We start from the raw sequence: 112,767 nt of genomic DNA on the forward strand, positions 1-112,767 counted from the left end.
CGAGCCTCCATCACACAGGATTATTCCAAATGTCTGTATGTGCCAGCACCTGTCTGCTCCGTGCTGCCCCACAGCAAGACCTGTAGGGTGAAACATTCCCAACAGGAGCTTCTGAAGGAAATCAAGTCTTTGCTCCAACAGCAACTCCTTTATTTATTCATCTAGAAAAAGGAGAATGATTTTCATCAACAGAGAGCAGCTTCACTGCTCCCACACAATATGCAGGAACACACCAGGAACCTGGCAAGTCTCTGCAGTGTCCTTGCACCTTACCACGCACACATGCCAGTATCAATAGCACAGACCACTGCCACTTGCAGTGGGAGCTGTAGTTATGTGCACTTGTTCAGTAATTAAGGGCCAATCCCTTTATGATGAAAGGCTGACCCTAACCACAAGGCTGGATCCTGTATCACACCTTGCCACAGCCTTTGGCACATCCCTCAAGATTTTTTTTTTCATATTTTAATCATATTCCATTAGCTGAGCAGTTGCTGTATTTTGGTTTTTTCCAGTAGGAGTTGGCTCATTTAAGCACACTAACATGATGGACTCAAATACCATTATCTGGGTTTCCTTTTCTTACCCCATTTAACCATTTTGAGATTATTTTCCCCCTTGTTGAGGAAGTTCCTTATTGTAGCTGAACTAAAAAAATAAGTGTGTTGCAATAGTCTGCAATGAGTGCAGCATGACACTTGAGATTATTTCAGTGTATGTAATCATTGAGACACTTCTGGGATCCAGCACGAGTTATTTTGCAGATCTCCAGACAAACCTGATGTCACTTTTGTTTCAGAAGTCCAGAAATCTGCCCTTCTCCTCCACCAAATTCCACGCATAAGTACCCCATTACAGAATCTACCATAATTTTCATCAGTAAAATCCATGAACAGACACAAGTGCAAAGCAAAATGTCATTTTATTTAATTCAAGGACTATTTTCCTTCTAGTATTGCTGAAGGGATCACCTCCTGGGGAATTGATCATTACAAAGTCCCTGTCTAAAAGTTCAAGTGCTCTTGTTGTACATTCTTTTGAAACACAGAAAACATAATGACCAAGTAGGTGGGCAGCTACTTGCAGTTTTAGCCCACCTAAATTTTAGCATTGCTTCAGGCTAGAAAACAATTCAAGTAGTAAAATAATGAAAAATGTTAACCTTTAAGGTCACTACCATATTTTGATCAAAAAAGTCCTGAATGTATGAAAAGAACATTTGTACATGTTATGAAGTTGTTTTTTAACCAGACACTGTCAAAGATGGCAGTTAAATATTTTGGACCAGTTGTCAACCAGATATTTAAGAGTTCTATCTGAAGGTTTATTACCAATTTCATTATGCAATTCACTTTTCACATTAAGCTCTTTAACAAAAGCAACATAGACCCGCACCAGAATCACTGTAGACAGATTTCATTTTATAGAATGCCCTTCTGAAAATTCATTTCAAAATAGAGATGCTTTTTCTCCAGAACTGTAAAAGCCATAAAAATGCAAAATATCTGTTAGGAAATTTTTAATCAAAATTATTCCTTAATGTTCAAAATAACATTTAACCTTCTACTTTTTGTTGTTGTTGTCATCATCCACATATTGACCAATAGACTAAACAGGTAACAATGGTTCACGTTTTTCCCCCACCTGAAACATTTCTTCTAACACAGGCCCAAAGAGAGGCAATACAGAGATTCAGGGACATGGATTATGCATGGCAAAGGTAATCCTCTATCACTTTAATTTAGAACAATTCTGATTCTAGCACACAACTTGGAGTCTCAGTTGTTCTCGATCTGCTCTAGGTCCAAGTCCCCACAGTCTAGAGGGAAGATTCCTTCTTCAGTGCTCTCACAATCACTCGTGTCCTCGTCGCTTTCACACACGGCGTCTGCTTTCTTATAATCCCTTGTTTTGAAGCTACCTTGGCACGACCCGTGGTGCCTCCCTTCGTCCAGCTGCTCTTTCATCGGGCTGGAGCCGGGGGTGATGATGTTCATAAGATCGTTTGAGTCACATGGGGATGACACAATTGTCTTCATTTGTGTGTCATCATCATCATCTTCATAGTCAAGGGAGCAAAGACTTTTGGAATTTTTTAAAGTCTGCAATAAAAAAAAAAAAAAGAAATCATGACTATATTAAACATGACTGGACAGGAGGAACAGAATAAATTCTTGAAATTCTTTAATGGTTTGAGTGTATGTACTCAAGAATGTTTAAAGTAATCCTCGAAATGAGAGGCACGAAGAAAGAGGAAGAATGGTATTTACTTACTACACAGTCAGGCTTTGCACGGATATTTTGCCTAGATTCCCATCTGTGAGAAAAACAGTCCCCTTTTTTATGCAGGAAGAGCCAAAAACCCACCCTTGGTCAACTACATGAGGAAAGAGAGACACCCACCCAGTTTGCTGTATTGGGTTTCTGGCAAATCCAGAGCAGAGCATTTGGTGACACCAGCATTTAGGTCAGACAGCTGCACTGCAGCCTGGTCAACAATTAATTTCCCCTGCAGACAATGAGCCCTCAGGCGTCACCTCGGTGAGACTGCCAGGACAACTGGCACATTTGGGTAATCTCAAACAGAAGAAACCCAAGCCTCTACTGAGAACATCTTGCTCCAGGAGTCAGCTTAGTTTGTCTTTCAGCTGGGTACTGTCTGAACAAGAGCTCAGGAGAAATTCTGTTTAAATTCAAAGGATATTAAAACTAGGGGGGCACTCATCTTTATTTGTACAATCGCTAAAGAAAATAAACACTTAGCAAATGTGCTAACTCTGTATCAGAGATAAAGGAAAAATGCCTAAGCTGCTCATGGAGATGTAAGGGATCCTTGGCTAGAATCTAGGGAGATCATTTAAGAAGAAACCAAATATACCGAGAGCAGCACCTAAATTTTAACAAGTGAGAAACTTCCAAATTGTGCCTAATGCAAGCACCAAGTGAGAGGAAGGTGAAACAGCCATGGCTCCTCTGAGAGGTGGTGCAAGACAGAACAATGTCACACTCATTTTCAGTCTCTCACTGGTTAAGTGACTCCAGTCTCACAGACAGGAATCATTGTATTACAAGGAGATCCACAGGGAAAAGGACCAACTTTCACACCCATTTCCAGCTTCCTCCCCCAATTTGTCATTTCTTAAGTATTTCATATTTGTTTATTTGAAATGGGAACATTGCAACATTCCTAGTATGCTGTATTCCAGATGCTCTTCCAGACAACACTGTAATGGTTCCTACTCCACCAGCACCCACATAAGGAGGCTTATCAGTATCTTTGGGTATTTTTTAAACAAAACTTCACAAATTCAGAAGAAATTTGAATTAGCCTTGTTTATTTACAGCTGGTTAAATGAAGATCACCTCACCAGGGCGAGAGGATTAGCCTGATCCCTTAGGCTGATGTTACATGTGGAACCCCTTGCAGACAATCCCACTGCCGTGCTGCAAGGTCACAGAGCTCCTTGGACGTACCTACATCAAGTCTACACAGAAAGTTCACTGGGGGGGAAGTTCAGGTAAAGGAAAAAAAGGAGAGCACTCAAGGTTTGGAGCTCAGACACAGCACAGGCAGGCTGAGGGTGACCAGCAGCACTGGGATGGGATGTGGCCCCATCACTGGCACTGCAGCAGCATTCCCTGAGCCTGCACCACACTTAACACAACAATGCAACACATTTCTCTAGTGATCGGGGCTTTGTTGTGCTCTTCCCCTGCTCAAACAGCTTCCATATCTCACAACACATATTAGATGATTAATTAACAAGTCATACTTTTCTGGCCAGAAAGATCTATAAGGGATAATCTAGTTTGTTTGAACAGACAAACAAGACCTCATCTAGGAGCTGATTTATGTAACTCCAAAGATGAACTCTGAGGAAAAAAGAAATACTGCTGGTCATAGTTCTGTCAGCAGGAATTCAAAGTCTTTGTTAGCTGTGGTTAAAGCCCATATCCAGTTTGGCATGTGACTAACACCAAGATAAATAACCTTGTATAATCAAAAATATTACTATTTTCAAATTTTACACCCCTGTGAAAACAGCTTCAGTATAATATAAATTCCTGTTTTCAAAATGCTTCTGTATAGCTCACTTGCATTTTATTCAAGAAGAAGCATTTGAGAACATTCCAGTATCTTTCTATGACTAACATGTACAAATTTCTCTCATATTTACTTAAAAGCAAACCAGTATGTTTTTAAAGTAAAAAATACTAAAGTATATTTTAATCCTAAATCTACCTCACTGCTTTGAAAAACACAAGATGTGCTCAATCTCCATATAGGGGACAATATTTTCAGTTCTTTAAACTTATAGTAGGAACTAGGAGGGAAAGGAACCAAATAAAGAGAAGCTTTGAAAGTTCTGCTTTCAGTGCTTTAGAAAGGAATTCCTGAGTCCCCCTTCAAAATATCTTTTATTCAATTTACTGCTAGAAATTAATCCAACCACACAGCTGTCCTTCTAGAAGGTTTGTGTACATAAATGGAAAATTGCCTGTTAGCTGTACTGTGCTGAAACCACTTGAATGGGAACTTTTAGCCGGTTTCAACACAACAGCAAGTGCATTCAACTGGTTCTTTGTTCACCCACTTGTCACAACCTCACCAAACTAAAAATAGGTGGATTTATTATCTCACAGCACAATCCAGCTCCTTTCACAAAGCAAAAGGTAGAAATTGCAATGCATTCAGGCCCTCTGAACTGCAGCTTTCCATGTTACACTGGTACAGTACCACACCTTTCAAGAACAATTGTGCTCAGTGGGGAGCCTGCGAGTACTTGCTCAATGGTCCTCATTTTATAAAGGATGCTGGACTAGCAAGACAAAAGAGTCCACAGTTGGCAATGGATAGAACTCAATCAGCTAGAAGTATTCTTTTGTGTGATGGAAAAAAAAGGGGGAAAAAGAACCCTCAGAGTTTTAAAAGAAGTGAGGCGATAAAATGTCTGAATATTAAGAAAAAACCCCAACTTTGTACCAAAAACAATGGTGGAGAAGGAAATAAAAGAAATCTCTCTAGACCCTTGCCATACAAAGCAAACAAGAAAGGCCCAGAGCAGCTTGAAAGGAAGCTAATGTCTGTACTCTTTATTAAACCTTCACTTCAGAAACCCATAATACATCACTTTCCAAATATAAGAAGCAATAAAAAGGTGGTTTTTGTTTTACTAACAAAACTAGAGCATTTGCTACAGTAGTCAAGGGAAAAAATAAGACATTTATGTGCATGAAAACCTAGTGTATAATGGGAGCAGCAGTTCTCATGCTTCTCCCCCAAGCCCCCATCATCCTCCTCCAAGTCCACCCCTCGGCTCTGAGTGGGGTGAGGATCCAGCTGCTCTCAAGAGGTGCAGCTGCAGCAGCTGGCACTCACTGAGGAGCAGAGGAAGCCTGAAACCTCAGCCCATCCTATTGCCCCCTCAGCACCAGTTATCACCAGGGGATGGGGCTGCTCCCTGAAGGCACAGGCTTAGGCAGAGAGGGAATTCATCAGACTAATCAGACTGGTTATTTGGCTTGCTTCCTGTCCCATCCTGAGACTTTTGCCTGCAGTGGCAAAGGAGATGCTGCTTTAAGACTGGCACACAGGATTTCTTGACTGTTAAGGTCTCTCTACCAGTAATATGAAATATATGGATGCTGCAGTGGTCCTCATGATGAGGACATTCTGGAATTTCCTGGAGTATCAGCATCTAACCCAAGAGCAAAACACTGAAGTAGCAGAACTCAAGCATGGAGCAACTTGCGGCTTTTTTGTTCCTTCCCTGTATCTAGCCAGTTGATGGAGATGGGGCAAGTTAGATGGGCTGCACTTCTCCCTTTTAGAGCTTCATAGGTCCTTACTTCACTTCCTTGAATTATATCTCCTGTAGATTAGTGAGACTGGCTCAAAAATGCCTTTACTGATGGTAACTCATAGTTAAACTTCATATCAGGAGCACCACAAACAACACAATGCCTTTGTGTCTCACACCAACCTGTCCTCAGAGAGGTCACAGCTGAGTCTCAGCAACAACAAAACCCAACCATGATAGAAATTTGTTATTTGGAGAGATTCCATTCAGTGAAGCTAAGGGGGAGGCTTGAGGAAGGACTCTAAGAACTGACACAAAAGCCTGGTGCTGAGCAGGTCTCAATCACACAGAACAAACCATCACCTGGCTGACATCACATCCAGCCACACAGATGTGAAGAGTGTCCCTCCCTCCTGTAATCTGAATTTTCATTCCATGCACCTAATTACATTAATACCTTCACCTGTGACATTCAAATTGGATATGTACAGTAAACTAATGTACAGTAAACATATCTACTGTAAACTATTAGAAATGCCAACTTGTTGTACAGATTAAAAAATATCCCATCACTATCTTAATCCTGCATCTTCTACTATGCATGAAGTGAAAAATAGTAAGAAAAAATGTTGTGTTTATGTAACAAACCAATAATCTTTCTGTAGAGTAAATCTCTTGACATCTGACTTTTCTGTCTTGAATTGCACTGAGCATTTTGTGAACACTCCAGTGTTTGCAGATAACCTTTGCTATCAAGAAACTTGCAGCTGAGTAGAAATGCTGCTTCACTGGTACAAAGTGGTGCTGACAGGAGGAAAACAACATAGTAGTCTCCATGATGTTATGTGCTTGAGGCTTACTAATGCACTAGAAGTTAAACACCCAAGTTAAGTAGGAAAGAATCTCTCCCTTTTCAAACAAGAAATTAAAAGGTATAGAAATACATCAGATTTTATAATTCAAGTGTCTAGGAAAACAGTTCAAGTCCAAAACCACTGCAGATTTTTAAGTTATGCATTCGAAGTAAATCAAAAGACCCATAATTATTTTTCTTGCATCTGGTTAAAAAACAAGTAGTGAACAAAAACATTTCTATTTAGGTATTATGTAGAAACCATCAATCCCAAGAAAATTCCTGACACCTTCATGGGAAAATCATCTCTGTTCAAACTGATTTGGGAATCAAAGATGCTGTTCTCTTTTTTTTTTTTTAGCTCTGCAGTTATCCATCAGCTTTCTGGAAATTTGACATGTACTTTTATATATTAGAAAGGCAATGTTTATAGCATCATCTATAGCAAGTAATCAGAAAAGAACTGGAATACTAGATATGAATGATAGCAAACAGCCTCTAACATTCTGCCATGTAATTAGACACTGAACTATAATAACCATTTCTTCTAGCAGAGAAAGAATTACTGCTGCAATTCTTGTAGTCAAATAAGGTAAAACTCTATTTGCAATGCCAAAGACCCAGTTAAAAATCAATGCAAGCTGACAGCAATACACAGCAATATGGCTATGACTTGAAATGACAATTGTTCAGTGCTTTGTCTCTGCTGTATCTTCAAAGATTATTTCAATTTTTTAAGATGTAGGTGCCCAGGGAGGGAAGGAAACTGCCATCAACTCATTTCACATCAGATGCTAAACAGCATCATGATGTAACAGGCTTTCATCTCCCACTAGCCAGACTGTTCTAGATTTAAGTGTGCAGTTTTCTGGTGTAGTCTACCATGAAAGTTGATCTATTTATCGGCCTAGATATTTATGCTCATATTCTAAATTGTGCCACAGTATCCCTATAAGTTTTGTTTATAAGCTACAAGAACCTGTGATTTAATTTGGCTTTCTATGTAGTGCTATTAGTTGCAAAAATAGTATGACAAAGAAATACTCAGGTGAAATGCAGAATGCAGAATTTATCTAATTATGCTCAGATATGCCAGAATACAAGGCTGCTCATTGTGTCAGGTAACTGAGAGAAACCACTGGAATAGTTAAAGTCTCCAAGTGAAAGAAAAATAAAATGCACAAAGCCTGGGGGACAGGAGGGAAAATGGGGGTCCAGTTCCCTGACTGAACATCACTGCACCCACACAGGGCCCCCAGCACTGGTGAGGGGATCCCAGAACTCAGGCACTGCAGCCTTCAGAGCTGCAAAGCAGCCTTCTCACCTAGCTAGGAACTTGTAGGACCCAGTTAACATCACTGCTATCACACCACAACCCAAACAGACAAGTTGGAGGCATGGCAGATCCCAAATACATCAGGGATTACAAATAGCATGGATTGAGTTCAGTCCAAATACCTACACCCCCCTTGCCCCAAACTCAGAAATCATCCATCATGAGCACTGCACATACAATAGTAAATTTCACACTTAAATATCCTCTCAAACAAAGCATCTTTTCCTTTTAGTGGTTTGGAAAGATGATCTGAACCACTGAGAGCATCCCCAGCCCCCCTCAGAGCTATCAGCTCCCTCCTCTCATGGCTTACCAAGTACCAGCACTCAGGGAAGTCCCAATATTAAGTAACATAAGAAACCAAGGAATTTAAGCAGATTAAAGAAAAAGTCTGTCAGCCTACAAGTGTTTAAACTGAATTTAAGCAGCCAAACCACTACCGTAATTTTGTACTTATTCCTTTAAAAATTATATTTTGGTCAGATGGGGCAATTTAGTGCAGGAAACTCAGTGCTGGGGTTTAGCAGCTTCTATAAGTTCAGGACTATTCATCTTGGGGTTAACTTTTGTTTGTTTTTAAAGACAAATTGGAAGCTAAGCAAGTTAATGCAGTACTTAATGTAATACAGTCAAGAATATGATTCAACACTAGTGCTAACATGGAGAGGGTGAACAAATATAAAAATTTTCCCTTTTAAAAAGCTCAAACCAACATTAAACCACATTTTCAAAAGTTTACAGTATGGGATTTTAATCAAGATGTTAGCCTCTTAGATTTTCTAATTCAGTGGATTTGTGAACTGCAATCTTTTACCTTCCCTGTCTGAGTAAGTATAAATCATGCAAGCTTTTATTGTAAGACTGTGGAAATGCACTCTACAAACATCAGATTTACTTATTTCACCTGAATGTAATTAAGAGAAAGTTTCGGCTATTCTTAGGACCAGTCCAGCAGGCACCTACAGATGCTATGAATTATGCCATTAGCTACAACAGAGGGGCTCACACAGAGGATTTAACTCTTCTGAAGTGACTAATAATCAATACAGTGCCAAAGGGGAACACAGTGGCATTGCTTTGTTCAGCTGCATAATACAGAACAAGGCTTGGGCCAGGGAGAAGGAGGTTGAAGCCAAATAGGACAATTCCTAGATGCAGCAGCAGTGCTCATCTGAAATGCACCCATGCATTAAAACAGCTTTCTTCAAAGACAAAGAAGCACCACAGAAAAAAAAGTTATTCCAAAGGGCTCTGAAAGAGCAGGGAAATAGCCTGGATGATGGGTTCTTGCTCTGGTCTTGCTTCAGCAACAGCTGCAGTCAGGGGTCTCTGCAGTACCACAGAAATTCTTCTGCTTTAAGGTAAACCACTGTCTTTGCACACCTGTCTCCAGATTATTTTAGTACTCACATCTCTATTATGGATAGTGAATTTATTTACCTTATGGACAGAGTGAAGAGCTGGACAACATGGAACTGGGTCTCTACTTGAGCTGCATAAGCTCCAGAGGCTTTGGTCTGGCAAATCCAATCAGCCAACAGCACTAATGAGCAATGGTGTGATGAACAAACAGCTGCACCACTTGTGTGCATGCAGGGATGATAAACACATCTGGTTTTGCAGGAGAAGGACACAGAGGGAAACAATGTAAGCACATGCTCTCTCCCAGCAGAAGTGATTCATGCTTTGCCAGAGTTGTTCCCTCTTATCCTATTCAAGAACTATTACCTTTCTTTCAGAAAGAAAACAAACTACAAAAGCAAGAAACAACCCAAACTGTGTATTACCATCTTCCATAGTAATATGACAAAATAATTTTATGAAGACTTAGTTAAATCAAATCTAATTAATTCAGATGAAAGATACATCTATTTTTCCACATTTTAGACTGAAAAATAAGAAAGCACACACACATCATTAACATGAGCTACACACACACCCCCAAACAGAAACACAGGCACAAAAGGAGCAGCACAAGGAAACTGCTTAACAAGACTATGATTGCTTGCAGCACCATCTCTCAGTGTTCAGCATTCAGGATCCAAAAACAAAGACCACCCTGGGTAGTCAAAGCCTTCTGATGTATTATTCCTCTGACAGAAGAATTACCAGACTACAATCAGCTCTGAAACAACATAAACAAAAAAGTCACCTCCAATCCCAGGAGTTTTAGTAAGTTTCTCAGTTTCTAACTAGGTACATTTAGACACAAAGAGAAAAAGCTCTACCTGTGCTTCCACAAAACTCCAAATAAAAAGTGGCATTTAAAAGTTTGCTTTGCCATGCCAAACTCTGCTCTCAAATAACAAGGTATAAGTTGACTGATTATGCACTGGAGTAACACAGGACAGGATTTGACCTTTGTGGCTTCAAAACATGAGCATATTGGCTTCATTTCCTGCCATTTACATGTCATCTATTTTTATAGAGAAGTTCTATTCCTGAGAAGTTTAGCCAAGGTCTTATTCCTTCATGACTTTGCCATGAGCTGCAAACAATTACTTTAACAACTGAATCACATATGCACTGACTGCTGCAGCATACATCCATGTACCAACATCTCTTAAAATTCCTGCATGTTCTCGTCTCATTTTTTTTTTATCCTCAGGTCCAATATTAAGTTGATGTGATGGGTCAAACTTAGGAGAAATTAGAGAAGTAAACCCCAAATCCTGATTCCAATGCTGCCCTCATTAGTTACTGACAGATGTCAGACTCACCTATATTATTGCGTTATGCTGGAACTCCATCATAACTAGCATTTTAAGGGATTCTATAATTGGGCCATAAAGTTCACTTCTGCCAGGGGAGGGGGATGGGGGAAAAAGGGAAAACTACCCCATCAGCTTGGGAACAGTTCCCCCTTCTTCAAACAAATTTTTCACTACAGAAATACTTGTCTAAAACAAAGCCCTAAGATCTTGCTATGCAAGTGCACAGAGGGACACACAGGCAGAGACACACAGACAAAGTACAAATGCTGCTATGAATCTTTTGCTCAGCTCAATGCAAAACCCACAATTTAACAGTAAATTCTTCCAGGAGCATTAATGCAAACTGTAGGTGGACCTTTACCACTAATTATTTCCAGGGACAAGTTAAACGGAACACAATGAATTTGTTTAAGAATTAGTACCAGAGATTGAAGTTGAATGGTGCAGTGACTGCATTTTCCTAGCTCAGTATCTGATTTTGGACTATTTAAACATTTTAAAAATAATGTGGTTCAGGAAGTGATGCTGACATTAAGTGACAAGACTACTACATATTTTTAATACTTAGTCAACTTGTACTAAAACTTCTGTTTGATAAATAAAATTCAGACAAGTTTGTTTATTGGTTCAAATGCCAAAACTGACAACATGTCAGCAGTTGATGCTCAGTATGGTTTTTTTTTTCATTCAGGAAACCATATATGTGGTCCTTTATCCTTAGTGGAATACATGTTTTAAAACACATAATTCCAAGTCAGAGGAGAAGCAAAGTATACACAACTTGTGTAAGGCAGAGCTAACTCTCATATTCAAGACATTGAGGTAACACTAAAACTGAGCTCAACCTCTCAGTGCATATCCCTCAGTTTTCCTCTATTGTGTAGTAAACCCAGAGTTTGCATGAAAAAGCTGCAACATTCTAAAAAACCTGTACATTAAATTACATGTGCTTTGTTTTAAAGATGAGGATCTGTTTATGCTAACCCAGCTTGCAAATTTCCTAGCATACCATAAAGGCCTTTTGAATTTTAGTCACATGGTTACTAATACAATAAAAACTGAAATCAGGGAACTCATCAGAATTCTCATTTATTTAAAATTCCTTTTCTGCCAATACTCAAATTTATTGCAAAGCACATGTCATTAGAATAAAAATAAGTGAGTACTTTCAAATATAGAAACAGATGAGCTATTTGATTATCTGCAGCTTACCTTAACACTAAACCATCACCTCCCAGATCACTTATGGAGAAAACATCTCCTTATTAACTATATTCTATTAGAAGTTGCATCTAACAGCAGCTTTACAGAACAAACTTCTCTTCAATTTTTATGTACTTGAAAAAACATGGAACAAGTCAGTATTTCCCATCCTAATGGAAAAGTTGACATTAACTGATGTAGAGAAATTCTAATCAGTTCATTTTCAGAGGTTCAAGATACCTGCTCTGCTTTTATCACAACTATGCACCAGTGCATACATGCAGCAGGAATTTATCAATGCAATGCAAGTCTAACAAAATACCAAATGACAGTTAAGTTTAAGGCTTTTCCAAGTGATTTTAATAAACTTCTCTGTAGAAAAAAAGCCTCAGATGAAGCAACTTGGTTTAAGGTCTCTTTTAGATGATGATGCATCAAGTCAGAAAGTGACTGTCAAAAAGCAAGGGAAGTTTCACAAGTATGGAAGAGTATGGAAGAACAAAGTCTTTGCGTTCAAGTAGCACAAAAGTGTACTAATCTATTAATTTGATTAACATGTCATTACAAAAATACTAAATATTTAAAGAAAATCCTCTCCCTGAACTGCCCTGAGTTAAATTCAAATATGTACAACTTCTTTTTCTAATAAATTTTAGAAATTATACTGGGATTTTATTTTTTGCAAAAAAATCTGGAAAAGTTCCCATATCATTGATTAAACACTACTCAACACTTCTGCTAGCCATCATCTCTTGCAATTTAGAGCACAGGAAAAATTATCTTAATCTTCTGCCACCTGCCAAAACCCAGATAATAAAACCTGAGAAAAGTGCTCTCACCTCTCTTTAAACCCTCTGGTGCAGCTTAGGCACATTAACTATAAGTACTCTATATTTCTATATTTAACACTGAACCATAGCCCTCAACTCAGTATTGTATTGTTTTCCAAACAACATCACCAATCATTTTAGCATAATCCAATTTTCTGACAGGATAAGTAATAATTAAAAAAGAAATATCCACAGCTGGCTGAAACCTGGCATGGGAGTCAATAGATGGCCCCTTTCTTTTCTCATAATGTCAAATGCAGCTGGTCTGGTACTCATTAGCTCTTTCAGCAACAAATACTTATTGTACATACAGGAACTTGCAAGAAAGGAAAAGCAACTCTGCAGCAGATACTGAGCTGCCTCTTCTTCTCAGCACGTTGCCTACAGGAAAGCACCATAACCATCCACGCAGAGCTGATGCAGGTGTGGCAGAGCAGCACAGCCATGAGCAGCTCTGGGGATCTGCAAGGCATTTGTTACAGAATCCATTCACAAAAGAGGGGGGGAAAACCTCCATCCTTAATGAGATTTCCTTTTCTTCGATCTCCTCAGGGCTTGTACTCCCTCACTGTCAGAGCACAGGGAACCTCCAGCACAAGGGCTCACTTCATTAAATGCCATTTTGGGCCTAATTTCACATTGTGAGCCGCTCTGCCGAGGCAAAGAAAGCAAAACGCCAGATGCTCTCTGTGCCTGCTGCCTCAGCAGCGTTTCATTCACTGCTCCCAAAAACTTCCAGGCATCCATTCAAAACCAAGTACCCCCAGCCTGGCCTGGCCTGCCACAGGACAAAGTGCTGGCTTGTCTTCAGCTCACTTTTGATGCTTGCCTATCATCTCCCAGCCCAGCCTACTCCTATCTCCTTTCCTTCTTCCCAAGCCTGCTGGAATTTGAACTTTAAATGGATGCCCTCCATGGCAACAATAGATAAAAAAGGAGCCTTTGATTGTTCATGCGTTGCAGAAAAGAAAGGAGGAGATTCATCCTGGCTGCGACCTAGCAGAAACTCATCAAGCACAGCTCCCCTTCCACTGCAATGGGATGCCTGTGCCTGGAGCCACTCATTCAAGCTCCCTGTGTCTATGTTTCCATTCAAAGAGGATGAATTCTTCAGGTTTCCCCTGTTAAGGAATTAAATGTTGATCCTGTGAATGAAGTGCAACACCAAGCTTGGAAAGCTGCCAAAAGGTTCTGTAACACTCAGCAGTTTGGAGTTAATTCAATACTTATTGATACCTAGCAGGATTTATTGCTGCATTATTTATAAGGGCGGGGGGAATCACAGAGCCGTATTTAGACTTTGGTAATAAACTATTTTTAGCACCATCTGTTTTTCTAGCTTGTTCCCTTGCTTGGGCAAGAGAATACTTTCATCCAATTCCCTCTTCCTTGCCCATTTAAAAGAATCCACAGAATCTAAACTGAAACACGAGTTAGTATCACTCAATATTTATTGTGCAGCAATCCTCCTAATCATGTTCTGGAAATCAAATCTGCTGACTAAGGACAGTCTTGGGCTGGTGTAACACTATATATGTTGTCTTTACAGAACTGAGCATTTTTTAATGTAAGGGGCAATGTGCTTCACACAAAGGAGGTTACTATCTAGAAAGAAACAACTGATCATTAACTGCATTAAGCCATCTGAAAAGTGGTTCCCAGCTCCTGGCAGTGCTTTTCTGGGACACAGTTGCCAAGTTTCACCCTCATTAAACACAGACTTCTTTTTGGTCATAAGTACATTCTGCCAGGCCAGGCTGCTGTTAGAGGGGGAGAGAAATCATAAGCAGCTGCTGCAAGCACCTTGTTTCAGAGATGAGTTTCAAGCTGCATCTGTTACCCACTCAAAAGCTCCCCCAAACCTCAAATTACCTCTTTGAGTTTAGATTGATATTCTGCCTTTAGAATGTGACAACACTGGTGGCCTCTGCAACATGACAAGGGACAGAATGAAGGGATTGCTGGTTCCTTGAACTCTCAGAGAAGCAAGGCTTTGGGTACTTCATACAGATTAAGTTCTCAGAAATGCACTTGATAATACAAATATTACCCTCCTGACTCACAAGAAGTTTTGTTTTCACCCAAACAGCAGCACAAATATTCAAAAACTTCACTGTTAATTGTGTCAGAATAAGAAATTTTACTGTAGACCAAGCCAGAAAACTAATGTAAAATATGAGCTCATAGAGTTCTTGTTACGAAGGGCAGCAGCAATAAGGGTTGCAGGCTCGTTTCCTAGGCCTTCCAGCACAGGTCAAGCATTCCTAGGGAGCAGATTGTGTGCAGCAGAAAACCAAAAAAACCTCCCAGCATGTGGTACATAGGTCAAAATTAAATTCTACAAATGCACAAGAGAAAAATACAGCCACTGTAACGGGTTCCAACAAAGTCTTGAGGGCTTTGAAACTTCAAGCAATCAGTATTATTAATAGAACATTCACTTGGCACTGGCATTATGCAACAATAATTTCAGTGTGAAGGAAATACAACAGTGCTGCCCATCCAGCAGCCCCTGGGATGTTTTCTTCCACTTCACTGCATTTTTTTTTTCTTCCCCCACTGGAGGAAACAGGACACAGCACTTCTAACAGCAAGTACAACAAACTGCCAGGTACATGGAAAGGCTCCTTGGCAGCACAATACATGGCCAGGCCATTCCCAGGATCAGAGCCAGGATGGGGAAGTCTGCTCCTGCTGAGAAGCATCTCCACAAGCCCCAGCAGCAACCACTGTGTCCCATCTGCCAAAGCTCCCCACTCATGTGACAAGTGGTCTGTCCCTCTCCAGGGGAATAAAACTTCCAAAGCAGTGCTGCTTGGAGAGGACACCTCTCCAAGGACAGTCTGCCTCAGCTGAGAGAGCTCAATAAAAGCTATTCCAGGGACAGGATCAGTCTGCAGTACTTTGAGTGGCCACACAAAGCACATGGACAAAAGCCAGCACATACAGTAACTGCTGCAATAAACTTAAGATTTATTGCCAAGTATGTTTAAGAGTAAAAACTAAGATTACAACTTGTAGTTCAATTCCCTAAGGCTGTTGCATAACCTGCAAATATATTACAACATGAGAGCAAACTAATACTGGTGATTTAACCAGGAATATAATCAGAGGATCTGGAAATCTTCAAAAATCCAGCTTGCTGCAAGCCTTATAGCAAAGCATCCCACTTTCATGGGGGCAAGGATGCTTGCTTGCATATAAACAGACACTTTTGTGAAGATTTGGAAGGTGTAGCCTACCTGATTCCTTTTACAAAGCTGACACCTTATTAGCTAGCACATAATCATATTTAGTATGATTCTGCATTCAGACAGTACTATAGGGACAGATGAATCACAGTCTCAGAAAGCAGCTGGAGAAGATGATGGCAAAAAGATCCAGCATCAGGCTCACCAGGATCTGCCCATCCACGCTTCCCTTACACACCAGATGGCTCTGGAAAGACAACACTTATCTGTCTTTAAAAATCAGTGATCACAAAGAAAGGGCTTCATGATTAACTCTCAAGTCCATACCCATGTGAGGGGTGGCTGTGTGCCAGTGAAAGGAACTGTGGCAAGCCAGAAGAATCTGTACAAACTCCATTTATATCCTAGTCCATTCAGGGATCTCTCCTTTCCACCCCAGTGACTAAGGGATCTGAGCAACGGGGATCCACAACTCCACCACTGAAACACTCTGTCAAAATTCTTGCACATCAAGCCCATGTGAAATTGATCTACAGCTGGTTTTAACTATATCAAATTATATATTGGCAAAAAACAGGAACCATTAGGAGATTTGTGTTTCACCCTACTTAAATAGTTCATAATCTATAAGCAAAGTCTGATCTTATCAGTCTTGAATTTCCAATTTTTAAAATAATGCTCCAAAAGCACTGAGGTAGCTTGAACAAAATGTGACTTTTTTAAAAAAAGTCACACAATACATGTATTTTTTAAACCTCAGTAGGCTTGTTACCACTACTTAGCATTTTGAACAGTATTACTTCAGTCCTCATGATGAACATTACTGAGCAACATGTTTCCATGCCAAGGCCTCCAATGGCAGAGCACAGTGAAAGAAGTACAGAAAGGCTTTCTAATACATAAATGAATTGTGTATGTGCTCTGAAAGCAGCCACAAATCTTTGTCTCCAGACACTAGTCAGCATAAACACACCAACACTAGCTTGCAAGGTCACCAACATTAACTTATTCAGAGTGAACTCCTCCTGATTTGGAGTGGTATCACCCTTGGAGTGGTTCCTCCTAGTGGAAACATTTTATCGTGACAGGTACACAAAATTCCCTGACAATATCCAGCAGTTCAGCATTTCCTACAATGGCTGTATTTACACAAGCACACACTGGCTTGTGTCCACTACCAATGGCTGCAGGCCATCTGAACGAGTTGTGTTATACTTCACTCAAGCTAAAGGTGGGAATTCAGCTCTTTAGTTAAGATTTAAGAAGTGGATACATACTTCAGGTATTGCAAGTATGCATTACAAATTACTCCTCCTTCCCCCACCAAACAGAATAATGTATTTACCAGATTAACCACACCCTAAAGTCTAATCTAATTGCTTTTGAATCAGACTGTATCAGTACAAGATGCAACAAAAACACGCAGGCACCCCAGAGACTTGAGGAGCCATTTCTCTTAAAACTGATTTCTTTTCGCTGCCCACTCCTGCAGGGAGAGGACACCTCCTGCAGAGCTCAACCACCACAGAACAGAGGTAAAATAAGCTGAATTTAAACCAGGGTTCTGTCCAAAGGATATGAGAACAGCCAGACAATTTGGATGTCTAAGAGCTTATTGGTGCCTCAAAAGATTAAGTTCTTTCCAGTATACTGAAGCCATTCAAGATTATTAATTACCACCTAACTACTCAGAGTCCATGCTTTCTGCTGTTAAAGGACCTTAGGCTCAGTAACAGAAAGGAGATAAAATTCTCATTTCTTATGGTTATTTGAATCTCCACGAGGTGTCTCTCCCCAGGAGAGCAGAAAACTCAGATTTTCTACAATATGAATACCAGAGAATAGTATTTTTCAACATGGAGCATATATATACTTTAGTTGTAAGTCTGAGGTGAGTCTGGAAGTGAAACACACTCCACTGCAAAGTTAAGTATTTCTGTTCATAATAAATTCCATTATTACACTCCTACTCACCTGACAGAGTACTTCTATTTAACAAGCTTAAGGGCCATTTACCAACCCAACTGCACACTTGCATGCCCTGAAAACACACCTTACTCTGCCAACTATGTGAGCTTTTCAAAACTGAAAAAAAGCAAGTTTATTGCTCTGGGACATGCAATTTTAACAAGCCTTGGAAATTCAACTAAAAAAAAAAATTGGTTCTATAGTAACACAGGCTCAAGTAATAAGAGTTACACAACCAAAATAACATTAAATGTTTAACAGCATGGCCTGTGCATTGCAGTTCAGGACAGTACACTCTGAAATCCCTGAAACCTTCAAGTCCATATTTTTATTCAGTAAAGTATCCTTAAAACAAGTATGAAGAATAAGATTGTCAGGGCGGGGGGGGGGGGGGGGGGGGGAAAGACAAACCCGCTAGGCAAGCTATTATGGAAAAGTAAATTTAACTAAATGCTGAAAGGAGAGAAGTAAAAAAAAAAAAAAAAAACCAAAAAAAAAAACCCCAAAAAACAGGCTAAGTTTGTATTTGAGGGGTTTGGACCACATCAAGAGTTTCAGCCTCTGGATCAATTTTGGTTTTGTGCACTAATGAAGAATTTCAGTGAGGCTCTGTGTTGACTGTGCTTCAAACACATCTGATTTCTGCCACTCTCAGCACACACTACAGCAGTTACAAGTAACTTTGAAGCTTTATAAAATAGGACATGACAGTTAAGCCACAAGCACCTGTCATATGTGTTTTAAGATCTTTCATACTATTTGTACATCATAACACTACTTCTTATCACTTATTTCAACCTACTAATTCAAGCTTTGTAACGTTCATCTTTTAAAATCGACAATTTTCAACACACTGGCTGAGATGGAGTTACCCAGCATTAGCTGAAGTTCACAAAACTTTCAGTCCTGCTAAGCAATTTACACCACATTATTCTTGTTCCAATACTGCCAAGACCACAAAGTTCTCCTGCTCTTTACTGGTCACGTGAATTAGTCTAGAATATAAGAAAAGCACATGCTGATCAATGTAAAACAGAACTGAAAACTGAGATAGTTAAAATATAACAAGACAAAGGAAAAAAGTCTCATACAGTATCAAAAGCCACACCTGAAGAACACTGGGAATATGCAAAACCCTTTGCCAGAAGGACAGTATCTTTGCAGAGCTTAAATTGCTCAACCTCTGGTCTTAAAGGCTCTTTTAAACTCTGCATTTGTAAAACCTTTAGAGGCCCAAGCAATCATATACAGAATTCTTGAATTGTGACAAATTAGTCTACCTCTTGCATGAGAAAAAGGACCACATAGGCTACATATCTTCTGGTTTTATCTTCTGGTCAGGCTTGGCTGAGGGAAGGCAGTTTCTACAGCAGGGAGACAGAAATGTTAGTAAATGTGGTACTGCAGCCCCCTGCTACATGCATCCTTCCTGGGTAAGGTGGAAGGAGGAGAGACCCAACCTGCAGCAGGCAGCAGTGACCCCAGTGAAGCACCAGAGACCCCAGAAGGGACTCATTGAGCCAAGCCTTGGTTCTAATGCAGACCTAAAGATCTACCCAAGAGTGAGATCTACCACTTCTCCTTCCACTGACAGACACAGGATGTTGTTCTCCTATTGCACTAGAACATCGTATCCTTTTGAAAATGAAATACATACCAAAAATAAAAATCTGCAAGTAGAATTTCAACACTTTGATATTTCTGATCAAGGCACACTGTGCAATGATACCTGGCAACTAGGGTACTGCAAATAGTGAATGTTAAAAATTTTCAACAGGCCTCCAAAATATAGCTTTTATCCCACCAAAACACTTAATGAAAACACTTCTGTGCTGGCGATACTTCATGTTCAAAAAAGTCTACTGACTAAGAGTACCCACTTTTGCAACCCCCAAAATACCAAGATAGGCCCCTTCTTTTTTAGGGGAAAACTGAAATTAAGGTTTTGCATTTAGAAAGAATGAACTGGGAATAGGCAGTACACTAAGAGCAGTGTCTGCATTCAGCTATTCTACAACAGTCACTGTCCTTCACACCTCACACCCTTCTCACTTGGTAACTGCTACACAGGCAACCCTCAGCTCACACATGGGGCCTTCCTACAATTCGTCCCCTCAAAGTACGAGTTGTCAAATCTGTGGTGTGATTAGGAAAAGAAAAATTTTAAATCCAGGCTTCCTTTGGAAATGCTGCAAAATAATTAATGTGAAAAAAATATTAGTGCTGTTTTCAAATTAAAACCAGAGGGTGTTCCCCTCCTGCAGGAGAAACATGTTTGACAGACTGAAGATAACCCTTGTCAAATCATCCTGTACCCCTTGCATTAATAAAGCAGTTTAATTAAACATAAATGCAGTTCAGATGAGTACACTGCATTTCATGCAGCTGGAAGCAATGCTCCTAGGTCAGAGAAAGAAAGACAAATTTGTGCAAACATCTGCAAAAAAAAGTTCAATGACTTGATCTCCTCTCCTTTCCCAGTTTCCAAAGTACTCTGAATTTTTGTTTTCCCAGTCATCCTTCTTTATAATGCCTACAAGAAGGGACATTCTTTTGGACCAAAAAAAAAAAAAAAAATTGTACTGCCAAGATTAGCTCTAAAATGTTTCAGTTACACTTGACAAAGCAGTTGTTGAAATTCTTTTCGTTTACATCAGTTTATCAGTTTCTATATCTAATTTGAGTACTTGAGTACTTAGTCACTTGGTTGAAGTTTAAAAGGTTGCCACATTAATAACAGTTATCAGCACACTGCTGGCTGCTCAGCAGTACTGGAAGCAAGCAGAAATAGTTGCATTTAAGAAGTGAGGATGCATTTACTATTTTCTCAAAAGCATAGGAAGACAGTTAAAATGGAAATGCTGTTGAGCAAACATCCGGATCGATGGAACAGTCATTTCACAGAGCACTGAATGAACCAAGTTATTTTTTAACTACTGCAAGTTCAAGATTCTTTAAAAGGCTGTTGGGCGGATGAAGTGTGTCACTCCAGTATTGCAACAAGAACAACTAATGGAAAACTACCCAGGCTTCTGCTCCACACAGGGTGCTGCAGCTCAGGCTCCAAAAGGTTTGGACTAAGGCAAGCTCTTCACATTTCTACCATTTTATTGTTGAAGTCAGAGCATTTTAGCCACTCCAGGTTTTTAATAACTTCCTGTCAGCAAGATACATCTCTTAACATAGCAAAATTAAGCTTAACACAAAGGGACCTATCTACTAGTTATCCAGTTGATGACTTACACTAGAAATTTTATGTAATCCCTTTTTACCTTCTACTGCGTGTCAGAGTTAAGAACTCCTGTTCAGGAGCTTTATTTTGGTCTCTATAATTTAATTATTACAACAGACCTAATCTCCAAGGTACCAACTTATTTCCTAGCTAATGCAAATATTTACTTGAACTATTTAATGGCATTTTTAAACCAGACAGGTGATGTCTGATCAAAGTATTTTCCTGAAAGCCAGATACTCAACACAGCAGATGTGTTCACGTGACAAAGCAACATCAAACTCTGTGGTGAGATCTCCAACACTGGGAACAATGTAAACTATAACCATGACAACAGCAAATCACCTACAGAAAAAGACTGCAACACCTCCTGATATGAAAAAAACACGAGTCCTAACTTCACCCTGCATTGCCCTAATACAAGCAGTGTTTTTCACTCCAAACTGACACTTTCAATCTTGATCTCAAGAGCAAATGTAAAACCAGCTCATTCCACTACACGTAAATTAATAATTTATATAAATAAAAGTGAATCAATTTAGAGAACTATTTAAAAACAAAGAAAACCAAAGACTCCGGGACCTAAAGGAAAGCATGTTAAAATAAATAACTTTTTCATCTCTGCTTGCATAGAAAGTTGAACAACTCCAAACATTTGGATATGAAGAAATATTTTAAAGAAATTTCGTTTTAATCCCGATTTTCTTTAGACTCACCTGAAAGTAACTGTACTAACTTCTGCCATAAATAATTTTTTTCATTCAACAAAAATTCTTTAATCTTTTGCTTCAAAATAAATGTAAAAACTTATACACCTGACTTGAATGCTGGTAAATTCCCACATGAGAGGACTGCCCACCAGCACTGAGTGACCTTCCTGTTGCTCTCTCCCTTCAATCATAACAAAAAAGTCCCCAGATTTTAGAGGCTTCTTGGCACTGTGTATTCCTGGGTAATTCTTCTAAAACAGACAATGCTTCTCTTGCTTTTTGCAAACTTAAACCATTCTCATTTCAAAATGGAAATTCTCCCCTACACACACACACAAGTCCTCACCCTTGTAATTTTTTCAACAAAAGCTCATTTCACATCAGGATTGCAGCTGCATTTGTTGGAAGCCAATTTTCTTCCTTCACCAAAAATCCCCAGCAGTCATTACACTCAAGTAGTCTTACAAGTTTGAAGCAAGTTATTTTCCATAATATGTTTATATACCACACTGAATTTAAAAAATCTCTTTGAACATCAAAAACCCCACAGAACATGAGTCTTCTCCACTAATTCAGTTTAAACCTAGTACTTTCTTATCTTCTTCTTGTGTGCACTGATCTCACAGGAAGTTTCTTGGGTGGAGACTTGAGAAAGTTTTCAAAAGCCTCTGAACTGTATCTGAATTACCAGTTTGGTTTTATTGCACATGCCCACTTTCTATCATCCAAACTGACCTTAAACCAGAATATAGTTCCAGAGAAAAACCTCTGCCCTGGCAAATCTTCATGCCCTTAGAGCTGAGGAGATCACACATCCCACTCAGCAGAGCAATGAACATCACATTCTCCTTTCCCTTACCAACAATCAAAGCTGGTTAAAAGACTTTTCTATAGGTAAGACAGGCAAGGGAGCTGATGAGTGACCAGACTTCAGTCCAAGGGAGCCCAGAACAGCAGCATGACACAACTTCTCTTGGAAGTTACACCTTGTCCCAAAAGGAAAGGGTGAGTTATTCAAAACCACATTATGACACAGCACTTGGAATAAAAAGTCAAGTTATAGTCTGTACTAAAGGCCCTAACAGCAACAAACTTGCACCGCCTACAAAAAAAATAAACGAAATATTGAACCTCATTTGCTTACTCCAGGAAAGTACACAGAAACACAAGTCCAGAAGAGAATAATTGTTTCTTCTTCAACATGATCGGAGTTTAAGAACTGCATCTCTTCCAGTTTCATGTACTTAAGAGCACTGGTATGTTTATCTCAAGTGTGGCACACAAACCTGCTCCCAACTCTAATGTTGTCCTCCATGACCAGCTAAATCATCACTTATGAGTTCTGCAAGACACAGTGCAGCAATACTGAGACCCTCATACAGAGCAGAAATCTAATCAACACACAAAACAACTAAAAGATGGAGGTGGCAGTGCATCTTTGTGACAATGCATCTGAAGACTGCTTTAAAAAAGGAAAAAAATATGCCCCAAAGAGTACATTATATTAACATACTTCATGCATTAAAGCTGAGTGACATTAGCCACATAAGGGAAGGCTAGAATATTCATGAACTTGATTGAAATGATATCATGGGCACATTTATAGAAAAGCACATGGTCACATCATCAAACTGCATCACGAGGAATTAATCAGTTGGAAGGGTCAGAGCAGGACAAGAAAAACAAGTGACTGTAGTCACCAACACATAACAGCCATAAAAGGAGAGAATAAAAGCAAACAAAAAAATAGCAGCCAGAGGTAGGCAAGGTTCACAGTCTGCTTCAGCAGAGCCAAGTTTAATACTTAGCATGGCAAGAGACAATCAGCAGTGACTTTCTCTAAGGAGGCACACTGCAGAGGGATCAGCTCAGAGGGATCAGAAGGAAGAGCTGAAGAACCAGCTCCAGGACACAAACACACTTGATAAGGATACATGGTATGATCAGCCATGAATAAGTTTAAGAAATCACTCACAACCTTCTTCATGGCAGTTTTCTAACACAAACCAACCATGCTGGGAGTCAACAATAAAATCCAGCTCTAATTGAAATCCATGTTAGTTGTGCTGATCCTAAGGTAAAATGAAACAAACCACAGTAACTTCTGTGATATTAACTTGATTTTTATAGGATATTGAAGCCCAGGAACCTGTGTAATCCTCTTTCAACAGAGACTTCAGCTTGGCTATACCTCTGACAGTTAGCACTTCTTGGAAATTGATGCTTTCACAGTATGTAAGCGAAGGTTAAGGAAGAGAAACTAGCAGGGTGGGGAATGTTACACAAGAACATATTTATCATAAATCTCAGGACATATTTAAATAATCACAGAAAAATATTATGATCACAAGCTGGCCAGAGAAGGGTCAAAGTAGCTTTACTCTGTATATACAAAACCTTTTCAGATGGAGAAAAAAAAACACTCAGAAGTAGTCACATTAGAGAATTTAAATATGACTGCTTTGGAATTGACATGTAGAAGGGGAAGGAGGTTTAAAGCAGAGGGAGTTAACAGCAGCACTCATAGCTCAGTAACAGTTCCACTGAGGTTTGTTCTTACAGATTAGAGGTTATTACAAGTACAACTGTTCACTAAAAATGCATTTCAACATCCTGCCCCTCCTTCATTTCCTCTCTGTAATCCTTTGGTTTACAGTTTCCAAACATGAACTTCAAGGATGAAGTTATTTCTGCTGTAACCCAAAGGTAAAGCCACTAATATGCATTACAAACCATATTATCATTACTAAACTGGACTTGACCCTCAGTCTGAATGAATATAGATCAACTGATCCCCCATGGAAGACATGATGAAGTCTGTTTCACAGCAAGGGAAAGACTTCATCACAACAGAAGAAAAAAATCACCCCAGTATGACAGCAGCTAAATCAGCCAAGCAGTACTACTTGCAACATCTTCTGTAAGATATCAAAGCAAAAAAAGGTTGTGTTGTTTTGTTTTTAGATAAACAGAGGAGAAACTCAAAGTGTCCCAAACCTGTCACTTGTTACACTCTGCAGACAATATGTTGTAGCACTAGTTTGAATCTCCTTTCTATTTAGGTCACAGTTCCTGCTACTCCCACAAGTTATACTGTAGGACAGAGAAACACCTCATATTGCCACTATTACTTGCAGTGTACATGGCAGTATATTGATTTTTGCTTCGTGTAACTGGCACTTGGTTTCATCACTAGTCAGGAGAACAGGAATCTTAACTGAAGTTATTTCACAGGTGTATGAGGAGCTCCTAAAGTAGAAGATTCAGCATGTATCAGTAGACTCATTCCTGAAGAAAAAAAATAGCATTTATGCCTAAACAGACATTTGAAACCAAAGGCCATCTCAAGAACATCAGCTTTACAAATAGCACTGCTCAGGGAATTAATAATTGGAAGAGACAGGCACTGAGAGCTATTCATAGACCTAGAGCATACACTAAAAAGGTTGCAGAGGACACTCCTTACTTCCCCCTCAAACTCTGGCTGCCCCTCCTCAAGTACACTAGCATGCTTTATTTAACCCATAGCTTTAAGGCACTAACTTCCAGACTACCAAACTGCTAATAGTGGCAATGAAAAAGAAGAAAGATATCCCTCAAATTCTGCTTGGGAACAGACCTCTTGGGCAGTTTTCACCCTTTTGCCACCATCCTCTAGCTGCTGCTGCCACACATGCAACTTGTCTCACAGTTCCCCAGAGGTCTTCATATTTTTCAGAATATGTATTAAGACAGAAAAAGCCAGAACTATGCTAAGTGGATTTCAATTTAATATGGTAATGTTAAAGATTCAAAACCACAGCCATTGATTGCAGAAGCAGATTAACTAAAAAAATACAAGTACAAGCCATAAGAAGAGTTGATCACATTAGCAGAAGGATGTCCTGTGTGTCTGAGAGCAAAGAGGGGACAGGGAGATGCTTGAGTGAGCTTACATGGCTTCACAGGTGCTGGATACTCTCAGCCCTGGCTCCCAAATACACCATGGCTACAACATCCAGCACACATCAGGGTCACTGGATCCCAAGCCTACCTAGTCAGGGAATGTTTTGTAGAAGGCAGCTTCTGCAGTAGCCTAAGAATAGCTCTGTATTTATACAGGACTAACTGTGGGTCATGCCACCACACAAGAGGATCAGCACCACTCATTTCCACTGGATCTTTCTGTTACAAGTCATAGAATATTCCCTACTGCCACAATGGAAGTGGAGCAGGACTTAGTGATGCTCAGCACCATGAAGGACAGCTGGTTTTCTGGACAATGTTTCTCTACAAGGCTCTATATAGGATTTTGACACCAGACCAAAGAACTTGAAAAACATAATCCCTAAACAGAAAGCAGCAGACCTGCAAGAATAACTCAGAACAAAGCCAAAGGGACTTGCAGAACAGCAACGTACACGAAGGAGAACCCGAGGAGTGGCAAGCTGTGTAAACTAATTCTGCACATGTCCTATTTTCACAGAGTAATAGACAAAGAATCACACTCACTTCCAACATTCGGTTCTGCTGTCCTTTCTCCAAAAGTAAGAGCTTACAACAGCAAGTAATAGTCCATAACATCCTTATAAAACAGAAGTACACACAGGAACACACAGATATGGTAATAGGGAACGAAGCTGGCAACATTTAGGAGGAAAAAAGTTTTAGACTATGTGAAATCAGCCAGCAGACATCATGCTGGGTTGCCAATTCTCAGTAAACATAAACATGCATTTTTAAGGATGCTTAAATGTCATCTGAAAAAAAAATATTGACGCCCAGTAGAACAGTTCCATACTTTAGGTTTGTACCATGTAAGATTCACCCTAGAGGAAAAAGCTTTATGTGCAGACAAAGGCTTCCTTTTTCAAGGCCTGTTACTGAAGGAGCTTTTCAAGTTCAAGAATCTTACTTTTTTTAAGAACACAGCTGGGCAGAATAGCATCCAAATCCAACAGTATCAGAGGCAGAGACTCGAGGTTCTCCAAACTTTGTGTCAAACCAGAATAACTCCTTCAGGCAACAATGTTTAAGGTAAGAAAAACAGTAATCTGTCTTTGAAAAATAACTAGGTCAAGAAAATACTCTGCTGTGGTTAGAAAAAACCCACAAGGCCACTTCTTGACAAACTTTATGACCCATGTAACTCCAGTTTGGAATGTAGTTATCAGTTATGTTTCAGCACAGAAAACTTTAATCTGTTCATGACAGCAAGACCATTTTAAGGAGCAAGACTGGAAAAAATATGTTCCCCCTCTAACACTGCTAAACCTAAAAATGCTTTTTCTAATGAATTAAGGACTTCATTAATTAGAAATTACATCTATAAGTAAAGGATCTTTCTTCATAATAATGAAGGGGAAATTATACAAGATCTGGATTAGCCAAATTCAGATACATCTGAAATGAAGACCTAAATGAATAGCAATTCCCAACCCTCTTCCCTCCCCTTATTTAAGCTACCTAGATAACCATCTTGTTCATTCATGGCAGAAAGAGGTAAAAGCATCAAATTTAAGTCTGACATTATCTCCAACAACTTTGCAAAATGCAGATTAATACTCAGGTATTTGCATTGATAGTAGAGTACATCAAGTCTCAGTTAATTGGACCTATTTACTAAAACAGGACTGGAAAAATTAAAAGCATATTTAAATTCAAGCCTTGTACAAGCTGAAGGTATTGGGACAGACCTGCTGGTCCTGCCTGAAGGATCTGTCATCAATATGAGCAGTTGCTCCCATAAGTCTATACAAGAAGCCTCAGATGCATCCTGGAGCTCTTAGGAAAAGCTTTTCTGTTCTACAACACCAATTTTGAAAGGCCTTCCTTCTCAAAAATGGCTGTTGCTTGGACAAGGTAGAAAGACTAACAGCTCTAGTGTCAAAAAATCATCAATAACAAAGGAATTTCACTAGTTTTGTACCAGGCACAGAGCTATACACAAATAACATCAGATGCACTGAAATAGCAGGGATTTGGAGACCACTGATGTTCAGCAGATACCAAATGCTATGGGCTGGACTCTCCCACAAGTGTGAGTTCTGATGATGAAATGCCCCAGGCTATTCTCAGAAGAAGTCAAATACTGTCAATGGAAACCTCTAGCTTACTGAAGTAATTATTTGTAGTAATTTGAACTAAGCTAAAATACATAGTCTTTGATATATCAAGGATGCTCCATCTCATCTAAATCAGTATGAAGCTAGCACTACATGCACACCAATACAGGCAAAATATATCACTTGTCCCCTTCACTATAACAATAATTACTTTTTAATAGACTACAGGTCAATTTTTAATAGATCACAGCTTAATCTGTGATGCCCTAAAATATAATCACAAGAGCTAAGTAAATAAACACAGAAGGTAAACCTGTGAGATCAATTCATATTGTTTTTGTACCATGATATAAAAAGCTAGCATTTAAAGGTTTCACATGTTAGATCACATTATTAACTGGGTAGAGAATGTTTCTCTAAACCACCCCACTGAAAGTAAAAATACCTGTCAAATGCTAAAGCTTAGCAGGACCAGGACACTAATTATCCATGATTCATTAGCCATCCCACAAATCTGTTATTGCTTCCTCACATGGAAAGTTCTTAAGGACTGTCATATTCTGAAGCCTGGCAGTCAGAAGATGACTCACTCTGAGACAAAACATTATTACCAAAATATAATGCCTGTTTCATATGGACATTGTAATCACCATTGTATTTGAAAGATGAAAACAAGGAAAAGGAATTCAGCTTCCCTTCCTCTGAGTCCTCCTCATACAAAACTCAAACCACAGGGGTGGCAAAGGGAGGGGAGTGAGGAAGGGAAAAAACAAATGCTAAAGTGGTTTCTAGAACCAAACCCTCCATAATTTCAAAGCATGTATGACATTAACACACTGCAGAGTGACCAAAGGAAAACACAGCTTCAGGGAAGATAATGCCTTATACCAGTGCCTTGCACACTGCTATTTGCTTAAGAACATCCTTAAACAACAAAAATTCAAGAGCCCAAACTTAAAATTACACAGAGGTTGTGAAGTGTTTCACAGTTAGCACATCTTCATCTACATAAAATACAAGAAAACTAAAGCAGCAAGTAACGAAGGTCTGTAATTCAGAACAAAAAAGGATACAGTTTAAGTTACTTTTTTTCTACCTATCAGATCTTACCTGAAAAAATTATTTCAAGTTCCCAATAAATACTTTATTGGATGGGGCAGGGGCAGTCTCAATTACATCCGAGATTCAAAAAGAACTGTAAGGAAGTTGAGAAGCAGTAGCTTCAACATATCATTTCATATCTAATTACACATGCCCTTTTCTCTAGCTTGATTCAGTTGTAGAATTATCTGAACTGTTAAGTTCAAGAAATTGATAGAGCAAACATTAAGTGCTATCAGATGCTTCTACTTGAGTTTAAAAATCTTTTTTAAGGAAAATCAAAAATGCTAAAACCTTGAAACTCAAGCATCCTTCTAAGTTTAATTGATGCTATACTATCAAGCATAGAGAACCCAAACTCATCACCCCAGTCTGCTGCTAGAGTCTCCTACATCTCCCTTTTGCAATAACTACACTTTAAAGGCAGCACTGCTCTGCCAGGAAGCCCTTAAGAGTTTACACCACCTACACATGTACTGCAGCCATAAAGGTGCACACAGACTGTTCAAAAGCAAAGTAAATTCCACAGGGCAGCATCTCTGACAATTAAATCCACTTTGAGCTGAGTTACATGTTACTTGGACAGAGCCCACAGGTTGTACATGAAAAGCTCAGACAAGTCAGTTCAGTAGCTACACACCATTAACACCATCTGGGATCTTAAGTCCTACAAGATTCACTGTCAAATTAAGTTATGACCTGTCCTGCCTTTCTTATAGGCAGATATTGGAAGGTTTATACAATGTTTGCCTCCTTCTGAAAAAAATGTATTGGATTAGATACTGTTCTTCATTTTAAGAAACTGTTCTTCTTGCTTCCACAAAAATTTGTCACAACACATTAAAGAACTAAAAACCACACTTAAGTCTCTGCACCTCCCCAGCAGCAGAGCAAGCTCCTAATGTTTGCTCCCCAAAGGCCCTTTAAAGTCAGCCATGGCACAAGTATTGTCCTCAGGTACTGGTGCCACACATTTTAGTCGCATTTTCAGCTCTTTGTACAAGAGTACTTCTGTTTTCACCTGGTAGAGTGCCTTATTTAAAAAATTAAAGCTTAATAACTAGTAAAGCAACACAGCAAAATTAAGTATAATACCCAGTTTTAAAAATAAAGATTTTAACACGTGTCACATTAAAAACCATCTGGGAAGGGATGGAAAATGAACATCAGTTTTGAACAGTTCCTATTAACACTGAATCACAGTGTTAATAGGAACTGTGTAATTATAGATAAGCCTTTTAACTGATGTTAACAAAGTCACTCTTGAAATAGAAAAATTTAGAGACCTCCTACGTTACTTTCACACAACAGATGTGCAGTTCATCTATTTAGGATTAGAAAGATGAAAGAGCCATACAACTATGCCTGAAATGACAAAATCCAACTCAAAACTGATTGTCAGATAGTAACATAACACCCAATGGAAAATACAGATTTTTGACAAGGTTAAAAAGCTGTCTTTAAACTTAAGTCAACTACTTATGCCACAAATGCATACTCTAAAAACAGTTTCATACCCCCCTGAATATACTACTGTTATTCAAACAAGCTCCTGCTCAAACAATGGACACAGCAAGAGACAAGCACTAGCTGCTACCTATGATCAAGGAATTTAGAAGAATGCTATACTGATTTATACTAGCATAAAAAAAAGTTGTGACAGGAAAGGTGCTGTGTTGGTTGTTTGAGGTTTCTTTTAAATATTTGGAGCTTAAGCCAAATTACAGGCTTTTTATTCTGATGTTATACATGTTAAAGAATTTATTTTTAGTTTTGAAACCAGCAGTTGAGTATTTCTAACATAACTACTTCAACATAAAAAGTAGCATCTGTATAAAACCTTATATAAGTAGGGTAAATAAAGCTTAAAATGATTTAAAAGGTTCATCAATTTCTACACAATATTCATTTCATTAACCTATTTTACTGGAGTACTTTGAAGAGGTTTAAATTAAGAAATGTAACTATTAGGGAAAGGAATAGTCTAAATGTTTGACTGGAAATGGAGATCTAGTTGAACACCTCAGCTGGCACTACTCAAGTCCTTGAAGCTTTGCAAGAAGCTCTCATCCCTGGCTATTTTTTCTTAGAGCAATAACTCCTGCTAATGTGTAATTCTCTAACTCATGAAAAAAAAAAAAAAAATCCAGGCCAAAAAAGCAGAGTCATTCATAAATTTTTCACAAAGCAGAGAAGTATAGCTGAACACAGGATCCCAGGCTCTAGGTACCACATTTAATATCTACTATTCCTCCTCTTGCTCCTGCAGAAGTTGTTTTCAAATGGAGACTAAGACATCTCACATGTTTTTATTAACTAGAGGACTAGGAAAGATTAAAAGTTCTATTTCTATGAAATATAATCACAACAGAAGGAAAGAAATCCAAAAATACATGACACTATCTTAAGTGAGTCTGAATAACTTTTATAGCTTAGGCAAAACTGCCTCTGCTTCCCACAAAAGACTCTTTTATCTGCTAAGGAAACCACATCCCTGGAGGCATTTGAAAGGCTACAGTGGACCAAGTACTAGAAAAATATATATTGTGGGAAGTAAGCATGCACAAACAGAGAAAGAGACAGGATGATTTAGGACATCTTTCCTCAGCCATGATTTCCACAACTGTGTTTTACAGATTGATAGCCTAATGTAAATAGCTACTCACACAAAATTTGATTCAAACTGCTGTACACCATTTTTTATTTGAGATTATGGGAGGTTTCATCACAGTACATAGCAGATGCATATTGCTTAACTTCACAGAGGCAAATTTAACATACAGTCTAAGTCAAAATACTTGGAAAGTTATTAGGCATCTGTTGTGCAGAGAGGTGCAAAGCTCAGGAATATCTGTGCTTTTCCAGCAGTGAGTGGTGCTGAGACTGCCACCAGCCATCACTGAAGTTTGCTCAAGAAGTAAATGCCACATGAGGAGGCATATCTGGAAACTGCTCTTACCTTTCCTACCTGTTCCTCTCCAAAGAGAATTTCTTTCTGATCGCAGCAATTCTCCTGCCTCTTAACTGATTTATGTCAAACAAATATAGCTTGACCAATCTCTAGCACATTGAAGCTGACTTGCACTTTATTGTTCAAACTCCTGCAGGCATAGTAGGAGTTTATCCTTACTGAAGCTTAGAAAACCTGCAAGGACCTTACTGTACTCATTTTCATTTAGACATTTGTCCTCCAAGAAAAGATTATTCAAAGAAACCCACACTGAAATATTGAAGTATTAAGCATCTTGTACACAGGGGGATGATGCATGGGCAAAGAGGAGAAAAATTCTCCTTGAGGTCCACTGCTCACAATTTATTTCCAGCTATAAATTATGTTTATGCCTAGAATTACACAAAATGGATTTAAAACACTGTTTTACTTAGCTGGGCAATTTTGATACAATGTTGATATTTTAAATACAAATAATGTTATCTTTTGCTTTCTTGGTTTATGATCACTTACAGAAATTACCACTACAGGAAGAAAAACAAAGCCCAACAAATCCCCAAAGTGTTTTTTAAAGTAAAGGTAGGCCAGATTAGTTCTATTTTTCAAATGTGAAGTTAAAGGCTCCCCTGGTAATAGATATTTAATTTTCAAAAAACAACTAGAATGTTGTTCCTGGCTCAATTGCTTCATTCATGGCTGTTCTTTTTGGTCTCAATATTATACAAGGGGAAACTACTACTGTTATACATCTGTATTTGCCACCATTTTATTGATCCAAATCAACCCCAGCTCAATCCTTCTGTACATATTACTCATCTATATTGTATTTTCCACAAACCATATTCCAAAACCCAAGGGCATTGAGGGTGCCCTGCAGTATAAGACACCCACATATAGTGCAAGGACATGACCACCTATTTCATCTAAGCAGTGTTGCACCATCAGTGCACCACTGACCTGCAACATGTCAGATACAGACAGAAAAACCAGACCTACATTCTGACCAAGAGATGCTGTAGTACATCTTGCAAGTGAATCACGAGAGCTTAAGTGATTACATGTTGCAGTCATAATTAAAGACCTTCCCCAAATCACACTGCACTTGTGTGCAGGGCACAAAACAGCCTTTGCTGACTCCACAAGCAGAAATTACATCTACCCTAAATAACCTGTTTGCTCCCATTTAGACAGGAGGCCATGAGGGACAAGCTTTACATAAGCATCTCAAGCTATTTAAAGCAACATGTTTACTATTTCCAGAACACAATGTGAATGAACTTCATGAGCCAGCACTTAACCTACTTCAGCCAGTGCAGCCCTGACTCACAGGGCAGGCACCCTGTGAGCTTAGTGAGGGACTTGGTATCACTTCTTTATCTTATACATGCTAAACCAGTAACCTGGGAGAGAGCTTAACAACAGGGAGCGGCTCCTTCACTACACTAATCACAACAAGAATTCAAAGAATCAAGAAGAATGGTTCCACATTTATTTTGCTTAAACTTAGTAAGGTCACAGTATAGCTAATACATAAATCTGTCCCCATACTAACCATTACAGTGACCTCGAAGAGCAAAACCCAGCCATTGCCTGGTAGCTCTCACTGCAAAGACATTTTTGTTACCCTGGCATATGTACCTAAATAAAATAATTTGTATTACAGCTCACCCTTGTATCTATTCACAATGGCTTTTACAAACTGGTCCACACAAAAGTGAAACAAGTAAGTGGATGTAGAGGTTGCACAACAGTGGTCAGGAGTTACCAGGAAAGTCTCTGTAATAAAAGCAGGAGCCACCTGACCCAAGTTCAGTTGCAACACTGCTGATGTGCTCTGCCCTTTATTAAGTACTGCCTTCTCCTCCCACCCTTCAGGGAGACACATCCACCACCAACATTCACCTCTGCTTTGTACATGATTTTAAACTGCTGTTTCAACCAACTGCTGTTGTTTGAAATCACTACCAAGTAGTCCTGATGCTTGTTCTCGTGTGTAAGTCATAGTAATTTTGCTGTTTTGGTCAAAGTTGACCTATTTGACTCATTTGTTCACACTCACCCTGTGAGAAGCCCTCATTCCTATATAGAGCCGTTACACCACTGCTATCTGCAGCATAAAGGCAGTAGTCATAAAGCAATTTTAGCTCCATTTACTTTAAGTTATCAGAGTTTTCCAAGTGTTTTGCCTTTTGGCAAGCTGAAACTTCAAGAAATACTAAATCAAGCATTCAGGCATTGCATGTGATGAAGCAATGTCTACAAAAATTAAACTGCTCCATAACACCATGGAGGTCCAATCTGAGGGATTTAAATTTTTGATTATCAATAGCTCTATCAGTAGTTGTCAGAGTTTGAACCACTGATGCACACTCTGAAACCCCCCAGGATGCACACTGGCAGGAGCCAGCCATGCTGGAGGAAGTATCACATTGCACATTCATTGTTCCTGCATCCCTCAAAGCAGCTGTTCTGTCTGGGCAGGGTGCCAGCTGCAGCTTTGACCTGACCTGGTGTGGCACTTAGGATCTCTCTCACTACCAAGAAAATCTAGTAGTATAAAATCCAGATGACTTTCAAGCACTTCTAAGAAAAGAAGTACCTTGTACTAGGAAATTACAGCTTCAGACCCTGAGTTCAGACCCTTAAAACTCTCCATTGTATTGTCTTATCAGTCTAACTAATTAATGCACAAGATGCACCAGGATTCAATAGTTGAAACTATTATTTATGTGGATAAAGCCAGGTATTTGTTATTAACTATTTAAACAGACCAAGCACCACTTCACAGAAGACACAAATAGTTTGGGATTTTAAAGTATGCTACAGGATTATTACTTTCCGAAACCTCATGCCACCACACTGGGGGAGGAGTAACACAAGAATGTTGAATACCAGAAAGACTTGAAACTACAGTGTGTTGTTTGATCTAAAACAGAATTAAATCTCACTGTCAAAGTAAAACTTGCTTACACACCAAAAAACATGTGCAACCTCTTGGCTGCTCTTTCCTTGTCGCACCTCAGGATCAACTGTCATAACTCATGAAGCAGAACACTGGAAAAAACTCAGCAGTTTCCACTTCAGAAAAGAAACATTTCTCTCCTCATACTGCAGTTAGCAGTCTAAACACCACCTTGACTCATTCTGTGGCAGCCTCTGAGACAGAGCAGATTTGCTGCAGAGAGCACAAGCCCAGAGAGGCTCCTGGCCACCCCACAGCACAGGGTGACGGGATGCTGCTGCCATGGGGGAAGCTGGCACTGCTCACTGCAGCCACCTTCTCACTTGGGTGCCTGTGAACCCACACTCAGCGGGCACAGACAGCACAGTTCTGCTGTGCTGCAACTCCTACAGCTCTCCTTGCACACAAAACTGAATGGAGAAAGTAATTTTGAGCCTTCAGGGGCTGGAAACAGCTATTGCTTTTGTTATCTTTTCCTACAGTCTTTTCTACTTGTTTTTACAGCTGTCTTCATGTCCTAGGAAGGTCTGATGCTTCACAAGTTTGAATTTTCAGCTTCTAGTCCAGAAAAAGATCCTTCCTGAATTTAGCACTGTGTGAGAGCTGAGCAGGCGTGTGCAGCAATCTGCCTGAACACTTCAATCTCCTAGATACATGAATCACTCACTTTACTGGGTATTAATGTAGCATTTTCCATGAGAATTGAAGATATGGCATATTCCTTCCCAAGAGGGCATGAAAACCTAAACCAGAGAGGGAGTGCAGTGAAGTGTGAAGGTCTGTGGAAGAATAAGCAAAGTCAAAATACATAGAAATAAACAGTTTATGGTATTCAGAGCTGCCCAATTTTTTACCTTTTCTAAATAAAAGCGGAAATCAGAATAAAGATGTAACAGTGGAAGAAGCCAGGAACTGGCATAAATTAATAATTGAATTTTCTCAACAATGATTTCTGAACTTAAAAACCAATGACACTGGAAACTTTGCTTTCAGAATTAGACTTTTGATTTTCTAGCACTAATATTTATCAAATTAATAGGGACTGAAGCAGCACCCAACAAGGACATTTGCAGAACTCAACTACCAAAAAACCAGTTCAGTAATGAAAAAAAAAAAGCCCAAAACAAAAAACACCAAAACATAAATGAAAATAAAACACATCAAACCAAAACAGTTTTCATCCCCTTCTGCCTCCAAAGCTTCACCAGGCCACAACTACTCAAGATCTTCATTTAGATATAAGAGCCCTTGCTTCAAACTAAAGTTAATAAATTTAGTGCTGATAAATACTGGTTTGAGAGAATTCTTTGTTGAGAAGCCCTTCTGCAGCTTTAGCAGGTGTTTGTGCAAACCTCTCAGGACGCCAGAGCATTGGCAGAAATGTCTGCAGCCCCAAAACTTTCAATTTCAAGCAGTTGTGGGCTCTAATATACTACCTTCAGGTCTATCATAAACCATATTTATTTGACCCCTCTTAAGTTCTCCGCAAGCACTATAATTCTAACTGCTGACCTGGTTTTGAGCAGCTACTCAGTAAGTTGAGTTTTTTTAGAAAGATTTGATAACATCAAAATATTTGCAGTAAAGCTTAAAACAAAAATCCTTAAAAGTGCTTGTTTTCATAAACTGACTTGGAAGTGAATTTGAAATCACAGAAAAAGTATTTTTGGAAATAATAAGGAGCCATCAAGATACATGAAAGGAAGGTCTTACTGAACTTTCCCTAATGGTAGCCCTGATCTTCACTGAGCTCTATGCAGATAAAGAACACCTTGTATGACACTTCAAAACAAGCCTTCTGTAGTATTAGCTCATGATATTTTGCACAGCAGTATTTTCACTTAAGACCACAATGTAAGTTTCAAAGCATATACTTCTGCCAGGATTTGGGGCATGCAGAGAAGATAAGATATGAAGACTTTTAACAATAAAACGGGTAAGCAAGCTGACATTCTAAAAAAATCTGATACTTCTTGGAAACTTAATTTTTTCTTCAAATGTTTCCAGTACTTGCCTCATTTTTTAACAGATGCTTTCATTAAAGTTTAGCATGTTTGGAAATTGATGCATTTCCAAGCCATAGTTTGTACCTTTGATTAAGAACACAGTAGTATCTTAATAGGAAGATTCTACTGAAATAGCTGGAAAGAAAACATCAGGTCTTGACACTGTAGAATAAACTATTCATTTTATCAAGAAATCATCACTTCAAAATAGTCTTACAGGAAAAAGTAGTCAAGACTGGCTAAATATTAGTGTCATATACAATTCTGCAGCAACTCTTAACAGCCAAAAACCTTCCTATAGACATGGACTATGACAGCTTTCCTCCATACATACTGCTGCATGGATTATTTAATAGGCATAAAATCTGAGCAAATGAAGCTATTCAGTAGCCTGAAATATTGCATCTCACCTCCAGAGCTTGAAGAATGCAAGCATCAAGCCTAGCCAAAAAAAGGGGCAGGTTTTAAATTTTACATAAAGAAACATGCAGTAGACCACACAGGCAGCTGAAAGGCAAATCCAATAATACTTCTGGTCTAGATTAGCAAACTAATCCTAACAGTGATTAACACTAAGAAACAGGTAAGATCTGATTAGCTAACTAGTAAAATTGCATCTTAGCCAAAACTCAGAACACTAAGTCATACCTAGAACAGAACTGGTTACCAGCTTTATCAGTAACTAAACAGATTGCTTTACCCCTACAGCTTCACCAAAAATACTGTATTTTTAAAGAGGAAAATCCTTTAAGATATAAGGAAGTAATTTCACAAAATTACAAGGGAAGGACTGTTGTCATCATAAAGACTTAACCAAGTGGATATAAATTACTTAGCATCAGACAGTTCCAGCATCTATCTTACTGGTATTTTGATGTAAAGCCTACTAATACTGGGGTACCACAAACTGCATGTTTTAGCCAACACAGCATCCTATTCAGCTTTTCTTTTGCACAGTGCATCACATAGAGGGACACTGGTGCACAACTATGTCCCTTCCTTACAATTTTACTGCTACTTTTGCAAACTGTCTCCTCATCACTAGGCTACAGAACTACCACACAAGCCTTCCAAGTCTGGTATCTACTGAAGACAGCAGGGTTATATGCACAAGCACAAGGTGTTCTCTGGCCATAATGTTAGATTCAGTTTTACATTTTGAACTGTAGCACTCAACTCTGTTGACCAAGAAACTCCAAAAAGAAATGAGTTCTGTTACATGCATTTATCTTACATACAAACTATAGGAATCAACTGAAGTTTTCTAGTTCTTGAATCAGCACCTCTACTCTCATGAGGAGGGAAGCAGAATACTAAATGAAATTCTGGAGTAAAACACCTCTTTCATAGAGCTAGAACACCTGTAGTTGCCATATTAGAATACTATCTTTCCAACTGCTTATTTGCAGCTTCTTTAGTTAATCCATTTATACAGCTTCATAGAATTACTCAAACCAAGGGAAGGCCTAATCAAACAGATTTGCAGTAAGATTACTCAGAAATCATTGCATTGGGGAACGCAGTGGTATCAACTTTTTGCTACCATGTCTACTCTATTCCCCATGGCTTCCTTGCTTTTCAAAAAGCAAGCCATTTTTTTCTGTGGCTTTTGCTTTTAAGCATCTTGTCAGAACTCTCAGCATTCTATATCAATAAAATAGACTTCAAGAACTGAGTTTCACTGGCAAAATCTAAGTTGCTTTAGGGCATAGCGCAAGCAACCTTTGCTCTCCTGCCAAAGGTGACAGACAGGGCACAACCAAACCTGCACAACTACAAACTAGTGCTGCTGATCTAGAAACAACCTTTCTGCAAGAGCTCCCTTCCCACACTGAGGAAAGTAAAATCTCACCCGCGTCATTTTAAAAAAGTCTAACGATGGCCTGTTCCATCGTACATCCTCCTCCCGTCTGCGCTTCAGCCGGCTTTTCTTTTCGTTCAGGACGCAGGGCTGCGAGCGGCACCTCAGCAGGCCCTGCCGCCGGCTGAGCTCGGGTGTGGAGGTGGGAGTGCTGCTGGCTGAAGGCAAGAGATTCCCGGTCTCGGTGATGTGCTCCTGGGACAGGGACAGGCGGCGCCTTGGGTTAAAGTCACAAGGGCCTCCAGAATTCCAGCGGGTGCTGGAGCTCGTGCTGCCCTCGCTGCTGTCCACAAACCCGCTGCTGGCAGAGGAAGGTCTGGGTACTGGAGAGGTGTTGAAGCTGGTGATGGTGAAGACGTTGTTTAGGGACAGGATGTTTTGTGGCAGGCTGATGCTTGTGCTTCTCTGCAAGGTGGCACTTCCGTGGCTGTTGCAGCGCTGCAAGGTAGCGCTGCCGCCGCTGTTACAGCGTCTCTTTGACACAGGAGTCCAAACCTTGGAGCTGCCGGGCTTCCAGGGAGAGCGGCAGCGAGCCAGCTCGTCCGGCTCCGACAGGGACCTGCAGTGGCGCTTGGTGGGCGGTGCCAGGGGCTGGCCCGAGTTCTCGTTCAGGTTTAACTCGCTTATCCATCCCGACACCATGGACGTGTTGGAGGGCTCCTGCTGCCACGGCAGGCTGCCATTGCTGGCAGCGCCGGTGCTGAACGAGCACGCTGGGAAAGGGTAAGCTGAATTCCTGGTTGTGTCAGGCTGGATTGGGTAACCCCCATTTAAAGCTTTCCAAGGACTGTCTTCTGAAAGCAAAAAAAATATATATAGGTGAAAGATGAAAGGAGAAAAGAACAATTTGTGTTAAACCCAATTTAATGTAAAGCCATCAAAATCATCTTTAGAAGGATGAGTCATAAATACCCAGTTCCTAATCAAAATGTCACACTAAAAAAAAAGTAGGAAATTCAAAACCAAAAAGACCAAAGTATTTAATCAGGAACCAATCCAGGCAGCCCAATATATATGTACCTTGTTAATATTTTTTCCTTTACACTGAATAACTACTTTTTTTTTTGTGAGCAACAGGACAGTTTCCTAGCACACACCATAATTAAATCACAGAATTGTGAAAACCTCAGGTACAACCAAAACAGATTATCAACACGAGAAGCCATCAGGGAACTTTTTTTTTTTTATGCAAGAGCAGGATAATCACTTCAGACTGCTGTTATTCATTTAGCTCTTATGCTTTTCTATTAAAAACACCTTATTAAAGAAAACTTCCAAAGGGTGTTCACATTCTCTGCTCTGAAAAGCTTTACTTGAAATTAGAAACAATATAAAGTTAAATCAGACTGAAGACTGTTGCTTCCCCCCTTGCACTCTGACTATAAGAAAAAACTCAAAATCTTAATTTAATGCATAAAATAAAGTATCCCTTAAGAGCCTCCTGCAAGTCTTACTGTGAATGCAGACATAGTGCACAACTTCTCATCTGAAGTGGCAACGCTGGGTTAAAAGCAGTCTGCCAGAGCAGCCTCTCACTCTTTTGTGAAGCATTTCTTTGAGAACATTCTGCACATTTTACAGCTGTTCCTCCACATTATACAATGAAGTGTAAGAAGAACTACAGCAGACTTTGGATTTGCAAATTGAAAAGCAGCAAAACTGTTGGCCAGCTAACAGTGCTTCATGCTTGGTTAGAAAATTTGCTAATTTAAACCAATTAGCCCAATAAGTTTCACTTATCCTGGCTTTCAAGAAAGAACATTTAAAATACCCATTTATTCCCATACACCTATTTTAAGAACCTAGATAGAGCCTAAACATTGAATACTAATATATTCTTAAAGTTGATTTTCTAAACTAAGTTTTATAGTAATAAACAGCTAAAAGACTTGCTGAGTAGCTTTAAAACTTGCAAACCCGAATAGTTGTACATGTTCCATGCCCAAAGTATGTCATGGATTATCCTGTTTATTTGGATCTTATTTAAAGAACACCCTATTGTCTCAAAATCATTTAACTGTGCAGACAGCTGGCCTATTCAAACATGTTTTATTAGAATTCCTCTGTCCTTCCTCCTCCATTCTTTCAGATGGGTACAACCACATACTGTGCTTTGCCTTAAGCATGCAAGCTCTTCAAGGCAGGGACCATCCATAATTCAATGCAAGTAAAAGAGCCAACACAATGGGGTCCAGCTAATGCATAAAACTCCTAGCATCTACTGTAGGACAGTTTCCTAGCTGGGACTCACCTGATTTTTTAAAAATCCTTAGAAAGTTTTCTTCCAGACTGGGAGACTTTAAATAAAGTTTAATGTAAAAAAAAAAAAAAGTCAAGAATCTGTGTTTCCATTGTTTACATGGCAGAGGTACCTAATAATTTAGTCTGGAAAACAGCTCTAAGATCAGAGACACACCATTAACTTAAATCTGCCAAGTCCACCACTAAATCATGTCCTGGGTGCCACATCTACATGTATTTTAAATACCTGCAGGGATGGTGACTCCACCACTGCCCTGGGCAGCCAGTTTCCATACTTGACAACCCTTTCAGTGAAGAAATGTTTCCTAACATCCAACCTAGGCCTCCTCTGGTACAATTTGAGGCCATTTCCTCTTGTCCTGTCACCTGTTATTTGGGAGAAGCCTTTCCCTCACACACAAGACAGATCACCTTGTTAGAGACGATCGGGTTGGTCAAGCAGGACCTGCCTTTCATAATGCCCAGACTGAGGGGCCTGTAGTTCCCAGACCCTCCTTCAGGCCCTTCTGGTAGATGAGTGTCACATTTGGTGACCTCCAGTCACCTGAGACCTCCCCAGGGAGCCAGGACTGCTGGTAAACAACAGAGTGGCTTGGTGAGCCCATCCATGATTCCCTCAGTTCTCTTGGGTGGATCCCATCCAGCCCCACAGACCTGTGTGGGTCTAAGTGATGGAGGAGATATCTGGCCATTTCCCCTTGGATTATGGGGGCTTCATTCTGCTCCCCATCCCTGTCTTCCACCTCAAGGGGCTGAGTACCCAGAGAACAACTGGTCTTACTGTTAAAGACTGTGGCAAAGAGGGCATTAAGCACCTCAGATTTTCACCATCCTTTGTCCCTATATTCTCCCTGCATCCAGTAAAAGGATGAAGATTCTCCTTAGCCCTCCTTCTGTTGCTGATGCATTTATAGAAACATTTTTTATTGTTTTATGGCAGTACCCAGATTAGCTTCTTGTTGAACTCTGGCCCTTCCAATTGTCTCCCTGCATAACCTGACATCCTTATAGTCCTCCTGAGTTCCCTTCCCCTCCAAAGGTCAACTCTCCTGGCTTTTTTCCTCAGCCTTGAGCTCCAGCCAAAGCTCTCTGTTCAATCAGGCCAGTAATCTTCCCCACTGGCTGATCTTTCAGAACATGGGATAGCCTGCTCCTGCACCTTTAACATTTCCTTCTTAAAGCACATCCAGCCTTCCTGGACTCCTTTGTCATTCAGGACTGGCTCCCAAGGGATTCTGCCAATCAGCCTCCTACGCAGGCTGAAGTCTGCCCTCCAGAAGTTCAAGGTGGCAGTTCTCCTAATCCCTGCCTTTTTCTTTCTCCAAGGATCAAACATCCCAAGCAGCCTCTGACCACCACATCACCACCAGTCCTTCCCTGTTTAAAACCAGCAGAGTATCTTCCCCTGGCTGAGCTCACTCATCAGCTGCATCAGGGAGTTTTCTTCCATGAAGTCCAGGAACTCCTGGACTGCTTCCTCTCTGCTGCATTGTATTTCCAGCAGACATCTGGTAAATTGAAGTCCCCCACGACAACAAGGACTAGCAGTTGTGAGGCTTCTCCCAGCTGCTTACAGAGTATTTTCTCTGCCTCTCTTCATCCTGGTTGGGTGGTCTATAACAGACTCCCAACCAGGATACCTGCCTAGTTGATAGTGATACTTAGACAAAGCACCATTTGAAACTTCTCACAAAACAGGATTCATGTGTTATGAGGAATCCCACTGAGCAAATAAAAGTCCTCCTTGCTCAGAGAAAACATAAAATGCAAAATTTCAACTCCACCCCTTAATAACGCAGTACAGAGTTCACATATCAATAACTAGAACTCTTGTTTTTGCTAGACAAACTTCTTCTAATAGGACCAAGGGTGAACAAAAGCAAATAACACTTCTATGAGGGCACTGGACTTCAACTTCTGTTTTGCATCATGGTGGATGGTCTGTGTGACAAAGAATATTATAAGATGTACAAAGATTTCTCTACTAGCTGAGGAATCTGAAGATGTTTAATGTGAAAAACAGCATTAGTGTGCTTCTGCACACCAAGGCAGATATTGAACAAAAATAAAAGTGTTACAAGGGCTTTTTACTATGCAAAGCAGATCACAAGTACAAAACTAACAACCAGCTATTCCCAGTATTGTTCAAAGACCAGCTTAAACCAGCAGGCTCTACAGCAGCATGCTCCATCCCCCTCACCTTATTTACAAAAGAAAGGCTGCTTGCTATACCAATTACCTCAGTAAAACACAGCTAAGGTTTCTGAAGAACTTACCATTGATTTCGAAAGGGAACAAGCTGCCACTTTTGTTCAGCTTCTCAGATGAGTACTGAAATCAATCAGAAAAAAAAAGTTTTAACTGTGGAAAGAGTCAGCATTCACTTCAAGGAAACTGCATGCAGTTTTTAGTTTTCCTATATGTGCAGTTAACAATGCCTTTAAAAGACAGGGTTTTCCAATATAATTTGAAGAAATTCCTGAACAGCTGATCTTTATTTATAAGCCTCTGGCACCAAATTATTTGTAATGTTTTCTGATCTATTGCTAAGTATCAAACTGTTTGAAGACTTACAACATTAGCCCATGCGAATAAACTGGAAAATTAAGAGTGATAATTCATCCTTAATGAAAGAGCTTTGATCCAATTCTCATTTCAGCACAGAGGAAATTACAATCTGGCAGTTGGGTTTCCATTTCCAGTCTTAAGGCTAGAAGGCAAAACACTTTATCTTCAACTAAGGGACAGGAATAGCTTTATCTAAATTAAATATACAAGGTCTTGAAGTTCACCACCATGAACACTTCTCCAAATCAGGCTTTATTAGTATTTCACATTTTCTTATAATCAATGCAGTGATTTTTTTTTACTTCTTCAAAGTAGAAAAGCCATTGAGAAATATCTTTCCTATCATCAAAATATCTTTAGCAGACTGACTGCTTTTTAAATCTCAGCTTATTGGTGCAAAACAACATAACAGCCATGCTTAAAACAAGGTCTGTGTGTAAAGGCCTTCAATTTAGCCTCATCAGTAGCATCTACACAGTAAGACAAGTTCGTAACTAATTTAACGAAAAACTATTACTACAAAGGCATTCTTAATGGTCTAGATTTCTCAGACAAAGCACAGACCTTGCAAATACAGCATCCTATAAAGGAGCTATAAATAAGTGGCTCATAGCTCCATCAACCCAAGGGTCATTATTCACTCCCCCACCACCACCTCAGGATGGAGAGGAAGGTTGCTTTAAAAAACAGCAACACACTTTATGTGAACATTGTTCTCTGTGTACAGCCAAAGAAGATAGCATTGTACATACACTTCCTTTCCAGATACAAAGTCAATTTTTAAACAAACATCCTTGAGCTACAAAGCTTTTTCTTTTTTTTTCTGTACAGCAGCACATAGTGCTAGTGACAACTTTATATCCTTGAGCTCCACAGAGACAAACACTGAGCTGTGGTAATATTCCTTTGGTGGTATTGTTTCACAGGTAGGAAATAACAGAATAGCTTAAAGGATAGGACAGCAATGAGATTTTTAATCTCATTTTTTACTGGCATCTGCAAATGAGACAAACCATTTCATTTTTACTTTGTAAATATCTGTAGATGAATTTATAACCTCCTTTTAAAGAAGCTACTCTGAGTAAACAGCAGAACCTCAAAGTTAAATCTCCATTGGATCTGCTGTTAATTAATCCAATTCAAACCATTTGAAATCTGCAACTTGCCAATTCCATAGAATTCACATTTAAAAAGCCACTGCCCCCATTTACTTCAATCAGGTACCCGCTTCATGTGAAACACAGGAGCACCCTAAGGTAACAGTAGTTACATATCAGTTGTCCCTGAAGAGGAAATGGACAAATTAGAGACTTAAAGATAAGGTCTTCCAACAAATTCCTTTCCATCATTCCCCAAATAAAAGGCAATACCAACCTATTAAACTATCATACAGTAGCTACAGAAAATGTGTCTTTGTAACAAAATTGTGCCAAAAAGTCTTACAGCGGATTTATCCTGAGCCAGATGAAAATACAAGATGAATTAATATGGGCATGAGATGTTTAAAAAAACTATTTATTCAGACAAGATATTCAATGCTTATAAGGAAAAGAACTGCATGGACAATCCTACTTGGTTTTTATAGTTTTCAGGCAAATGCATCTTTTACAAGGTTCTCTTCATGAATGTCCAAGTTATTTGATTAACTGTACTTCCACCACCTTAAAAAGTCTTGTCCATCAGTTGAGAGACTAAACTACATTATCTTTGACAACTGCAGAGCACTGAATCCCTTTCTCAGGGGGACCATGGAACAAGCAGGATCATGTACACAGACTATTTGTCCTTCAGAGAACTGCAATGTTCTCTAACTCAGAGAGCAACCCTATCCTTACAGCTATTTCTGACCATGTGCTGGAGAAGTCAGTACTCAGTTCCATGACAAAGCAGACATCTCCTCTGCAACTTGGGATCTTGTACACAGAATCCTGCTAAGTCACAAAAAAATTCTTTGCTAATTCTTTGGAGATTCAGACCAAAACTGTAAGAACATGACATCTGACATCACATGCTGAAAGGGAGAGTAAGCTGCACTATTTCCAGCAAAAGCTCAAGGCACTGAAATAAGGGTTGAGTGACTAAGAGGACAGTAAGTAACAAATGTCCTTTACAATATATGCTTGGCTTTCTATAACTGAAACAAAAATACTTGGAAACAGTGTCTACTGGTGTATTTTAACCACATCTGGTAGCCCAAACTTGAGAAGACCCTGTCAGGCCGCAAATTCTTTATAGGAGGGAGGATTTTTTATCTATATAGCACATGGGACAAGTCCCACTAGATATTACTGTAACAGGGCACTGAACCAGTTTATCAGCTCTCCTGGGTTGGCCACACTCTACCACTCCACACTCATTCCCTTTGTGCTAGGAGCTACATGAAGCTTCCTCAATTAATACTTTATTTTGTGATTACACCTGAAAAGAGCTTGCAATTGCTAAGAACCTTAACAGGGAAATCTGCTACCCTATGTGTGAAGGAAATCATCTTAGAATAAGGCCAAATTATTCAAAGGTCACTTTCCTGAAGAGGAAACACATCCATTTTGCAACTACTGCTTTTTGAATAGATGTTAAAACAGCCACGAAGATCTCATGCCTCTGGAGAATTTATCAGGGAAATAATGGCATATTTTAAGCTAGACACGTAAAACAATGAAACTACAAGTTTCACCTGAGGTTAGAATTGTTTGCTTCATGCCAAGAAGTGGATCTACTTGGAAATGCTTGTTCACAAATATAATCTCTTTCGTGCAGCTGGAGATATCATGTTCAAAAGGAAAGGAAACATTTAGGACAGTGCTGCAAGTTTCAGTTGGTTTTCTGAATCTTAACAGCTGTTCTTTCATTAAAATACTCACTTGAAAAGACACCTAGTCTGAACTGACTGAGTGGAAGAGCTCTGCAAGTGAGGCTGACAACTAATTATAATTTACATCACTAATTTTAAGTGTTCTTTGCTAGCAGAAGCCAACTGCAACAAAAATAACTCTGGCTATTCTTCTACACTCCAATGTACTGCATTAAGGACTTCACAGCCTGTGCTATCCCTCCTCATTATACTCAGAATGACAACTTCATCTTCATACTTTTAAAATTAATGGCTTTAATTTCAAGGCATTTTTTCCAGTTTCCAAGTATATTTGAGTTCCTCCAATTTATCAGCATCCTTTCCAAACCACAGGGATGCCATTGTTTATCATTCAAATACTAATATAACCACCACCATACAGATGTGACTCAGTTTAAATGGGCCATGCCAGACCTCTGTTTCTCTACCAAATATGACTGGATATGAAATAGTGAGGAGGAACACTCTGACCTTTTCTCAGGATGCAAAGAGGTGATTAAGTCAAGTAGTCTGACCAGTGGCTTTTCCTCTGAGGAAGAATCTAATTCTACATCTTTCAATATAAATAAGCTTCAAAAATTAAAAATAATGGACCCCACATGCCTGGAAGGGGTTTTACAGTAAAACTTGTTCCTTTCGCAAATCCTTGACTGGCAGCGCTTATGTTTCCTACTTAATATCACACCCTGACATCTTACAGCTCACATGCTATTACTTCACAAACCAACATGAAATTCTATACAGCAATATGAAAAAGGTACAAGTTTCGTCAGAATACAGAAAAATCTAATTTTGAGCAATTTTGAGCTCTATGAATCTTCTGAGAGTTCAAGGGACTAGAGACCAACTATTTGATTTAGTGCTGCTGTCAAGCCATGAAAGCCACAATGTGCTTAGAGAACTCCACACCTCTTTTGTGAGGTAGAGTTGAGCAACCAGGGACACTACCTTGTGAGCTACAGTAGCCAAACTGAGGAAAAAAGCTTGGGACAACCTTCCTGCTTCTACAGCAAGCCACCCAGTCATTTTCCTGAAGGCAGGTGCAAGACAAGGCTGTACAACATCACTTGAGCATGCACTAGGCTGAATTACACCAGCTTGGAAAATTAGCATGTCATTTAACAGAGCAGTAAAAAGCTGCAGCCAGTATTTTACAACATAAAAGAGGTACTTGGTCACCACACAGCTTACACAAATGAAAAAGTGTACTATGTCCTATACGTGTTGTCTTTGTGCCCAGTTCGGCTGCACAGTACATAGCTTTGAAAGAGCTATTCTTTTTGCTTTTATAACCCTCATTCATGAGCTGTATAACAGAATAGCTTTTCCCCATCTATTTTATCTACTTGTGCCCAGACACTTGTGCAGATGCACAGTCAAAGGTATCACAAAATTGATAAGGTTTAACTACATTAACCCAGGCAAAAAAAGTTGGTCTTAATCCTCAATCAGCTCACAATGAGGTTCATCACATGGTGTCACAGAACTTTGTGCCAGCAAAAGTAACAAAAGGGGCAGCCAAGATCACTTGAGAATTGCTCGAAACTGCTGCTACTATTAGAAGAAACCACAGCATTAACCTGAAGTTCTTGCCAAAAAGCCTAAATGTGCTAGCAGTGATACCAGAACTATCACCAGCAGTCTTATTCTCTTAGTAACATTCACCAATTGCCTTTACCAGTGGAAAAAAACCCACTTATCTTAAGTTCACATTTTAGTCAGGAAACCATTATTTGCTTCCATGAATCCTTTTTAGTAAGGAGAAACCTACTTGCACACTTTTATTCATACTTGCTTCACTAGTTCCACACCTCACTATGCAATTTCCACACTTTTTCAGGGTGCCATTGTGTACAAACAGAACCTGTCCTCAGAACCTATTTTCTGTAAGAACTAAAGCACTTACAAAACCAATTACTTGACAGATAAAAGGAGGAGAGGAACAGCAGAAGGCCAAGGAGGAAACAACTGATGAGACATCATGTGCCATTTTCCGCTCTACCTGCTCTTTTTCATGCTTTATTGTAAGTCCAGATAAGGAGAGGAATAAAAACCAAAACCTACAAACACATTACAGCCTTACAGCCAACACACTCCTGTACAGACTCCACACAGTGTAAAAGCAGTAATATACCCTTCTCTGCTATTAGAGGTCTGTGGTCCAAAGCCTTCAGTGACTATTGGTAAAGAGACAGGAAATTACAAGGTTCTGCTGCATATTTGTCACTGAACATGCTACTGGCTCTTAGTCATTACTGGCCCACAATTAGGCCTCAGTTTAGTTACAAATTATGACTTTGTCAGTTCACAGGGACAGCAGATTCTCCTACAAACTGCATGGCCCAAATGTTTCATCAAACCAGACAAAATAAATGCAAGCTAAGCATGCACTTCTCCTGAGAGTTAACATCATTTCAACACCTTAAATCTGCCTTTCAAGAATAGCATATATTTAAGGGGAAGGTGAAATAAACAAAATGAATTATTGGAAGAACTCTAAATGGACCTGCTACAGTTTTGAAAATAAAACTGCTTGATTAATGTCTACTTTAAACATCCTTACTGGACAAGGAACTGCATACATGAGAATTGCAGGTGCTTGTGCACAAATTCCACCACATTCAAGGCATGCTTCACCTGCTTTGGGCTCTTGAAATCAATAAGGAAGCAGTTCAGCTGTTTAAGTTACAATGCAGAGAATTTAAAAGTAACTGACATACTTCAGGTCCAGTATTACTTTTTAAAACGTAACAGAACTAGTGTTGAACAACACCTCGGCATTTAGTCAAGTTATTTTGTGTCCCATTGGAACACTAAAGTTTAACCTACAGAAGGGTGCCACTATAATCAAAGTCAGTAAAACAAAATTAGTGCATTCCATACAGAACATGGTTTCAGGGTTCTCAGGTAGGCAGCTAGAACTGACAAGAGACTGTTCTGCATTACTTCCTCTGGAGTAGCTATTTCATTCACAAGAGATGTGAAGAGAATAGATTCCTTCATGCCTGAATTGCATGCTTGAACCATACAATGTACTCAGATTAAACCAGCAAGAATAACACCAAAAATTAGAAAGTTTTTCAGAGCACCAGGTATCTGAGACACTGAAAAAGCCAGGATCCACTCTACTAGCATCAACAGTCTGGTAGTAACCTGACTTTTAGTTTAACTGTATTTACTTGATGATCTGTTTTCCTTCTGCCCAGTGCTATTCTTTTCAGATATAAAGCTAACAAACACCTGGTCTGTATGGGGAGAAGAAAACTCCAACCCATAAAAATATGTGTGCATTTTGCTAGTAAAAAAAAGGAATCCTGAGAAGCTTGAATAATCCTTTTCAGTTATTAGAACACTATTTCATGAAGAGAAGTGGCTTTTCGCTATTTAAAATGAAGTAGCAAGGTTAAAAAAAAAATCATTAAAGTAAAAAACATCACTTCAAAAATGGACTAAAAACCGTAGATCCCCTTTTCTTTCCCATTACAACTCTCACCCTTGCAAGCCAGTCTTAACTTAAATAGCTAAATTCTGGCTGATCTGCATTCTTCAATTTGTTATGCAGTTGTGAGTTACTTGGCATTTCACATTTATTTCATGTTGTTTTGGTAAATCCTTACCAGATTAATACTGTATGTTTTACAGGTCAGATCATCCAAGCTCTGGTTCTGCAGCTTTTCTGTTATTAGTGTTACCATGGTAGTTGTTCCTTTTCCACTGCTCACACAAGTGTTGGAGGCTCTTCAGTCTCTTCTTTCAATACTCATGAGCCATTTCTGTTTTGGTCTAGAATCTTGAGACTTTTGCTTCCATCTTAATGCCAAAGTTTATTTCCAAATGCTGTCAGTGTATCATGTCTGGTTTCCTGTAAAATTGGATTAGAAAAAAGGAAAAAGGTCAGAAAAAATTCTTGCGTATATCATAAGTATTGTAGTAACACAACTCATATTTGGACTAGTCCCTATGCAAATATATCACTTTGTGACCAATGCTGATGGCCTGGCATTTCAGATTACACAACTCAGGAAAGAATATTCCTATTTGAGATTTCACTGATTAAAATTTCACTCATTAATGGTGCAGATCAGAGTATACTATTTGGCTGTTTCCTGCTACTGAACTGTTTCTATGTAGGAGTTTAATCCAAGGCAGAAGGAAAGCTTTCCCTCGTTTAAACTACTGACGCCTAAACCAGGTATATTAGAACAGCACATGACACAGGCATTTACCCACCATACTGTACTGCATGTTTAACACTACTTGGCATATTAAAGCATTCTACTGTATTTTTCACCACTAATCCCCTCTTAAAAACAGAAGTGAAGCAGTGGGTAACAAACACTATACCACTTCCTAAACCCTCAGCTACTTTTAGTATCTTGCCCTGCATTTTTTTTAGCTTTTTCTTTAAAGGTTACATAATTGTTACCTGTCAGCAAACACCAGATCTGGTAACCAGGACAGATTTTCATATACATAAAAGTATCACAGACAACAGCTTTGATATCTTTATTCTGTGAGCAGTCATCTAAATCAAAAGCACTAGGTTCATCAGCTACCTCTTTTATCTTAAACATCCTCTACATATTTTCTCTCTCTAGTGACCTGCATTAACCATTCTAGATGATTTAAGCTGGCCAAGCATGTTCAGGGACCACTTATGGAATATAAAGTGGAAAGAGATCTTCACAGAGTATTTCCAGATTTAAACATGAGGCTTTGCGAAGGAACACTGACGCTACCAGGACCATAAGCTTACTTACATTTTCTAGTTTTAAATCTACAGTTTAAAAAAAGGCAAAATATTATTTTCAAATAACATTTCCATAAAATATTGCTTCTTCTACACTACTAATTAGCTGTTTAAATAACTAGTAGTAGCAAAGAAAAAAAGCAACTTGAGGCTATGAGTCAAGTTAAACCCACTTAAAACTAAGATATTAGTATTAGTAATGGTGATGTTAGACTATCTTTTAAACCTGTTGCCTTTAATTACATCCTCAAATATGATTTTCATATGCTAACCATGCACTATTTTACCTTCACAGCAGTCTACTACACAGCAACCTCCCTCAGCCTGACAGCTTGGCACACAAACACAACTTCTGCCCAACTTTTGGCCTTGTTCTTATATCTGCTTTTTTTTTGCTGTAAGATAGAATGCTTAGAAATGCTCTTCCTCCACAAATAATGCTACACAGATAGCTGGAAATTCAACTGATCTGGTTTTACTTCATGTAAAAATGTGTCCTATCTTTCAGGAAAGCGTACAACTTGAAATATTTACATTTTGTTCTGACATCACACCAGGTCAAATATTAAAAAACCCTCAAGTTCATACACTCACTGGTAAAGGTGGCACACACCCTGTTCAATGTGAGCAATCAAAGCAAAGTGTGGCTCATGAAATACTGAAGCCAAGTTTGAGGGCAAGCATGTGAACGCAGCAGTATCTAGAGCAGCACAATCAAACATTGCTGTGTCCCTTTTAAACCTGGTGGAGTTTAAAGTAAATCTGGAAATCCAGAATAGAGGTCACAAAAAAGGCTGACTGGTGGTCAGATGTTGCTCCTTTACAGATTGAAAATACTGAAATCATTCATAACCAGTGCAAAGACTTTCAGATTCATGTTTAGGATGAATGTTTCCACTAGTAAGAGGCTAGTATTGAGAATCAGCTGAAAAGTTCAACGCAGGTATAGTTACTTCTATTAAGAAGAGCCATAGAAGAAATTGCGGGGTTTTATTTCCCTCAAAGAAAAAAAAAAATCAAAATCCAATAAAAATACCAAAGATGGGAGAATGATTAGAGATCAGTTCATTATATTTTGCTTAGTACTTCAACTCTTCAAATGTTTCACTGCAATTTTAAGTCAGCTAAATACAAACTAAAATAAGGAGAGACTAGACAGAATGACATTAGATTTCAGTTAACAGACCAATTGAATCCAAGGATAAAGGGAAAGCAAATGAAATCACAGAAGCACAGCACTTTCAAAATCATGCTGAACTGTAGTTATTCACATTCATAAACTCTACCAGCTACTGAAAGGAGTATTTGGGCACTGCAACCATTCAGGCACTTTCTGACAGCATGGAATGCAATCAGTTCTAAAATACAGGCACTGTGAAACCTCTCCACCACCAAAAAAAATTAATTTTAACCATTTGCACAATAATTTTTCAAATGGAGACCTGCTCCATTGACTAAGTTTTATTTTTAAGTATAGGGCAGGGATGGAAAGGTGCTGTTAGCCCAAAATGCCTTCATCTATCTGCTCCTACTTTCTCCTGCTCTCCATTACAAGTCAATTCCATTTCTCAATATGAAGCACAACCCTGATAACAGGGCTTGTAGTTCAAATCAGAAGCACACTTAAGTGAATTGCCTTCTCACCCTTGTTAAATGTGCTTCATCAGTACATTGGTATTAACTGTTTTACACCAGAAATCTGTTCTTACAGTCCTCATTAAGGATGACACAACAAATGTTTCAAGTGGTCAAAATGTCACCAACACACTCCTACCACTGAAATGTCACCATCACACTCCTACCACTGCAAGCCATTGTAGGCTGCACTTTGATGTACCTCCACTGCCATCACAACTGCCAACACATTCTCTTCTCTGGCTACTTGTGGCCCACAGCAGTGTGCCAGCACAAGTGCTTCTGCTCACCACAGAGAACTAGATCAAGGAATTTTTATAGCTGGATGAAACCAAAACACTTCCTTTTGTTTCTGGGAAATGTTGTTTCCAGCTGGATCAGCAACCCAGCTTGGTTTGCCATGAACTGGACACAAATGCTTGTGTGGGAGCATTGTGGGATGCTGCCACTGCTTGTCCAAGTACCTGTCCAACCACAGCATCAGAAAGAAAAGAAATTCCCCACACAAGAAAGCCAGTTGACATGAGCATTTCCTACACTGAGCCACGCAGATTCTTCTTTAATTAGAAATTAGGCATCTCCTCCTGAAACATGGTTTGAACATGTTTTGCTCCCACCTTCCTTTCCCAATTTGTACTCCTTTGACTGGTCAAACTTAGCAGCTCAAAGGGATCTGAAATCTTCCCCACAGCCTCAGCACTTTAACTCAGTGACCAAACTCCCAGCTCACTCTGGTTTAGCTATGTATACTCTACAAGGAATTGTTTCCCTCATCTTTGCTAATTAATATTGGCTGCCAGGAGACAAGAGATTCTGAAGAATGACATAGCTGTGGTCATTTTAAATCTTTGTTATGTATTTATAAGCTTTTGGTCCCTCAATATCTCCTAGAGGGAAGCTCTTCACCTAATTTTCCTATTTTTTGAGGGTTACGTTTATTTCAAGACTCTCTATGGTATGTATTTAATGGATCCACAGAGAGAGTAGAGTAAGCTGTTTATGTACTTTTTCCACCATGCATTTTTTCTAGAGCTGGTTAAAGGCAGCCAACTTTATTTTTTAGTCTCTCCTTATTGTACTCTATGCTTATCAGGCTGAATCCCTCTCAAACTGCTCAGCACTTCACACTAATTGGATTTTCAGCAATATGAACTATTTGACCATCCTTGTTAGGGCAATGAAGATGCTGCTGAATTTATGTTTTCAGCTGCCTCATGGCAGAGATCTTGGCACTATCCAGTCCTTCCCCAGCCTCCAGAGAGCATGGAAGCACAACCCACAGGTAACACACCTCTGCTGTCACCTCATCTCCACAGGCAGCAGCAGAGCCAGGGGCTGCCAGCTCAAACAGGAACATCCTCCAAGCCTTGAGCTGATAACAACAGGCCTTGGAGCTCCAAGTTGGAAGGAGTCCTACAAGATTATAGCCATCCTTCCCTGAGCACACCATCCTTTGTGGAGCCTGATTAGGTAGGATAGTGAGCAAGCTGAGACCTCCAAGATAAACACACACAACAAAAGATGTTACTCAGTCTCTGTCCTCAGAGAAACTTAATTATCCCATGATCTTGAGCTGAGGGACAGAGGTGAGAGGTGGGGAGGACGAGAAGCTAATTTTTTTGTTACTGAAAGGTAGACTAATCAAAAGGAATAAATGGAATATAAAAATCAAACTCCAAATGCAAGCCAAAGCTAATATTCCTCAAAGCTGGAGAATGAGCTGTGATGGAGTCAGCATCTCCACTGTCTCTGATTTAAAGTTCTTTGCTATTCATTCTGAAGGTGAGAAAAGGAAAGATTCATTATTATATGTCTATAGTACTACTAAAGGAGAAACGGTTTATATCTTTAAAAGTTTAGCTACAACTAGTAATGACTTGTAAAATCTCTGCCAAAATTAACAGTGGCAATAGAACAGAAGTGCTCATGTCACAAAATCTTAATCTTCTCAGTGACATCATTAGTGTCTTTTTTGGGGAAGACTACTAAAAATACAGAATATCCAACCTCCCAGTCAATTAAAGGATGTCAGAAGCTCATTCAATTTGACAAGCTACTTTCAAAGAGATGAAGAGTCCTGATGAAGAACACAAAGCCAACATACAAAAAGAATCTCTCCTTGGCTCTAAGAAAGTAAGGCAGCCAGACTCATTTCCAACCCACTCCTCCTCCTCCTCTGCATCCTGCAGGACGAAATGTTCCAGCAACAGCTCATCTCAATGGGAAAATTTACATTTGTTTGAAACACTTCTAACAATTTCTTCTGTTTCTGGAAGTTCTATCTTGGATAAAGAAAAGATCACAAGATTTTTAGATCATTTCCCCATAACACAAATGTAGGTGTTTCTTGCTGATCACTGTTCCATTATTTTTCTGCCTATGGCATTGAAATGACCTGTGAGAACATAGAGGGTTGTTCCCTGTTATTTCACATTATTTCCTACTCTCTGCTCCAAGTGCTACATGGAACCTTTCTTGCCAACAATCCCATACATGCACTTAGCTTGCTCCCAGAAGAAAAGGATTAGCTGGAGTCAAAATTCCAATTCGGATAAGTAGGTCCTTAAAAATATTATCTCTGCTTCAGCAAGCCAAAGGAGCTAATCACTGCAGCAGTACTAACTCCAGATCTAGATGTTTTTGCTACTACACTCTAGACAAAGCTGATGCGATTTTTTTGCCTCCTGGCACTTTCTGCAGCACTCAAGAAGCACTTCAAAACTGAAACACCACATGAAGCTGATCAAGTTCTAACAGAGCATCATCTGTCCCATGCCACTTATGCTCGAAGCAACTCTAAGTTGGAAGACCAACTTTTCAGAAACTAAGCTCATACATTATACCATCTGACAAAAAGCTACAAAATGTCTACTTTCCTGCAATGCAAAATTCCAACTTCCGAAAGGGAAAAGAATATTCTACTTCTAAAAATACATATTATTTCTACAGTGCTAAGAAGTTCATTTAGAGGCTAAGCATTCCTTATAACATAAGTCTATTATTAATAACTTTTAGCCCAGAAAAGTTGTTGAGAACAGGCACTTAAAAGAGAATTATTTGGATTCTATCCTTTCCAGCATTAATCTGCAGTGTGGCTATTCTGCAAACCTTCCAAAATTCCACAACAAGTAAAAAAAAAAATATATCTGTTTTAATTAGAAAGGTCCCTACAGCTATAAAATTATCAATCCAAATTTTGGGGGATTGATACTAAAAGGGGACACCTCTATTTCCAACTTATTGTACTTCAGGAGTCCTCTCAATGCCATTAACTAGCACCCCTTTATTTTCTGAGGTTCTTTACAAAGATGTTTTTAACAGTGCATTAGAATAACAGTTTCTGACCAAAAGGACCAAGAACAGAGTTGACAATCCTAGCTTGTATTCTGTAGAAACTGTTTCACAACCATCTAAAATATTCTGTTTAAATTGTTGTTGTTCTCCCTGAAGAGTCCAGATGTGACAAAATAAAGCCTTAACACCACACCCTACACATTCTAGAACTCTGAACGAACCCAGTTTCACCATCTGCAATTCAGAGTTTCTCTAAAAGGACTTAAGGCAGATTTCATGAGTTACAGAACCTCTCCTTCTCCATGCAGTGCTTTCATAAATCAATTTTCATTAGAAGGAAGCTTCCATATTATGAAGTGTTCAAGCAGATATTCAGGCTGACACAACTCCAGCACAGAACACCAAGAAGGGACAAGAAGAATAGGCTGGAAGACATCCTTTACATCAACTTATGGCCACTGGAGACAAATTTTAGATATTCCACAGGCTCTGAAAGCATAAGAAATATCAAGAGCTCAAAACTGTCTGCTGAAGAATATACATCACAAAGTGCAAGGCAAGACTACAGATCACCACTCTGAGGTCAAAAATGAGGGTTTGGGTTGTTAATACCTCCAGAGACAGATGAGACTAAATATCAGATCCACTTACTGCAGAAAATCACTACTGAGCCCAGAATTTCAGTTTTGACCCTAAACCATCATCATGAAGACCAAATGGTCATTGAGGGAGGTGAGACAAAATATAAACTGCTACTAAAATAAAGCTGCATCCTACACACTCACTTCTACTCCATCTCCCACACTTCAGATCCAAGAGCTCCTATGAGAAGGGAGGGAAGCCTCAACCATCACCCACAGCCTCTGGATTCCATTTTACTTTAAAAAGACAGGTGATATGATGGAAAGAGGTTAAAGGCAATACTTTGGTATTAATGAAATTAAGGATGGTTTCCCATCCTTAGCTATACAATTCACCCACCTTGGCTGAGGAACACATACAAAACAAAAACCTAAAATAATTAATTACATTTTGAATTAGAACCAAAATATTTTATAATATGAACTGTTGTCTGTAATAATTATACCCCCTTTTACTTCTCAGGTTACTGTCAGTAGTTTGGGTTTCATTTAAAACAAGATGAGAGTCACCTTCCAGAAAGGAAAAAGGGCGGAGATAAGCAATGTTAAACCTTTGTCACAGTTTATAAAGTACACTTCTCAGAGTAACAGAAGTGGTTAAGTAAGCTCAAGAGACTTTTTCCAGGTCATACCTAATTAAAGCAGGGAATATATCACTACAGAAAACTAGGGCTAAGAACTCAACTCAGCCAGAGGTTAAAGCATTTTTTTATTGCTAACTCATATCAGTAAAAAGTCAGTCTCGGATTTAAACCTGTCTTTCAGGCCAAATACTCATATCAGACAAGTCATCCTGCATCTTTTAAAGTATCTTTGTCAGACAGGACAACAGATGAGCTGTGCCTTGTGTCTGATGCTGCTCAAAGATGCTGTTCCAAGATGCTTTTGTTACTTACACTCTTTCCTAAAATAATCTACCACAATGGCAAGGCAAGGATTTCATTCGTTTTGCTGAAGAATATTTACATCTACTCTGTTTGGAGTTCCATTTGAATGAGCCATTAGCACTGGCCCATGACCAGCCATCTCCCTGCAATGTGAGATTTGGACACTTTCTCCTCAGCCCTACTGCAGAAAGCCCAAGGCTACGATGCAATGTTGAGAACAGAACTCTGATCTACTGAGGCTTGAACACATGAACACCAAGCCCTTGGCTTTTGCAGTAATTATGAACTAAATGAGCTAACAGTCATTATTTCAAGACTACACTACTCAAACCAAGAGCTACTGCCTGTTTGAGCAATTCAGAACAGAACCTAGTGGCCAATCTCCACCTTTTTACTGTAACGTTTAGTTACTGAACTCAAAGCTCAGGTCCTACACAAGTTACTTCCACCTCCACATACTACTTTTATAAATATGCTACTTAAAACCAATGGAAGTATTTACTTCATAGACTAAGCCACCAGTAAGATACAAAAATCAGACTCAAATAGTAATTTATACTGATAATATTAGTGTTTGGTGAAATCTAACAGACTATCATTAAAGTAAGTGCTCCAGACTGTACAAGACCCATGAGATTTTCTTTTCTAAGGCTTGAAGAATGAAAAAATAAATCAACTGGACCTACTACCAATATATTTGTTTCACTCCACCAGTTAGAAAAGCCAGAGTGAAAAACAGTATCACCTACTTTTGCTTAGTGTTTGCCCTTAAAACTGAGAAGTAAAACAGACACATAAGCATACTTTAAAAATACCCAGGGCTGAAAAAAACCACAGCACTGATCCTTAACTTGTATGGCAGTGACAATGATTACCTCACACACATCCTGCTTCTCTGTGACAGAATGGAATAACACCAGCACTGAAGTACTGCTCTATTACCAAAGCCTATGGGCTTGGAGCTGAGGGATTGTACAAATCTCTTCCATACATCCTGCTCCCAAAACACACACTAATAAACCTCCTCCTGTTTGCCTTCAGGTTCATTCTGAGGAGTGTCAGACATCTGGTTGGCTTGTTTAAAATAAAAAGCCCAACTAGTAGGTTTGTTTTTATGATCCCAAGTGTGAAATGTTCTTGCTGGAGGCCTCAGGCCAGGTGAAAAACACTTATGTTAAGATGCTACTTCATGGCATTTCAGAGATCTAATGAGCTATATAATCTGCATGCAGGGAAGTCTCCCTTCATTAGCTTGCATACAACTATGGAAATTAAAAATGAGGAACCTGTGGTAGTCCAAATATTCTTCAGTAAATAGTACAGCTTGTGAAGTGCAGATAGCATTAAATTTAGAACTCAAGTTCTGAGCAGTATTCTGTAAATATCTGTACATCTCAATGCTTACAGCAACATGAAGCACATTTCTCTAAGCCTCACTTATTTTTTATACTATGAGTAATATTTCCTTCTCATGACAAAGTACTATGCCCAATTTAGCTGTTTAACAAAAGTGAGTCTTTGTCTCAACATTGGAACTCTCCAGAAGATCATTGTGCAACTATACTGAATGAGCATAGGGATGTGTGTACCCCGATTTTAGCAGTTCACGAGTACACTGTTTACATATTCTCATATAAAACCTAAAGTGTAAAGAACAAAAATTACAGGAACAGTTTACACAACAGTAAAAGACTATGCAGGCTTGTATAAAATAGTTAAAGCTTGCTGCTACATTATCTGTATGGCAAGAGCATGGAAATACATTGAACAGATATGAAATATGGTGTGTAGCTGACAACCAAATTCCATCTCATGGCCCAAACTTGTTCTCTATCATGCCTCACCATCTGCAACTTGTCACTGAAGAAACCCTAATTCATGTGGCAGGAGATACCACCTCAAGAGGTGGCACACAAGATCCCAAGTTCTACAACACCCATCCACTTACCAGATCCATTAGAATACAGAAAATAGAACCCAAATACCACACAGCTTTCAAACAGCAAAAATATTTTTTTTAAATAAAGAGGTCTTGGTATCACACTACAAATAGAAAAACTGAGTGGTAGTTCAAAGAACTTCTTGTTGTTGCTCTTTACTTTGCTAAACTATAGTTCCTATCAACTTAATAGTTGGTTTCCAGCTTGTGTTTTGCACATACCACGAGCTTTTGAATGGTGAAATCTCTGAAGGGATCTACACTACATATAATCTGCTCTACATGTGAGCTCTCAGTCCACAAATGACCCAAGTATGAGCATACCACAAATTAAAGCCCATTAAAATAATGGAATGAAATACAAAGACAAAGGCAGTTCACATGAATACTGTGTGTACTTTCAGCATTCAATTCAGACATTACTTCAAGTGCCACCAGGGACATCCCTCTTGCCAGGCCTATTAAAGGTACTTCAATAAAAATTAGTTCAGTTGAGCTATGCAGCTCTTACTAGTTAAGTAGACTATTTGAAAAGCCAGGTAAATACTTTGTCTCAATGTAGTCAGCCTTGAGCAGCACACTGAACAGCTGGATTCAGGAAACACTGTGTTAGAGGTCAAGACACAAACCAAGGGCTACACATTGAAGGAGGTAGTTAGAAAAAAGCATTTGTAACAATTACATCAACTAATGAAATGTCATGAAACAAAGTTACACCATGTCAAAAAGAAAAAAGTGAAGTATTTCAGTTACATTAATATGATTGTTTCTTCTTTAAATACTGGAAGATCACCTTTGCCGGATGGAAAAGCTCAGTATTTTCTATGTATTACCTCAACACTACCTGATCTGCAATGAACAGCTCATTACTTCTACAAGCAAATTCTACAGAAATATTTACTTGTCAAAGGGGATTCACAGAAGTCACTAGAACTCCAAATTACAAGGTTCACTCACAGAGTATGAGCTACCAAGCCTTAATGTAAAACCATGCTCCTGATACAGGAAGCAAACAGGTACAAAGTGCCAATTAATACACATACTATAGACCATACTTCAGTCAGTATAAATCAAAATAACTATTTTATTTGAGCACAGAAATGCCAGTAGAAAAACGAGTGTTGAGGAAGGCCTTCACTTTTAATCTTCCCTGCGACAGAAATTTAGCAGCTTTGAATGGCAGCAGGTAAGTCACCTGGCAAGTCTAGCACATAACATCCAGAGACAATAGCTGTGCAAAGGAGGACAGGACCAAGAGTGCTGGAAGAGAAATGGGACCTCCCACTTGGGCAGGTACCTTTACAGATGACAGCATTCTGACAAGACCAACTTTGGTAACCAAGCTGAAGCACAAAACAGCAAAGATTTATCTGATGAAGTCAACAGTAAGAAACACAGTCTTTCAAATGATCTTTCAATGCTGACAGAAAGTGTAACCCATCTAAGCTTCCCTTAAAATAAACCTCTGAAATTATACCTGAGTTCCTGATATCTTCACACATGTGAAGGTTAAGGATATTATGATATGCATAAAGCAGTAACATCTTTTCTGCTGAAAATCTGAAACAACTGTGTTAGGGGAAGTCACATGCTGAACACCTGGACTCAAGAAGTACTGAAGTGATAAATAAGCTTCTGACAGCTGCAGCCTTTTCTGCAGGTGCAACAGGCATTTACTTCATGGCAGTTTGGCTCAGTTCAACAGCCAGTTTAGATCACAGAAATAGGTTTGGTACTATTTGATCACCTTGTGCTCAGCAGTGAGAAAAGGACAAAGGGAAGGTCCCCCTGAACTAGTTCCACAGTTTAAGACTGTATTACTTAACAGGACTATAAAGTTTAATCTCAAAAACACATGGAATTTTTCAGTCAACTACATTAATAAAATTGGAGTACCACACTTTATACAGAAAAACCTGCCACAACCATGAGCACACCTTGAAAGAGCTTTTCTGAACATAGCTCCCCCATAATCCTGTTTAAGGTCTGTAATACTTCAAACAACGACTAACCTAAAGTACACTGCACAAATTTCACCACCCACATTGCCTTTAACTTCCCAACACCAGGTGATGCTGCCTTACTGCTCTGGTAACATTTTGTGGGTTCAGAGTGGTCACAGGTAATCCCATCTAACATACCTTCAATATCTTTAGCAAAGGACCATCAGACTTTCTAAACCTCTGCTCAATTTAACACTGCAGCATAGTTTCAAAGTGTATCTGTCCATCTCCTTAGAACATCCAGTGGAAAACTGCTGGAAAACTCATTATTCCAGCCTGTAGCCAGGCACAATAAAACTTCTAACTACACTCAAATACATCTGTGTGATGAGAATAAACCGCTACACATGTAGGGACTATAAATAGGGCAATGATAAGAGCAAGTCTAAGGGAATTACTGAATGGCAGAGATGTAAAGAAAGCTTAGAGAAAGAGGTGCTGGAGAAAAAACAACAAACAGCACTTACAGAACTGTGTCAAACAACCCCAACAGAGACAGGGCTCAGAAAAATCCATTTCTATGCAGCACAAGATTTATTATGTGCATCAAGTTTGACAGGGGAGATAATATGAGAACTAAGATTTCAAACAGAGAAAATTGCATAGAGACATCAAAAAATACTTACAAATATAAATCCAAGAAAAATACTCTAAAGAAAAGCTGTTCCAAGTAGTGAAGCTTATCCTTCAACACACAGCTTGCAATAAAAGAGCAATTTTATCTCAAGAATGGACAGCTTTGAAGAACTCTAACTACAGATGACTTCAGCTGCTCTGTAACACCTGGAATTATTTGCAAGGTACTAGAGTCAGGCTGTTATGTGATATATTTAAATACAGACAAAAACAGGACATGGTTGGGTTTTTCTTAAAACAAAACCAACAAGGTTTGAAGTTAAGCCTATCTTCATTCATGCCTGCATTAAAAGAAAAGGTCAAAATTCATACCATGAGTCTTTAATTCCCCCATATTTAAGTAGAACCTCTGAAAAGTGGAAATCTTTTGTGAGCACTACAGGTGTGCAGCACCCACCTGGTTCACTGGGACACCAGTGTAACAGGGCTTAGGGACAGGGAGGAACCTGTGAGCTCACACACCTACATTTTACAGCCTTGTGCTGCTGGGAGTGAGCAAAGGCAGTCCTTGGGGACAAGCACAGCCAGAGAGCAGCTGCCAGTGGTGCGTGGGAGAACACAGAGCAGGAACCCAGCTCAGTTCCATTTCTGTGCTTCCCGTGATCTGCTGCTGGCACAGGAGCCTTGTTATATGTAGGAGAAGAGCAGAAAGGACTGCAAGACAGCCTTAAAATCCTACATAACTTTGACAAGTTTGAAAACTGTTCTGCAAGTAATAATAGGATACAAGTGAGTTCTGAAAGGCATGCTCAGGCAGGATTAAATGAACAATCAGAAGGCAAGTTCTTCAGAAGAAATCCGTGAGCTAGGTGAGATCAACAGGCAGACCTTGAAATGAGTGTTAAGCTGGTGTAAAATCCAGTCTATGGGGATGCATAAACAGGAATATCAGCTCCAGGGAACATGGAGCCATTTTTTCACTCCACTCAGCACAGAAAGTCTCAGCTGCACTACAGACTTGGGTTTTGAGCACCACACTTGAAGCCCAATGTCAACTAACTTGAGAGAACAACAGGAATGACCAGAGCTGAAAAAACATGACCTCTCAGGAAGACCTGAATACACTAGTTTTATTTAAGACAAAAGTATCACAAGGGTGGGGGGCAAGACACAAGGAAACAGGAACATTGCAAAGAACAGTTCAAATATTTTTTAAAGATGACTTACTACAGGGGAAGGAATAGCTGTCCATTATGTCCAGGGAACTAGGAAACAACCTTGACCTGCAGTAAGGAAGATGTCTGGTTTCATATTCAAAACAAGTTTTAATAACGGCAAAGCACTGGACTATGGAGAAAGAAGAGTTGCTCAGGCTTCTGTTATGAATCACATTTGATGTGCAATACCAGTATGGGGCAGGAGACTCACCACCAGCCTACACCTTTCACGGCCCTACTTTTTTTTTTAAATGACAAATTCACTTTCAAGCCCCTGTAATGTTTTTGCTTATCCTCCTACAAAATACTTTGAGTTTCAATGAACTAGAAGCTACTTTTCTGATTTTTCAAATTAAAACTTCAGGATTTGCACAGTCAGGTTATTGTATTATTACCAAAGAAAGTCACACCTGCCCCATACTTTCTCCACTCAGATACAAATCCCCTCCAATCCCCTCCTCTGGCAGCATGCAAGTTTCAGCAATATTGCAGTATCCTGCTGCATCTTTCTTGTGACCAAGAGAAGCCAGAAGCCTATTACTTCAGAAAGACAGGCGTGCTTTGCCTTCTAACAAGCCAGCAGGGTGATGTAATGGCTCTCACTGATGTGGTGTCAAGGCACTGTCACCGAACATGTGCATGCACCTTTTACACCCACTGCCTCAGGCTGGGTTAGGACTTCCTGAGGATGGAAAATGCTGCACGCAGCAGCCAAATACTCCAAAACAAAAATTAAGATATGCAGCATTTTACAGATGGGGAGTTGAAGCAAAAAGCATTAGTTACAGCATTCACATTTAAACTGAAAAATCCAAAGTCACTAAAGCACAGAGGAATTAACTCTTAAGAGCTCAAGCATATACAGGCCACCTAAAAAGCATAAAACAAGACTAAGACTATCCTTTTTCATCCTCTGTAAGAGTTTGGTACTGCAAGTATTTATCCAGGTACTTTCCTGCTTTATTAAAGGACATTCTTCTGATTTGTGAAGCATGAAAACAAAAGAGCAGCAGCAGTCCACCTTACCCTCCTGCAGTTCAGCAATTTCTTATCCAAATATTGAACCAGAAGAGTCTGGTCAGGATGGGGTGCTAATGGAAGAAAAGGATGAAGTCAGCAGGCACAAATGCAGCCAAGCTCAAGCAGACTACTCGACATCCTGAGAAGGGAACAGACCAAGTACCAGGCAGGCACTGGAACACGCTGGCTCACGTTCCAGTGCCAGCACAATCTCCAAACCCTGTTGCCTCTTAACCTTTGGTAGCCTCTTACAACAGGCAGCAGCATTTCAGTTTAGCCTCCAAATTACTCACACATCTCAAATTCATCAAGGTTCAACTCTGTTGTTTCATTTCATGCTTCATTTTCAAGAAATGAAAACATGAAGTGCTGGGTACTTGTTCCTTACCCCCTTCCCACTACAAGAAACACATGCTGTACTTTAGTGAATTCATTTAAGTAGCTCTTGAATGCTGTTTTCATTACCCCTCTCTCCTCCCATTTACTAAATACTCTTCAAATGACTCTGAAGCACTAGTAGTCTGGAGGCATGCTCACACACCACTACCCTCCATTCCAACAGACAGCAATGAATTATTTGCCACTACTATCACACTGGGATAATTGGGCAAAGAAGTTCCTTTCTTTTAAACTAGGATTGTGACTTTTAACTGTCAATTCATCAAAAACACTGTACAAACATACAAATAGGCCTCAGGTATCTAAATGGAGACCAATACTTCTAAAAAAATCAATAAATCACACCCTCAAACAGCCCACAGATCAGAAGCTTCCTATGTTATGAGAACATAACATGATACAAAAACTACCTACAACCTCAATAGCCATTTACATATTGACTAAGAAATGCTGAGCTGCAGAAGGCAGAACCCCAGATCCAGACCCATCCTCCTGTCTCAACTATGTTCCCACAATTCTGTTTCATAACTTACATCACACCTGAGGCTCCAAACTTTAACCTCTTCCATATTCTGTGTATGACTTTTGGAAAGTGGCAGCTGATAATGTCACAGAGTTTGACACACAGCTTTTGTCACTTGCCTCCTTCCTTGAACACAATAAATTTTCATCCCTCTAAAACCAGAGGATATCAACAGAAACCTTGAAGGAAGACAGAGAAGTGCATTTTTCATTGGGAAAGCAGGGGGAGTTAAAGGAAAAAGAACCTTTAAAAGAAGAATTTTCATTCAAAAGAAACTTTTGAGGGTAGAATAAAGAACAAAAATATCATACAGTACCTAGTAGTAACTGTATGAGATGGATGAATACTTTTCCAAGACAAAAATCTAAAGCCACGATTAAGAAGGTGAAACATAACACATGTGCACAGCTCTGAAGGAATGATTTAGAGCCACTGACATCAACACAAGCTGTGCAGAGCAAAAATTAAACACGCTGCAATAATAATCTGAACTGCCCAATTAGGTTAAAAAATACATTTACCCTACAAATTAAAAAACCTCCCAAACCCCTCGAAGGCATTAATGCTGTTCACAATGTTATTTGAGATGCAAATTAGGGACCTAAAGTTAATATAACACCAACAGAAGTTTCTATTATTCCTATAAATGGCTAAAGGGGAGGTGACAATAGAAGAAAAGCCACAGCCCTGTTATACGAGGTCTTATTAGGACAGCACAGATTTTCCTTAATTTTTAATATCTTCACTTGAATGCAGAACTGGGCAAGTTAAAAATGTGATCTTTCATAACCCAAGAAAACTGGAGTGATGTAACAAATAAGCAGCTGCAAGTTGGTTGACAAAGGTGGCTAGATGAGGGGAGTCTTAAGGAGAAACAGGTATTCCTTTTAAAAAATGGAATTCAGATCCTGTCTTCCAGCATCACAGATGTCAGGTTAAAGCACAAAAGCAAAGGTATAGACAGGGATGCTGCAGTTATTTCCTCAACTATTTCCTGTACTAGCTGGGTGTTCCATATTTGAAGCTCAGCAAATGCAGGAACAGCTTTCTTGCAGCTCAAATGCCCTCCCTACAATGACGTGTAGGTCTTGGTACCAGATTCAGTTTTGTAAATGGCACTTGTAATGAAAGCTCCAGGCCAAACCCAGTTAGGTTTCACACCCTTGGCTCTACCTGCACAGACCCACACACACTGGAGAGCAGCTGCCATCCCTGGCAATGGATGTCCCAAGCTCTGGGCCTGATACATCACTGACAATTCTCCCTGGTGCTTTCCTACAGTTTAACTCTCACAGGAACTTAAAACAATGTTGTCATATCAGGTCCAGAGCAAAGATGTGAATTCCAGCTGATCAGAATCCTTGATCTTAATGTTAACACCCAACCTGCAAAATGTGGCAGCTGCATTTTACCAGAATACACACTAGTTCAAACAGAAAAAAGTCAATTATAATAATTCTGTTTTTATAATTCAGTAAATATCCTAATTGAAACATTTCCTATTACCTTAAAGCACAATATCCAACTGCTTGCTTTAAAAAAGTGCTGTCAGTAAACTAAGAGCCATAACCCAGATAATGTATTTAGTAACAACCCTGCCTACTTCCTCCCCTCAACCTAAAAATTAGCAGCAACATGGCCTTCAGAAGTTATTTACACCCACTGCAAAGCATTAGCAGTTAGCTGAGCAGCTTCTTGCCAGCTTGCTAATGATATTATTCCCCAAAACAACAAAAAAAGCCAAAACAGCACCAAATGTAGAAAGGGCTGTGCTAGGAGTTGACAGTTACCTTGATTTCAGGTTTCTCTATACTTAACAGTACCAAAATATCCAGCTGGATCATCACAAAAAATTGTAGAGCAGCTTAGAAAGGAGTTAAAAAATATGCCACACCCCTCCCCCCTTTTTTTTTTACAGACCTCCTCTTGAGTGAGAAAAAAATCCTTAAAGAAAACCATTTTCTGAAACTATGACTGTCTCAATTCCCCTAACAGAGTGTTTACAATTAAGAGAAACCAACAAAGTGAAGGTGATTTTTTTAAAAGACTCATCACTGGATTGCAGTATTTTACAGCCAAGATCTCTTTAAGGACACAAACTAAGACACGTAAAAAGCACATTGTCCATGTAAGGGGCTCCCTCACAGGTGTGCAGAGTCAAAAGATTAAAATTTACCTACCAAGAAAGTATCAGACACTGCACTGACTTCAAGTGCCTGCATTCCTAGCCATGAACTTCTTCCCTAGGATTGAACAGGGCTTCCTTGTGCTGATGCACCCTTCCTTCAGGAGTGCTCATAAAGCCCTCCACAGGTTTTTGTGAGTAGGTTCACCCCCCACATAGGGTTATGTTACTTACAATATCTAAAGTAAATGTTGGAGATAATTCCACACTGGACAGGAATCTCTCGCATGTAAAAATAGGGTACCTGCAACATCTGGTAACTACAAGATCTCAAGAATGTAGTAATAAAATAGACCAAGAAGTTTATTTAACACAAATTAAAATTACAGTTTAAAGCAAGCAAAGTTTTGTCTGAAAAGAAAGCACAGAACTTGTGAGCTTGCAGGGAAGAGAGAAGCTCCCTGTTGCCAAAACAGAAAAATTCTGTTTATATTATGACCATCCACATACACAAAAAGAAATGTAAATCATAACATAAATACTAATATTTTCCACTAAAGGCTTCTTACTTGTTTTTAAGACAACTCAAACTAGAAATACAGAGGACAAATTTTTAGAACAAAACTCAAAGCCAGTATCAAAAAAGTGGAGGAGCAAGGAAAGAATTGTGTTTGGAAAGTTTTAAGTACACCATGATTCTAAAGGGAATAATCTATCAAACCACAGGAGGTGACTAGAACTGCCATCATCACTGCTAACACAAAGGAATGTAGATTGGGGGGAGGCAACAGAGGAAGGGGGAGAAAGCACAGAGAAGGGAAAAGAAGGAACTAAAAAAAGGGAGCCACAGTAATGGCTACCAGACTCTCAAGGAATTCCTAAAGGAAAGAATAAATCCATCAAGGTTTTGTTTTAAATAAAGCAATCCATGCAATAAATTGCAGTCTTCTCAGTAAAGTCAGGCTTTCAGTTTATCTGGCCACCATATTTTCATAAGTATAGCTTTACACCTCTAAACTTCCAAATCTTAACACAACGGTTGCAAATATAAATATTTCTTCTTTCAGCCTCCTCATTCTTCTTAATCATAGTACCCTGAAGAAAACCAGCTTTTTGAAAGAAAGTAGGGAAGTTTAACCATCCTGAACTCAAAATAACCCCTTACAATTACTTAACCAACTTTAATTCCCCAGTTAAAGAGACAATAACTATGGGTTAGGCACTGGCAGGTAAAGGCCGCTAGAGGACTGCTAGATTACCACAGGAACATCCCAAAGAGGTATCATATCATTAGGGGGCTGATCTTGCAGATCACTATTTTGAGTTTGTATCTAACAGGCAGCATTTACTTCCCTATGATTAAGAGTAGCATCTTGCTCCTGATGCAAAAAAATAGGCTCATTAAAAATAGCAGACATGTTAATATGAACAGTATTTCAAGGAAATTCAGAGTGAGTAGTGAACCCATTTTCTAGTTCAGAGTTCCACCAGCTTTTGTAGAGCTACTTAAAATGTATGTTTTAGTCTCCTGCCTCTGAGCACAATTCTTCCAGACATTTTTGGAAGCTAAGTAACTGCAAGGATATAAGCTCTTTGGGCTTGAACAAGTACACTGCACCTCCAATAAAACCAGATCAAGTAACATGCTTCATCATGAAAGTTTCTGCTATTCAGCAAACATTGTGCTCCACATTTCATAAGCTCAACTAGAAGCAAGCAGACCATTCACAATTAAAAGACACCCAGAAACGTTTCAGCTTGCCACAAGAGATACAAACTTACTAGTTCTTGCCAAAAATGGCAATTTATTTTTCTGACAAAAATATTTGCTATCAGTAAGGGAAATGAACAGGAGGCAATGCAACGGCAAAGGCTCTAATAACTGCTCTAAGGAGCTAATTTTAAGGTAGGCACAGCAAACCAGAAAATGGATTTGACCAGCTGGCCCAACTCATCCCCAGACAGAGGACTTGGTGAAAGCCAGAGACACAATCACCCAGTCCCTTGGAACCCTGCAACCCCAAAGCTAAGATGCTTTTCCAAAACTTCTGAATGCTGGCATGGGGATGTTCTTTCCTAAAGGGGAAAAGGCCTGAACTTTTCTATCCCTGAGTGCAGATCCCTGAACACCAATCCTGAGAAGCCTCCACAGCGGGTGTCTGCTCTGTCTGATAGGACCTAAAGCGACCTCCTGCAATAGCACCCAGAAATTCAACCACACATTTCTATCCAGCCTTCCAGCAGGCCAGAAGACATTTAATAAACCAAATAACCAGAACAAAGCCATGTTACTGCCCTTAGAAAAGCTGGGATAACACAAAGAGCCCATTCACTCGCCCACTGAGCCCAACTGGTCCTTACACTTCGGGGCCATAAACTAGAAATCAACTTTCCATTTGATGAGAGGAGGGGAAGGAAGAAAACAGCCGCTGTTTCCACCCTGGAATCATTATGGAAGGCAGCTATTGTGGAAAAACAGGCACCTCCACAGAGGTAACCCTATCCTTGAGCCAGACAGGGGGGAATCGCCTCAAAATCGCGGGGGTACGTGCCGGCAGACATGTGTTTCCAGGGCAGCGGCACAAAGGAATGTCCGAGCACCTTCGCTTCGCTTCCCTTCCCCGCACGGCCGGGCCGGGCCAGGCCCCGGGAGAGCGGGCAGCGCCGCGCAGCCGGAGCCGCCCCAGCAGCGCCCATTAACGCTGCTAACTTCATTTTAGGGGGTTACAGCTTCTCCGCCTCCCGGCGGGGCGGCCGCTTCCAGCTCCCAGCAGCAGCCCCGGCGGGGCGAGGGGAGCGCGGCCCGGGCCGAGCACGGACAATGACAACAAAACGCACAACATCCACGCCGCTTTACCTAACATCTGCCGAGGCGCCCGGAGGGATGAGCAGCCCGCAGCCCTGCGGCAGCAGGAGGTGCCGCTGCGGGAAGCGCAGCCCCGGGGTGACACCCCCGCCCCGCAGGCTCCCCCGGGCCGCGCTCGCCGCCCCGCCCGCCAGAGCTGCGCGGTGCGCTCGGCCTCCTGGGCTCCGCCAAGGGCTGCGAGGATGGCCGGGCTGCCTCCCCGCTGCCCCGCACTGCCTGCGGGCCGACAGCGCGGCTGCTGCCTGCACGGCTGCTATTGCCTGTCGGGCTGTTGCCGACACGGCTGTTACCCGTTACCCGCCTGACTGTTGCTAGCTGCCGGCTGCGCTCGTTGTCTCCCCCGTGCCCGTCCCCCGCCCCCCCACCACGGCAGCCGCCGGTACCTGCGCGGCCGCGCCGCCTCCCCCGTGCGTATGGACCGGGCTGCTCAATGGCAACCGAACAAAACACCGCTGGCCACGCCCCCTCCACCGCCCGCCCGCGCCCATTGGCCGCGCCGGCCGCCCGCCGAACCTTGACCCGCTCTGCCATTGGCCGGCGGCGCGGTCGGGCCCCGCCCACAAAGGGGCGGGGGGCGGGCTCTGCCCCGGTCGCGGCAGGGACGCGCAGCTGTGGTGCCGGGTGGGGTGGGGGGCGCGCGTTGGACTACAGCCCCCAGGAGGCCTTGCGGCGGCGCGCCTCTGTCATTGGCCGGGCAGCGCGCGTGCCGAGGGGCGAGGGGCGCGCGGAGGGGAAGACGCGCTTCGCGCGCGGGTGTGATGACGTCATCGCGTGCCCGGATTGAGCCGCAAGGGGGACGCGCACCCTCCTCCTCCTTTTCCTCATCTTCCTCCTCTTCTTCCTCCTTATCTTCCTTTTCCTCCTTTTCTTCCTCTTCCTCCTCCTTCTGGCTCTTGGCCCCCTTTCTGCCCGTGCTCATTTTGCTCCCGGCCCAGCTGTGGGTTCTGGTGCTCGGGACGTTGTCGCCCATCTGCCTCCACGGTCCTTGTCCGTATCCTTGGCAAGGGATTTGGCTCCATCCTTGTTACCAGCTTTTTGTCCGCAGAATCCCCCGTTGAAAACAACTCCTCCCCTGAAGCACTATTGCTAAATCCTATCCGAGCTGAGAATTATTTTTTATTATTACTTTTAATAAAAGGTAGTCATGATGCATTCGCGTCCCAGAAGCAGCCCCCGGCCGAGCCGCTGCCGCCGCGCGGCCGTGTCCGTGTGCCCACAGTGCCCTCTGCCTGCCCGCGCCCGGAGCGCCGCCCCACAGCGCCGCCGCCCCACGGAGCCGCCCCACAGCGCGGCCGCCCCACAGCGCGGCCCCACGGCGCGGCCGCCCCACGGAGCCGCCCCACAGCGCGGCCGCCCCATGGAGCCGCCCCATAGCGCGGCCGCCCCACAGCGCGGCCGCCCCACGGAGCCGCCCCACAGCGCGGCCGCCCCACGGAGCCGCCCCACGGAGCCGCCCCACAGCGCGGCCGCCCCACAGCGCGGCCGCCCCACGGAGCCGCCGCCCCACAGCGCGGCCGCCCCACAGAGCCGCCCCACAGCGCGGCCGCCCCACAGAGCCGGCCCACAGCGCGGCCGCCCCACGGAGCCGCCGCCCCACAGCGCCGCCGCCCCACGGAGCCGCCCCACGGAGCCGCCCCACAGCGCGGCCGCCCCACGGAGCCGCCCCACAGCGCCGCCGCCCCACAGCGCCGCCGCCCCACGGAGCCGGCCCGCTTCCCAGCGGCGGCCTGAGCCAGCCCCAGCGAGGATGTGGGATGTGTTTGGACAATTACAGCGTGCGCTTGTCGGGGCAGAGGCTGCTCTATGTGGGTGCATAATCCTGAACGTCATGAGAAACCAAACCCTGATTTACTGCTGCCCACAGGCCCAGCGCTGCTGCGGTGCAGGTATTTCTAATTCACCGTAACTGTTATCAAGCTCCTCTTGTCCCTGTGACAACCATCTGTTCTTTCAGCCTTCTGCAACCTGTTCTTCTGTGTTTGCACATGGAGTTGTGTTTCACTCACCTTGTTCAGCTGAATTTACCTTATTTCCCTGAGAAATTTTGAATTACAGGACAATGCTGCAAGAGATATCCAAGTTAATGTCGCAATGAAGAGTCCAAACCAAAACTGGCTTCCTGGAAATGCTTACTTTGGCTAGCTTACTTTAAAATTTGAAACTTAAGAGACCAATAAATTAAACCCGATTTTATTTTAAACAACATTACCAGGTTTTACTGCTGGTCTTCATCACTCTCCTCCCATCTTTTGTACTCTGTAAAGCCCCACAGTACTTTTTTCACATAGTTTTCCAAGATTCTTTCCCCTGATTATATAATGAATATTTAAATCAGTGTTCTAGTTCTTTGTAAGATCAACACATACCTCTCTTCAGAAAGATCTTGCAAGTGATTACAGGTACAGAGAAGAAAGTACACAGCTTTCTCCCATTGCTCAGTCCTGGCTCTTGAAATGCTTTGTGATTGTGCTAATTTTGCTCCTGGCCCAATTGTGGATTCTGGTGCATGGGAAATTGTTGTTCATCTGCTTCCATGATCCTGTTCGTATCCTTTGGCAGGGATTTGGCTCCATCCTGTAATCAGTTTTTGTTCACAGAATTCCCCATTGAAAACAAGTTATCCCTGAAGCATTTAGTTGCTAAATCCATATCCAAATTTAGAATTAACAATTTTATTTGTTTGTTTATAAATGAAGCCATTATATAATTTGTCTTTCACAACCATTATGAGTATTCCACTGGAGTAGAGCAGCTCCAGTGGAATACTTATAAAATGTGAGGTTTTGAGGTAAACTGGTTTTCCTTTACCTGTGACTTTAACCATTTCCATAGTTTGCAAACATTTGTTGTTTCCACGATACTTTCCTAGACTCCTGTTCTATTTCTGTTTCAAGCAGGGTAAAACCAGAGGGAATGAAAGGGGCACAGCTGCACTTCCCCAGTGCTGCTGCTCTCCGTTTCCACAGCCTGGGCATTCCCATCTAGGGCAAAACTTTGCAGGAGTTAAACTATCTTATGCTTTAGATAAATCCCTGAACTTCTTGCTCTTCTTCTGTAATGCTCGCCTGTTGTTTCTCCCCTGATTTATCACTTTCCATTCTCGTCTCCAACTTTATCTGCTTTTTTCCCAATGAGACAATGGTTCTCCACTGGCTTCTTTTGGGGTATAACTGCTTTTACCTCTCTGTAGTCCAAAACCATATGGGAAGATGAGCCTTTATCTAGAGGTGTTACAGAGGTGGTATTCCTATGATCCCAAAATTTATGAGATGGGGAAATCACACACAGTGTCAACAAAAACTACAGGATGGGGTAGGAGAGAGGGGTGAGTGATCATGTCTGAGACAGGGCAGGTGGTAGCTCTAATCAATGTCACTCAGTATTCAACCAGAGCCTTCTTTCATTTTATACCCAAGAGTATATGCCAGATTCCTGGCAGGGATCCAGTTTATAATTCAGATCTTGGTAAACACAGACCTAAATTTCCCTCATGACAAGGTTCGATAGTAATTGTCTAGCACTTTAAATATCTAATTACAAACATGCTACCGCATGGTAAAGTGGTCCGTGTCTGTTCACTCAACTGTGTGTCTTCAGGAAGGGCCATCTGTTTCCAACAAAACAGTGAGACACGAATGTAGGCAGGTTTCTAAATTAAAAATAAAAAAAAAATACAGAAGGGGAAGAAAACAAACTAAAGAGAAAAGCTGTCTTTACAATAAAGCACAAACTGAAATAGGTGCAGTCAGAATGAACCTCGGGAGGCAGTTTTCACCTAGGGAACCAATGGATGGCTTCTCCAAGATGTTCTTCTGAGCATTGTTTTGTGCACCTAAACTGCTGCATTAATAATATGAAAGTCTTCACTACAGGATGAGTTTGGTCCATCTTGAGCCCCATGTTCCATAAAGAAATAGCAGCTCCTCTAACCTTCTATCTCCACATCCAGGTCATGGATCCAGGTATTCAAGAAAGGGAATGTTTTCCCCTCCTTAGAGCATGGCAGATAGACATGAGTGACACTTTGGCATTGCCTCTTGGGTAAAAACAACAAACAGACCTGAATGCTCTGGGTGTGTGTTATGTTACAAGGAAGCTGCTGCCTATCTAGGCAAATTACCACCTAAAATCAGGAAGGGAAGCAGAGGAGACTGTGCAACTCAGTTCTTTTTTTTTGTTATTATTTTCATACCTGTTTGTAGACAAGGAGCCCAGCGGCTATTTGATATAAGGTCATGAAGTGCAAAAATAGTTGAGACTCTCTGTAGCGTGCCCAACTGCTCGTAAAGGTCAGATGAGCATTTGCAACACTGTTTTTAACTGATTACAAAGTGTGGACACTGATTAGGTCAACATTAGTACAGTGTTCTTTCAACAGTGAATTACAGAAGCAAGACAAGCAGGTTGGAATGGCAGGTCTCAGCTGGGATAGCAGGTCTCAGGTAAATTTACCCCAAATCATGCTATTCCTCTTCTTGCAGTAATCACTGTTGGCCATTCATCTGCTTCCCCATAAAATATATATTGTGGCAAAGAGGCCTCTTAAAAGACACCTTTATGAAAGCCTGTCAGAAAGAGTCCAGATCCAACAACATCCTTCACTGATCCTGTTTTCCTCAGGGTCACTTTGCACTCCCCCTGAGGAGCCAGAGGTCAGTGTGGATTCTCCCAGTCCAGGGAGTCCCCACACAGGGGGTGAAGAAAGACTGGACTGACTCTAGAGTCTGACACAGAGCAGGTACAGGAGCCACTGCCTGGGTGTTGAGTTCAGTGTGATGTTCTTCCTGTTTTGAGGGGATGTTCGAGCATGGCTGAGCCCCATCAAAGCTGCTTTTCACACTTCTCCATTCTCTGTGTTGAGTGGTTTCACAGATTCTGGGCACAAGAGGAAGTTCTGCCACTACTTGCATGTATCAGTTGGTGGGTTTAATGTAGACTTTGTTCAGACTGCTCAAACAGATGAAGTTATTGTATAAGGTACTTTTCCTTACTTACATTCACAAGCTTTCTATAAGTGAGATAAAGCAATAAGGATACTAAATAAATAAACTGGAACTGAGAAGCAGAGTAGTGTTCAGCATCAAAATCTGAAACAAGCAGAGGGCTGACATCCAGGGATATTAGAGTTAGGGGTCTCTCACCACTATGAGCTGGCTCGATATTACGTTCCTTGTGAACTCGTAAAAGGATTTTGAAAATGTTGAGTTAATCATGACCAGATCCAATTTTTATTAGATTTCATGGATGGGTGACTCCATTCCATGCCCCCTGCACACAGCTGACTTTTCCTACACCCAGCCTTTCACCTCCATTACCTGATATTCCAGCTACACATTTGCCTGTTTCTTAAACTGAGCCAGCTGGCCAGGATATACTTCCTTTTTCAGGGTATGAATTAGCCACTGGCTTTCAAAAAAGGCCAAGCAAGCTCCATGTGCTGAGCCAATACACCATTGTTCAGCTTTTCACTGCAGTCCCTGAGGAACAGCCCCATTCCTGAGAGCTCTAAACCACTACAAGTTCAGCCAAAGCATCTTCTGCCTCCTCCAGTTTCTAGTTCTTCCTATATACATTTCCAAGTCCCTTGTTCTTTTTGCTGTATAAAGCACTTCCTTCCTGGACTCTCCAAAACTGGTCTGCTTTTCCAAATGGCTTGTTCATCTCTTGACTGAGCTTTTTCTCAGCCCAGCACTTTTCCCCAGTTTATGTGTCCTTGAGAAAGCCAGGGGCAGCACTGGTGCATCAGGTACCTGCATCCTGCTGCTGGAGTTCTCAGGTTTGCAGATTTTCCTCCAGGACAGGGCTTGCAGAGTTCCTGCAAACTCCTCTTGTGATTTCCAATACAAGGTATAGGGAAAGCATAAAACTAACAAATAACTTTGGTTAATCAGCCTTGTTACTTAAAGCCCACTCTCCACAAGGTATCACACTTGTTATGGTTCACCATCCTTAATATAGAATTTCTGTGTGAGCCATTTCATCCGCTTCTCGTTTTTTATGAGTTGAGGTTGGGGCTTTTTCTTTTGGTTTGGGCTGGTTTTGGTTGATTTTGCTTCATTTTGGGTTGTTGGGGTTTTTTTTGGTTTTTTTGTGTTTGGTTTTTTTTGTTGTTGTTGGTTTTGGATTTTTGTGGGTTTTTTCTGTTTTGTTATTGTTGGTCCGTTTTTTTGTTTGTTTTGTTTCATTTTTGGTTTTGTTTCCAGGAAATGGTAGTTACCACTGTTCTGGTACTTTTCTGCTTTTACTTACCCAGGAATCTGAGAGAGCAATTAGAAAATTAATTTTCCTGTGAAAATGTACTGGATAAATATTTTGTTGGTGTTAGAATTGTTTATATCTGCATAGCTGTTATTTTCTTTTATTCTGCCTCAAGTTTGGCTGTGAAGTGGTAGAAGATGTGCAGTGGGCAGTGTCACAGTGTCAGGCCTTAATATCTTTTACCATCTCTCAGGAAACAAAGATCTTTCAAACATGAAACTTCACTGAAGAACAAAGTGATTGCAAGCCAATAATATCTGTATGTCACTGCATCTCATTCCTAAATTGACTGTGTTTAGATAAAGCAGGGACTATTTTAATCCTCAAATCAAGACAGGAATATAGGGATGAATTTTCCTTGTGTTTCAGCCAAGCTGAATGATATGTACCCAAGATTTTAACCATGAATTCTTCACATAGATTTGTGCCTACTAATAATGGGGGATATTCAAGTATTGAAGGGTTTTCTCTTACATCTTATATTTCTGGATAATTTCCCATGCAGAAAGCAGTTCAAACATCATGTTTCTACTCATGCTCCCAGACTTACCTGCTCTGGTCGAGCTGAAATCCCAGCCTGTCAGAAATCCTGTCCCTGACACATAAGAGATCGAGCCCACTATGACTGAAACAGAACTTTTTATTTTCTCTCAGTTTTCCCCTCAACTAATACAATCTCATCCCATCCAGACCCACTCACTGCTGCTGCAGTGGCTCTCTAGCCATGTCCTTTGGCCACACAAAGCCTCGTCCTCCCAACTCTGGTGGCTCTGTTTTAGTTGTATCAACCACAAACTCCCCATCTTTTCATTCAAAGCCTTTCACAGCCTGTTGTGCCTGTCTACCTTTCACTAAAGCAAAGGCTGTTCTGCCTCTCGAGCCCCCCAGACACTGAGCTGCACCAGTGTGACCTCTGCTTACCTCAGGCCTTTCCATTTAACAAAGGTACTCATATATTAAGCCCAAAGGTTTCAATTAAACTAAAGCATTTTCATTCTCAGGAGAGTAACCTGTGTTTCACAAGCAGAAAACAAGAGTGATCACCATGACCTGAGGCTTTTTTATGGTGACCTGACTGATTCAGGAGGTCAGCCAGTCGACTGGCTGTAGAGGAAAGGGATAAAAAAAAAGACAAATGAATCTTCATGTCCCTCCTTCCCTGACTGGGAGGGAAATGTCTTCCTGACCCCCAATCAACCCTGTGCAAGGGAGCAAGAGACATCCATCAGTTCTGCAGTAAGAGGGGTTTCCTCATCACCTCCAAGCACCCATATAAACTGTTCTGTGTTTTGAACTATGAGACATCTAGGATGTTTCTGAAAAAGGGAGGAGATAATACTGGAACTAATACATTTAAAAATCTGTTTTAATGAAACCTGGTGTCTTTTGAATGTGTTTCAAGACTGACTGACCAAGATGTAAGTCCTGGCTGAATTTTTTTCTGCACTTGGAGTAGGAAAAAAACCTCACAAATTTGTTTTTTTTTTTTTTTCCTGTGTTCTCTGTTGTCTGAGACCACAGGAGCAGATTAAGAGGCCTTGTCTTCAGCAGAAATACTTGTGGGGTGTTTTCTATTCAGTTGAGTATTTCCACGAATTTTGTGCACTTTCCAAAAGGTCTCTAAACCTCCACCAAATTCAGCTGAAGTTGTCCAACTGGTTTTAAATCTGCTACATCGTGTACAGATATGCACAGACAGGCACAGATGACACGCAACAGTGGCTGTGTGTTATCACAGAAGCACAGAATGGCTTGGGTTGGAAGGGACCTCTAAAGCCCATCTAGTTCAACCCCCCTGCAATCATCAGGGACATCTTCAACTTGCTCAGGTTGCTCAGAGCTCCAGCCCACCTGGCCTTGAATGTGTCCAGGGGTGGGCCATCCCCCTCTGGACATCATCCCCCCCAGCACTTCAGCAGCCTCATCATAAAAAATTTCTTCCTTAAATCTAGTATAAATCTATTCTTTTTTCCTTCCTCATCTCTGATACTGTTGGCTAAAGGTAGAAGATTTAATTATAGCTGTTATTTGAATACCAAAGAGGAGTTGTTACAAGTCCAGCAAAGGCTGCCCATAAAGACTTACTCCCAGAAAGAGGGAACTGAGCAGGAGGAGTGTGACCCAGGTACTAGGCTCAGAAAGCAGCACTGAAACCCTCCAGCTCCAAACCTGTTACCCACAGGGCGAGGCTCCATGGTTTCCTCTTGAAGCTAATGAAGCATCTAATGGCTTAGTTTAAATCAAAGGCAAGTGCAGTGCATTGCTGTGAAAGCAGCAATAATTATTTAAAATCACAAGAAAATGTCTGATTTCAAACTGCAATATATCAACACAATGAGGACCACTGGAATTATAATAAAGATCAGCCATGGTACCTCTGTCTTCTTTTTAAACTTAGAAAAGACACCTCTTGGCAAGGATTATACACTTATTCTGGTGCACTGCCCAGCACAACAGGGACCTGCCCCATCACAGGAGTTCCTAGGTACTTTGGGTAGATAAATAATAATAGTAATCTGCAAGCAAGAAATTGTTTTGAGGGTTCAGGGCAGTGGAGTGTTTTCTGTGAAGCAAAAAATGTAATTTGTCCTCACAGCAAAATCACTTAAAATACTCTGCATACATATCTGTAGATCCCAAATGCAGGGAGGCACTGTAAACAGCTAAAATAATTTTCTCTCTCCCTACCTCAAGAGCTATGATCAAATACGTGTTTTGAGAAAGAAGTATAATCTTTGAGTGTACTTTTTTTTGTTTCAGTTCTTTTTTAATGTTCTAAAGACAGTGGGTACTTATTTAAAATTAGCATCTCAAACTTTGTCATTAAAATAGCTGTTCTGATTTTTTTTTACATTTTTAAACTCATTATGTATATCTGTATGCTGAGGCCTTCTGTGAAAAAAATTAAAGGCAAGCTTTATGAGAACAATGTATTTTTTCCCTGGTTACCAACCTTGTACAAATTAAAAGCACATTAGCCACTTTGAAAATAAATCCAACTGCAGTTCAACCTCTTTGGAGTTTTAGTTTGAAGATAGCAGTGACATTCCACTGACTAAGCCACTTGAGTGAATTTCCTGATTTTGCTTAGTTGCTTAATTTCCTGTTGGGCTCACATTTTGCCTAATTCAAGACAAAAAGACCCCTATAAATGGGATAAATGATTGAAATTGCAGAGCTGGACATAGTAATTTGATTGCAGTTCAGCATGTGCCTCTCTGAACAGAGGTAGAATTTCTGAGACATGCATATAAGTAACTCTAAAAATGTCTTTAATTCAGCATTTTCTCCCCTTATTGAATTACTCATTTATGTATTTGAATATCTGTTATCAAAGTCTTCTCCTTGTGTCCAGGGTTTAATGTGTGTCCATGACAAGTTCCCCCCTGTTATGACATCACTCTTGAGGCTCTAAAACAGGACAAAATGTAAAACAATAGGAAGTGCTGTGGTCTGTTCTTCATAAAAGCTCTCTAGCAGTAATTAGGAGTACATTTAAAGCAGATCTCCTTCTCTACCTCATTTTTGCTGTGATAGGCTTTAACTTTTAAATGCTCAGGACTGTGAATGGGACTAAATAATGCCTTAGTCATAGCTTATGAATCATGGCTATATAATACATAGAATTTAATTATCTAAGCTGATGGTTCCACACACCTTTCCTTTATGTATTGCCTACCATGCTGTACAAAATCACTGGGCTATAAAAACTTAAAATTGTTGGCTTTTTTCCTTGCTTCCTTCCTCAGTGAAGAACACTGCCAGTGTGGGTTTATGCATCAGTTAGGTCAGGGGAAGATTTTATGAATTTAAAAATGCACTTTGCAGTTTTCCCTGAACACCTGGGCTAAGGTGGATAGTTTCTGGGAAGGCTTTCCTGGCTGCTCTCCTGGGAACAGTCTCTCCACAGCACTAGCCATGGTCCAGGAGCTCCCAGCATGTCACCTGTGTGGGACTGGAAGCTTCAGGGATATCAACCCTGTGTTGACCGAGGCTAAACTGAAATAATTGCAACACCCCATTACAAGGTCACTTTCTGTAATATCTGTTCTTCAAGTATCTTTTGGGTCAAGAACTTGGTGGTGGATTGAGTACCAAATTAATATCGTTGAACTGAATTCTCATATCCATTAAACTAAAATATTAGCTTGGCTTTGGATGCTTGAGCCTGATGATTCTGAAGGTGATGATTCTGCAATGTGAACCACATTTCCAGCAGCCTGATTTGCTTCAAAGGTGACAGACAAATCCTTCAGGAAATGAAAATGCTGTGTCTTCTTTCATTATTATTATTATTATTATTATTATTATTATTATTATTATTATTATTATTATTATTTCTTGTATCTGTCTTCTTTATCAGATGGTCTGTTAGATGCAAGGATCTTCTCACTATGTTAAACATCTGGTTAATGGCCTAGGACTTTATCACTGTATAGATATTTCCAACAGGAACTGAGATCAAAGATCAAGTTAATGGAAGAAAGAGCAATGAAAGATGAGAGCCAGTTCTCTTTTAGGAGGGACCAGATTCTGCCCTTGTAGAGCTTTGTCTGATAGGTATTTTTTCATCTCTGATGACTGTAAGCCAGATCCTATGATCTTTATATTGACCAGCTTTGTGTTTAAAACTACATCAGTAAGACTGCATTTAATTTGGGCACATTTTTAATGCACTGCTCTTTCACTTCTGACAAATCCACTTTACCAAGCAAGAGCTATGTAACACTAAAATACTGTGCCTGGGCATCCTTATGGCCATGAACCAAGGGCACTGGCTTTTTTGTGGTTCTGGAATTGGTCTGAAGGTTGCATTACCTTCTGGGTTCTTGCAAATAGAAGAATGGAGGTTGAGACAGGAAAATAATTTCTCAGAAGAACCAACTATACGTGGATCCAATAGCCTCTTGAAACTTTACAAACTAGGTATCTCTGAGAGTGGGCTTCAGGTTTCCATTTATACAGGAGCAAATGTAACTATATATATATAACATAAACATGACCAAGATACTATGACTGATTTGGGTGGTTCTGTTTTTATGTTATTTTATTTTTAAACTTGGTGGGAGCAGACATGGTTTAAATTAAGTCCAACACTTCCACATAATTGAAGAGGGATTTACAGAAGATGCAGACACTTTTCATGCCAAATGTTGTGCACGTACAGAAGGAGAACCAACCATTACAGTTAATTTCTGAGCCCACGTTCTGTACCCAAGAAGAAGCAATGTGCCTCCTTAGCACAACAAATGCATGGGGGGAAGGGATTTTATAGGGGGCCATGCATTTTTTTCAATGCTGTCAGAACCTGGAAGTTGTGAAATGCTTCGGATTTCTTTCACATGCGTTTGTCCAGGCTGGCAGGAAAGTCTGCAGGCTGGGACAGCAAAGGGCCCGGCAGCATCCGAGCGCTTGAAGTGCAAGTTACGGCAGACAAAAGCAGCGCCTGCTGCATTCCACCTGTTATCTCCGGCAGGCAGCGGCGCTGCCTTCCCCCTCCAGCTGCCGGCAAGTCCCGGCAGCGCCCAGATAACATTCGGTTCAAGATCTGCTCCTGCCAGGTTATCGATAGAGTGAGGAAAACGAATACCTGGGGGGAGCCAGGCGATGGTTTCAGTTTGCTTAATTTATGGGCCAAGTCTAGCCTGGTACAATGGGAGTCCTGCTGTCAGTGCTTTCACCAGCTTTTACAGGATGTCATTTTGGGACGTGAAAGGAGGTTTGAAGAACACTTTGCAGTGATGGTGGCTGACCCACTGCATTTCTGGTTACAATTAACAGCACATTCTCACCCACTCTCTCTGATTCTGCTTGTTCACAGGCCCGGGGGTAACCGGAATATCTTTCTTTTGTCCCACACTCCTTCATCACCATGGCAACAAATGGGCAAATATTATAGTGTTTTTTTTAATTTGCAAGTAGACTGGTGAGTTTTTGAGACCACACACACAGACAGAGAGTACGTGTAGCTCAAACTCGGGGATTAGCACATTAAAACCATGGGTTTAAGCAGTAACTTGGGCTGTGGTCTGGCTCCAGGCCAATGCCCACTGGAAAATGTCCTCACAAAGTCACACAGCACAGTGGTGACAACACAAGAATGTTGGCCATGTCCAGCGCTGGTCTGTGGTTGTTGTCACCAGCAATTAAGGGGAGGCTGAGGTCCTCCCCAGGACCACCCTGAGTCCACCCTAATTGTGCCACTGGTGGAAACAAAGGTCAGCTCCTGTGCAGGGCTTTAAAGGTTGAACTTGCACCCCCAAGGGGACACTGTAGCCCAGAGCCAGCAGGGACACCGGGGACACCGCAGTCACTAATCACTGTGGCCTGGCAATCAAAGCCACCATCTGCTTTAATAAGGGCTGTCCCCAAATGAAGGGGCAAGAGGAGTGACACCAGGAGTTCATCTCCGCTGGGAATTGAGGGAGGGGATTCAGCTCTGCCTCTGTGCACACTGAAACCCCTGTGCCACCAGGAACCCCCCAGGCAATGCTCGTCCATGCAGCAGTCAATTCCAGCGCTGGGTAAAGGCACACGTGGAGTTCCAGTTGCTGGTTTGGAGTTTGGGAAGAGATTCTTCCAGCTACAGCTGCTGGAAGGTGCCATGTGTTGGCATGGCCATTGGGCTGCTGGATCATCTGGCATCCAACCCGAGGGAGCTTGAAGGCTCTCATCTGCAGCCTCTGGATGCAGAAACTAGCCAGAAGCGCTGAGTCTTTCCCTAAGCCGCGGTTCCTTAAGCACCCTGCAACATCTGTATCACTTGGGTATTTCATGGGAAAGTTTTCATTTTGTTGGTTACGTGTTGCTGCTTGCACATGTTTTTTTTTCCCCCATGTATCTAGACCATCTATTCTTTTCAAGTGACAGATACTAAAAGTAGTAAGCTGTAAAAACATGTACCACCAGAGCTATAAAGAAAATCTCTTGGGAGATGGTAAAACAAACCCAGTCCCAAACACACTCCCCTGGCCCATGTGCCAAACCACCTCCTTTTCTACCGCCCTGCCAACAACTCAATTCTTCCACAATACCTACAGGGAGGGAGGTGGTAGCAGATTAAAAAGCCAGGTTCCTCCCTCGCTGAGGTTTCCCAGCACGTATGTCCAGCCTGGGGAATACGGGGGAAGGGCAGAGGAAAGGCTGGCTCTGCCCTGCCTAGGGCCGTGCAAGTTTTCAGCTGTATAAAATATATTAAGTGCCGATCGCGCTGGAGCCGGTGTTGAAAGATTTCAGCAAGGCCAGCACTTGACCTTTCGCAGACAATAGCCCCGGCCCTAATTGGCAAGGGCTCATTGTGCGGCTTCAGCTGCGCTGAACAGCCGGGCTGCATGCTCATTCCCCCGTGCGCTCAGGTCCGGGCAGCGGCGGGAAGCGGCCAAGGTTTGGGCATTCCTGATTGTTCTATAATGCCACCTGCTGACTCGAGGGCGACGGCAGCCAGTGTATCAAAAGTCCTTTCACGGAGCCCTGCTTTTAACTTTAGTGCTATTTATATTAATGGGATCATTCAATGCACTTCACTCATGTCCTGATTTAGAGTGCAAGGACAGCCCCGAGTTACAAATCCTGAGTGAGCACCGTAAGATATATTGGACACTAACTATACTGGCTTTTTGTGCTTCAGCTGGGTTGAGACTACGAAATATAATGAGGAGGTGATTGAAAAGGTCCTGAAACTCAAAATATTAACATGCCTGTTTATACCACACTATGCTTGTTCGTGACTGAAGCAAGAACAAGCATCTGTGTGCCAGCACTATAATGTGTCTTCACCAAGTGGCCAAGGTGGTAGGAGGGGGCAGACACAAGGGGCTGTTTTGTCTGGCAGGCACAGATCTTGCTCCAGCTACAAGAATCCACAGCAATTTGTGAAAGGATACACAGATTAAGGAGGCTTCCATCCAGAAAAGGGCTCTGTCTGTACCATCTACTTTTGCAAAGCCTGGGAAAGTGCAAACACAGTCCTGGAGTGGATGATACACTGCTAATTTAATCCTTAGCAAATTGAAAAATGGCTATTTTATCTGACAAAATTTGCACTTCCTGAACTCATCCGATTATGCCAGCAAGTCCTTGTTCTTCACTTCCCTGTCTAGACCAAAATTCCGTTTTCACCTCTGTCTCTGGGTGAATCCTTTTACTGGAAGATCATCCCCATTGTAGGGTGTATATGCTCCCAGCACACTTCAACTACTCATACTGCTCTGCCTGTGCTCTGCTTGTCCCCTCACATCCATTCTGTTTCTCTTTCCCTAAGGTCTGGCTCTGCTTTTGCTCCTGGCAGCAGCCTTATTTATCAGCTCCATAAATAACTGTTCATCCAGATCTCTACCAACACCTGCAGCAAATCTTTGTGTGCTTCTTATGAGCTCCCGGCTGACACTCAGGGTTCAATTTTCAGAGGGCTTCTGACACGGGCAGCTTGGTGCTGCTCTCCAGCACAGCAGAGACAGGCACTGCAAGGCTTTTGCACCGCTCCCTTCCTTCTGGCACTTTTTTGGGGTCTGATTTTTTTACTTCCCACGCACTTCATAAAACACGCACATCCAGGCAGGCTTTGTGCCGGGAACGCAATTAAGCACCCAACTGTCCGATCTGTGTGGCCAAATCCTGGCGTTCCCGGGGCTTCTCAGGTGCAGGTTCACACTGGTTCATCAGGTTTCCATAGGGGGAAGGAAATGTAATTTAGCTCTTTCAGTCTTAGTCATTGAAAATAAAAGGGGAGTAAGTGAAGCTTGTCTCTGGCTATAGGAATGGCAAACAAACCAGCCATGATTCTTTATCTTAAAGTGAAATTTGCAAGTGAACAAGGCATTATAATTGATGCAGATTTAAAGATTTAAGGTGAGGCTATTATGTGTTTCCTTTGAATGACAAACCTTATCTGACTTTTCCCATTCCCTCCCTTTTTCTTCCCTTGCACAGCAAAACGCTTAGCAATAATTTCTTCAGGCCTAGTCCTCAGAACTGCCATTCTCCACAACAACTTCAGCAGTTTTTTGAGCAGCTGGAGGTGTTTAGCAAGCCTGAAAAAATCCCTCCATCAAACCACTCTTTCATCATAGGCTGACCACAGAAATGTCACAATACCTGTGATGAGCAGTTTTGCTGTGTGCTTTAGGTCAGTATGTACCACTACCAAAACATTACATGTGATGAAAACAACCCAAAATCACAACACTGAAAATTACTATAATCTCTGCTGAAGATAGATCAGGTGTGTTTAATTCCAGAACCAAATAAAACTTAAGCTCTGGACAATTAACTGTGCACCCTGCCAAACTGGCAGTGCCTTTCATTATGAAGCTGTGCCCTGTGCCCATCAGTACCTTCCCAGGGAATGCCTGGCATGGCTTGGGGAATAGCAGGCATTCCTAAAAGGCAGTATGGATAGCACAGAGCCAGCTCTGGCTCCCTCCGTGCTCCTCCAGCACTGGCTGAGCAGGCTTTGCACCCTCAGGGATGTCTGGCCCCTCCTCATGCTGCACACCAGGGCTCTCCAAACACACACCTGCAGTTCCATACTGTGGAAAGCCATCTGGATGGGATGCACAGCACAGGCAGTGATTTTTGGACACTTTGTGTCTTGGGCCTAAAGGCCACACATGGGCCCAGAGGACACCACAGCACCACAGACCTTCTGTACAGATCTGGCTGTGCCACTTTGCTCTGGGGCTGAGAACAACATCTGCTCTGTTGTATTTAGCAACATAGCTGTCACCACGGAAAGGAGTCTGAAACACTAAAAAACACAGTGTAAGACTTGGTCTCGTCTGTTTGGTGAGGCAGAGAAAACAGGGAGGTTGGAAGATGGATAGGAGTGGCTGATGGCACAAAAGTAGTCTTGGATGAACAGAAAAGTAAAAAAAATAAAATTTTATAACTCTGCTACTAAATGACAGAGAGCCATTAGCATACTAATGCCTTGTGTGATTTCTGTGTGAGGGCTGTTCCTCATCCATCCAGAGATGGATTGGTCTAGGGATGGATTGGAACCTTTATTTCTGTCACACCAGTTCCTTTGCATATAGTCGGCCATTGCATTGTCTTTGCCCCTCAGCTGCAACGAGGCAAGAAAAAGTGTGTAAAGTAATAAAAGCTGCAAAAACACTCAGACTCCAATCAAAGCAAGAGACCACAGGAGTTCTGGTCCTCCTGTTTTGATTTGCATTTTCCAGCTACTGCAGAGGAAAATGAGATCTCATCTGACCAAAGGCAACACCAGCCACTGGAATGTTTGACTGCACAGAGACACAGATGAGCCTTTGATGGATTAACTCAGGTTTGAAAGAGGTGCACAAAGAGGGAAACAACACACTGGAGAACAAATGGAAGCTAAGTACACCTTGGCAAACTGAGCTCTAGAGGGGTTTTCTTATAACTAGGAATTATTGAAGTTTCTCTGAAAATGCTCTGCTGTATTGGACAAGGACAATTTCACTAGCTGAGTGGGCCAACCTTACTAGATTATATACCTTAAGAGTAAGAAGAGTAAGAAAGAACCAAATCACAAGATTTAAAACAATACATCTAGGAAAAGTCCTTACTTTTGGTCAGTGCATTCAGTGAAAAACAATTCCTATTGCACAAGAGCAGGAGGAGGTGGAAGTGAAAAACAGTCAATGAGGAAAGCATGTTTCCCATTCTTTAAAAAGCTGCCAATCTCTGCAAGGATGCCCAGGAGCTGAATCCAGTTCCTCACTGTTTCTCCAGCTTGCAGTTTTCTAAATGACTCTCATCTTCCTCCTTGCTCTGCCCTCCATGGCTGTTGGAAGCCCATTCTGTCTCATTTTTTCTACCCTCTTAAACATCCCTTTTGCCCTGCCCTCTTATTTATCCAGAAATATTATCAACAGTCTTTTCTCCACTTTTCCACATCTTTATACTGTCAAGTAAAACCAAATAAACCAAGTACAGCATCCTCACAGTCAGAAGCTCTGAAACACCAGGTCTGGGAATCTGAAGTGTTCTAGGACAATTATACCACAGAAACAAAGAAAATAAGTACCAGTCTGTAAAGATTTTAAGTAATTCCTGTGAAGAACAAAAAGTATGAAAACACACTTTGAACTAACATTTGCAGAAGTTCTGCCCAATCTTTCAGCTGCTAAGACTATTAATGCAAGTTAAAGCAATACTGATATTTTCATTCCACTTTGAAAGTAAAGGCTGGATGAGAAGTCCCATTAGAGACCAAAAATAGCTACCTACTGTTTGCAGCAAACACTAGATGAGATGTTTTTCTGAGAAAAGAGGAAGCACCAGTACAGGACAGCCTGCTCACTGGTCTGGTTTAGAGCAATCTCAAGCATTTGCACACTGGTAATCTTCCCAACTCTGCTCCAGATGTTAAGGCTGGCTGGCTGGAGGGAGGAAGGCAAGATATGGAGAAGAAAATGCACCAGATATCCAAGATTAGAAGTTATGCAGTCTCAGGCATTCATAAGAGATGGGAGCTTGCCAGCTCCTGCACATATGGGATGGAGATAAGTGGGAAACAGCTGCTGCTCTCCTGTGCTGCCTCCCAGGCTGTGGATTTTGTGCCTGTGGCCCAGCACAGCCAGAGATGGACAAAGACTCTCCATGCAGAACCCCAGCGAGATGATGGAGTTAGAGGACAATAGAGAGAGGACAACCTCGTCCAGGAGAGTCATCCCTGACCACCAGACTACATCTGACCCCTGACAATGGCAGCTGGGCCACTGGGATGATGTCAACCACCTTCTTGGGTGAGCACCAATGTGTAAAACCCACATGTGACTGTCACACTGTCACATTCATTACAGCAAGAGTTTCCTGAATCCCTCTGTATGACTGATTAGGTTTTACATTTCCCCAGACATCTCCAGAAAGAACGTGGGCCTTTGTCCTGCAGTTCCATATCCCAGCTCATTTCACAGGCAGTTCAGGCTGTTACTGTCTGCAACCCTGGGATGCTGAAATCCTGCACCACTCAGTGCACTTTGATGTGGCATTGGCAAAGGGAGGATGCTCCCCTCCAGCCATGTGCAGAGTGAAACCATGCAGGGAAATGCCGAGTCCAGGCAGGGTCAGGACAGATTCCACGGCTCTTCTGCTGCCTCCTCTTCACTTTTCCCTTCCTGTAGCAATTATTGCTCATCAGCACAGAGTAACAATGGCACAAGCAAACCCTCAGAACAAATGAAATCAGGGCTGAGGGCCAATCTTAGTCAGTGGAGCTCTGCCACTGACTTTAAATGGGATTGGGATTCAGCCCTGCAGCCTTTCCCTGTTTCCTCTTTTTACCCATTCATGTGCTGCACATGTGTAGCTCTCTGGCAGCTCCTCTGGCTTTGTTTGGGATGAGGCACTCACAGGTACAAGCTCCAAAAGTTGCAGCCATAACCTTCTGGCATTCTTCTCCACTCACTCCCTGGCCCTGGCTTTCTGCTAAGAGTTGTTCCATCCATTTTATTATATCTTTTAAAAGGTAGGAGAATAAAGACAAAAATAGCTGTCAATCCATTCATAAAGGTTTCTGCTGGGCTGTGAATAATTTAAAGGTCTTCTCACCTCATCTCTTGTTTATCTCGTAGCCTCAGGCCTCATCTACATGAAAGAGCTGCACCCATTCAAGTAGATGTTAATTTAAACCAATTCATTAAACTAATACAAACCCCGGAGCAGAGGGAGGGATGCTCCCGTGTTAAACCCAGGGCTCCTATCGGTTTTCTTTAATCTGGTGAGAAACTAAACCAAAGTAAGGAGCGCCCGTGGACAGGTTTGCTCTGGTTTTACAGAACACAGGGAACAGAGCAATGCAAATCATGCCAGGCAGTTCTCACTGGCAGAGCTCTCCTGCTCACTCCCTGCAGGGACAAGCTCAGACATTCAGCAGAGATTGAAACCACCAAGAAACAATCGTCATGAGCCTCCAACATACACCCAGGGCCATGAGCCTTGAGCTGGGCTGTGTTGTGGGAGTGTCACACCTCTCACCCAACCCAGGGGCTCTGCTGCAGGTCTGCACTTTTTGGCCAGTGTCCCTGCAGGTGGTAATAAAGCCACATTAGTGCTTTCAAACCATGGGTAACAGGGGCTATATAAGAAGCCAGGTAAAGCTGCAAAAAAACTGCAATGTCAGCAGGAGCCAAAAAAAAATGAAAGAACTGCATGGAGCACCACCCCAAAGTCACACAGAAAATCACTATTCAATGAAAAAAAGCCCAAAAAGAAAAGAGGGGAGGGATGGGGCTGGAACATTTCTGCTTCATGCTTCTGCCCTCTTTTCAGTGAGTGGAAAGGACTAAATCACCTGTTGTTATCTCGATGAGGACTGCAAAGAACATGGAGCCAGACTCCTCTCACCTAGGGGGAGGATGAGAGGCAGCAATCCAATCTCCATCTGCAAAATTCCTATCAATATTAAGAATTTACTTAATGATGAGAGCAGTTAAACCAGAGGAGGCCAGAGAGATGGTAGTATCTCCATCCATGGAGGTAATCAAAACTAAATCATACAAGATACCAAACAACCTCATCTAATGTAGAAGCTATCTGTCTTCTCAGTAGGGTGAAGGTTTGATCTGGTGGCTTAAAGTCCCTGTCAATTTATTCTGATTTATTCAAGTAAAATACAGCAGAAATTTATTTTCTGAAGCCAGCTTTCCTGTTGTTCCAAAGTCACACAGCTGGTAAATTCACCTGGCTATTACCCAGTTGTTCACTCTTCCTTAAGAGAGAAGGCAAAAAGAAAATATTAAGAGAACTGTGTGTCTGCAAATTGGTGCCAGTTGGTGCAGTACAATTCCATTGGGCAACACAGAAGTTTTTCCATCAGCAAAGTGCAAGTGGGACACTGGAAGCCTACAGAAAGATTCTTAGCATCCACCTCCTTGCTGAGTCTGTCCTATGCTTGGGAAGTTAGTGGAAGTTTTGCTGCTGATGATGATATCATTTGGCTTTCCCCTGCCTTGGTAAACACTGGGAGTCAGGGTGTAGGTGGCTGCTGGCTGGTTCTGGCACCACACCATGGTACCTACAGCTCTAGCAGCAGCCACAGCTCCTAAATTTCCATCACTGCCCAAGTGCTCAAGGCAGGAAGAGAGACAGAGTCACTATTAATATAATATAGCCAAAACCCCTTAGGCCATGTAGGGGCAGCATAAATATAACAAAATCCTCATTATTTCAGTGAAGAGAAAAGCAGAGGAATGATTTTGCAAGAGGTGTATAGATTTTACCAATGCTTGAATATTTTTGGATTCGTTTTGATTTCTATATATACACATTTTATAGGAAAAATATTTGTGTAGTTTACATGAATTTTTCATCATACTGGATAAATCCTGCAAGATCTGTTTTTATATTACTATGGTTCTTTTCATCCAAGGATCTTTTATCAATTATCATGCTGAAGCTTTCATGCATTTAAAGATATGAAAAATAAATTTCCAGGAGGAAAGCATGCTATGAAACACAAAAGCATGATGTCTAACTCAGGAGGTCTTTAAGCCATGGATAGCTGGAAAGTGGGATAGTGTACCAGAGAAATCTCAGCATGCAGTGAGATGAGTCCTTGTTTTCTGTTCCAGCACAGACGGGACACTGGCCATGTCCTGCCTTCATGCCCAGCCTGGCCCTCACTGATCTGACAACTACAAGTGGTGGTACAAAAACAGCATGTCCATGTGGTTGTCTTGAGGTCTCCTCCAGCCTTAAATGATGTTGGGCATTACTTAGACCTTGTTGCAGCTGTTGAATTTGACTCACCTCTTCCAGCTCACTCCCCAAAACAGATGTGGTTGTAAATTATAGCCAGATAAGAAGAATCAGTGAAGACCATAAGAATGAAAGAGCAAATAACAGGTTGTAAATTCTCTTGGGTTGTGACTTTATGTAAACAGTTTTCAAGTGGCTCTGACCTTCAGCACAGCACAGTCCTGAGTGTCTGTGCAACATGGACAGAGGAGGAATCTGCTCTCCTGCACTTCTTTGACAATCCAAGGTGAAGGATGAAGGAGCAAGTGCCCATAGATCTCACAGAGCTTCCCAGAAGTCTGCTGACAATTGCTGTGAGGTGCATCACAACCTCACCTCGCCCCTGGATATTCATGGGAGATGCTAAAGTCAATCAGATCACAACCACAGATACAAGAATTCAAATCTCAGCCCCCAGATGGGCCTGGTGAAGCCCTGTGTTCAGAAACCACACTCAGTAAGTCCACCAGAAAAGCAGCCCAGCACAGTTAACACACTGCTATAGCCTAGAATGAGAAGTCAGACAGAGGCAGGAAACTTGGCATAACATCACTTGAATTACTTCTGTGTCACAGGTGGTGTTTGTGACTTCCCAAGCACCTAATCTGGAAGCCACCTGAAGTCAGGGGGGGGTTTCCATTTACTGGAGATCTCATATCAGATCAGTTATCTAAAAAGCACTGGAATATGACAATCTTTCAGTTCTTGAAGTCTGTAGAACTTGCTGCTTGCTCTAATTTGTACAGATGTTAAGCTAATTTCTAGTTTGATGTCTAGGCATAGTTGAAGGTAGAGAGTGCTTAGAGAAGGAATCTTAATAAAATTAATTTTAAAAGTATAAAAATTATTCTCTTGTTGCCAGGAAAATCATAGTTTTTCATACTCCATTGGTCAGAAGACCAGTTTTTATTTTCTGAGAAAGTGCTGCAAAAAGCTGACAGAGGCTTTAAGAAATTACACTGAAACAGGCAGTGTAGTTGTCACTGGACTTCTCTTTTGTTTGGTTAAACTCAGGCAGTGGTAAGCTTTGCATAGCAAAGAGGCACTTCAGATTTCTAGTCACAAGAGACCCCTCTGTATTTCATTAATGTATTAAATATGCCCACCCCAATACAATTGATTAAATCCTTGGACACAGAAGATAAAATATATTTCATTTGTATTTAATACATGGTGAAGCTATTGCATACTCACAGCTGTAACATAAAGAAAATAAGTGAGAATATAAAAAGTTTCTTCCAGTCACATGCTGACAAAACAAGAACCTGTACCTCATCTTGTTTGGGCAGCAGGGGAAAGATGAGAGGGAGGCAGCCAGAGCAACTGCAAATAACTGTGTCTGTTTCAAATTCAGAACCAATCACCTTCTTGGTGTAATTTCTTACAAATTATTTTCTTGTCCAATAATTTTTAGGTTGATCCTGCTGGGATCAACCTACCCCAGCTTCAGACTGCTGGGATAATCATCCTGACACTGCAGATAACAGGACTGTGATCATAAATCTTAAGATTCAAGTACATTCACCATGGTTGAATGACCACCAGCATTTTGAGGGAATGAGAATATTTTTCCCCTGAAAAGATGATGGCATGAAGAGCACATATGCAGAAAGTGAATCCTCAGAAATACAGAACAATGCATCATTTTTATTTCAATTTGCCATGCACTCCTTATCATTTCACCCACATTCTGCCCACTAATCAAGGGGAAAAGGCTTGGCTGGTGCAACTGGTTCTGGATAGATCTATTTGTGGCTGTTGCTATTGCAGCAAAAGAAAAAGAGTGGTTTTAATAGAAGAATCTAGGCTCTGTCACAGAACTTTACTTATTCTGTGAAAATTATTTTTATCTACAGAGTGAAAGAACCTTTACACCAAGCTGGTGTTGTGTGGGGCTATTCCAGCTGTGCACATGTAAGTGATGAAGGGAATACACTTCTTTTCATTAGTTGGCCCTGCTTGGTGCAATCCTGCCTTTTCTGCATGGAAGAGGAGAAATCAGGTATTTAAGTAATATTAATATTACAGAGCTATGGAGCAGGGTTTTTTGGGTTTTTTTGCCTTTTAAAGATAGTTTGTCTTCTGCAAGCAAAATGAATAAAAAAGTACAAAATAGCACTGAGTTGTTTATCAGTATAAAACACTCAGCTGATGAGATGAACTAATCCACAGCCAAACCCTGGATGAAGGCCCAGCTGACTCCTATTTAAGCCACCACCTTACTCCACAGCTTTCATGTCTGATCCCTGACATTACCTACAATTTGAGCCAATTCCACAGTTAACCACAGCCCTGCATGTCCATGGTGATCAAACAAATGCTCACCTTCCAAAATGTGAGGAATGTGACATTAATAAAGGCATGTTGCTCCCTGCTAGGCAATGCATGAGCCTCCAGGCGTGCCACGTTAGATCACTTGCAAACTGGCAGCATCACAGGGCAGGAGTGTTTACTGGGATACTGCTGTGAAGGAGATGCCTGGATTTACTTTCTTCCCCAAGGACTTTTCCAGCAGCCAGCATCTTCTCCATTGCACATAATTCTCTTTTACTAGAAACACCTGGTAGGTCTTGTAATTCCTGTCCTCATGTTGCAGAGTGCTCTCCCCTCTCACATCACTGTCCTCAGGCCACGCAAGATACCCTCTTTAAAAGAACACAGAGCTAAAAATCAGAAGAGGTGGAAGCAGATGATTGCCCAAAAACCAGAGCAAGGCTATAAGCTGTGCTGCAGCTTCAGCCAACAGGGGTCTAACAAGGAGTCCCCCTTTGCTTCTATTTCCCCTGGACTGCAGGCTGCTGGTAAAGCAAACAGACCTCTACCAACAAAGCACTGCTGCTGCACAGGATGCCCAAGATTTTCTGGAAAGTGTTGGTTAAGTCAATGAGTTAACAATTTGTTCCAATTACAAGAAGAGTGACCTGGAGTACAGCAAAAGCTTCTTACCTTCCTCTCTGCAATTGCAAAACTCATGCACCAGGACCCTCATACCCTTGCTGCATGAGATGATTTTGCTATATTTCAGAAGCTGCATAGTTTTCCTATCCTTTATTAATTAGAAATCATATTTCCATGGCCAGGCTCTTCTCAAGTCAATCTCTCCTGCCTGCACAGCAGACCTCGGTTCTAAATTCCCACACAACAACAACTGATGCTTCATTTTCCCCCATCTCCCACCTTCTCTCCCAAACATGGCATACCAGAAACATTTCCTAACCAGTGCAAACAGAACAGCACAAATGAACCTGATTTGCTTTGTGAGAAAACAGCGGAATAGTGCCCAGATGAGAACGATGAGCTGGGGCATTGGGATCCTTTGCAAGTGGCTTCCTGGTTCATTCCCAATTCCTTGAGGTGCTTGTAGACTCCTTTCCATGGTGCCATGAATCCTGGCCTCAGGGCACAGGGAGCACGGAGCAGAGGCAGCTCAGGGCGATCCAGCAGCACCAGGAGCTGTGGCAGGGCAGGTGGGTAATGCCCAGCTCCCAATCCATGCAGCTCCTCCAGGAGCACAGATCCCTGAAGACTTCAACACCTCCACCCCAAGCTTTTGCAAGGAGCAGGGACCTCCCAACCTGCTCTGTCAAACACTGTCCCTGTCAGACAGCAGCAATGGCACTAAGTGACTTCACAGGAGATGTTTCCAGAACAGAACACACTGCAAAGCAGTTCCTGCACTCCAGCCCTGCCTTCCTTGACCCTGCAGCCCCCAGCTCACAAACCATCCAGCCATTTCCCTCTAACCTTGGTTAAACCAGGAGCTAAGGTGACACGGTGCTGCAGCACTGGGCTGGTGTCACTGGACAGCAGATAAATGACCACGGACAAGGCAAGGAGTCAGCACCTGCAGCGTTCTGTTTTGGTTCTGGTTTTATTGCAGCAATGGAGAGGCAGGCAGGGGAGGGCTGGAATTCTCTTTTACCCACCACATTCAACAGCATCCATGAAGGTTTTTCAATCCCTCTTCCAGAATAAATAGTGCAGCTGAGCCTTTCCTGAAAGTGATGCCAAGATGGTTTTTTCCCTTTTCTTTTATATACCTTTTATGTAACTTTTATGTATCCTCAGTATTCTCAGCATGCATACTTGTAATTCCTTAAGTCTGGTAGCTTAGTATTTTTTTACTCCAGGAGACCAAACATCCTAAAGGCCTCATAGTAGGAGGCTGGAAAACCCCACACTATCTTGGTCCTCCCTAGAACATATCCTGTAAACTAGAGATTTGGCCCATCCAGGGGTGGGGGAATTCCTTGAATGGGAGAATATCACACCATTCATCCTCCTACCATTGGGGCATCCTTGTTAGATAAGCTAATTTGTAAAGTCTATAAATTGTACATGTGATCTATCATGTGTATGCATTGTGGCACGCATGATATTTTTTGAATCTTCTGAATTGTTGACAGAAGTGCTTCCAGTATGAGTGAATCCCATTATAATTTCTCTGAATTATAACAGTGCCATAGACTAAGTGAGACCTAGTGCAGTTTTACTCTTGGGAACTAAGAGGCTGGATGGATGGAATTGCAGGTTTTAAAAATTATAATCCAGTCTGGTTGAAGTAGTTATGTTCAAGCAGATGGTGAGCTCCTCAGAAAGTGTCTACAACTGGGCATCAAAGTGATGCACCAATAAGGATCCTTATTAAAACACCAAGGTAAAATTAACCCATGCCTGGCTCTCAATTTTTAAGCTCAGGAAAAGGCATCAGAAGGGCTAAACCATTCAGGAAGAGCAAAGAAAGAAGATGATGCAGACGCATCTCAACTGCAGACAAGCAGTGGCCTGACAAGCCTGACATGATTATGGAGCACAAGCTGGGCACACCCTCCCTCCCAAACCATTCAGCCTCATCTTCCCAGCCCAGCTCCCCAGCACCTCGTTTATTTGCATGGTTACTCTCACGTCTGTGGAAACAAGAAACTTGTGTCACACTCCGAGCTGCATCCCCGAGCATCCCGAGGCGGGGGGCGCAGGGAGGGACAGTGTTACCTAGGAGCTCCGGGATTTTCTCCGAGAGACTTGGTTCATTTTCTCTGAAGCTTCTGTGTTTTCTTTTTTCCCCTTTCGCCCCACTTCTCTCAATGGTCTGGTGCCCTCAGAGAGTCCAGGAGCAGACACCAGCTGGCCCTAGCAAAGGCCACATCCCCCACTGCCTGTGTTGTTCTCTCCAGCTTGCCTATATGGATCCCTTAATTGCATGCATGTCTTTCAGGCTATTCTCCATGCATGAGCTGTCAGCAAAACCTCGCTGGAAACACTGGAATTTCACATTTTTCATGGAGATTTTCCATATCAAATGGGCAGTTTCACATTTTCCATGAAATTCCTAATGACTACAAAAAAAATACAGCCCCAGTGTTTGGAAGGGCTTGCTCAGCTTGCCTTTGGGCACCATTTGTGTGTTAAATGCATGTGTGTGAATTTACTTAGCATATAATTTCAGGGATGGGATTGGCATTTTTTTTTTAAATTTTTTTTTTGTTGCAGATGACAGGAGAGAAGCATGCATTCATCCATTCATTCATAAACCCAACTTGTGGCATGGCATGCTGGGGAAAGGATCTTTTGCATCATTTTTAAAACAGAGAGAGTGCAAAGCCCTGTCAACTGACAATATCCATCCAAGCTGTCATTGCCAATCACTTGAATGGACTGCAGCAGAGAGTATTTTCCACAATGAGATACCAATGGGGGTGACCATTAGGTCAGGAATCTTATTTTCTCAGCTCACCAACCCCTGCAAATAAATTCTCACCAAAAGGAGAGAAAAGCCTCATTGATTTGACAACCGATCAGACACTGCAGTTGTCATTTTCCCAGCAGTTGCTGGCATATTTTTTTGCCTGGTGTGTGAGATATGAATTTCGTGACTTAACCTATCAAAGTCTTAAAGGGCTCATCCCTTTTTCATCTGTATCCTCATGAAAAGCAGAACTCACAGAAGCAAGACTCTGAAAGCAAAATACTGCTCTCAGTTTTAATACATTATTAATTGATTTACAACAAAGGTTCATGCAGGGGCTCTACTTTATTGTTAATAGTCAGCCATACTTATTTGACCAGCAAGAATGTGGACTTTTCCCTCTCATCAATACCCATTTTAATTTGTAAAACACATTTTTCCAAAGTTGCTGGTATTGTTCCCTTATGAATGCATCACAGCCAAACCAAGAAAGGCTATGAAAGCGAGAAAAACCACATTCTTCAATGAAAGAAGTCCTGTTTTCTTGATGTTCTCAAAGACACAAGTTTTCATAACTGTTTAAAATATTGCATTAATATAAAACAAACAAAAAAACAACTTTATGCTGAATTCCAGCAAACAGCCTAAATTCTAACTATGGATCCAGCGAAACAGATTTGTGCTGGCAGACAAAGTGTGTCTTCTTCCACGCTACCCAAATCTACTTCACCTCTTTGAATTAGAGCTTGAAAATTCATCTCAGATTTGCTGTGGAGTTTTTCTGAGGGAATATCTTAGCAGAAATAACTTATTAACTGATGTAAAAACATAGACTTCGTGATGTTTTTACAGGCAGGTTCTTTGGGAATATTTTCTGACCAGGAGGAGATCCTGGTCCCCAGCGAAAAGCCTGCAGGGAAGTGAGTCCCTGGTTTAGCTGCCTTCCCACAAAAGCCACATCAAGGATCTGAGTCCAACTTCCTCACTGACAATTTTGCTTTTTTCATTAAAAACAAGAAGTTTTGTCTGCAGATATTTTTACACCATGGGAAGGTTGTCCCTGCCCAGTTGTAGATACTTTCTGAGGAGCTCACCATCTGCTTGAACACAACTACTTCAACCAGACTGGATTATAACTTAAAAAACCTGCAATTCCATCCATCCAGCCCTTTAGTTCCCAAGAGTAAAACTGCACTAGGTCTCACTTAGGCTATGGCATTATTGCAATTCAGAGAAATAATGGGATCCACTCATGCTGGAAGCACTCTTGTCAACAATTCAGAACATTTAAAAAATATTACACATACATATATATATATAAATTCCAATAACTGATTTATCTAAATTTACTAATGGGATGACAACATTAAAATCAGAATGTTTCTTTACAAATAGTCTAAGGAATGGTCAGAATCCATTAAAAATAGATTAAGAATCAGGTTAAGCCTCACCTCTGTGTCTTACACATGGCCTAGCATCAAGAATGTTGCTGCCAGTTTATTCTCTCCGGAAAGAATGACAGGAAGGAGTTTTACTCAAATGTCAGAAAAATAATAATTTATTATTTTGGTAAATTGACAGGTTGCTAGACTTAGTAAAAAATTCTTCTAAGCACCATTAGGCCATTATTTGTTAATCAATACTGCACATTTCTTACTAGTCTTATCATTGGAGTACATTGTTCCAGAAATTCTAGCAGCATATTGAGGCATGAGTCTGCTTCCAGATAAGCCTAGCTGGCTTAATTTTTTGTCTTTTTTATTTCATGATAAGTGCTCTAGTGCAGGGGCCCACCAAAATGACATTTTATTCCTGATATACCTATCAATTCTAGCTTTGCCATTTCCTTGCAATTCAACATTCAGCTGCTCAGGCTATGGGCAGTGTCTAGGAGGGACTGACTCTGTTCTTTTTTCTGATGTCCTTTTCCTCTGTGCACACACGTGGTAGCCTCACCAACACACTGCTTTCAGCTGCTGCTAATTCCCTGCTATGAGTTCACATCCAAACCTCCAGCTACAAGGTGCAATTCCAGCTCAGACAGCAATACTTCCAGAACAGTGAGGGCTTGGTACGAGACAAACACTTTCTAACACATGTCAAGGAATATGTATTCAATATCCAGGAATATTCTGAAACTAGCCAGCTGTGGATAAAATCCTGAAATTAATTTTCCCTGAGAAATCTCAACTCCTCAGGAAAAAATGGTTTTCTGTTCTTCACAAAAGTGAAGCTCAAACATCTTAAATAAGCATTTTCAGATACTTCCACTGTAGATCATTAAGGATTTTAAATGCAAGCAGGCTCGTACTGTCTGACAGGAGGACTTTTTCTCCCCCCTGAAGTCCATTTTTCTTCTGTCTGCTGTTAAGTTACTATTATCTCCCATTCTTTGTAATAATGGGCTTAAGATCAAGTGAAACTGGAAATGGAAAGAACAGTGAAAGATGACAGACTTGAAGGGGCTTTATTGGGACTATGGGTTGCTCCTGAGGTCAGAATCAGTAAGTATAATTAGATTCCTGGCATTTACAACAAATGTAAAGCAACTCAGAGCTCCCTTTTGTGTGCCTGTAATTAAACATGCACTTTTACTGCCCTCTGCAGTGCTCCAAAGTATCTTTGATTCCAGCACATGAAAGTGGAATGAAAGAGCAGGCTCAAATCTTCATCTCTATATGGCACTCATATTTCTGAAAACAAAGTATTTCTCAGCAGAAATGTAATAGCCCCTTTCTAAAGAAACACAAAAGGGAACGTTGTTTTTGCTAATAATTAGAGCCACTCCTGTACCTCCCAGAAACTTTCTCAATACACTTGGACTGACAGAAAGGTCCCAACACAGACAGCTGGGCCCCACTTTAACCCACAAAACAAGCTCCAAACTTTCACTCAAAGTGAAGTTACTTCTTGAGCATATGAATCAGCATTATTTGGATAAATTAGTTTTGAACACAATCCAAGAGGTAAGTGACAAGCTCAGAGTGAACAGGACTGGTAATCAAAAAATACAGCGGGGCCAGCAGTGGCAGTTGCAAAATCTTGGTTCCTTGCATGTTTTGTATTTAGGTATTACCCCGATGCCACAAAACTAAACAGTGCACAGCTGGAGTAAATTCTGCTCAGCATTAACACTTTAACTAAAGTATATATATTACATTCCAACTACAGTTTTCCTTGAAAGTGAAATGGATTTTTGACACTTCACAAAGTAACTTCAATCTCTTAACTATTTATATAATATTTTGGTAAATTTATCCCTAGTTGTCAGGAGGCACTCAAACTTAGTATTCAACAGCTAGAAACCAATCTTCTCACAGTATGAGAAACTACAGAAGAAAACACAGAAGAGCAAGAACTTCTAGTAAGGTCAAAAATCTTTTAAAAGGGGTCTTTTACTAGCCCAGTTTTGATAAAGATGTGCCTGATCCCCCAGGTTTTCATACAGATCCATCCTCAGGCATACATAGTTGCTCCCCACATGCTCCTATTTACACTAGAAACACAATAAAACAGATAATCCTGAAAATAACTCCAGTAAATACTTGCATGAACAGAAAGTTGTTTGAATGGTATTTTGGACTTAAAAAATGGATACACGGAAGAAAGCTGGTTTTAGCTTGGCTTCCTTAGAGCATTAAATTGTTGTGATGGCAAGTCTTTTCCAAAATCTCTGTCCTGTCACTTCTAATTTTTGAACTGACTGTCCAGGTACTGAACAGAAAGGTAAAACATATTCCCTCATGGTTTATGTGACAACAGCTGAATGATGAAGGAAGACTCAGTTAATGCCCAAGTGAAGGACAAGCTGGGACAGCTCAGCTCTTTAATGTTCTGCTTCTACCCTACCCACACACGTGTACCAATGGCCCAGCCAAAACAGATGGAGCTTTAAATTAGCCACAGCCACGACTGCTGTCAGCCAGGCAGGGCATGAGGATGCTGAAAGGGGACAGGGCTTGGTGTGAAGGGAGTAAGAGAAACACAAACCAGAAGGCACAGGTCTATAAAAAACAGGGTTGACAGGTTTTACTGCCTACAGAACAACCTGCTCAGTTTTATTTTTAGAGGAATTTAACCTAATAAGGCTAAAATTTGACAGCAGTACTTGGTTGTTCTCCATCTGAAGCAAACTCCACTGCTGCAACTATGCACAACTGAACATATGGACATTGTTTTTCCATAAGATTCCTCTATTCCCAGGTACTCCCTAAATGGATGGGGTTAGCCCACACTTAACCACTAGAGGGCTTAATTCTATTGCAAAAAACTCCGTGTTTTTTCCAATTTGGTATTCAGGACCTTTGGAAAAACATCCAAACTGAGTGCTCTTTAAATGCCAACCATAAAAACGAAGTGATCTAAGTAACTGAGACAAAGGGGAATTGTTGTAGTGACAACATTGCTGTGGATAGCCAGTTCCTTCAGGAAACAGTAACAAATCTGAGCCTGTTTCACAAACAGCTACTGAACACAGACCAGCCACATTTCTAGTCTGGATCATACCCACCTGGTTCCTGGGTGATTATGCTGCACAGAAGTGAAAGCTGAACAGCATCTCAGATTGCTTTTAATGAGATCAGAGAATGATTGCTTTTAATAATAAAGATATCTGTAAGCAAGCTGGAGCACACCATGGGATTACAAGAGATAAACTAGCCAAAAAAACCCCAAAAAACAGTGACAGAATCATAGTCTGAAGCAGAAGTGACAGAGCACACTGAAATGTGACAGAATAGAGCAGAGATGGAACAGAGTGAGCACAGAGAGAGGCAACACCCATCTCAGCAGGGCAGGGTCATGTACAGGAGGGCATAGTTCAGGGGGCAGGGCACAGGCAATGCAGGAGGGTCATATCCCAAGGCCTGTGCCGAGAACCTTATCTGAGGAGTAGCAGGTTGGTTGGATTAATCTCAAATTATATACCACATTATGGACTAACCACTGAGAAGTCACTCTGCAGAAATTTAAAAGCATCTGAAGACATTTGCCAAATAATTATTTGTTGTGTGCTCCATTATAACACAGGAGTGCATCTTGCCTGAACCCTGCCCAGGGATTAGTGTCCTTCACAATGTTTTCCCCACAGTCCACCCCAGAGCTGGATGCAGCACTCGTGGTGGGGTCTCACACAGGGGCAGAGTCCCCATCCTTGCCCTGGTGGCCACGCTGCTCTTGGTGCAGCCCAGGACACAGCTGCCTTTCTGAGCTGAGTGCACATGGCTGAGTCGCTTCAAGTTTCTCATCCACCCACCAACATCCTCAAGTGCTTCCCCTCAGGAGTGCTCTCCATCTGTTCATCCCCCAGCCTGCATTTGTGCTCGAGAGATTGTCCCAGCCCATGTGCTTCCTTATTTCAAAACTAGGTGTAAGTAACCTTACCCCTCTCAGAAGCCTCTAAACAATCTCCTGAATATCCCACTGATCCAACCTGTTTGGGTAGCTACAGTAGGATAGAAAAACATCTTTTCAAGAAACCAATTCTACTGGCAGTTCTGATACTCAGCTACAGACTGACACACCAAAAATACTTAAGAACAACCAGGAACAGCGTGGCCAGAAAATGTGACACGAGAAAAGCAATCTGGGAAGGACAGAGAGTGCAGAGTCCAGGTAGAAGGTAGTCCAGAAATACCATTTTGTTGCCTTCTTTGGAAAAAATGTGTTAGGAAGGCTGTCTCATTAACATCAGAGCTTAGCATCAACCTTATCCCAATGCCACAGTTTCGTCTTGGAAGCTTCCCCATCAGATCAAGTGACCTGATTTCAAAAGTGCCTAACAAATCAGCTGTAAGCAATATTACTAGCTGAGATGCTCCCTTGAGTTGATGAGTTTAAGGGGTGTAACATCAATACCCAGAAATTCCATTTAAAGAGATAAAACCTGTTAGTAAAGAAGACTGAAGTGTTCATCCAGTTCTCCTAGCAGTTTTCCTACAAAACAGAACTTGGCAACCAGCTAATGGACATCTACTACACAAAATTGTCTCAAATTCACTCTGGTTGCCATGTAAATAGATTTTAAGGTCTCCTGTAAGTCAGAGGATGGTGCTAACACAGATCTATCCTGGCTTAGTACCAATACCAGACACCTGGCTTTCAGCATTTCCCTGTATTTCATTATCCACAGAGCACTGCTAGCAGGAAATGAAGAGTCACATGTAAAAGTAAAGGCAGTTCTGTTTATTTTCCAGCAACATCCCACGCAAAAGCAACAGAAACACGAACTGCTCTCAGCAGAAAATCTGTACAGTTGGTAACATTTACAACACTTTTACATTTAAAACCATAAAACTGAAAGAATCAAGCACTTTCCCTAGACATAGTTTTCTTGACTGCATTAATAAGTGACTGACGACTATTTACAAATTTCAAATTAAGGCTGCTACTTCTTAAAAAACCCCAACATTATTGCATAGACTTTACTATGTTGACCTCCAATTTCTTGAGGGTATTAAACTTCCAATTGTTTCTGAAACATTTTTGCAAAAAAAGTGGGTTTTTTTAAGGTAAGGTAGTTAAACTTGCAGTAACTGCAGTAGATGGGCTTACTAGTGCCAATCAGCCACACGGTTCTGTACCATGTGCATTACTTCAGGTCAGGTCTGTTACAAGAGCCATGTGTAAAAGCAAGGTAACATTAAAAAAATATCCCCCTACTTGGCTCTTGATCTGTAGGGGAACAACTGAAATAATGTTCACAGTGGGGAAAATTGGTAAGATCTTGTGCTATTTCTTATTACTAGAGGATAGCACTGCCATTGGCTAGTTTTACTACTGAAAACTTTTATAAAAAAAATCTGATATACATAAATTAAAAGTTAACAAGAAGTCACACAACTTAAATGCAATTTTACGTAGAGTCTGGTCTGGAGAATATCTAGACCAATCACAGCTTTGAGAACAGTCTTCAACTTTGCTTAAGCTTTCTAATTATTAACAGGTTATGGATCAAGCTAACCTTTTAAATTTAAAAGAAACTTTCTCTAAAACAGGTTGCACAAGACTATTTAACTCACAGTATCAAATTCTTTCAGTGGCTCACTTAAACACACTTCCAGGTCAAATTCTCCTTCTGCTTGATAATCAACATGTCTAACTTTGGTGGGAGTGCCAGAACAGGTATCCTGGAAAGGAAAGGCAATTAATTACTAGTTAAGTAGAGGTTATTAGTACAGGTAATTTAATTAACTTCTGTAATTAATTTAGACCACCCTATAATAATAATAACAAATGCTTTAAAGGCCGTAAAAACTCAAGCCTAGTCTTAATATTAAAGAGATGTAGGCTTCTGCCCATCCATCCCCATTTGAAAATACCTTGCAAGTGTTCCAAAGACCTATATATGCAAACATGAAAACATTGAAAAAATGGGATATTTTTAATGTGAGAAGACCATTTAAGTTCTAATTCTCTGAATTCAAGAGTACAGACAGATAATGGCTAGAACTGGAAAATACATGAATTTCAGGATTGCTCAGCTTTATCAACAGTCCCTAAGCAAAGTAGATTATAGGATCTGTGAGGTATTCAGGCTGCTCTAGATATAATTCTAAGCAATGAACTGATTATTAACAAATAGTTATGCAAATAACAGATATGCTTACATCATTATCTTGACAGCTTGTTTGAGATTCAGTAGAATTGCTTCCAACAGATTCTGTCTCCATCTCACCAAGGTCAACAGGACAACTGTAAAATCATTTAGAAGAATATAGCATAAAATAAATTGATTTTTTTAGTGTTAAGATGCACTTTGTTGTGCAGTTATAAAAAAAATGGCCAGAGGAGAGCAAAGAGACTTACAAAGATTACAGGGACAGTGGTGGCAAACTGGGGAAAGCAAACAGAACTGCAGTACAGCTCAGTACTGCCAAAATGGCCAAGGACTGAATTAAGTCTTGAGACTGAATACTGCAACTTGTCAAAGACAAAAACCCAGTGCTCAAGCAATGCCTTAATGCAAATGTTACAGGAGAGGATTTTTTTTCTTCCCCCCCAGATGAGGTTTTCATCCATCTGTTTTGCAAAGATTTAATATCCATTATACACAGACTAGACCCCAGCATCTGAAAGTAGCATTTGGACACCAATGCACACAGCAGGGTTCTGGCTGAAGGACCAACTCCCCTCACACTGAGCAAGTAAAGGGAATCTAAAAGGAAGCTTTTATTTTAGATCCTATTGCTCTGCAGTAGCTTTAAAAATCAGCATTCCATTAACAAAAAACACTACTTTATTAACTCAAAACTGCCTGCTAAGAAATTAAGTTCCCTCTTTGTCCCCTTCATTCTCTACTGTCAGTTTTATGTCACATGTTACTGATCAGCTGTATTGCTTTCTACAGAGGAAATAACTGGGGCATCACTCTACATCTTCTAGAGCTTGGGCTGTGAACACTTGTGGCCGTGCTTTGAGCTTGGGATGAGTTCACAATTCTCCCTCTCTGGAGAAGAAACATTTTATACCACTGTTCTTGACTAGCAAGTGAGAAAGTTTCCTGTACAATGGATTGACTCAATATTCAGGAGACCTGCCATTAGTGAGAACTCTCCAGCCCTGTTCCTACCAGATAATTCGAAGACTGCTCAGAAAGAATTGGTTCATATCAATGATGTGGTGATTATTTTACAGAGCAGTGCAGAACTGGCTCTGCTTTCACCATTAAAAAAGTGAGGGATATGTATGTATGCCCTTCCAAGGATACTGGGCAAAGAAAAGGAAGCTACTGGATATTTTGACTGAGAAGAAACTGAACAGCACTAAGTGTAGATAAATAATTAGGGAAAACATTCCGCACTCACTGACTTGCCTCAAAAAGAACTATGCTGGGGTGGTATTTATTTCTTAAACATGAGACTTCACATCATAATTTCTATAACAGCATCTTGCATACTCAGTACATACATTTCCTGCAGATCACATCCTCCTTCAGTTGGAGGATCCCAGGAATGCAGTGCAACTTTCCACAGTTTGATTTGCTGGTCCCATGACCTACGGCTGTACTTCTTAAATTTGTTTGGAGTTCTGGGATGAACTCCTGGTATACGATGGCATCTGTTCAGACAGAGATGAAAAATCTATCAGAGTTTTATTCACACATACATAACATAGCTTTAAATGTTAACTGATTGCATGACTTATGAGGAAGACCAACATGTAATTCCTGCACTCAAGCAAAGGCTTGCCAGCTCCATACAAACTTCTTAGTTTTTCTTATTCCAAGCCAAACGAAATAACAATAGTAAAAAAGAATTATCCTTCATAGATCTGAAAACTTAATTCCAAACTCCATAGCAACTGTAGCCTATTTTGTCTTGTAGTTAACTCATGAGAAAACTGACTGCAAAAAGCAGTTTCATTTCCTCTCACTGACAAGCACATCCAAAAGAACTTTCATTTCCATTTCAGCAGCATGAGCTATTTCTTATATAATGACTCATTAAAATAAAACTTTAAGCCACACCTCAGTTGACTGTTAGTGTGATCTAGCAGCTCAAAAATGTCTTAAAAGTTTAATTTGTAGATGCCTTCTATTTGAAAGTGTATTGGATACCAAGTTTAATACATTAATGTCCTTATAAAGAACAAGTATGACTTGCAGGTGGATATTTAGTTTTCTAGAAAAAAGCAGCTTACCTAGGAACTTCTTTAATGTATCTATCATATGCAATCGTGTTTTTGCCATAGTTTATCTGTTTTTGTCTTCTCATCAAAACCACCTCATCTGTCTCAAGCTCTACTGTCACCGTGGACTCCTTTGAATCGGAACTGAAGAAAAAAAACATTGCAGGTTTGGGACTACTAGAAAACCACTGACACTCAAACAAACCCACTTGTAAAAGGCTATAAATAAACATGCTGAAACTTTTCAAACAAATGCTTGGGGTGTTACTAAACCATGGTGTTGGAACAGACTTGAGATGAACTATTTTAAACTGTGTGTTTTAAGAAACAACACTGTGCAATAAAAATTGTTTTCAAGATTTTCCTCAGCTAAGGTAGAAATTTAACCTACCTTCCTGAGGAGGACTTCCTTTCTCTTGAAAATTCATTTATCAGGAGTTTTCTTCTGTGTCTGTAAGAATTAAAATCAGTTTTAAGAAATTATATACACAAAGAGGAACATGAGGGCTGCGCTGTCACAGCTCACTGTTAAATTAACTTTTCAGAAAAGCAGCAGCACCCCAGACATTGCAAAGACCTTTTCCTACGAAATGGATGTTTCAGTTTTCCCTTACAAACAATAAAAATACAAGGACTTTATTTTCCTATTTTCCCTAAAGCAACTTCTTATAATAATGATAGGAAAAAACAGTCATTAGTGGAGAGTAATTTTAATTATTTTAATCTAAGAGATTCAGGAAAAGCTTAGTCCAAAAGGAAGATATTTAGGGATACATATTCAATCTCCAGAGATACAGTATCCCATGACATTCCTGCAGGACTCAACCCAAAGCTAATCTAAAAGCAACAGACAAGAGGCTAAGGTTGACCTGATTTTACTACAGTGGTGAAGTTAAAAAATATAACTTGAAACAGGTTCTACAAGACAACTTCAATTTCTCTTCTTTTCACCACTTCCTCTTAAACACCCAGGGGGTACCTTGCGATTTCTTTGTGAACATTTGTCCTCATTTCATCTTCTTCCACTGCAGTTCCCCAGTCTAAACACCTGGAAAGGGGTCCAGGACCTTCTGGTGTTGTAAAACTAGAAAGGAAAAAAAAAAAATTAAGGCTCTGTGTTAAAAGCTTGGGTTATTGTATTTACCTCCCCTACTTACAGCTTGATACCTTAAATATAATCATTTACAGTACTCAAAATGGCTGTGACTACCTTGTGTTTTATTAAAATTTTATCACTGTAAAATTAAGCATCAATTGCGACTTCCACCTTGAGGTTGTGTGGTTTGTGTTGGGTTTTCTTAAAATTGATGTAGGTATCTATAGAAACCTACCACTGTAGCTTGAGAACCCAGCCCATGCTTTCAGTAACTTCCAGCTCATATTCTTCAGAAAATGGTACATGAAATACCAACTTTATCCATTTACTCACTTGTTTTCACTCCACTAAATGGCTTAGCAATTATTTATTTGATGACTGCAGACTCATTAGCTATATAAGAGATAAAAGTTGAAGCACAGAATTAAGTTGCAAAGCTAATTAATTAAAATTACACGATAGCACCAGGAGTTGCTCCATGTAAATATATGCCTAGTAGAGAAGGCAAAGGCACAAAACCATCCTATTTTAGCTAGGAAACTGAGAATTACAGTGCCTTTGCAAACTGGTTTAACAACTTTGCTGCAGCCCCTTAGCATCACAAGCAGGTTCAAACTCTTGCAGGGGAACAAACTCATATCCCCTCCCAACCACCTACTGCTGCCTGAATTCAGATTATTCAGTGTTTTCCCCAATTTTCCCTAAGTAAAACTCAAAGCTGTATCCTAGAGAGCAGATCTGGAAATACTCTGGAGACTTTCCAGGATTCTGTGTAAACATGTCCCTTGGAGACAGGGGATTAGATCCATCTGCACCAAAACAGCTTCAATTCCCCCCTGCTCCCAAACTGGTTTGCACAACTTTGAACGTTTTGTTAAATTCAAACTTAAATTTATTTTTAGATGAAACCCAGTTACCAACTTGACAAAATTAAAAATCCCTATCAAACAGTGCAGGTCCATCTGCAAAAATCTGTTCAAGCTCCAAGGTTTTTTAACTTCTGCTTATACCAATTTCTAGATTTGCAGAGAATGCAGGCCATGTTCAATTATTGCTCTCCTGTGGTAGAAAACAAACAGCAGAATCCCAGTTGGTCCCAGCTCCTGAGCTTTTTCCTCAACTCTTGTTTGATTCTGTACCTGTGCTGTGATTATCCAGATGACCCAGCCTCCATCCTGGTCCTCTTTACTTTTGAGAATTTTAATTTGGCATGGTTGGATTGGCATAAACAAAAAGTAGTTTTGTCAGAGGAAGAGAGCAATTTCAGTCAGAGCTCAATCCAAACTGAAACCAGGAAGTGTGTCTGCACAATTCAATACTGGGAGATACGCAGAAGTATTGCTTATTTATGTTGAAACTATCAGTAAAGTTTCATCCTCGTGCTGCTGTTCAACCAGGCTTCCTGGCATTAGTTTAAGCTACTCTGGATAGTGTAACTTGAGCCACTGACCAAGGTGTTCCCTGCTATTTGTCAGCAAAGGAAAGTGGGTGGGCACAACCCACCCTGTTTTCAAGAAGCCTTGAGTCAATCAACTGGGGTGTGGGAACAACTCCCATCACAGATCGAAGAGATAAAGAGACCACGGCACGAACAGCTCAGATTGTCAATGTGATATAAAATAAGATACTTAAATCCAGCTGTGCTAGCAAACACAGAAGGCAGCGTTATGGGGTGACCTCAAAACAGGATCCCTCCACAAATGTGCTGACATATAACACAACTTCTTTGTACTCCCTTCAGAAACAGAAAATATATTATTTTTAAGAATCGAATTTTTGTAATTTACTTCAGTTTTACCACAACTGTTTGTACAGCCTGTATTTAGAAACGTAATGGGCCTGTACAATATTAGTCCTCGATAAATGACAGTAAACCAGCACAAAATAGGACATAAATTATCAAGGACATATTTCAAGAGGTAAGAATGAAAAATGCTGACTCCTAAGAACTGACTCGGAGATAAGAGCACTGCGCTCGATCCTTTTCCCTCCTTTAAGACCAGCTATTTATGGCCGATGAGCGATGATAACCAGGCAGGGCTTGGCAGAAGGGTCAGTACAGCAGCTCCTGGCGAACAAAGCGCAGGAAGCCGCTGCCACGGTCGGCACTGCTCACCTGTCCAGCCGGCTGTCCTCGGGCCCGGGCTTGTTTTCCTCACAGGCGGAGGATTCGGGCTCGTTCTGCCTCCGCCGCCTCCCATCGGCGCCGCGTTTCCTGGCCTGGGCCCAGCGCGGGGGGTGCTGCGGGCTGCGGACAAACAGGGACCCGGCCGGGCTCGAGGGCTCCGTCCGCCTCCGGAGACCGCGCCCGCTCACCCCTGCGCTCCCTCAGCGCGCCGGGCCCGAGGGGCTCCGGCCGCCCACCCGCAGCGAGCCCGGGCAGCGTGGGGGGAGCGAGGCCCGGCGCAGCCCGGCGGCCCTACCTGCTCCTCGTGCTGCCGTGAGGGCTCCTCTGGCGGAAGGACATGGCGCGGGGATCCTCGGCGCGCAGCGCTGCGGCAGAGCTGAGGCGGGCGGTGAAGGAGGGCCGGGCGGCGAGGGGCTGGCAGGCGAGGGGCGGCTGAGGCGGGCGGTGAAGGAGGGCCGGGCGGTGAGGGGCTGGCAGGCGAGGGCGGCTGAGGCGGGCGGTGAGGCAGAGCCCAGGCAGCGCTGCCGCCTTCCCGCTCGGCCCCTTCGCATCTCCCGCCGGCGCTGCGCGACGCGCCCGCTCCGCCTCCCCCGGGGCGCCTCCACGGGGACGGGAGCGGGGGGGGGGCGAGCGGGAAAGCGCCGCGGCCGCCCCGCGCCCGTACACGCTCACGCACGTCCCCACCCCCCCGGCAGGGTAATGGCTCAGCCCGCTCCGCCCGGCCCCGCCCCCGGGGCGTGTTGGCGGGAGAATCGAGCGCGGCGGCGCGCGGTTTTGGCGCGCGGCGGCGGCGGGACTCGCGTGAAACAACGGGGGGAAAATCCAGCCCAAACAAAAAGGAAAATACAAATTCCCGCGATTTACGTATGAAGGATGACGGTCCCCGGCAAGGCTGTACAGTCGATGAAGCGCACAGGGTAGTTGAAGGGCCAGTTCAAACCCTACACCAGACAGTTACCACATAAATTTCAGAGTGACGTGGCTTTAAATTCTGCATCAATAGTGAAGAAGGCTGGGTAACGACACGAGGCGGTTGTGCCTTGGTTCGTGGACCTTTCTGGGGTTTTTACTTGCGCATGCATGCCCAGTGAGATCCCACTGGTCCTGCTATTGGGAATACGCTCACATTTTAGAACAGTAATTTAGAAACAACCTGAAGAACTCCAGCAGAACACAGCTTTTAACCATAAGACATTTGCAGCCTGAAGACTGGTGGGACACTCCAGAGAGATGGTTTTCTTCTGGCCTTACAATCACAGGATTACAAAGGTTGAAAAAGCCTTACAAAAACAAGCTCATTAAGGCTGGAAGAGTCCTCCAAGATCAAGTTAATCATGGTTGTCCATGATTAACGAGGCACTGCTAAGTCCATTGCTAAACCATGTCGCCAGGTACAACATCTGGTAAAACAGATGGCAGAAGCAGCAAACAAAAACTTGCTTGGTGGGTTTCTTTGATCAGCTTAAAACACTAAAGCAACTATCTAAGTGCAGCAATGGTTTTGGAGAAACTTTCAGAGCACACAGTAACAGGTGGTGTTTGGTTTTGATTTTTTAAAATAAAGATACACTCCAGCCTTGCTATGCATTAAGGGATTTATTTTGAAAATTCCATTCCTGTTGTCTAGCCTTACTGTGTTATATTTTGTACAAACTCGCAGATCTTCTGTGTGGCATCTGCATGAACATCCACATTCCTGCAGGAAAGTCTGCTCTGCTGGCACCTCTCCTTTCCCACACACTGCTATGAAAAAGAGAACTGTGTTCTTGAACCAAGGTCGTGCTTGAAATACAGCAGAGGTTCAAAACATGCACAAACTCCCCTCCCTTCAGCCTGGCTCTGACCAGCTAGACCAGCATGTTTACCTGAACACACCCAAGCAAGGCAAACAGGACAGTTACAGCCTGGAAGCCACACTGTGCTTTTAGCACCACACTAGCTACAAACTGAATTCAGTTTATCCAGTGGAACTATCTCCTGGGACACAGCTCAGAGATTACAGCTGCACTGCATCTTTCTGTCCTTGTCAGCAACAAAAGTCCTTCAGAGAAGCAGTTTCACACCATGGTGGGAGTTTAAGGGGAGGAGATATCCTCAGATGTGACCTCAAAGGAGTTTTAGAAACAAAATAAACTACACACAACCCGTGGCGTTTCAGAACTGGCTGTGAAGGATGGTTTCCACAAACACAGATAATGTATCATCTATAAGGAGATTCTCCCAGTGGAAGCATGCCAACAGAAGATACTTGTTATTTCTAGGGAGAAATTGAGATCTGTCTGCTGAAGTTCAGGGTATATTTTGGTTTAATTATAAACTAAGCACAGATTTATGCAGATATTTAATTAAGTTGGGTAAAATTAAAAGGAAAAACTGGGGGTGGAGTGCCAGACTTCTGCTTCGCTTACCTCAGTTGCAAACTGTGCCAGACAGCCTTGGGTAGGTAAACAAGTGCATGGACAGGCAGCATTCCAGTTTTGACTGCTCTATTTAGTCTAATGAGGTTACTAATTAGAACACAGGATGATTTTCACCCAGTGGCAGCACTACATGCTATGACTTTAGCAGACCTCAAACTTCATCTGCTGTTTCATTCCTTCCCTTGAGGTACCATAGCTTGTTCAAGCACACAGAATCTGGATTAGGGAATAAATCTGCCCAAAATTCAACTGCCACAGGCAGATTGGTTATGCTATGTCTAGTCTAATGCCTTCAACCAAGAAATACAAAGATCTTTTAAGGACTGCTGAATTGCAAAATCCTGTGGATGTATACCTAAAGCCGTTGCAGGCCCTATCATAGGCAAAAGCTCTTCATACTCATAAAATACTTCAATAAATACTTAAGATGAGTTTAAGTATTTCTTAACAGCCTATTACTCTCACCTAGCAGTTCCATCTCCAGCAGGACCCCTTTCCATGGCAGAATGG

The 112,767-nt window shown here is 41.2% G+C and overlaps 2 protein-coding genes across 5 annotated transcripts; both read right to left on the reverse strand.

Annotated features, from left to right (window-relative positions):
• Positions 1 to 903: 903 nt before the first annotated feature.
• Positions 904 to 70,735, reverse strand: FAM53A (family with sequence similarity 53 member A). Of its 4 annotated transcripts, XM_085577570.1 has the most exons (7): positions 70,702 to 70,735; positions 64,412 to 64,476; positions 63,396 to 63,451; positions 50,061 to 50,305; positions 43,301 to 43,355; positions 38,754 to 39,556; positions 904 to 2,102 (listed from the first exon to the last, which is right to left on the reverse strand). In XM_085577570.1, exons 4-7 carry the CDS (start codon positions 50,136 to 50,138, stop codon positions 1,779 to 1,781), a joined length of 1,260 nt encoding a protein of 419 aa, XP_085433696.1. In that variant the 5' UTR covers positions 50,139 to 50,305; positions 63,396 to 63,451; positions 64,412 to 64,476; positions 70,702 to 70,735; the 3' UTR covers positions 904 to 1,778. The 4 variants fall into 4 exon arrangements, with proteins under 4 accessions (XP_085433696.1, XP_085433695.1, XP_021391354.2 ...); XM_085577569.1 differs by lacking the exon at positions 63,396 to 63,451; XM_021535679.3 differs by lacking the exons at positions 63,396 to 63,451; positions 64,412 to 64,476.
• Positions 70,736 to 103,148: 32,413 nt separating this feature from the next.
• On the reverse strand, positions 103,149 to 110,391 carry LOC110473274 (stem-loop histone mRNA binding protein). Its single transcript, XM_021535646.4, has 8 exons — positions 110,133 to 110,391; positions 109,826 to 109,957; positions 107,593 to 107,697; positions 107,005 to 107,064; positions 106,626 to 106,757; positions 105,894 to 106,043; positions 104,594 to 104,678; positions 103,149 to 104,113 (listed from the first exon to the last, which is right to left on the reverse strand). The coding sequence occupies exons 1-8, from the start codon at positions 110,174 to 110,176 to the stop codon at positions 103,997 to 103,999; spliced, it is 825 nt and encodes a 274-aa protein (XP_021391321.1). The 5' UTR covers positions 110,177 to 110,391; the 3' UTR covers positions 103,149 to 103,996.
• Between the last annotated feature and the right edge of the window lie 2,376 nt (positions 110,392 to 112,767).

The sequence above is a fragment of the Lonchura striata genome, chromosome 4, assembly GCF_050655825.1.
Source record: "Lonchura striata isolate lonStrDom1 chromosome 4, ASM5065582v1, whole genome shotgun sequence".
Lineage (NCBI taxonomy): Eukaryota > Metazoa > Chordata > Aves > Passeriformes > Estrildidae > Lonchura > Lonchura striata.

Bases quoted from the DNA above. Each gene is read 5' to 3' on its own strand.
- FAM53A (XM_021535679.3), bottom strand. From the start codon at position 50,138: ATGGTAACACTAATAACAGAAAAGCTGCAGAACCAGAGCTTGGATGAT. The intron at 39,557-43,300 runs GTAAGTTCTTCA...TTTTGCTTTCAG, and splicing joins GTTCCCTTTCGAAATCAATG to AAGACAGTCCTTGGAAAGCT. The intron at 2,103-38,753 runs GTGAGATTTTAC...TTTTTATTGCAG, and splicing joins ACTTTTTTAAAATGACGCGG to ACTTTAAAAAATTCCAAAAG.
- LOC110473274 (XM_021535646.4), bottom strand. From the start codon at position 110,176: ATGTCCTTCCGCCAGAGGAGCCCTCACGGCAGCACGAGGAGCAG. The intron at 107,698-109,825 runs GTGAGCAGTGCC...TTTCCTTTCTAG, and splicing joins GAGGACAGCCGGCTGGACAG to TTTTACAACACCAGAAGGTC. The intron at 107,065-107,592 runs GTACCCCCTGGG...TAATTCTTACAG, and splicing joins GTTCACAAAGAAATCGCAAG to ACACAGAAGAAAACTCCTGA.